Genomic DNA, 144,179 nt, shown 5'->3' with positions numbered 1-144,179 from the left:
TCAAGCGTGTATTTCAAAGAATTAATTTATGTTGTCGCAACTTCAGTTTAAGCAATTTATTCAAACTTTTTCAAGCTCTATCATCTATATAAGTAAGCCTATCCTTGTATCATCTACGGAAAAGTTTAAGAATGATCTATTTTTAGAGAAATAAGCTATCGATGACCAAAATCGGTTAAGCAGAACTGGAGACAAAAAATAAAATAGGCATGAAAACAGGTGAAAAACGTTATTTACACCACACGAAATATGTTGAGTGTAATTTTTTGAATCAGAAAGTCCATCTGCACCGTAAAATCAAGGTTCGATCTTTGGAGGATTTTATCGATTTAAATTTGTAAGCCAGTGTTAACACTAATCCAGTGTTAACACTAATCTTAATTTTATTTTTAATACCCATTATTTTTTTGAGCATACTGCATTTATGTTTAGTAATCAAACAAATATAATTTTGTTACCGACTGAAAATAAAATGTATTTGAGAATTTTACTATTAAAGGACACTGATTCATCTACTATTTTGTTTCCAATTTGACTAAACTACTTCTGCTGCCAGAGTAAACAACTTTGTTACGTTTATGAATTAAAGGGGCAAAAGTCCTTAAAGCCTTAAACAACGAATACTTTCCGGCACTGGGTTTTATCAAGTTTTATTTGACATTACATACTGAAGCTTGGATCTTTGGTAATGTAACGATTTAAATATACTATTAAGTCCGCAACTTATCGCTTCACCCACTGTCTCACCTTAGCACAGTACTGAACCAAGTCCGGCCTCGTCATCGTCATCCTGCTGATGACCGGCACAAAAATCTTAGCCCACATGGACGAATGCGTCCATAGAAAAGGCATTTGAAGCCTTCACATTGTTGGGATAGCCCGGTTGGTCAATGAGGTCAGAGAACAAAAGGTCCCGACCCGCCTCCGACAGCATTGCGAAAGCCCCAAATGCTGTGAGAAAAGCGCCTATATCGCCTTTGAACTAAAACTGAACGCAGCAAATTACACTTACTGGGGCTTCATCATCCCGATCATCGTCAACTCTGCAGCCTCATCATCATCTATGGCATCGTTATCCAGGGCGTGGGTGTGTGGGTGTGTGGGTGTGTGGGTGCAAGTGTGCGAGTGTGGGTGTGTGTTCTTGGCACTTTAGGCGCCGTCGATGGCAGCTTATTGAGTGGCTTGTAATGTGTTGATGAGGGGTGGTGTAGGTGGTGGTCCTCTATTATTGTTTTATTGTATGGCCACTGCCAGTGCTGTTGCTGTTGCTGTTGCCTAGTCCTGGTCCTGAGCCTGAGCCTGGGCCATTGAAACTATGGCCTGTGTGTTCCTGGTTAATTAATTTCTGAGCTGATCAACAAAGGCCTTCCACCAGGAGTCGTCGCCTCCTCCTCCGCCCGCCGCCATTCCTACTCCGATTAGGACAGACTGATGAAGTGGCGCCTTGGTGAGCTTACACGCAGCTTAGCTGCTCATCTCCGACTTCGATTTAGTTACAAATTGGCCGAATAAGGTAAACAATCGGAGGGCCTCGAACCGTTTTCCCTCATATTTAATCAACCCGGGGCGCAGGCCTGGAAATTAGTAAGACTTCCCTTTCATTCGGTCACAGTGCTGCGCGTGTGGTTCTTCGGCTACGTTTATTGAGTTGCTCCTGACCCCGGGGCCATGGGTTTTTATACGCTTCTCGGGTACCGTTTTGCTCCTTTCTCCTTTGAACAAAACACACAACGAAGGGTATAGCTGGATGGGTCAGCACAAAAGCGCATAAAGTCCAATAAAAAGTGTGCAACAAGGGAAGGCAACAAGAACTATCTTTTCCAAAGCCGGCAACTCTCGTTATCTGTTTTCGGCCTTTTATCTCTCCTTTCCCCCTTTCTGCTTTCTCCTTTCTCCTTTCTCCATTCGCCTTTTTTGCTGCTGCACTACTAATCCAGGCCATGAGCTCTTTCTCGGTCCTGGCCATGAAGGGGGCAGTGGCAGAGGTGGTCAGGACCATCCTTGTTTGCTTTTGGCTTGTTACATTTTGATTAAAAAACGCCCACGCGCATAAGATGCCGGGGGACGCGGGGACAAGCGAGATGGATTGATAAGGAGAGAGGGAGAGAGCGAGATGCGGACACTTTCATACACCCGTAAACTGTCTAGCAATCGAGTCAAATGTTTGACCCCGAAAAAAAATAGAAAAACAAAAAGAAACGTCACAATAGTGCAGTCGTCGACAAAAAGGAAATGTTAAGTTCGCATGGGGCAGTAGTTTGAAGTTTTAATTGAACATTTATCAAGTCAATTGGGTATATGTTTCTCAAATATGTTCAAAGGGGAAATAGACAGCAAGGGTCTTACATTTCCTACATCTTCTCACATTCTTGTAACGATGTCTTCTTAGTGAGCCAATTAAAAGAGATCAGCAATATACTAGAGTCAATTTTACAAGAAAGACAAATGAATCAACTGGATGTTAAACCATTTATCGGTTTCAATGTAGTGAATCGCACTGATTGTGGATCATTTAATATTTTCTGAGCTGACCTTTCATAAACAACTTTTATAATGTAATTATTTGATCTAACTTTCCCCTATTTCAAAGTCTCTCTATTAAGTGATATAAGTCCGATGAATACCAAAAGTGACCCAAGCAAAAGTGGTAGCCGAATGTTTCACCATCCCTCCGAAGTCAAAATCCAAACCCAAACAAAAGATTTATCAAGTTTTATTCGAAAAACATTCTGTTCCTTTTTGGGGAATCCACTTGTTCTCTGACTTTTAAGATGGAGCACGAAATCCGGCTCATCCCAAGACCCGTCCCGAAACCACTAAAGTTGAGCTCCCAATAACTGTGATTGTGTTAATTTAAATGTCAGTCAAGTAATATTTTTGCACACAAGCAATGGACGATGGGATCACTAGCCTGGACCCCAAAACGCCCCCCTCTTCGCCTCCGTACATTTGGTACGTGCTTTTCGTGCATTGTGTGGCATTTGGGGCAGGCGGGACGTAGGCGTGGCCCGGTCTAAAAGCGGATAATCTACCGGAAAAAAATTTAAAAATTCGTAACAGGTTCAAAGGAAGTGAAATTGTGTTACTTGTTTATGGCGCAAGAGGAGCGTGAGGTATTTTATTTGGCCGGGGGATTCCCAAAGCTAAGCTGAGCAGGGGGTCACCGACCAAGAGCAAACGCATGTGCAAACGCATGAAATTTCATTGCTTGATTGTCGGCCGTGTGTATGCGTGTGTATGCGTGTGTATCTGTGTGGCTACATAATTTTGCGCTTGAATTCATCTCCGAGCCGTGCCACGCTTAGATTCTCAGGATGGGACGGATGGAGGAGCAGCTCCAGTCTCTGGAGGCCCAGGGAAGCGGTCCGGCGGGCCGCCTGCATTCGTTAGGGAAAGCAAATACTAAGCATCAGCCCCAATGGCCAGGGGGAAGAATTAGCCCCTCTCCACACGCGTAATCTAAGGTTGGCTGCATTTTCAATATTTTGTTTACTTGACTAAGGGCCTTAGGCTAAGTCGATATATTTGATTCAAATCAGAACTACGAATATTGAAAAGCCTAGTTTAGGACTTACCACATTGAGCTTATTAAAGCTGTTGAATTTAAAACCAAAAAGAAGAAACTACTTAACAGTGTTGGTTTTTTGTTCAAAATGTAAGATATAATTTAAAAAAAATAGTAATTTGAATACATGTTTAATTTTGTCAATTATTGTTGTTACACTACCTATGTACATATATAATGAATTAAACAGAAAGTTGTTTAATCCATTAAATTACTTCATAATGATATAAATATTTATAAGTGGTAACTCCAACAAATAAAAGATTAAACTTCGAAAAGTCAGTTTTATAGTTTTCAATATTTATTGTAATTTTGTGTTCATTTCATTTACCTTTGCAAATATATGATAAAATGTTTATAAATAAATATTTAAAGAATTTTACTTATTGCCGAAAAACATGTTCACTAAAGTTTTCCATTGGTATAGTTTAAGGAAAAGATTGCTACCTGTAGGCCGAAAATTCTACACAATTACCTAAACAATTTAAAATTTGAACCGCAAGTCTATGAAAGCTTTTTTAAATTTAAAAAAAATTTAAAGAGTACAACAAAGTCGCAATGCCCAAGAAATAAGCGTCCGCATATAATTTCCACACTTCACATTGTTGAGGGCAATTGTAGGACAACAGAGGAGCGCCAAAAGACAGTTCAGGGAAAGCGACTGAGGCAGCGGCAGAGTGGTTCATATCCCGGAGGAGCGTCCCCAGGACTCCCTCAGGACGGTGGCGTATGCGTGATTTTTTCATCCGCCTGCTATGCTAATTCAATTTTGTTTGCCTTGTCTACACGCCATGTAATGAGTAGCACAAACAGCGGCAAAAAGATAATGATGGCGATGATGATGTGTTCGCAATTCCCACCCCAAAGCGGATGAAGCCCAGTTGCCCGGCCACGTGGCTGCCATCCGGAGTCACGTGCCCCGGGTCCGACGTCCTTCGTTTGGGCATCTGGCGCACATCATTTTTTACACACAAATGCATATTTATTTTTAATTAAAAACTTATTAAAAACTAGTTAAGCATCAACTGCAGCATTTTTAATTACTTTCTACAATAGCTCCACCATCATCCACCTCCATCGCCACGCAATTTCTGGCACGCTCTTTTTGCATTCTCATCAATGCAAAAGACGTTGGCAAAAAACTCTTCAAACTAAGCGTCCAGAATCCTGAGAGAATCCTCAACCCCAATAACTTACCCTTTGGCGCCGATCAGCACAGTGGAATCAGGCGTTAAGAAAAGGAAATTAAAAAAGCACAAACGAACGAGCACTGCCTTTCCAACTGCCATCGCAAAAAACTATATTATGTTTTTAAAAATGTTTGCCTAAATAATATTGGCTTTCTCATGCCTTTGAAAACTCTGCACTCAGAAAATGCGAAATAACAAAATGACCTTTAAAGTTATTGAGCCAAAAAACCTGTAACAAGAATAAGTGCGTTTTAACTGTTCGATTCGACCTTTTATTTCTGACTGACTTCATAAAGTTTCTTGTACTCTTTAACAGCATGAGAGAAGGGTGTTCAGACAAGAATTTCAATAATTGAACTCATACATTTTAAGGACTAAGCATTGAAAAAAATAAATAAAGCTAATTTTTCACCATTTTAATAAATTTCGATTTAAAGGTGATTTTTTCTAAAATGTAGGTAATTTTGAATTTTTTGGTAATTTTGATTGTAGGTTGTTTTCTGAGTGTAATTTATTGGAAGAAAATCAGTTTAATTTTTGTAATTAAATTATAATGAGACGATTTAATATTAGAAAATTATGAATAAATCCGACTGTTTTGAATTAAATACTTAAACTGTTATTAATAAATTTAGCCCATGTCTAAACTTTTTAGATTTTTCATCATAAAGTTTTCTTTTCTTTGCGAGCCCAAGTTCCGCTTTGGAAAATACTTTGCATCAGATTCGGACTATTCACCCGAACTTTCACTCTCTTCCGTTCGCAAAAAAATGGTTTCTTTATTTGGATTTGGATGAGGAGCAGCAGGGTCACCCTCCGCCGAAATCCTGGCTCGCATTTTTCCAATGAACTTTTGTCCACTGTGACCCGCGGCTGCGGTGCTGACCCTATTGACTCATCGTTGATGGCTCGTCCGGCGGCTGCTGCCTTGACTGCTAGTTGTGCATAGATTTCAATGGTTCAACATTTGCCTTCGGGTGGCGTTGCGTCATCAGTTCCCTATGCCCTCCCCCCCCGCACCAATACCCGCTGGCCGGCCAAATTTGCATTGCTGATATTGAAAGTTTTTTGTTGCCGGCCGCACTTTTGCCCTCCCATCCTTTTTTGTTGTCTATGATTTATGTTGGTTCGTTGTGTGGGCGTGGCACGTCTGCATGTTCTGCGGTTGCGTTTTCGTTTTTAAGGCTGACAAGCAGCATCCCTTCCGATATTTCGCCCCACCCCCTGGGTCCCCTTTGCAATTGGAATTCAAAGTCCTTTTTGGTTTGGCAATTTTGTAGCGAAATTGCCGCTGTCTCGTTTTTCTGCGTTTTCATTTTCATCGCTCGCATCTTTTTTCTGCCGCGCAGTTATTAGAAGAAAATGTTTTCCACTTTTTCCCCCAGTTCGAGGGTCACAGTTGGCCTGCGTTTTTCCCTGTGTGATGAGGGTCCTTCCTCGGCTTCAACTTCTTTCAATTTTCGTTGGAGTTTTTTGCTAAGGGCTAACAGGGTTGACATCTTGTGCTGGGAATTCCGGCTTCCGCTGCAGTTTTCTTTGAACCAACGCGAACTTCCCACTCTCGTTTCTTTTCGCAGCTCTCTTGTTGCATTTTGGGCAGGACTTCGAACCCTCTTTGCGAGCGGTGGTCTCAAAAACTTGAAAGTAATATAAAAGAACAAACCACTCTACAGCATCTATATACTTCAGCCAGTGATCAAATGTTTTTTTAACGCATGTCAGATTAGGTAAAAATATACACATTTGAGAAACATAAGACGCGGCTTGATATATATATCAAACCTAATCTTTTTTAAGCTGAATAAACTAAGTGAGCCGCACACTGCTCTTCACTGGAATCATGTATATATGTAAAGTCTATATAGTTGGGTGAGAAATTGCATAACTGATGTTTCATGATCATTGATCATTCATCTAAAAGTGTCTCATGATGAAAAGGGCATGTTTCTATACCCTTGCAGATGGTATTATCATTTTAGTCAGAAGTTTAAGTTGAACGATTATATCATAATTGAAAGCAAAAATTAAACTTCTCAATTTTTTACTTTTTTGTTATTTCTTTTGGATATAATAATGGTTTTATTATTCTAAAATACGTTTTTAGTTTTTGTTAGAATTGAAAAACTATATCATACTATATCATATATCACCTTTTAAATTTGTATTGGATTGAAAGGAACTATAATAGTTAAATACATTTTAATTGTGTTGATAAAGTTATTTGTACCACAAAAATATAGCAAGGGGAACCACCCCCTAATAAGAACACAAATTTTTGGTTTAGATTAGAAACAAAATATAAAAATTAAAAAAAATGTTTGTGCTGTGGCCAAATAGATCCATTAATCCCCCCTTCTGTTCCATATAATAATCTGCCCTTGCCTTCTTCTATTAGTTCCGTCCTAGTTCCATTTGTCAGAGCTATAATATTTATGTATCTGGCAATTCAAATGGCTATAAATCAAGCACTTAAGTCCCACAGTCCCCTTCTCAACCGACTTCACCATTCCTGGATATTTATGCTGTACAAAAACATTTGGGACTTTTAGAATTATTCGCTTCCTTCTATTGAACCACGAAAGCATAGAACACAATTGTCAAATATAATGCCTGAATAGGACCTTGGCATATTTTTGCTAGCAATTTATGTTGCATAAGCTCTGACCCGCATACACATGCAAAGTATATATTTCTATATACTGTTGATGCCACTTGCTGATTTCACAGTTGAAGTGCTGCTCCGAAGCTGGCTAAAATTAAATGGCAAAGTCTGAGGCGATGGGCCAAAAGCAAAGTTTCCCAGCACTCTCAAATATTTTGGCCAACAAACAGCTGACTCTGACTGCTCGTTGGTCCAGTTTTTCTTGTTATTTTTTATATGCCAACCCAGCAGCAACAAAAAGCGAAAGCTCACACATAACTCGTCCTCCCCTGCCCCACCTTCCCATGTGTGTGTCGGTTGTCCTGTCCGTCTGTGTTATAAAAAGGTTTGTGCTACATTTACATTATGGCGCTCCAGCGACAATAACAAAAACAAACGGCATAATCTACAAGAATAATTGAAGAGGCCAGAGAATAAAAGGAGAATGCCGAACACCCTTATTTAATATAATCTAAACAATTATGCGTATAGAACTAATAATTGATCATTAATTTTGTGAGTGACACAAAAAAATGCGTACTACTTAATTCCAAAATAAAGCCGAAACTTAATTTAACAATTTCCTTTTTATATTAACAGTTTTAGGTCTGATTTTCCAATGGCATGTTAAGGTTATAGTTTGTTATCTGTAAAAAAAATTAAATAAAGTCAAAAATTATCGAAAACAAACTCGATTTCTTGAGGCAAGTTTAATTTTTCGGATAATAAACCTTTACGGTATCTGTTTGTTAGAAGATTGGATAAAAAACTCGAGCTTTAAAGCCTGAAAATAAAAAGTAGGCGATCTCTTCTTCGTAATTTTCGTTTGCCAAACGACAAATTTGAAATAGAACATTGCCTCTTGTTAAAAGCAGGTTATTGATAAGTCATATGATATGATTATTTTTTCATTTATTATTCGATATATTGAGAAATCGGACCGTAGTCAGATAAACTTTATCATGAAATATCAAAGAATATTCATTGATTTATAAGATCTCATTCACACTGGCTGAAATAATCTAGGTCAGATGAGATGAGTTTAAGCCGACAAAATGGATTTAAAAATTAAATATTTCTTGATTCGACTCTAGTTGATGTGCCCTAGATCCGAGCAGGGTTGCCACAACAAATAGTCGCCTTTGGCTTGGCAGTCATCTCGGCTCAGTGTGGTGCACACACCCTTCACACCTTTCCGTGCCCTTTGCCACCCCCTTTCCCCCGTTCAGCCCCTTTTTTTGGCGGGCATTACAAAACTTTTGCCTCGTTTCGGTCTGTCCCGGTGTGAGTGTGTGTGTGTGTGTGAGTGTGTGTGTGTGGGCAGGAGTGTGCTTGTGGCAGGCTCAGGGATCGCAGACATACATAATTGAATGCTTGAAAAAGGCAGGCCGACAACGGCAGCAAAAACAACAACAGCAATAACAACAACAGCAGTAACAACAACAGTAAGAGGGCCTTCTAACATCCTGGCCATGTGTCTGGCTGTGCTTTGGCCTCCATTTGCAGGCTGGTTGGCCTGCTGCTGTGGTGATGGTGGTGGTGCATTGCTTTGGGCCAAAACAAGGAATGTTACAATTATGTTCTCTTCACACTTTTCAGCAATTTATGTTTGGTATGTGAATCCCCCAGCGCTCCTTTTTCCCGCTCCACCGCTTAGCCACAGCTTGACACTTGAAAACGGGGGCCCGCAATAATAATAATAAGGACAACAACAATGGGCCCTGCTTAGTTGGCCTTCTTTGGACTGTGGCCTTTCGGCCTGTTCGCAATTATATTTTTCCCTCTGGTTAGTTATTGTATTTATGTCGCTTAAAAAACCTTGCAACTTTTGGCCATGATTTATGCCTTTGGAATTGGATTTTCACTGTGCCTAAGCTTTGGTGCGCCACCCCCCCCCCCATCCCGTTACTCCCCATTTTCTATTGTTTCTCGGCCCTTCTGCTGGTCGAGTTTCTTTTGGACTGGTCGGCCTCATTTTCGTTTTTGCGGGGGTTCCCTCGTTTTCAGCCTGCGTCAACAATAATTCATGACAGGAACACAAGTGGCAACAGTTTGTCAGCAGGGCGTGTGCAGCTTTAAGCTTTTCCGTCAGTTGGATTGCCTTTTGAGCGCCACCCGAATCTCTGTGCCAAATGTCTGGTTCATGAAACAAAGCCAACCACACTTTAAAAGGGAATGTGGATTCATCACTTTCCTCATTAAAAAAAACTTTAAGGACTTTGAGTTCTGAAATGAAATGAAATATAAAAAGCAAAAACAAAACAAACTTATAAACATTTCAACAAAGGAATAATTGAGATCACAACTAGAAAACGTTTGATTAAGTCCAGTATAACCCCATTATTGAAAATTGTTTTTTATTAAGTCATTCACTATCCAAACATTTTTGTAGAACAATATTGAATCAGTAAATAAATACTTCTCTATTAGGATCCCGTTCCCGCGACTTTAAAAGGGAATGTGGATTCATCACTTTCCTCATTAAAAAAAAAACCTTAAGGACTTTGAGTCCTGAAATGAAATGAAATATAAAAAGCAAAAACGCAACAAACTTATAAACACTACAACAATGGAAAAATTGAGATCACAACCAGAAAACGATTGATTAAGTCTAGTATAACCCCAATATTGAAAATAGTTTTTTATTAAATCATTCACTTTTCCAAACATTTTTGTAGAACAATATTGAATCAGTAAATAAATACTTCTCTATTAGGATCCCCTTTTCCCTCATGATAACCATTATTAACAAAATCCAAATAAATTGTTGAGTTACTTTGTTTCATCTTTCTTCAGTGCACCAAGTTACACATCTGCAATTATCCTCTGGAATTCATTCGTTACGTAATGTTGGCTTACCTACGCAGACCTATCAGCTGTCCCCATTTTGTTTTGAGAAATGCGAACGAGAGTTGGGTGGTGACTGGGCGGATTCGGATTCGCTGGTGCTCGCCCGACTGCACTGAAACACACAATGGAGTTATTCCAACGGAAAAACACATGCACTTCCGTCGATGTTGACAACGCCATGGCGGGCATAACTTGTGCGGCTTTAGGGGAACACGGCTCGGATCCAGAGGTGTACCTTTGGCCGGCGAACGATGCCATCGGCATCGGCATCGGCATCAGCAGCAGGCCTCAGCACCCTCGCAATGGCAGAAGCCTTCGGGAGGTGGGGTGAAAGCGGTGTAGGTGCGGTAATTGAAGCATATGGTGTGTCGGCGAAAGTATAGCTACTGGCTTTAAATATGTTTTCAGTAATCGAATCAAAATGTTATGGATATTCATTGAATTTTGTGCAACAAAGATTGTCAATTGAATTGTTTTGTAGTCTGTGTTATAATTTGTTGAAACACAAGAATTTCTTAATTACACCTTTAACACAGTGTAAAAAAAATATTGTTTTTTTTCCTAAAACACAGAAGGTAATTGGATTGAAAGGTGAGTAACATGTGTAAACAAATTCAAGCCAAAAGAAAACAATCTTTAAAATTTATTTTCAAAATTAAAACAGAGCCTTCAGGCATTTTCACCACATTTTTCAATGACTACAAATTTAGAGAAAACAAATCGGAATAATAAAATGCCTAGTGTAAATGCTAATAAAGTAGCCCATTACTTTAGGCGTTAAGGATAATTATCCTTGCAGACCCAACCAAAATCGCTACCTAACACAATTTCGTCACTATCCTGGACCCATTAAGAAGTCCCTCCAAAACCAGCACCTTTTTTGTTCCACCCAAGCGTGGCAACCTTCCCAGTGCCAGGCAACTCGTAAAATGCAAATAATGCAAGCAGCTCCGAGAACGGGAACAGCATTGGGCAGGAGTTGGGTGGAGTTGCGGTATGGGGACGGCAGTGTGACGTCGCCCAGACTATCGCAAACGATGCTAACTGACGATGGCAACTGGCACTGACTGCCAAAGCTTTTTCTTTTCTTTTCCACTCCACCTCGCCACCGACCCCTCTGCTTTTTAGTATTCCAGTATAACTAGAAAATTTTTCATATTTTCTGGCTGCTGCTACTGCTGCTACTGCTGCTGCTGCTGCTACTGCTCATGCTGCTGCTGCTGCTGCTGCTGCTGCTGCTGCTACTACTGCTCAGCTCCAAAAAGGAAACCGAGCATGCAAAACGGGGCGACGAAGATGCAGTCGTCGAAAGCGGTCGGAGAGGTACTGCAAGTGTGAGTGCAGATTAATGGATGTTGATTTTACAAATTCAAATGGCAAAAATATGCAAGCAAGTGTAAAAGATGCCATACACGGAAAGAAATTACCAAACACAAGTAATGACAATGTTTTACTAACTATGTACTATGTAGTAATCGTACCAAATTCTTCCAACTTATCATCGTTTAGTGTACCTAACTGAACCAAAGTTGATATATGGATACCATTTAATTGTCAGCATTCTATAAAGTGCCTTTAAAATTGCATCATCTTGGATTTCTGTAGCCGCAAATAGAAAACTATTGCAGTTCTTCAGTGGAAAAATGTTGAAAAACTGTTTTAGGAAAACCAATTTTAGTTTAACTATTTGTATTTACTCAGATAAGGTTTACCCATCATTTAAAAGAAGAATTTTGTTTCTAATTATATGTAAAGCAATGCGTTATTTCAAAAATAACTGAATTAGGTATGTTATACTTTCGGGGATGGGTTTAGGGTAATAAATTTTATTTTTTCAAAAATAATTTATTCCAGTGCATTAGTCACTGCGACTGTGGCTCTTCGTATCTTCAGTTCCCACTATCACCTTCCATTCCCACTCCCGATCCAACATCTCCACTGGCTCCCCTGCTGGAGCATTCAATTCCGATTCCGATTCCGAATCCGAATCCGAACCTGAATCCGGGTCCCACTGCTCCGTCGCAGATCTCTGCCGCGCTTGGCATTGTTGTCGCAAATGCGATAACTTAGCTACCAATATGCGTTGACTGCCAAAGGGGAGTGGGAGTGGTGAATCGGAGGAGTTCCATGAGGATCTGGCCTGAGGCTCCTCCGCATAACTCACTGCATGTGTGTATGTGTGTGTGTGTGGGTGAACAGCAGCATATGCACGGCTGCATTTGTCAGCGAAGCACAAAAATGAGACAAAGTGACGCAGGCTGCCGGGGTTTGGGCTACGGCTCCCATCTCTGCCGCTCCACCCGCCAACTCCATCGCCATTGCCATCGCCATCGCCATTGCCATTGCCAGTAACTTGAGCATAGAAATAAATGCGCATTTATGGCTGGCAATTCAAAAGTCTTTAAGATTTTCACATTCCATGCATTGTGAGTCTGCCAGGGACAGCAGTTGGACGGAGCCAGAGTCATTTTTTTATGCACGATACCCCGCAAAATAAAATCGTTGGGAGTATGCTTAAGTTACATACTTGATTTCACTATGGTTACACTTAGTCCTCTTCAGCTTAGTCAACATGAAGTTGTCAGCAATAAAGTAGTAATTGTGAAAGGGTGGTGATGGGATGCTCTTTTCTTTACGCCACAGTTAGCTGCTTTCAAACCAATCATTATTTTTTTATTTATTGCGTAAAAAAAACATAAACTTTAAAGCTTTACAATTTTTCAAATAAAATAACTAATAAATTTTGAATTTTTAAGATTTGCGAGTTAAAACAGTCTACTACTACTAAGTTTATGCTATAAAGTTCATAAATTTTTGAATACATAAAACCAAAATGGACGCTGTTTATGCGATACAAACGAATTCGTGAAATAAAATTAGCAGTGATGCCAGACGTGCAAATTTAATTTACATGTCTGGCAGCTCTGCTAGTATTATTATTTTAGCTGATTGTTAGTTTTTTTACCATTGGAAAACTTATTTTCTATTAACACGAGTAAAAAGAAAAATAATAAAAGGGCGAGAAGAATTTAGTTTCAAATGTTTACTTTTACGTCTGGCGTTGCCACCTTATTTATAGCGAAACACCATTTCATGCATTTGATTTGAATTCATAGTAAACTTTCGTGTGTAAGCGAATACATAAAATGGTGTTTATACACACATGGAATGGTTCGAAGATACACACTGTAATAGACAGACAACAACTTTAGCAATCCTAACCTACATAAAGGGAACGAACTAGTCGATCTCACCATATCCGGTCGACCCTTTTCGCCTGCTGCTGGTGCCGCTGCTGGGACTGCGTGCAGTGCACATAAATCGAGATCCGCACCTTCTTTGGCATTGTCAGGATACGAGAGGATGGCTCTTCCTGCCACCGCCTTGGCTTAGTCCTTGGGCTGAGTTGCCTCGCAGTTTGGTGGTCCGCCCTGGCTTTGGATGTCTTGGGTGTCTTTGCTGGCTTGGTTTGGCTGGGTTAGATAGCGATAGCGGAGGCGAGTGGCATGACTATGACTGGGAGCGACATTGTGCGATATGATAGCAGAGCGGGACGCGCTTTTTATTGTCGTTGTAAATCGTTGCCGTACGTTTCGGCATTAATAAAAGTTAGCAAATAACTCGACAGACCGAGATAGAGCATGGCGCGAGCGAGATGCCACCATAGCCGCAAGTGAGTCGGGTTTCGGTTTTCATTTTTATTGTGCTCGTCATCAAGTTGATTGTTGATGACTGCCTCCAGCTGCCGATCCGAGCTCCGTCCTCTGGGAGTGTCCCCGCACGAGGTCCTGGTTCCGGGGTCCTGGGTCTGGGGTCCTGGGACCAGGGGACCCTCCTTGGGTGGCGATATTCATGCCAGGCACAAAGAAATTGAGTAATTTGTTGGGTCAGGCGGTCAGCGCTGTGGTTTGCATAACCAAACAGGTTAGCTTTTCAGTCGCCTGTTCTTGTTTCCTGTTTTGGTCCTTCGCTCCTGATTGATGTCTATGAGTGTGGAATCTTGGCCCAGTGGAGAAGAGGCTGGCGGAAATAACTGCACTCGAATTGCAGCTAAGGATGCTGTGGGCAGGAACGGTGAGGACACGTGGCTGGGATTTAGATGGGATTTTTGCTGCTCTAATCTTTTCAACTGCCTCTCAGCACAGGCTACACGTTGGGTGCCAGGTTTTGCGATACCCAAATTGAATATGTTAACCAGACTGATTTGGATTTACAGAACTTACAAATAATACGAAATTATACCTGTTTAAAAAAGATACAATTACTGCTATATTGAAAAAGTAAAACACATCTGAAGAGATTTTCAATAAGCAATAAGCATGTTAGGAAATTCAAATCATTTTAAATTCACCTTTAAAAAAATATCATAACTCATTGATTGTTATGCGAATTTTTTAAACATATTCGTTCGTTTCATTTATTTTAATAGTACAAAGTTTCATTTCTCATTATTGGATTAACTGTATGGAAATAAGTTCACTCTCGACATAGATTTTTAGTCTTTCAAATTTTAACTTACAATCCCAGTTTTTATTGTTGACAATTTAAGCATAGAAAAGCTTAAACAAAATGAAATACAATTATTATATTTTTTAATGTAAATTTTCAACTCATGTAGGACATAGTATAACCATTTCATTTTCACATTTTTACAATCTCAGATCATCCGAAATGTTGTAGATTCCTTGGCCTCGATCAGCTCCTGTCAGAGGCTTCTGGACTTGTGTAACACAACTTTAGATAAGCCGGCACGCACAGACGTCTCCTGTCAGCAGCCGAAGGACTCTAAATTACAAACACACAATCTTGCAGGAGGCAAAATGAGAAAACAACAGCGAGAACAGGAGTTCCAGAGTTCCAGAGGAGAGTGAAGGATGGAGGGTGCAGGCAGAGTCAGGAGGAAATAGATTAGGCAATGAATTGATGCATACCTGCCAGGCAAGGCCGCTGCGGAAGGACCCGGCAGGAGGTGCAAGGATCTGAGGGACAGAAAGAGTTAAGGGCTCAGAGCTGTGATAACCAAAACCGCAAGAGCCGGGAAGAAGTTTCCTGTGGGAGCAAAAGTCACAGCCAGAGCTGCATATTGAGCAGAGCTTGATAAAGGGCTTTGCTCCCGCCATGAAATTGGTTATTTTAACTCTTGCTCTTTTTTTGTTGACGTCGGACTTGCAACCTGCAAGTTTCCTGTGGCAAAGCCAGCCATGAAGATATGCAAACACAAAGGAGAAGTTGCACAGGAATCCAAAGCCCAAGACCAAGATTAATGAAGGCAGGAACACGACGAATTCGGGCAAAAGAAAAAACTGAGATCTTTAATGAAGGCAAGCTTAAGCCGAGGCTTCAGCTTCAGTTTCAGCTTTTTAAATGGCATCTCGTTAGTGCTCAAGTGATTCAACAGAATGCTTAACATGCCTAATGTCATCTGACACAGCGCTCAAATTAATAGCCAGCCACTTTTCACCTGACCAGCCCACTGCCACTGCCACCGTCACTGCCACCGCCACCCACTGGTGGTGGCTGGAAAAATGTTTACGCACAATGAAAACGTTACGTTTTCCCAGCGACATTGCGATGTTCTTTCGGCTAATCCGCAGCGCACACATCAAAAAAAGAGGCGAGGGGCGCTCAAGTACGGAGCGTTTATAACAGAGCCCTAACAATTCCATATAATAAATGGCCACGACTCGGTTCAGGACTTGTTTTCGGCTCACTCTCGGTCTCTCTCCGATTTTATGCGTTTTCCTTCGCCATAGTACTTGGCAATAAAATGTGAAATGCGAATGCCAAATGTAAGCAATTCGCATATATATACACTGTACGAATTTACAAATATAAATTTTAAAAAATTCTGAATTCTGACGAATTTTTTATGTAATGTTATGCTTTGACTTTGGTCCAATTTGCTGTTCCGGGCACTTTCTTAACATAATTTTATGAAAACTATTAGCTACAAAAAAATGACTGGTTATGGGCATTTTCATATTTTGACTTTATTAACGACTCGTGATAACAATCGATAAGCCGAAATTTTCTTTTTAAGCAACTCATAGCTCATGTTTTTTTTTAAATGGGAGAAACGTATCGAAAGGACATGGCTATTTTAATATTCATGATAATCAAGACTATTTTAAACTTAACCGATATTGCATCTCTGACTATTTAGCGTGACAAAATCTATATGAACAAAATTTTTAAATATGTTTTCTTTTATCTTGAAAGCTAAAAGTTTCAATTTACAATATCATGTATTAGATAATTGACATATAAGCGTGCCCAAATTTCATACTCAGCCATAATTGGATCGCTGTTTGTAAAACTTTTAAGATTTATTGTGATTTTGACCGAAATGTCCGTATATGAAGATCTTAAAGAGTTATTTACATTTTAAAAGCCAAAAAAAGAAGAATTTTTTCGATTTTTTTCTCAGAAAACTTTTAAATTTATAAATCTAAAAATTTGTTAACATGTTATGATATCATTTAACTGTAATTTAAGACTTAGTAGCAGTAAAAATATTTATTTGGAACGGAGTTCCAGCTGATCTCCAAGATTTCGTTAAAGTAATGTGAAAATCTAGTAATTAAATTTAAAATCAAAAAAATTTGTATTTTGACAACAAGGCGGTTTTTCACAAAAAAAAGGACGTTTGACCAAAATTTCAATATTTACTAAATTTGTAGTTGAGAAAAAATCTTCGATTAATTGTATTTAAATGTATTAATATAAATTCCTAAATGCTCGTATTTAAATTTGAGACTAACCGGTCAAGCCGTTTTCGAGTTATGTTGGTCACCGACTTTGAAAACATCATTTTGAGAAAACGCGCTTAAAGTGTGTACTTCTACTTTGAAACACCTCTTAAAATTTGCGTGTAGCTTTGAATACGATTTGAAACTTTCTGTGTGTATTCGTAATTATATATACACTGAGAAAATAAAAATATTTGTATATATTCTAACTGCTTATAATAGTTTAATACTTGAATTGTCAGGGATTTCCTTGGAGATATAAATTTGGCGTTGTCTTCAGAATTAACTTGTTCTTAATCTTATATTTTTTCCCAATGTACTGCTACACCACATACAAGTGAAGGAGAACTGGCCATTATGACTAATGGTTGACATTTAACATAATCTGCTTAAGATGATTATTGAAAATGAGTGCCACTTATGCCAAATGTTGCGTCATAAATATTCATGCACTCTCCGTAAGGAAGAAGCCGGCCAAGGAGTGGGCTGGAAAGTAGCCGCGTGAGGGGGATAAAAGGCCAGGGGCCGGGGAAAGGCAAGAACCCTCGCATTTATAGAAGACGCCTCTGCTAATAGAAAGTCGTCTTGCCAGCGAAAGGCATAAAAACTTGCCAACATGATTTATACATAAATATATGTGTGCACAGGTCCCCCGCCCCGCCACCCCGCTACCCCGCCACATTGAACATAATGCATATGTATGCCGCGTATTTTTGTATTTTTATGCACTCACTCCAACGCCAAAGAAATAAAACTCATTTCGAGTTTCGGTTTACTGTGCGTGTCGGCCCACGAGTGTGAGTGCGTTTGAGTCCAGAGTTTGATTTATTGGAATTTGGCGTATATTTTACAATTTAGCGGCCATAATTCATTTTGTCGGTTTTGCGATGCGCTCCCTCTGAGTGGAGCATTAAGATATGCATATGCAGTTTGACACTTATGATATACAATGGGGCTTACACACTCACCGAAGATGCGGCCTAACAGATCCCAAATGCGTGTGGAATGGAGGCTTAACAGGAGATCAAAGGGATGATTAGTACACTGAAGTGGAATGGCTGGCTAAATGTAATGCGCGTAGTATTAATAAGCTAAAGCAAATTATAGTTGGAACTATGCCGAACGAAATGATCTCAAAGGTGACAGTTTTGTAGAAAATACAAATTCATCTTTGTATTTTTTTCTGTATTGTTCAAGTATCTTTAAGTCAGAAATTTTGTATTTATTTTTGATATGAATAAGAGCAAAATTCATAATTCCTTAAGTGCCATTAATGTTTAAGATTTCTCATTAAAAAATCTAAAATAAGTCAAAAATTCGACTATAAATAAATCAAGAACTGTAGCTGAATAGTCGACATTTCGCATCTGCATCCTGGAATCCTTTACCCTCAACCACTTACCCTTCATCTCCGGCCTTGAACGCATCCCCCCACTTTCGGTCCAGCGCTCAGCCGGCAGCTGTTTTTTGGAGGCCGCTCCCGGGTCTCCTGGCCATATTGCACTTGCCAGCGCTCGAGGGCGTAGATTTCGGGCCTGCCTGCGGTTATGTTAATGAGCTTGCACACAATTAGCAGCTGCTGCGGGTTCTGGACGAGAAGGGGCACTGCAACGACGCGGAGATTGGAGGTCGGCACTCCGAACTGTTTCCATGTAGTGGCATTTGTGCTTGTCACTTCAATTATGGTAAATATTTAATGCAGCAGGGGCGAGCTGGGCGGGGGACTGGCGAAGGGGACAGAGCCGCAGGGCGTGACCATATAATAATCAACGCAAAATCAGTTGCGCATTCTAATAAATAAATAAATAATCCTGGTCCTTGCTTTAATTACAGAACGTAAAATTAAATTGAAAATAAAATGCCGCAGATTGTGTTGTGGATGGTGCCGGGATTTGTCAAAGGATAAAGGATACCAAAAGCAGTATTAGGGCAATCGAAATGCAACCAAAATGTTCAACTAAACCATAGCTAACATATTGAGTTGTTTAGCTGGAGTCCAAACTAAATGCATTTAAACTACCATTCAAGGTGGTGAGAATCCAGAATTAAGTACAGATTCTTTTTCCATTCAAAATGAATGCACAGGTTAATTTATTGGATTGCAACAATTGGGAAATTAAGTGCTCGTTCATTTCGCAATCCGCCATCTATAGTTACAATGTTCAACAATTTTTGGGAAACTAAGCTGAAGTTACAAAAGGTAATTGCTGCATTTTAAACTTCGGTAAGTAGAAATATAATGTGATATAATTTATATCCATGAGCATTCGACGGTCGAGCACAGTGGCGTGACTTTGCTTCGCTTTTTTCTCGGTGCGATACTTCGATAAATTGCATTTGCAATTTGCATTTGAATATTTCAAACACGAATCTAAAACCGCCAGCCAGCCAAGTTGCTAGTCAGTCAGCCATGGTCTGGCATCATTTGAACTATCGAACTGAAAAATGTCCTTTTAAATTACGGAATTGCAAATTAAACTGCAGCCGGAGAGAGGGATGGTGGAAAAAGTCCTGGCAATCAGTTCTCAGTCTTTGACTGCTCCGAGACACATGCTCTCTCTGTCTGTTTCTCGGTCACATAATTCAATTCCAAACGAAATACATGCAATTTCTTTTGCCAGAAGAGCGCCCAGCAATACATAAGTAAAACATAATTGAATTCAAATTTGTGCAATCGTAAGTAACTAAGATACAATTATGTACGTGGCTGGTCTGCTCCATTCTCTATTTCCCTCTGGCCCCGTGACTTTCTCCCCTTTCCCCTTTCCCCTTTCCCCTGTCTCCAATCTCCTTGTCGACCGAGGACTGTCAGTCTCGTCATGACTACATTTTGACACACAATTGAAAGGCACCGAGGACACACGCACACTGCACAGATATTCACATTCACACTCACACTCGCACACTCGCACACACCCCCACTCCCCAATGCCCTACCCCTCCCCCTCCCCATCAGTCAGGACTCGGGACTCGGCAGACAATGAAACGTAATCACACTAATGGCTCCAGGAGCAATGAAGCGCACGTAATTGGTAAAGAGCTCTCTAGAATGCGATGTAAGAGTGTTGAACACGGCTGGTTGCAGTGTTAAGAAATGCATTGGTAGTATTCTGATATACGAGATCTGGGATCCCATCACTCAAATATCAAAATGTTGTTCCCGGGAAGAAAGCCAAGTTTACTTTTAAGCAGAAGTTTAAAAGCCAATCATGAAATTCATGACATACAATAAACTAAACTGTTCCTGTCAATCAAATTATAATTGTAACATAAAGAGGCTTAAAGGAGAATAAAGGGTAACTCTTAATTCAGTCAGCTTAAAATATATATCTCTACAGTTTACAAATACACTTTAAATATTAAATAAATATGTTTATTTTACCTCTTTAGACATATTTCTCCATATGTGGTTAAACCATTGAGGCCTAATTAATTATTATATAGTTTCCCAATCTAAAGCGGTGTCAAACGAAGTCTTTTCTATAAAAATGCTTAGGTAATTGCCAGCCTTCAGTTATTCTGCACTGATTGCTTGTTTTTTTTACTTCGTCGCTTGAGCGCCCTGTCACTTGACTTGAACAATGAACAAAAACTAGCGCCAGGGGATAACACATAATAAACCTTATATCATATAATAAATCTAAGAGTTTAAACCAAAAACATACTGCAGTCCTTAAATTCGACTCTAAAAATTCATACACCCAAACAAAAATTGTCATAAAAACTATTGTTACATGAATTTTGAACTCTGGGGTAGACAAAATTTTACAAAAAGATGAGTACTAAATTAATACCACGAAAGTATCAGAGTAAAACTTATGTGTCATAAGCGGAAGGCCTTAATATACAGGCTTAGACTCGAAACTTAATATTATAGGTGTTTTATGTGTAGTATGTATATATGTCATTTATTTTTTAATGTAGTTAAAAGGAAAACATCAAAACTTTCCAAAATTATAAAATTTTTGAGTCCAATAACAATGCAACAAATTGATTGCTGAGTTATGACAATCGATATTACCAACTGACTGTTATGTCACACCCATCTGTCTCTATACCATTACTCTAATGATTGCAATCTACAAACGGCGAAATTTCCTTGAAAATCACTTGCACCGTATCGAATCACCCATTTTAACCCAGTCCAACCCATCAGCAGCCCATCCACCCGCAAACCGGCAGCACTTGTGCCCAGATCTATTATGTAGTACACGCTTTTGTGTCGCTATATTGGTTAGCTTCGGTGGTTGGTTGTCCTGGAGTCCTGATGTCCTCATGTCCTCATGTCCTTGAGTCCTGAAGAGTTTCGGGTCCGCTGGGGCTGCCGATGCGTTGCACTTTCGTATAGCATAGTTTTTAGGGCGTACGCAAAAGTCGTTGACGCTCGTTACCATTACACACACACCCTCACACACACACACACACACACACACACCGCCACACAAATGATGAAATGTGATGTGAAGAAACCTGCGCGCCAAAGAAATGCAATTACATGTTACCGTTGCTTTCTCTTGGCAGGATATGTATATATGTGTGAGTGGGTGTGTGTGTGTTAATGCGAGTGTGTGTGTTTTATTAATGAGTTGAGTTTCAGTTTGAGTTTGAGTTGGGGCCTGAGCTCTTGCTCGAGTCCTGCGTTCTGCGTTCTGCGAAGTTATGTCCCAAGCAAAGTTGCAACTTTTGCAACGGCATATTGAAAAATGATGCAAGTGTCTCCATTCTCTTGCTTTTTAATGCGAAAATGAGCGACTGTCAGTGGAATAGATGGATTGATGGGGGAGGTGGAGCAGTTCTACACAGTGAAAAAAAATTATTTATCACAATTTAAGATGAAAAATTTGATTTATTGATTATTTTTTGCGACCTTTTCACTGCTTAATAACTTTTTCTAAGCCGGATTAAGGTTAAGTGATGATAATGAAAACTAAAGCTTTGTTTTAAAAATAAATCTAAAATAAATTTATGTACTTGTTTGAATACTTAAAATAAGTTGAGGAAAATATAACTAGCCCGATTAAAGTTTTATTTTAACCTTATACAGCCTACAGTTACGTAAAGATCCCCAGAAGAATTAAGGACAATTTTTAAGTAAAAGAGGAAAACACTTACAACTTGGGCAAAGTTTTCCTTGTCAGTAAAGCTTGTTTTGGGTGCGATTTTAGTTAAAGAAAAATATTTATAAGCAAAAAGCTAAGATACAATGTTTTCAGGCCAAAAAAGGTTTACAATTTTTTCTGAGTGCCTCGCTTTGTGCTACAAACTGTGATGCGAGAGAAAGAAGTTTGGGGCTGATTCGGAAAGTAATGAAAAGTTTTTGCTGCTTCTGCTTGGGAATCTCGAGAAATGTTGTGTGTGGTAAATTAAAAATCAATAACTCATTTGCCAAACGTCGTCAGGCAAAGTAACACAAAAGTTGTCATAACCAATAACGGTAACGATCATCAGACCCGAGATAACCATCATAATGAAGATAAGGGGCTTAAGGTGTGCACTTTTGTAATTTTTCCCGCTGAAGAAAGAGTTATGAACAATATAAAATTGTGTAGGGGTGGCAACAAAAGTTGAATGTGGGGTAATGGGTATTAAGAAAAGTTTTTACAGTTTCAGCAGAGATTTCATCACTGCCAAGTTCCTTAACGAGCGTTGCTTTATTGAGCAAAAAATCGATTAAGACATTGTACAACCTAAAAAATTTTATCAGTATGAATTATGTAAGCTCAACTACATCTTTCTTTGGTACTAAAATCAACATTAGTTGCAACTGTTCAGAGGAACATATGTTTATAAAGGCAATGAGTAATGATAAAGAAAAGAGGTGAATTAACAGATAATACGGGACGAGAGTTAATAGTTCCTGCGAAATTCTACAAGAACAGATCGTTTAAAAGCCAACCCAATTCCCATAATTGATGCAGTTAGTTGTTAACCTACATTCTAAACCAGGCTCCTAGCAGCTATCCGGCAGACAGTCCAATCACTTTTCTCCGAAACTGCATTCCCACTCGATTTGCCCCAAATCAGACAGATAGAGATAGGCTGGGAAAGCAGAGGGATATGTATCACAATGATCCCGGCGCCAACTTACTGGTGGGGAGGGGCGAAAAACCACGAAACTGACAAATAATGCTAATGAGCGTACAAAAACTGTCATTTGCTAACCAATGAACTTCCGTCAATTGCCGTCGAGTAGGCCACACTGGGCGGGAAAGGCGCCGCGGGAGTGGGCGGTTCAAATCGGACGCAATGGTTGCAGAAACGACGGCGTTTTGGCAAGTGCCTCCAACCAGGCAGACAGCCGAAATTCTGCAGCACTCTCTGCTACAATAATAGTTAGTAGGACAACCGCAGGGCAGACGTCGGGGAAGGCGTGAAGCAAGCGGAGGAAGTGGAAGGCATCAGCAGAAGGACGTGGCTGCAAGTAGCTGGGCGTTGATTGGACTTTCTCCCATCCTCGCAGGAGTCTTCTGCTCACTGCGCCTGCCTGACTGCCGGGGGCATTTATGTCAGTTTGTCACGATAGGCGATGGAAGCACAGAGATTACCTTGGTTAAACTTAACAATGGCTCCGTGCCATGCCACACACCAGGATCCACCCCAAGCTCCATTCTGGCCCGCAGCCACGTCCAGCACCGTCCTCATCCACATCCACATCCACATCCTAGCCCTCTCCCACATCATCAAAATGCAGCGCCAGCCAGTGCCTGAGCCCAGAGGCTAACCGGCAAAACGGTCGACAATGTGGCACACTGGCTCAAAGTATGGTCAAGTGGTGTATAAAAATATGTGTATAGACTAGAGAAAAATGTAGGAGTCAAGATCTACCACATTTCATAAGAAAATATCAAAAAAAAAACACAAGGGTTGGTAAAACAATCGAAAGCGCTATTGATACTATCGATAATCGAACGTTTTAGCAAACATCACCGTCGAGACTATCGCTTCATAAAAATAAAATTGAACTATATATTTGAAGAATATTTTGAGTATGTTGCAATATTTTTCTAGGAACTTGCAGGTATTTTTAACTTTCAAGTCGGTTATTTTTTATTGATATTTCGTTATTTTTCTGAGCATAAACAATTTTCGATACTATCGATAGTATCGACAGTGTACACCAACGATAGCCAAAACTGACAGCAGAGCACACTGCCGATGTTTTACCAACCCTCGGAAACACAATTAGCCTTACAAAATACATATGTACGACTTAAATTTGAATTAATTTGTAGTGTTTTTAAAACGGTTTGATGGAAATGTTCTTTATTCATTTTCTGGTTTCAAATCAATATCAAATATTGTTTTTCATCCAGTCGACGAATTTTAAAACTGCTCCTCTGAACCCACTTTTGTAATATCTTCTAGAAGCTCTATTAAAGTGACTGAGTTGCACATTAACTAAGTTTATAATATTTAAAATATAATATTTGTATTAGAATTCAATTATCTATTATATTAAAAAAAAAAAAAAAAAGACCACTAGTTTCTTCGCTAATATGACTATGGGTTTCGTTCGATTTATTCTTAAGCCATCGTATTAAAACATCGTAAGTTTTAATGGGGTTTTAACCACTGTGAGGCTCTGGAGTTCGAAAACTAGCAAAACGTTTTGGGCTCGCGTGCAGAGCTGTTGAATCGCATTAAAATCAGTTTGCTGCATCTTCACTGACTGCAATTTTCGGGGCAAGGACAACACCGGCATGCCATTGCAGAACGGGGTGATGCGGAAGTTGGTCGGGAAAGGGGGCTTAGCTCCTCGCCTGTTCGCTCGATTGGCTGCTGTCAGCAGCATTTTATGTTAATTTTCATTAGCACTGCCAACGACGCTGGCTCTCTGGCTGGGCAATTTGTATGGAAAGTGAATTTGAGACTTGGTTACCCACGCTAGCACTTTCTCGTCCTCCCTAGAACCGCCCACCCACCGCCAACTGGCCAGTGCAAAAAAGTGTGCCAATGGGCAAACTCAATTTCTGGTTTGTCCACTGTCACAGTGTACAGAGAAAAATGCATATGTCAACGGTTATCGATTGGATTAGTTTGTTTTTATCAAAAACACAATTACCACAAGAAAAGTTAAATATTTTATTTTATAAACTGTTAATCAAAACATTTTTCTTTTCAATATAATATATAATATGTGAAATCTTTCTGATAAAATCTAACTCATAAGTTAAAAGCGACTGTTAAGGGAACAAGATGGTTTGTGTACTAATTGCTAGCATTGTGAAATAATCTGACTATTATGATTATGAACAAAAGTTGATCACAACAAATTTTAGACAATTCTTTTCTTGTAAAGAAAGTTTTTCAAATTATTCGTTCAAATAATTACGGTCATTCAAGAATCTGTCTGAAAATTTTTTTTATGAGAAAACGACTATTAAAACTGGCAATTAAAATGTTAAGTATTGCTTTTTTTTCTGTGTATACACCTTTGAGTGTGTTAGTAGGCTGCAATAAAATTGGACAACAAAGTATTTTTCAATTAGCCAAGTAGCGGGAGTATTCGGTGGGAGCTTGGACGGGTGAGCTGAGGGGTGGGCAGGAAGTTGGGCGAGATGAGCTCGTAAAAACAATAACTGCGAACGTGTCTCTCGCTCTGTCTTCCTGCCAGTTGCCCTCCCTTTCTATTGGGTTATGGCGCGTGAGCTCTATGGAACAATTGCAGCAATTGTGAGAGTTAAACGGCAGGCAAAAAACATAAATTTTTAAATGGGCTTCCCGCCGCCTTAATGCCGTGAATATTAAAGCCGACGAGCTAGCTCCAACTGAGAGGTTTCTTATCGATATCGATGCACAGTGAACAAAAAACAGGATAATACTTTGTTCATATATATCAAAAATTATTATACTGAATTCCGAATACTGAATTTCGAAAACAATAACAACAACCTCTACTGGATTTAGACTTCTTTATACTTATAGGGTTTTAATTACTTGAAGATTTTTTGGGTATAAACTAACTATAATATTGTTTTTTAGTACTTTTAATTGTGAGAGATTTTTTAGAGTCTTGAAAGCACTACGCAGCTAAAGTTCTGGAAACAAATTTAGTTCGTGGAAAGAACGCTATAGTCGAGTTCCCCGACTTTAGATACCCGTTACACAGCTATGTGGCGCCATCTGTAGGACTGCATAGCCAACACTAAAAACTAAGAGCGTGCAGCAATACAAAAACGAATACAAAATACCCTTTTACTCTACGAGTAACGGGTCTAAAACGCGATGTATTTGTTGCCCACATTTATGTGACATTTTTTCAATGGCAGTCGCATTAACATTCACTGAAAAAAACACGCTTGATTTAGCACATCATTCGTTAGTTGATTCATTTGTTGATTTCGGTTGGCCATTAGGCAATCATCAGGGCGTCATCATCTTAATGAATTTCCATAAATTTGGCGATAATAATTAAACGATAGCATTACTCGGGCCTGTCAAAGTTCATTAATGCAGCTACCGCCCAAACACCCCCAGCGTCCTTTCCACCCCCCCGCATCACTCGTTCGCTGTTTACACCAAACTGCCTAATTACAGCAATCAGAAAAACGAAATTGAATGAATCGAAAGCAAAGCAGCAGTAGCAAGCGAACGATTTTCCCACAGTTTTACACACACATGGAACTCGAATGTAGTTGAAGAAATAATTTCCACTTATTACTAATTAGTGGACTCCATGTGGGCGGGAGGATAGAAGAGCGCACAAATCGTGTAAGCAAGTCAGTGCAGTTAGTGGGTTTTATAGGCCTCTGTGCCGCTTGCTTCATTAAGCTGCATTTTCAGGCCAGTCAGCAACAGAGTCGACAGAATTGAGAACATTCATTATGCGCCCCACACAGGCATACCGTCTACAGTGTGCATTAGCTAATGAAAATCGGTGTCAATTGAGGGGGTAGCACAAAAAAAAATCGAGACCGCCTTTGGTCAGCCAGATCTGATGGGAGCGACAAAATTACGAAAAGTTTTTTATGGGTACTCTTCAAATCAACAATTTATTTGAGAGTTGTTCCAATGGCATTTTGAATTATCCTACAAAAGAGGAAAGACTTTTGGACGTAATTTCAGATATGGATATATGTTCTTCTGTAAAATAAAATATTAAAATAATTACAGAGTGAAGTAGTACTATGTTACGAAAGGCAAAGCCGATGACTTAGGCATGACTTAGACGTGAGGCATTTCATAAGTAATCTGGAAAAATCACCTTTCTCGTATGATTTATTTTTATGAAAGTGGTAATGTAATATTCCAAAAATATATCTTTTTTAAAAAGAAAATTAAAAATAAAACATCTTTAAAACATCTAAAGTTTGTATAATATTATTTGATTACCCATTAAAACCCATTGAAAACATTAAAATTATGATTTACTTGCGTATATGTTTAAAACACCGAAGCTATGATGATTTACACCGCCAATTATTCGATCGTTTCTATGGCAGCTATATGATATCAATTTCCGATTAAAAGCGTAGTTCTGACTTATTAATCCATTTATATGTCCAAAAGAATTAAAAAACAAAAAACTTGAGAAGTTACATTTTTGTTCATTTATTTTCTTATAATACGGGAGCTATATGATATAGTCGTCCGATTTTAAACATATTAAAACCGTAATTCAAAAATAAAAAAAAAATTAAAAACAGTAAGGTGTTAAGTTTTTGACTGAATTTATAATACCCACTGCAAGAGTATAAATATGTTAATAATTAAATTATCATGTTTTCCGTTTATTTAAAGTAAGTTTATTTTTTGAAACCAATGTTACATTCAAATATTTTGATGTCTAATTTAAATATGGATTTTTCTCTGTGTGTATAAAATAACAAACCATAAAAAACAAAAATTACATATAATATTTTTCAATGTCTTAAAATGTCATCGATCCTCGAGACCAATTCTCCTTTCGATCTTGACCTGGGACGATCGAAGGGTCCTTACTGTACCGCCTAATATACATGTACATAGGTGCGTGTGTGTGCAAGTGGCACTTGACTTGTTCGACATAAACATGAAAATGATGATGTCACATTTGCACAATTGTGCGTACAGCAACGCCAACAGCAGAAACAACAGAAACAACAAAATCACCAACTGGCGAGGGCATCCGTAATTGTTATTGTTGTGGAAGCTTTGCAAATGCAGCCAGCGCCCAGGAATCCAGGGCCACACCCCCCGCCCACTGTGTGTACTTAATGTGCGTAGTAGATCGTGCAAGCGTGAATCTGTTGATATGGCGATTAAAAATCGAACTGCCAAATAAAAAAATCTCTGGCACACGATGTGTGTGTACTACAATGGCAGGCAGTGCCACGCATTCGATAGGATTTTATTTTTTGCATTCCCATTTTTTGTGCACTTGCTGTGGCTGTGACTGTTTGTGTTTTTGGCATTGGACAGGACAGGCGGCAGTGGCGATAAAACAAAAGCCGATTTCAGTTGAAAAGTTTAATTGAACAATGATAATGTTGGGCGGTGTTTTTTCACCAGACACAACACAACCAAATGCCGGCGCACAAAAAACAGGCAAAAAAAATATACATAAGGATTTATACACTCGTCCACACGGGACGGCATAATAGCTGGGCACTTTGCCATCATAACAAAGCAAATTGGTTAAAAGCTGAGCCAATATTGTGATAGATTAAAGATCAGGCGCCATGCCGTGCCATTATCGACACTAATCAACCCTCCGGAGTCCTGCAGCCCTAGCACTCAGCATTCTGTCATTATTTCCCTGACACTCGCAACTAATTTGGCCCCGAGGCGCATTAACTCCATTTAAACTTATAGTCAAAGTTTCCCGGTGCAGGAGGCAAGGAAAAAACTCGGAAATCAATTCATTGCATTTCCATTTCAGGCAGTTCTCCGAGTGCGGCCTTATGGCAACATAATTCCAACGGAGCAGAAACCAGAGTGCAACACAGAACACTGGCAAAAAAGATATTTTGATTACTTATTTGAATATCTTTGGATCTCTAAAATAAATTCGTTTAAATTAGTTTTTAGAACCATTTTTTAATATTTTATATCAATCACTGTGTACTTTGCCTTGCAATTAGGATCGCAACTCTGTTTAAATCTAAAATTTAAGAATACCTAAAGTAAAATGAAAGACAAAAAGATAATTTAAATGATATTTAAATTAAATTTAAAAATCGTGAATTAAATTATTGACTAAGAGTAATAAGTAATAGTTTTAAGTCAATGCCTGTTTAAATAAGTATTAATATAAGTGAAGAACTTGCTGCGCTGGGATATTAATTATAACCAAATGAATTATATGACATGTCCTTTGTTTATTCTTTGGGAAGGGACTGGGATGTTATTTTGGTGTATTTTTCGCAGTGCATCTCTTTTTGGAACGACGAGATTTGCCCCGAGGACATTCCGGGCACTGCCCGTGACTGCTGAAAGTTTGTCGAGCTGCCCGGAAAACTCTCCATCGGTTAGACGCTTTCCCCTTTTGGTTTCCCGGCGGGGCGCTGATCTCAGCTCATTTGCTTGCCTTTGTTGCTGCCACAACAATTGGAAACGAAACGATTCTGAGGCGACGAAAGTTCTGCACACTCGCCTTCGCACTAATTAAATAAATTCTACTCCGTCCGCTCGCAACGTCGTATATATATATATATATTTATACATTAATTACGACCTTACAGTGCGGATGACACACGCAAGATAGGGGAAAGGGGGGGAGGGGGAGGTGTGGGGGTACTGGCAAGGACTGGCAAATATGACAAAACAATAATGAAAGCTTTGACACGACTAATTGCCTGCGGCGTTTGCTGTCTGCTCGAGTTTCACTCCCAAGCTCGGCGAATTTGTAATTGAAATAATGCAATTTCCGTTACTCGTTTCAAATACATTTTACAGGAAATCTCAAAGGGCTCGTCGACATTTCCCAGACCCCTCGACCTCGCTGAAAACTTAAACCAAAATTCATTAAAACTTTGCATTGTTTCCCCATCAAATTCAGTTTTCCCTCTCGCTCACGTCCTCTGTCTCCTTCTGTTTGCATCTGTGTGCGGTGTGTGTGCGGGTGTGTGGGTGTGCGGGTGTGTGTGTGTGTGTGATTCTTATTTGAATAGGTATCCATTTTATTGTTTATTCTAGACTTTTGGTATAAGCATGTCGCGACTAATTCCAATTAATTCAGCAGACAAATATCCTCGAACGACGGAAGCGCAAAACTTGCAAACTTCCTATCCGCCCCTAAGCCACCCACCCAGCACCCCCACCTCCCAACCTCCCCTTGAGCCACCCCCTAACGGCTCACGAAATGCTGAGCATGCAACTCGGTCGAGGGGTCGAGGGGTCGAGGGGCAAGATTTGGGGGCGGGGGGATCGAAGAGCTTCTGGCTTCGGCTTTGGCTAGTTGTTTGCCATTGATTCTTGTTGTTGTATCTGCTCATGTTGGCGCATTTGTTGTTGTTGCCAAGGTCGTTCTCGGTTGCAAGGCGGAACAAACAGCGAAACCTGAGAGTGATGCACAGTGGTAACGACTTCTATTAGAAAAACTCGTCAATCTTATGATTTGTAAGACTAAGTTAAGTTAAAATGTTATAGAGAAGTGGTATCAAAACTGAAACGGACAAATTTTATAACAGATTCTTCTTCATTTAATCAATAAAAATAGTTTGTATATTGAACAACAATCGTATATTTTATTTGCCCCTTGGCGTTTAGTCGGACTTTGTATATTTGGATATTTGGATAAGCCATGGTCCGAAATCAAATCTAGAACAAAAACCATTATGATCTTAAACCACTTCTATAAACGATACTCTTAGTTGAAGATCAAGAAATTTTATCGACATTTTGTATTGAAAATTGATTAACACTACTGATCAAAATCAGTAAATAAATCAGACATAAGCTGTCTATTTTAATGTAAAATGCCCGATAAGTTTGTTATTTGTCTGCTTTATCATTTATGAAAGTTGCGTTTGATTACTGTCAATATCGCTATTTCACTTCAATTTTTTTTAAGTGCGATCCAGCCACATATTAACAACTAAGTCATGGACAGAAAAACATTTTGATTTGGTCAAAATCACAGGGTTGAGTAAATAATGTACAGTCATATCGTTGTTTCTTTTCTCTCGATTTCTCATTAAATGATTTAATACTGATAATATCCTGATACTTCTATTTGTTCTTACATATCTTAGGATAATGGCCACTGTGCTAGATAATCAAATTGCCGAAAATGCGAGCAGAGCGAAGGGCAAATCGGAAACATTCAGAATCAGAAACGGAGTCCTGAAGTTCTTAGAGTCCTGCCTGTATGTGTGCATGTGTAAAATCAGCTTATAGTCCCCTCCTCCCCTTAAAACCCTCACCCCTTAACTAGGCGCGCGTGTGTGTGTGCGGGTGAAAGGGTGTGCGGGTGGGCGAGTGTGCAGCTCGGGGTTTATTTAAGCAAGTTGAAAGTTGGCTTGTAAGATTTACCTTCTGCCAGTGGAAGACAGCTGAAAACTTCTTTTTGCAGCACCATTGACTTTTGTATTTGTTACAATTTTCTTCGGGTAATTCAGATTTCAGCAATCTGCAACGTGCAACCTGCCGCAGTCAGCTAGCTTCCACTTCCCTTCCGGGAGTCTGTCTCAAGGATTTTCTATTTCTGCTGCGTTTGTGTAATTTGTTTGTGCCCAAAATGCTAAAATGCGAAAATGCTGAAATGAAACTCACACAGATCTCCTTTAAATGTAAACAAACAAACGGAACTCGAAAATGGAAGAGAAATAATCGTTTCTTTTGCAATGTGGTATAGAGTTTTTCATAGGATTTCTCTATTTTCTATATATTTTGTATATATACTTAGTCATTATTTAAGTGCGCGATACAGTTAAAAATATAACTATGATCATTTTAATTCATCCCAGTACCTTTAAACCTAATGGAACATAATTTGGAATTCAACTTTTTTTGTAATAGAATTAAAAACACATTTAAAAACCCTCATAAAATGTTAAAATCGGTTTTGATCCCATTCCAGAATTTAAATCTTTGAAGAAGTCACTTCATCGGATTTGCATACCGAAGACACCCCGCTATCCGCCTACACAGCAAATTCATTAAGCCATATCCATGCTCATTAGATGTTCAAATAACTTTCAGATACTTTGAGAGCAAACATAACCGAAAAGTTCTTGGCCCAACGGATAACATGGCCAAGGGTTAATTGGCTGCAGTCAGGCCGAAAAGTGACTGAAATGGCTGGGACGGCAGATATCGTTGGGATGTTAATCATGTTATTACTTGGCAAGGCAATTAATTAATGTGAGCTATTTATACATTATGCATGCGCAAGATACAAATGTATCTGTATCTGTATCTGCCTATCAGCGCACACTCAGTTGCGGTGGGGGAGGGGGAATGGGGGAAATGTGCTGAGCCAAGCTGTCAGAGAGTTTGGTCATATTTGTTTTTATTATTATATGCATATGTTGACATTTACAAAGCCAACAGAAGAGGAAAGGAAAGGAAAGTGGAATGGGAAGGGGGAGATTTCAGCTTGTGCAAATAACTTTTTGTATCTATGATCCATCAGCAAATGCAGTGGACGACAAAGTTTTCCTTGGCAAAAACAAGATTTTTTGGTCCCAACCCTCAACCCTAAGCCACCCCTACCGAACCCTCTCCACCGCCACCGCCACCGCCACTGAAACCATAAACCAAACACAGTAAAGACATTTAAACAAATCAAGCAATGAAGCTAAAAGTCTCTCAACCGTATCACACATGGGAACCCGTGCCGCCCCACAACCGAAAAGGGAATGCTTCATTTGGCCCAAAAACTCCAAAGCATCGAAAGGGTTAACAGCATATGGGGAGGGAGGAGAGGGTGGGTACTGGAAAACATACTGGTTACTGCTGTCTTAAGTGATGAATATCTGGAGAGAATTTGGATGCGCTTTAATGGATAGATTGCGTTAGAGGAATTAGACCTCTGGGAGTTGAGTTGAGTGGGCAGCAGAGTAACCCTGTATGAAAGCCATGCCGAGGTTACTCCTACATTGGTAATTCCGAAAACAGATGTTTCGTTACTTTACCTAATTGACCGCCAAGTGGAATCAATCGAATTACCGAACAACTGATCAACCCTGGCTCGATATCTAAAAATTACAGTTGAACAAATAGTTCAGTTCCAGTGCCATTTTGAAATCTGCCTAAGCTTCAGATTAAGATATATTTTCATAGTTTAATGGTTTATATATTGTAAATGATCATTTGATTTCTGTACCTGAAACTTAGTGCCCTTTTGCGAAATATTTTGCATCCCAAAAAATATAAACATTGCAAATTTGAAACAATGAAGAGCTAAGGTATTTAGATATTTAAGAAAAGTAATGGCGGTGCAAATTAGACACACTTATTTAAGATGAAAAGATATTTAAATTCGAATTCTATTGGTTTGAATTAATAGTTTCGTTGCTATTTTAATTCTTTATCTTGCTATAGAGAGATCCGCAGCCTATCCACACATTAAAAGACTGAATAATAAAATATTTTTATAAAAAATATAATCAGTCACTTCAGCACTTTAACCTTTTAATAACAGAGTAATTTAACAACTTAAATATATCAATTAAAGTAACACAATGGCAGCAACGCAATGAGTTATACACATTTGAGATGAGTGTTAAGCTTTGGTTAATGTGAAAAAAACCACACTTTTAAGCAAGTAAAATATTCCCATTTACGAATAAAAATTCCAGTAACTCAGATATGAACCCTACTCGCATAGAAACCTTAGAAGATATGATTGTTCTGCTAAACCTGCATCTTCATCTGTAGTTATTTAATAATATTTCGCCAATAAAACGTAATTAAAGCTAAGATAAGATTTTATTGGCGAAAGTTCTATCCGAAGAAGACGTGTTCTATCCAATTCTAATAACGTTGTGATTGACATTCCGGGCAGGAGCCGGAGCAGCTGGTGGTGGCAGATCTGGCGGGGGAGGACCCTGGGCACCGGCCAGGGCCACTGCCACGAGGAGCACCACAGCAATCAGTAGGATCTTCATATTGGCGGGCGATAGACGAATCACGGGGCGAATGGATCGGAGCTTTATATAGCTCGACGGATTAGGTGGAGCCAATAGCTGGAACCAATTCCAAGCAGAGGTAAAACAATGATCTTGGTCGTGCCGCAGATTCGGTTCATCGCGGGACCGTGGCAAATGTAGTTGATACACATTAATTTGTGTAAGTGGAAACATTTTACATGACATTTAAGCTTGCCTTGGCTGCAGCCCGGTTCTGGTTGCTTGTGGTTGTCTGGCGGTTGCCACAACCCGAAAGATACACCGCACACATGAAAGATACACATTCGAGTGCAGTGGGGGAACCGGGCAGCGCTTTGCACTTTGTCTGCTGGGGCGGAATTTGCCGCGTTCAGTTCCCACTTTGAGCTTATTTTTTGGACCGCCCCTTGCCGCCCTTTCCCAGTGCCAGCAAACTTTCCACGGAACTGCAACTGCAATGGTGTAAGTGGTCTCGGGGGGATGCGAATTGGTGAGGGGAGCGGAGGGGAGCGGGGGGAGGACGGAGAAACCAAGGAGCAACACTCCCTCAATGCGGTCGTGTAGTCAACTTCAACTTCACTTAAAATCCTTTTTGCCATTACGTTTCGATGCATATGAGGTTTTGTTTTGGAAGGCAAGTGCGCCAGTTTCCCCCTTCGAACCGCCCTGAGCTTATTTATAATTTAAATTTGGCAAAAACTTTTTCCAGGTTGCATTCCCAGTCATCCGAGTGGGTGAACTTTACGTTTATGTAAATGACACACCCACACACACACATACACACACTCGGTTCGATGTCATTCACAAAGTTTCGCCTGCGAGAGATCGAGCTCTGCAGCCCGAACCGAAGCAGTCATTATGGCCTATGATTATGGCTATTAGAGTGCAGCCCGGGCTCAGCTGCTGTAGCGGTCTGTGTGTGCGGTCCGTCGGTCACCTGCTGCTGGATCAGCCGGCGAAGAGGACTGCGTAATCGACAGAGCTCAACTGGGAAACACATTAATACACGAGTTTATCTGCGAGGCGGCAGCAGTTCTAAGCACCCGAAAATAAACACGCTTTTAACAGCTTTATCAAAGCTGAAAAAGCCTGCTATACAGGCAACGGCTTCCAAAGACAGTTGGCAAACTCCGACCAATAAAAATTAAAATATTTAAGCAAAGCGTAAAGATGCAAAGCTCTGCAGTAAAGAAAGATACATGACCCAGGGTAAACGCCAGGAGGTGTACACTTAGAAAAAATGGCACAGTATCTGATGACACTGGTTGGCTTACGAATTTATTTGATATTTTTTGCAGAGTTTCCGAATTTTATAGGCAGTGCTTTGTAGGTTACTGTTCAATTGGTTATGGCCCAATCTATTCTATAAAGGCTTTAATTCAGATTATGTAAGGTAAAAAATACTCTGTTTGACCGTTTGTAGTGGGTCGAACATCTTCATTCTCCTATTAAAAATTAGAACTTAGACCTAACTAAGCCAACTTTTCCTAATAATCGGTGGAAACAGTAGTTGAATACACTGGTTGGCTTACGAATTTATTTGTGTTGAATATATATTTTTTGGGGAGATCCCAACTTTTATAAGTTATTGTTCTATTGGTTACTCCATGTCAGAGAAAGCTATAACCAATCCATTCTATAAAGGCTTTAATTTAAATTATATAAGGTAAAAATACTCTTTTTGACTGTTTGTAGTGGGTCGAACATCTTCTTTTTAAAGCTCCTATTAAAAATTAGAACGGCTTAGGTCTAAGTCAACTTTTCCTAATAATCGGTGGCACACAGTATTTGAAGACACTGGTTGGCTTACAAAGTTATTTATGTTGGCTATATATTTTGAGTTTCGGAGTTTTATAAGCAGAGTTATAACATTTTTTGTAGGATATTGTTCTATAACCAATCCGTTCTGAAAAAGGCTTGAATTCAAATTATCTAAGGTAAAAAATAGTCTGTTTGACTGTTTCTAAAGGATCGGCCATCTTCTTTCTGTAGCTCCCATTACAAATTAGAATAGCTGTGGTCTAAACCACCTATCCCTGATAATATGGATACTGAATAGAGCTTCAGTTTTCGTTGGCAAAAGTAGATATGTCTAAGACAAATTCCGTTTTAAATATATACGTAGTTTACGGTTACTTGATTTAACCAATAGAATAACAAAAGAATTCAGCATGCTGACTCTTGTTACAAAATACTAAAATAGTTGCGTTTAATAAATTTGTCTAAAATCATTCGTATATGGCAAGTAGAAATATTTGAAAAGGCCATCCGTCCTTGCAATGCACAGATATCCTTACTGGTTTCTTCCTGTGTGAGATCAGAGCAGAACTTCCAGCTCGGTGGCGGGTTCTATGGCAGATTAAAAATTCCACACAACCTGGGTGCCGGCAGCAGAGGGGCACGGGGGGGGTTGGGCGGAGTGAGGAGTGCGGAGTGCGGACCTAAAGTATCATTGCAAAAGTTTCATTCGCTCCTCTGCAAGAGATTTGGGAGCTGCGGTAAAAATGCCTGCAAGACAGAGTCAGGGACTGTGGACCGCGGCTGCCACACTCGCCCCTTTATCCATGTGCTAAGTATTTTCTCAGTTAATTATGCAAAGATATACGCTTAAAATTTTGCAATATTACGTGCATATTTCAAATACCCAACGTGAAAATTCCCGCTTCCAGCGTAAAAACGGAGGGCCGTAAAAATGCCTCCAAGGAACAAAGGCAGCCGAAGGATGCCGGATTTGAAGGATACTCGCACACACACGCACAGTGACAGCTGTGCCAAGAAGAAGGCCAAAAGGTTATGCCTCGTACGTGGCAAAGGGCGGAAAAGAGGGGGTTGAAGGGGGGTTGTTTTGGGTGGCAGGTCCCCTGACACACGACTTTTTAATTGCTCGTTTGCCTTGCAATCATCGCTCGTCGTAACGGGTTTTTGTCGTTTATTGTTAACCGTTAACACAAACGTTACCACTGCCCCACGGAGCCTTTAAGTCTTCTTAAAACGAGTGTTCGACAGCCGAATCTTTCTTGAAGAGATTTCTTGAAAGCGTTTAAAAACTATATCTACAAATGAAATTATTTATAGAAAAACAGCAACAGTGAATACGTTTTGAAAAACATATTTTAAATAAATTTTTTTAAGTTTACTTTATTCAATTAAATTATTTTAAACCTTTCCAATGGTGATTCTGTTTTCATTTAGATTCGTAGGATTCTGCGCCATGGCTAGAGCCGACGAGATGAGCAGGACCAAAGCGATTTGAAGGAGTTTCATCGTGATTGCGAATAGTTACCAACGCGCCTGGAGCAGCTCTTTAAATAGCCTGCCAACGGATCGCTAAGATCGAGCGGAAAGAATGGAGGACTGAAACTAATGGCGGAAATACCGTGCAGTCTCCGATTTTCCCTCAAATAGGCCAAAAGTTAATCCGACACGAAAGGGGTGTGGGAGTGGGTGGTCGAGTGGGTGGCTCATCGGTAGCCTGCGAATGCGTGCTGTTGACTGTGATTTATGTGGGGCAGGGCTCCGATTCGGGCTACCTCAGCGAGAACTTGTGCTGCTGTTGGCAACTCAAAACATATGCATAGATAAATTATACGCGGTAAGCGCCCAAAAGGCGTCCACCTCCTGAATTATTCCCCCGACCACAACAACAACAACAACAATAACAACAACAGCCTCAGCAAACAGCGCGAAGAGCAAACATTTTGATGTGACGAGACTAAATTGAGCATGTTGTACCGTCTGGAGTGGGGGTGTGGGGGCGTGGCAGGGTGCCGCCCCTGCAACCCGCTCTGAACAATCCCGTGAAAGCTTTCAGATTTCCATTATTTCGTTTTTTTTCGGTTTCCCCTTTCATGTCGCCTGTGCCCCGCTCGACCTCTCGGAAAATGTTTTGTATTGCACGTCAGTCAGTTGGAAAATAGATTTCTGTTTCAGTTATCATTTCAAATCCAGCCGGCTGATGCTAACCAAAGTTTCTCCCACTTGCGGGGGTTACTTTACCCTTTAATGTTCACAGTACTCGATAACATTTTTTCTTTTTTAGCCGCACTTAGTTACAAAAACAAGAAAATAAGCTTATTTCGGCCAGACGAAGTTTATTTACTTGTTTACTAATCTAAAACGAATGAAAACAGTGAAGCTAAGCTGATTTTTCGATCCTTCCTAACGCAACTATATGATTTCGTTGTCCGATCTTAATCACTATGGACGGCAGTACATGTACTGACGAAGGGACCACGAAAAAGTTTCGTTTTAAAATGGCTTAAAAAACAAAAAAGGAAGCTAACTTTGGTAAGCCGAAGCTTATATACCCTTGCAGCTATTGCATTCATTTAATATCCCTTAAAGCATCAAAACTTCGAATTGTTTGAGTATATGATTAAAAACATTGAAGCTATAATGAATAATTATTTGATCGATTCTATACCAGCTTTATGATGTTTTCCTATTTGAATTAAATTATTAGCGTAATTCTGAATTACTAAACCATTTCTATATCCAAAATAATGAATAAAAAAACCAAAAATTATAGATTTTTATCAAATTTAAAGCGTATTTCTAAAATAATAAACCATCACAAAGAACTAACAAAGAAATTAAATACGTTTTTATAATTTTTTTTCCCATAGGAACCTGTATGATATAGTCGTCCGATTCGGACGAGCAGACAGACATGGCTGAATCGACTCTTCTAGTGATGCTGATCAAGAATATATAAACTGTATATGGTCGGATATGTCGCCGTCACTGCGTTGCAAACTTCTGACTGAAATTATAATATCTTTAGCAAAAGCATAAACATTATAACTTCGCTATTTTTTAGTTGATTTGATAATACGTCGATACATTGTAATGGTTTATTATTTTAGAATTACGATTTTCATTTTATTCAAATCGGACAACGATGATAAAAAGCTGTCAAAGAAACAATTAAATAATTTTGCAGAAAATCATCATAAATTTACTGTTCTTAAACATACTGGCATAAAAATTTAAATATTTTTGTTTTACAGAATACTACATTTTTGGACGAACATACTAAATTACTAAAAACAAATTTGTTGACGAAAAATTAATAAAAATTCGACTTAATAAAGTTTGCCTGCACAGGCATTTTCTATCGCCGTGAGATGAATGGGCATTTTCCTATGGCAGCTATTTGAAATTGGTGTCAGATTTTAATAAAATACACTTGTAATACCAAAATAACAAACCACTACTTTGTATTAAAAGAAATAGTGAATTTAAAATGTTTCCATATATTGTGATTAAACTATACACTATTGAAATTCAAAAAATATTTCTATTGTTCCCGTGGGAGCTAAACTAAAACCGTACATCTGAAATATTAACCCTATTATTAGATTTTAAGGAAAATTAATAAAAAATTAAAATACAGCTAAGTTATAATTATACTCGTTACTCGTAAAGTAAAGGTAGATGGAAGCGTTTTCGACCCAATAAAGAATATATATTCTTGATCAGGATCAAGGCGGTCTGTCCGTCTGTATGAACGTCGAGATCTCGAAAACTATAAAAACTAGAGAATTGGGATTTGACGTGCAGGTTAATGTAATTCTTACGGAGCGCAAATTTATTTCAAAAATCGGAAAAGTATATCAGGTTACCCTGAGACATGTAAAACCTGAGTTACTGTTCTCTTTTGTTTAGATTTGAATTAAACTAAAAGGTGTGCATTCTAACTTTGTGTTTACTAGTTATAAAGTTTACCTTCGCTCAATATATTACAGAAATGCAATGAATAAAATAGTTTAACCTTTAGAACCGAGTAACTTACTCGTACAATATTGCGTGAGTGAAACCATGGAAAGTTTGTTGGTGTGGAGTTCGTTTCGAAATTCCATTTCCATTTCCAGTTCACAGTTCGCTCGAAGAACTCGCCGGCAGGAATCGTTTAAGCCATTCCGCAGGAATTAAACCGTTTTGCTCCAAATCTTTTGGCCAAACAAATCACAGCTGAGCACACATGGATGTGGAGTAGGATGCCGAGGGAACATGCATAACAGGAGCAGCATCGTTATATCGATGGCATTCACATGTTTAGCACACAAACGAAATGCCGAGCAAAAATATGCATACAAATCTATCTGTGCGCATTGGATAGCCAAAATCGAGTCCAGTTTCAGGGGATTCCCGGAAGGCGGAGGGGTTTGGCACTTGAACTGAAGTCCTGAACTCGGATCTGAATCTGATTCCGAATCTGTCGACTGCTCCACATTTTGTTGTGCATGGCAAACATTGCGATGGAGTGTGTGATGTGATGTGATGTGTGGTATATCGTACATTGTCTATATGGGTCTCGAGCCACTCCTTCCGGTTCCCCGCTCCCCGCTCCACAACACATGGCTGCTGTCCCAATCAATTGTCCAAATGTCCAAATGTCCAAACTTCATTTGTTATGCGCATCACAAAAATTGAAGCAAATCATTTTGCCAATCGCATTTTGATTTCAAATGTCGCTTGCTGCTGATTGAGTGGCAAGCGGTGGGTGGTGGGTGGTGGGTGATGGTTAGTGGTGGTTGGGAGGCTTATGAGAGGGATGGGAGGCGAATGGGGCGGACGATGGGTCAGCCGCCCCACAGTTTATGCTAATTCCTGTGTATATTTGCCACCAGCGGCGCCTGAAATTATGCAATGTCTTTATTAATTTATCCCAAACCAGACATTCCGAACAAAGCGATGGAAACGTGTCACGTGGAATAATAACAAAGAATAATTTATGAATTATTAATCTGGCCGAAATAATCACTTAATTGTGTAGTTAAATTATTTTTTTTATGAAGTCGCTTATATTTGAATTTGAAACTTCCCCGTTACAACATATATTAGGGATAATATATATATAATTTCCTTAAAAGGGTCTAATGTCCAATGTTTATACATAGATTTATCACACGCAAACTATATTAAGGCTTTATGGTTTAGTCTGCTTTAGCAACTAAGTTAGTTCTTTTAAATTAAAAATATTCCTTTCTGGTTTACTCCTACCAAAATATTAATTATTTTTAAAATTGTTAAAATATATTTTCATTAGTATCTTTTTAAATATTTGGCAAAAAAAATTATTTTAGCAATTTTGTTAATAGTTATTTTTACCTAAGTCTTTTTAACCCAATTTTCAATATAAACTTTTCAAACTTTCTTTTTACTAATCCAGACACCCTAGTTGATAATTAATAAATTTCTTTAAATTTATTTATTTAAAAAAAAGAAGTATACCATATCAATTTATAAAAAAAAAGAATGTCAACTAGTCGAACAGTCGCAACGAATAATGTATAAGGTTAATATATTTTAAAATACCAGCTGACCTTCAATGGGTTCCAGTACTAAGTACTAAGTGTATAATAATAATAATTCTCTCTCGGCCAAATAATAAGGGAGCATTGCTCGCTTTGAGCAAGGCTTTGATTTAGCGGGGAGATCTGAGCTGAATACATTTATTTGTACCTAGATAATTGACTTAACTGGTTTTTCACTTATTTGCATCAAATTTATCAATGATTTAATTGTACCAATGATTTAATTGTACCCAGTCTAGATAATGGGCTGATTTGCAAGGGCTTTAAATGGGTTTTTTCTTAACTGGGAACTCAAACTGTAGGCGCACTTCAAACCGATTGGTTGAATACTGCTAGGAAACGGATTAAATTTCGAGCTGCACAAGTGGATAAGGATTACCGAACCATGCTCACCTGGACCCTCTGGTGTGGATCTCTGTTCCTGCTGTGCCTCTACTTTCTGTGGAGCCGGCGCAGGTTTTACCTGCTCACGCGCAAGCTCCCGGGGCCACTTGGATATCCCCTTCTGGGCATGGCCCACATGCTGATGAACAAAGAAGGTCTTGGAAGATTTCCTGTATTATTCAGCTAAAATTTGTATAATTTTTGGTCCCTGTGAGCAGATATCCTCAATGGTTTCGGACGCCTTCAGGACGAGTACGGTTCGATAATATTCTCGTGGCTCGGGCCAATTCCCTTCTTGCTTGTCAGTGATCCCCAGGTGGTGCAGGAGATCTTCACATCGCCCCACTGCGTCAACAAGGGTATTATTTATAAGGCTGTGGACGATGGCGTGGGCATTGGACTGTTCAGCATGCATGGTGTGTCTTCGGAATTGAGAATACAACGTTACTTAGGTATTTTGTATTTTGTAGATCCCCGTTGGAGCCTCCATCGAAAGCTATTGAATCCCGCCTTTGGTCACAAGGTTTTACTTAGCTTTCTGCCCATCTTCAATCGAGAAACAGCTCTTCTGCTGGATGAACTGAAAACATTGCAGGACGATGGAGAGAAGGATCTTGTTCCAGTGCTGCAGAGCTTCACTCTGGGCATAGCAACCCGTGAGTATAGAAATTTTAAGTGATTGTGTTAACTAGAACTAGTCTAGTAGAGTGTATCTGTAGGAACTATCAATACACAAAACAAAAATACATAACTCTTTATTATTCTTAGTTATGTTTGAACAACATTAAACAGGAATTAATATATTATAAAACTTTTAAAATTTTTTATTTAAAGAAACTACCATGGGCAGTGACGTTAAGAGCCAGGAGAACTTAATGAGCAAATCCCTGCTGGACCAATACCAATGGTAAGTGTTGAGCTGGATTCGGACCGATTCTATCCATTAATAGTATTTTGGAAAACATGACAGACATGTGCTTTTCGCCATGGCTAAACAGTCGATTTGTTCGCCAGCTGCTTGGGAGGGAATCCCACTACTTTCAGGCCAAGAAGGAAGTTCGCCAGTTTACCAAGAAGGTGACAATGAAATGCTTAATAAAATGACTAATAAAAGACTACGTAAGACTACTTTCAGCTCATTGAAAAACATTTATCCGAAAACCAAAAAGAAACAATCGATAAGAATATATTTCTTAGCCTGGCCGCGGATTGCCTGAGACGTGGAGTGTTCAACTTGAAAAATGTCGAGGATGAGTCGAATAGCATTGTCTTTGGAGCTTTTGAGACCACTTCAAATGCCTTATACTATGCATTGATGTTGCTAGCCATGTTTCCCAATTGTCAGGAGAGGGCATTCGAGGAGATAAAAATCCTGTTTCCCAACACCGGAGACTTTGAGGTGACCTATGCTGACACCCAGCAGATGGTGTACCTGGATATGATACTCAACGAATCAATGAGAGTTATACCCCCAGTTCCAGTTGTATCGCGACAAACGTCGCAGGACCTAAAACTATCCAACGGGGTAGTGATCCCTCGGGGAGTTCAGATCGCCATAGACATTTACCACATACACCGGAGCAAAGAAATCTGGGGCCCAGAAGCAGAAACCTTCAATCCGGATCATTTCTTACCCCACAATATTCAAGAAAAACACCCTTACGCCTTCATACCCTTCACGAAGGGTATCCGAAATTGCATAGGTAACAAAGCTATGGGTATACTCTAAATTAGGAAGTTGTTTAAATCATGTTTATTTTTTAATTTCAGGCTGGAGATATGCCTTGATATCGACTAAAGTTACACTGGCCAAATTATTGCGGAATTATAGGTTTAAGACGAGCTTTCCTTTTGAAGATCTTTGTTTTGTTGAAGACATAGCTATAAAGCTTAAAACTGTGCCACTGTTGGAGCTCCAGAAGAGAATTTAGATATTTGTTAAACAAAACGGTTAAAACGGTAAAAAAAAATCAACCTCGATCGGGGTCAAAAAGTATGTGTGCCATTCTGATACCACATTCAACTATGTACTATACTCGTATAAGAATTAAAGTTAAATGTTTGAAGGCAACTTAAAAAAAAATAGAGTTACAGAATTTACAAAAAAAAAAAAATAAATTGATTGTGGATGAGGCTTAACATTTTAGAACGATTTTTGATTTTTTGAAGGTGGTTTTTTAGAATGACGTTCGATTTCTGTGAGCAAACTGTTGAAAAATGCGAGCGAAAGCAGGCGAGCGAACTTTTATGAACGAAAAGGTATGTGTTTACGATTTCGATCGATTTTGGAGAACGAACGTTTACAAATTAAAAGGAAAAACAGGCATCGGGTTGTTCGTAAATCAAGAACATTTTTACTCTTTTCGTCTAGCCTCTCAGTTTGCTATCTGCAAATTTGCCAAAAAAATTTATTCAGTTGCATATAGTATATACGGGAGAACAAGTCAGATCGTACGAAAATATTCTATTTTTTTATGTCTTTAAATAAAAACAATCGGAATATAGGTGACATAGAAACAATCGACTTATTTAGCTGAAAATTCTCATAGATTCAAAGTTTTTAAAAATACAAGGATATAAATTGAAATGCTGATGTTTTAAGGAACATTTCATTTTTGCAATAGCTGCTAGGATATATAAATTAGGCTTGTCGAAGTCTGCTTCCTTTCTTGTTTAATTTTAAAATACTTTATGACGATTCCCAGAAGGATATGCATTGTTATATGTTTTCTACATGTCTATTAGTTCTCGTATGAGAAGTTATAATGGATGCACCATATGTTTGGCCTCCATTAGACTTCTAGATCTGCCTCTCCCTCAAATTAAGTTCAAACTTAATAGTTCTCGAATTCTCGAAAACTAAAGCAAAAACACTTTTTTTTAAAGAAAAGGGGATTCGAAAGTACTCGTAAAGCAAAGTATCCATATGCGAAAAATTACTTATTCTTTAAAGTTCTTCTCAATTATTATAAAATAAATAAGAAATTAAGCTAAATTAAATTTTCCACTTGGTATGTTTATAAATTTCGAGGGCCTTACAAGCATTTCGATCATCTACGTCTTCGTCTCTTTTTACCAGAATTTTGGACTTTGTATTCAAAATTTCATGAAATTTAATTGTTTTAAATATGATAAAAAAACATGCAATGAATTTTTTTTCTAAAAAAAAAAACGAATTTTTGGTTAAAACTCGGGCCCAGTATATTAAGACTAAAGTGACATCAGATACTTTCAGACTGCGCAACCATAAGTCCCTAATTTCTGGATTTTAAAGTTACGAGATCTCAATGTTTATACGGACAGACAGACGGACATGGCTAGATCGGCTGGTACATTGATCCTACTCAAAAATATATAGAGTCGGGCGCGATTTCATACTTTATAAATAGCAATCTACAAGAAACGGGTATAAAAACGTACATTCATATGTACCTTATATATCACATCGTTTCAAGCTTTATAAATATATACATTGAGTTTACACTGGCACTCTTGTAAATTAATATATATAAAACAATTCTAAGAACTCGATAGGCCAAACTTCTAGTACATTGTATAGTATGCAATAAATCAAATTTCTAACTGGTGAAAATCAAAATACACAAAGTGAATTCAGATTCAATAATACATATATTCCCATCCAATTTTCAAAGCTCACGGTGCCATCACTGCGGTCCGCAGAGGCCTGCGAAGGATTTATTTTCGTCAGGCCCTTTCATTTTGGTCCCGGCTATTTATGCAGTGTTTAACTTGGCCCGCGGCTCCTGCTCCGCCAGCTTCCATTTCCGCTTTGCCGCCCATGCCGCCCTTCACTTTTAGTGGGCGACACATTGCCGCGAGGGCGTGGCAGCTTCACGCCCCAGTCGCGTAACTCATTTTCGCTCGCCAGACGAACGAGCAAGCAATGTGCAGCAGGAAAATGAGGGAAAAGGGAAAGAAAAGAAAGTTTCTTTTGCCGCCACTTGGCACATTCTTAATTTCTTGCGTATTTTGTCAAGACAAATTGAATTTTTATGAGCGTCGCCAGCGCGTCTTTTGCGAAAAGCAAAAGAAATCGCAAAAGTCGCCGACGACGGGGCAGCACAAACTTTAAACTTTTCTCATCTTGTGAAATTCGTTTTATCGCAAGTAATTACTTTGTAAATATCCAGAGGGTCGACAGCAGTTGCAGGCCGTTTAAAGGGGAATACATATATTGTTTCAAACCGTAAGGTTTTCCCGATCTATACGAAATCAAAACACATTTGCGTGGGCTTTCGCGCTGTTTACCGCATGTTTAATGCAACTTGCCATTGGGTCCGTCAAACCGCGGCAATGATTTGCAGCACATAGAAAACATAATCGATGGTCTTAGTGGGTAAACGTCGAAAGCAGAAGCGTTGGCCCGTGGGCGCCGCAGCTGGGCATCCTGCATCCAGTCTAGTCGAACAGGCCGAAACCCATGTCATCGTCCTCCTCCTCGGACTCGGACTCGACCTTCTTGGCCTCCTCCTTCTTGTCGGCAGCACCGCCAGCGGCGGGGGCAGCCGAGGCCGAAGCGGCGGCGGCAAACTTGCTGGGATCCTTGATGTACTCCTTGATGGTGGTGGCCTCCTTGAACTCCACCTCGGTGGTGGCGGCAATGGCCAGCAGGTTCTTGAATCCGTTGGCAATGCTGTGCGGGGCCGAGGCGATGGTCGGGTAGCCCACGGACAAACAGACGGCGGCCAGATTGGCCACACCCTGCTGGAACTTGGCGCGCAGATCCTCGGGCTTGATGTCCAGAATCTCGGGCGAGAAGATGGAGCCGGAGTCGTACACCTGGCTGACAATCAGGCCGTACGAGAAGGGCGAGATGTTCAGCATGTTGAGCAGCGTGGCCTCGGATGCGCCGACCTTGTCGCCGGGCTTCAGGATGGGCACGTCGTTGATGATTTCAATTGTTCCCTTGGAGATCTTGGTCGGGATGGACAGGGCCTGGAAGAAGCTGGTCTTCTCGGGTCCCAGGCCAGTGTTCTGGGCCGGGATGATGACATGCAGCGGGGCAATGGCGCCGGGACGGGCGGGGGCGCGCACCTTGGACTCCAGCAGCTTGTCGCGCACCTCGGCCAGATCGCCCTTGGTGAACACAAAGCCCACGTTGCCCTTGATGTGGGGCAGCAGCTTCTCCAGCTGCGGGTTGTTCTCCAGATGGCCGCGGATGGCCTTGCGCATCATGGTGTTCTTACCCATCAGCACGACGGCCAGTCCACGCAGGCTGGTACGGATGTTCTGCATCTGCTTGGAGCCCACGTTGTCGGCGCCCACGATGAAGCACTTGGGGAACTCATCGAACAGTTCCTGGAGAACGAATTAACAAGGATTATAGACGTGACCTTGGGCGGGTGCTGGGCGTTACTTACCACAACCTTGATGAAGTACTGAGCCTTCCATGCTGCCTTGTTCTCCCTAACCATTTTGATAGTGTATTAGGGACTCGTCGGTTGAATTTAAGAACTGCAAAAACACCATTTCGATTAGCGGACTCATGCGGGCACCAATGCCGTTGTTTCCAGCCCGAATATATTTCGGATGCAGCATTATTTCGGATTTTTAATAGCACTTACCAAAGCACAGACTTTTCGGTTTTCGCTCGCAGAACGGAAAGAGGGTAAGTTGGCGGCGGAAACTCTGAACTCTCAGCGTGCTGTTGCACACAGTGTGCTGTTAGGCGCGCTCGGAAACTGTGCTGCTGCGCGCACTGCTAATGTTAACATAATAAGGGTATTCCCCAAGCGACTGAAACTTTGAAAATCTGAAAATCCAACAGAAACTGTTTGGCTAAATTGTCCAAGTTAAGTTGTCAAGCAGCTCTTTTATCAAACAGCATTTATTATTGTTTTTTGGAACAAGCAGTGGACTGTCTTAACTTCTTTATTTTTATATATTTCTTGTTGGAATCAGCAAAATCACAGATTCATTCGTTTATAGAATACGCAGACTAAATTTAAAATTAAAATTCACAAGGTTTCTTTGAGTTGAAAGTACAATTATGAGTATTTGTATTATTTATAAGCAAATTATAATCAAAGATGAATTATACAGGACAGTTCCGGTTTTCACTTGGAAGTGAATTTGATAACATTTTCGGATTAACATAGAAAAATTCTTCATTAGGTTTCTTTTGTTCCGAAACAAAGGCGTTTGATTTGTCACAGTTTGGCTGCCTCAGGGCTTATTAAATGTTGGCCCGCTGGTGTCCCTCAGCTAATGACATTAATGGGATACTAGTTTAACTAGCACAAATACAAATTTTCTAAGTTTTATGTGCCATTTTTTAGCCAGTGCTAAAAACTTCTGGTGTTCAGTGGTGTGAACTGATCACAAGTAGTGTTGAGAACCAGAGTTGCCAACTGCACAAGAGCAACATTAAATTAAGCGGTAATCAAAAAAAAATCGTTTAACTTTAACTTTGATTACCATATTTAAAAGAACTCAAAAAAGCGTGCTAAAAATAAGACCCAGGAAAATAATTGTATTTTTTCGTACCATGACAGCCCTTGCAGCCCTGCCTTAAAGTCTTTCGGAAACTAGATAAAGGGCAGCGGAATTGCTAAAATGTCGAGGTCTATGCAGATGCAAACCAATTCTGATGTGCAACCGCAAAATAATTTTTTAAAAGTCAACTGTTATTATAAACTAATTTTATGATGCAGTATTGTTCATAAAACATCAAAGAGTAAGGTAAAAATGTAATTTACACGCTTACCTATCGCAAAGCTTTTTAAAATAATTATTTTCTGTGCTGGTGGATCTGAATCCGGCAGCCGAATGTCTGTCGGGAATTTTCCGTGAGATTTTTTCGGAAGTGAAAACTTGCACAGGCTGATTAAAATCTTATCTTATAAAATTAAAGTTTGTAACGGCTATTCTGTTAATTAACAGTTCATCGCAAAGTCCGGCAGCACTCCACCGCTCATCTGGGGCGGGCAAAATTGTATCGATTAGTTGTGATGAGAATACTTAGTGATAATTTGTTGTATTCTTTTTAATCAGCGGATAGAATCTCCTAAATCATACATCCGTCTTGCTCTGTGTACCGAGGCACCAATAAGCTGGGCTGAGCCCTGTCAATCAAAGATCTCAACCGAGAAAAGGAGCAACCCATTTCACCACAATGGGCAAGGATTACTACAAGATTCTGGGCATCGAGAGAAATGCGACTAGCGAAGAGGTCAAAAAGGGTTACCGTCGGATGGCGCTCCGATACCATCCGGACAAGAACGACCATCCGCAGGCCGAGGAGCAGTTCAAGGAGGTGGTGGCCGCCTTCGAGGTCCTGTCCGACAAGGAGAAGCGGGAGATCTACGACCAGTTCGGAGAGGAGGGTCTGCGGTGCGATGACGAGCCGGCGACCTTCGCCCAGCCCACGTCCGATATGCTGCCGTTCATGTGTGCCGTCGGCGGAACGGTCTTATTTGCATTTGCCGCCTACAAGACCTTTCAGTTCTTCACCCGGAAGAAGGAGCCGGCCGCCAACAGCGATGGGTCGTCCTCGGACTAACTTCAGGACCTTTATACTAAGTATCTGCGGACTAAGTGATAGAATTTTTAATGGAACATCGCTGTAATACTCTTAAGAATAATTTGTAGAGGTTTATTTGTAAACTGTTTAATATTGTTGATCCTGTTATTTTTTATATTGTTTGTGCAGTAAATCAAATGTGCAAAAGCTGTGCAACAGTCCATCGATAGTAAGTTAATCGATAGCAAGAATATTTTTGGGCATGAGATGTCAGATTATAGCCTATTTCCACAGAGATCCGTCCACCATCCGTTGAAGGGATGGTTCATTAGGTTTTGCCGTTCGAAAAATTTCCCAGTTAGTCCGCCCTTAAAATTTAACGGAGTTTGACGGGCCTATTTTTTGCGATAGTTAGCCGATGTTTGTTCAGTGCAACGCTCTTCATACGGAGACCATAACCGAAAAACCGTAGGGATTTTTGATTCTGGTGATTCCGCTGAGCACATCCACCTTCCGATAACAGTTGATCTGAACAGCTATGGCTCCACAAAAAATAAACAAAGATGATTGAATTTGTTTATGTTTTGAAAAGCAGCAGCTGTTCAGATCAGCTGTTATTGGTCAAAAATCCAACCGCGTCTAACAGATGTACTGTGTGAAAAGAGTGCATTAAAATCCTATTCACACAGACGGTTTTTCTGCAACAGCGTCCAGATTCCGCTTCAGCGGCTTTTTCTTCCATAAGCGCTACATGTGCTAGAAAGAGATGGCGAAAAAGCTATACAACTCGTTGTGCTAGAAAGAGATGGCGAAAAAGCTAAACAACTCGTTGTTGCCTATATTAGGATGTAATTCTGAGGGGATTCATTATTTTTAAAGTATTTATTTGGAGATGGATATGTCTTTTGGTCTAGTAAACAGTTTTAAGAACATTGAATGTAATTAAACGAACAAATGCCAATTCGATAATATAAAAGAAAAGGTATTGACTTGCCTTTAACCTGCGAGACAAAAATATGGGCGACCTACAATTAGGGCGGAAAAACACTCATGTATATTGGGAAATTCGGGAGATATTAATTTATTGACAAAATTTTGCAATTGCGATCAGCTGTTTTTTGCATCAGCGGGTGCCTGTGTGAATGGGCGCTTGAACCTTTACACTACAACTCTTTTAAGCGAATGTGTGTGTGGGACGGATGTGCTCCGTTTCCCACAGATGCACTGTGTGAGAAGAGGGCATTATGCAAAAGTTTATTTTGCAAAATTCTTTTTATGGGTCAACTAGCCAAATAGCCAACTCCGAATACAAAATATCCAAATTGACAACTCTTTTCGGCCGGCCACAAAAACTGCATTAAAGTTCCGATGAAAAAAAAAAAAAAATATTGCGCAGTGAATATTTAAAACGTTAGAAGATATATATATATTTTTGTAATCGACATTAGCTCTTGTTATCGATTGGTGGCAATCACTTTAATTTGGGACTTCCCACTATTCTGAGAACATACGGTACAAGAGATAAAAATAATGTGTGCATAAATATTCCTATTAATTCTTATTTGAGATATTCCTAAGTTCAGGTTCAGGATGAGTGATGTTAACCAAGATCACTACCACGTGTTGGGATTGCAGCCGAACGCCACCGATCGTCTAATTAAAAACGCTTTCCACAAATTGTCCCTGCAATGGCATCCCGACAAAAACGGCAATGGATCTGATCAGTTCGTGAGGATCAACAAAGCGTATCGCGTCCTGATGGACTCCAAAAAACGAGCCTCATATGATTATGTCTCTTTAAAGACAAAATCTCATAAAGTCGTCGTCAACCCTGCCGAGAAGTTTATAGTCTCCGATGAACTAACTCGGCGTGATCCCTACTACTTTATCATGGATAAGTATCACTACGGACCAAATGATCCAAAGCGATTCTTTCCAATACCGAACCCCGGAGAACCTAACCCAGACGTATTCTACGAAAAGCTCAAGGTGGCTGTGTTCATAGGAGGTGTGCTAGTGGGCGCCTATGTCTCCTACAGACTATTCCAGAGATCTGCTTCCCCGATGCCAGTTCCGGTGGCAGTCATCCCACAGGCTGTCAGCCAGGAGCTCAGTGAGGTGCACCCCGCGTCTTTGTGGACATTGATATCTTGGCTAGCCGCTTTAAGATCCAAAGCACTTTCAAGACTCGCCAAATTGACTCCGCCAGGGCAAAATATTCGACTCTCTTCTAAGACTCTCAATGCATCTTTATCTTCTGCTGGCGAGGTCGTTGCCAAAACAGTCACCCAAGGACCCCGAGTTGCAGTTCTACCAACGACTCCAAGTTCGTCTTTGACTTCGGCTGCCAACGTTGTGGCAAAGTCAATAACACCAAAACCCAACATTGAATTGAATCATGCTGCTGAAGTTGTCGCCAAAACACTAACCCAGGGAACCCAAAAAGGATCCTATTCTGCTGCCGATGATGTAACTAAGAAAACTGTCACAGGACTGCTGAAGTACTGGAAAAAGATTATAGAATCTCTAGGAAAGGGCTCTGCCTCCACCGTTCGTCCGACCTTAACAGCTTTCAAAAAAGCTACAGTTAAATGTGTTACCAACAGTTGGAAATGGACTGAATCCAAAACAACTTCATATTTGGGTATTTCCCAAAAGTATATTAATAGAGCTAATTTGGACAAGACAACAAAGGCAGCGGTTACTGGTATGGAGCATGTTTCAAAAACGGTTCTATATTCAGTCGCGAAAAGTACCATCAAAGTTATAGAAACAGCAACGTCAAAGGCTAGAAGTGTGTGGCCAGTAAACTTTCCTTCTGTGATGTCTTTTAGCAGGAAGGTAGCTACCGAAGGAAATAAACAACAAACGACATCTTACCCCATCTCATCCAAGACACAAGAAGCAGCGCCAGCTTGTGAGACCACCCAGAGTTCACCAAGTTCATTCAGAAAAATGTTCAATCCTGGTGTATATATCAAAATCTTGATCCCATTGTTTGTTTCCACATGCGGCATAATATTACTGCTAAAAGAATACTAAATTCCACAAAAACCAAAACTGATTGCCAAACCGATAGCCCCAGAGTCCGGATATTATTCAGCTGCCAAAAATATAATTGAGAAAACTTCCACAGGAGTGCTAACGGGCTGGAAATGGTCCACAGGCTTTTATACGAAGACCGTAAGTCCAGCCCTAACGACTTCTAACAGAGTTATGGTCGATGGAGTAAAAACTGGTTGGAAGTGGACTTCATCCAAAACTGGTTCATATCTGGTTTCCCCGATAAGGAATATGTCTAACGCAGCTTTGGACAAAATAGTAACGCCGAAGAAATAGAAAAAGGTCAATGTCAAGCTCTGTGGACCTTAAGGAAATCACCAATATTTTTTTTAGGGCGAATAATGTTTTTAAAATGCATCTTATAACATGCAGCCATGATTCCAAACGGCCTTTATTGTCAAACTAAAATGGGTTGCATTATTAAAACAAAAGTACAGTATCGTTTAAATCTATTTTAAAATTATGTATAATTAAAGCTGTAAAGCGTTTGAAATATATCATTGTCAAATAAACATTGTGTGATGTAAAACTCCAGGACAGCAGAACATTGAGGCAGTGGTATTGTAACTCAACCACGTTAGTTTTCTGTACCCTAGACTACATAGACATTACATTAAAGATTTTTATTTTCAATACAAATTCAAACTATAAACTTGAAATTTTCATTATGTTTGTAGACCATTTATTATATTTTTTAATTTCGGTATTCCCTAAACGAACTAGTTAGTTTGCTAGTTGGTTTGCCCTAGTTCACAGTGCGTCAAAAAAATGAAAAAAGGGAAGTAGTGCAAATAAAACTCAAAAACACGTAAAGTTTTTATTATAAATTTATTCAATTATCTATGATTCAAAATGGTTTCCAAGGTTTTGATGTAACGGTTCTAAAAGCTGCTCATTTTGTGGTCTTTTTTAACAAATCAACAAATTTTATTTTATTTTTCGCATTTATTTTATTCTATTCCCTTTTTTTTTTGCTCCAATTTGATTTTTTGCTTAGTTTGTTTTGCAATTTTTAAAGCCTGAATTTGGTTTTTCTGTTCTAAAATACTTTTTTTTTGAAAGTTTCGATGATATAACAGCTGTTATATCATCTCTGTTATATCTGTCTGGGGTAAAAGCCGCAAAACTTGATCCTATTAAATTTCAAAGGGTCAAAGGATAGATCAATTAGCCCAAAAGAACTGAAAAATCATTGTTCTCTCAAAAAATTGTAGTAAAAAAACTTTTTTAAATCTTTTGTTTTTTTACCGGGCAAGGAAAAAGGCTTTTAGATCATTTTTCCACATTACCTGCGGCTGGTAAAAATATATCTTTTAGGGATTTTCAAATGCCGTAACACTTTGAAACCAGAATAAATAACATTTACAAAATATTTGTACCAAATAATTTGTTTGGTAGTATATTGAATACGTATAAAAGCAGTCGAGGAAAAAACAAACCTTTTTCAATAAATAATTGTAATAATGTAGTCAGCACTGGCGGGTATCGATAACGTGTGGCCGATAGTGCCATCGATAGCGCCATCGATAGCCTCCGCTCAGACGTGGTTTTTCCCATTTGGCAATGCAGCAAATACGCGGATGTAACGAGACGCCGAGCTCCCCGTGCCCTGGAAATAAACAAACGTAGTTTAGTAGTCCGCAGGAGTCAACTTGCATGTGGATCCAGTGAAGGAGCGAGAGGAAATCGTGCGCTGTCTTAGTTTCGGGATCGAGGTGATCTCCGCCTGGTGTGTTTTTGGTAAGTTCAAGACCTGGATGCGATAAGAGGTTACTGCGCAATACGTTGCACGAACCACCAACGATCTCAACGATCTTCTTCCACAGAGCAGCAAACGGAAGCAAAGCAACGCCATGTCGACGGCGCGGAATTCCGCTGACCCAGCGGATCTGGCGCTCTTGGTGGGCAGCAACAACAACAACAGTGGCGGCCGCAGCCGAAGCGGCGGTACGCCCAGGAAATACAACACCGCCGGTGCTCCGAGCTCCATCCGAATGTGCCCCGCCAGCAATGTGAACAACAACCAGGGCCAAAAGCAGCTCAACTCGATCTGCCAGCGGGTGCAGGCGGGTCACAAGCTGATGATCATCATGCGCGGTCCTCCGGGATGTGGAAAAAGCACGCTGGCCGAATCTGTGCTGCGTCAGGCCCACCTGCTCGAGCGGCACAAAGTGCGCGACTTCGTCCTCAGCACCGATGACTATTTCTGGACGCGCCATGGTTACGAGTTCAATCCCACCCTGCTGCCAGCCGCCCACGAGTGGAACCAGCGACGTGTGCGCGAGAAAGCCGCCAGCGGCTGGAGCCCCATTGTCGTGGACAACACCAACACGATGGTGTGGGAAATGCAGCCCTACGTCCAGGCCGCCGTACGCCACGGCTATGTCCTCGAGCTGCTTGAGCCGCAGACCAGCTGGAGCAGGTCAGCCAGCAAGCTGGCGCAGAAGAACACCCACCAGGTCCCACGGGAGAGCATACAGCGCATGCTGGAGCGCTACGAGCGCACCACTGCGGCGGACCTCATCCGGGTAAGGTCATACTTATTTATCCATTTTATTTAAGTGCATAAACAAGGAAATACACAGTCCATAAGTTTTCCAAACGCTGGGAAAAAGATTTAGGGTAATTCCAAAATGGTATTATTGTTAAATTGTTTAAAATACGATTAGCTTTGTTAAATTGTTTAAAATACGATTAGCTAGCTTTAAACAACTTATTCGTTTTATAATAAAAAATAAAATAGGTGCCGAGTATATTGACAAAAAAGCCTTGGCTTCATAGTGAAAATATATAGGCCACTGATTAAACAAATAATAAGCAAGTAAAAATCCTATATTGTTGTAGTGATTGTTTGAAAATATATAGAGTAAAACTTGGAAAAAATCGAATCAGATTTTTTAGCCTTGTAATTGTGTTACACAGTTTTTTATATTGCGGTCCACACTAAAACCAATACAAAAAAATATTTATTAATTTTTATAATTTTTATGTTAAGTGATTTAAATTCGCTTGATTTGTAAACTCAGAAGATGCCTTAACTAAAAACCACTCTTTTTATCAATTAACTTTCCATTAGTTTTGTAAAAATTGTGTTTGAAATTATCATTGGTTTTGCGCTACATAAACTTTTTAACGATGAGAAATGGGTAAGCTGAAATTTTAAGCGATATTTGAAAGCCGATCACTTTGGATAAATTTAATAATAATAAATTTAATTATTGATTCTTTTTTGTTTTGCAGTTATTGAAGGAGACAAAGTACACTGTGGACCTGCCACAACTGCGTCAGCATCCGCCTCTTCCCGCCGTGCCTGTCGTCACCAAATTTGAGGAGAACAAGTCCTTGGAAGCCACGGTGCCAGCGGCAGAGCAACATACCCATAAGCTGAATGCCAATGCCCAGAGCTGGGTGCCCTACGAACAAGGAGCGACATCCTACTGGTCCCAGACAGCGGACTCCACTGATTCAGGAGACTCGGTGGTTCCAGAAGCATTGGCTGCTCAGGCTACATCAACGTGCGAGTTATCGCTTGTTGAGCTTCTTCGGGGAGAGAAAAAAACGGAGGAGGCGCCACCAAAAGCGGATTCCAGTGAGGCAAAGCGTTTTCAGAAGCACTGCTTAGACTGCCGCAATGAGCCCAGAGGCTTTGCTCTTCTGCGCCAGATGTATCCCAACAAGGAGCTGACGGGCCTCTGGGATCTGTTCGTCAAGTGCCAGGCCGACGTGGACTGGGCCGTCGATATTCTGCTCAAGGAGGACGAGCTGAAGGCCGCCACGGGATCGGATCAGTTCGGAACAGAGGATACCGTGAGCAGCGAGGAGGCGCTGGAGTTCCAATGCGACTGTGACAAGTCGGTGCCGAGCCAGGAGTCTCCAGTGTGCACTCCCCCTCCCCTCACCTCGTCACCCACTCCGCCGGCTTCTAAGCCTTTAAACGCAGCCAAACCGCAGCGCCAGCCTCGCAACAAACGCACTTCGGCGCCCACCAACAAGGAGTTGCAGCTGCAAATCCAGAATTGCTTTGTGTTGGGTGAATTATTCACTTGTTGTTATTAAACATTATTAACTAACTAAGTACATAAGCTCCAGAAGAACATTTGAATTTTAAACACAGCCATTACAGTGTATATGTTCTTGACCATGTTCATAATTTGCCATCGTCTTCCTTCTTTAGCTCATAGTCAATCGCATTAGTCGGGTTCGCACAACAATATGATATACATAAATGCCATAGAAAAGAGGTCTATACCTTTTAAAGTAACTAAGTAAATCCGATATAAACAGACGATCCTTTTTGATAGCTTTTTACTCATTTAGACTGCCGCAAATTTACATTTAAAGCCTGTTTTAATGCCCTTCCTTTACCAAAAATAATAGTATATTAAACACTTTAGTTAATATAAGATTTATTTTACTCATTTAGACTGCCCCAAATTTACATTTAAAGCCAGTTTTAATGCGTTTCCTTTAAAAAAATAATAGTTTATTAAAGATTTTAGTTAATATAAGATGTATTTTAAGATTTCAAGCAAATGCTAGAATTTCTGATATATTTCAGGCGACGAACAATACTCGGAGCACACACGCAAAATCCGCGACATCCGTAATGGGATTCTGGATCAACCGGTTGGACCCAAATTGCCAGAGGCGCTCGAAGAACCGGACCAGGATGAGCCGGAGGAGCAGGACCCTGAAGACAATACTCTGCTGGAAATGGATCTGGGTGCCATGCTTGTCGAGCAGCTGCGCGCTCAGTTCCAAACGGACGACGAGTTGTTGCCGCCGGAACAGGAACTGCCCGCCGCCACAAAAATATTCGTTCCGCGCCAACTGGCCAAGCAGCTATACATGCTCTGGATGGAGGCAGTGTACAACCAGCAGGAGGAGCAGCGCCAGCAGACACTGCGTGATGACGAACAGTTCGCCCGCTTGCTCAAGCATCCGGAGTACGCTGAGTGCAGCGAATCCCCGAGCAACGTGGGCGAACTGCTGGACATGGAGCTGGCCTGGAGCATCTACAACAGCGAGCAGCTGGCCGCCAAGCAGGCAGCCGAGTTGATCGCCCGCAAGCAGCCGCCCAACGATATTGCCACCCATCTGACCAAGATGAAGCTCTGCGAGACGTTCCCCGACATCCCCAGCGACACGGTGCTCGAAATCTTTGCGGCCACCGGCAGCAATTATGGCCAAACGGTGGAGGTCTTGGACAGCAATGTGCAGAGCGCGCTCAGTGGAGCGGAGCTGTATGAGCAGGCTCTTCGCGAGGGCGTTAAGCTTAGTGAGCAGGTGGCGCTGGAGGAGCAAAAACAAAAACAAGTGCAGCAAAATTCCGCCGGTCAAGGACAGGGTCAGCGTAGCAGTTCCAGTTCATCCACCACGGGCAGATCGCCGCTGCTGCACGAGGAGGCCAAGTGTGCTGCCCTGCGTGACTTCGAGGAGACGCGTAACATGGCCGCCCATCACTCCCAGCTGAAGGCCGAGTGCTATTTGAAGGCCAAGCAGGCGGTACAGCGCGGCAATGGCAGCGTGGCGCTCTACTACTCGGAGATAGCCAAGCTGCACAAGCAAAAGATCGACGTGTTTAACCAGCGGGCGGCCAACTGCATCATGGAGGTGCATCGCCACACGCAGAACAATCCCGATCTGTTGGATCTGCATTATCTGCACACCGTAGAGGCGATTAGCTGTCTGGATCTCTTCCTCGACCGCCACATCACCGTGCTGCGCAACTCCACGCGGGTCTACAAGCATGTCTTCATCATCACTGGCCGAGGACTGCACAGTGCCAACGGAGTGTCCACTATCAAGAACCGGGTGAAGTCCAGATTGGGCGAGCGTCGTTTGCGGTGGGTGAACGAGCGTATTTTTGTCGATAAAATCCATCTAATCAGTGTGGTACCATTTCAGGTGGCAGGAGGTCAATCCGGGACTGTTGCGCGTCAAGGTTTTCTCGGCGTCGCGTCACTCGAAGAACTTCTGATCGGAGGCGATACAGAGTGGGCTTGAAATTGCCATATAGGACCATATATAGGACCATATAGGATCGAAGGCAACGAAGAGAGAAGCGCGATGACTACCTCATTCGTTACTTTAATTTTGTATCAGTGCTTACAAAATTCAAAGTTCTTAGTTAATCCTTTCCCTCCAAATCTTGCCCGCTGTGTATTAATTTGAATGTGTTCGAATAACCAATGAAAACATTCCCGAGTTTATTACTCTATAGTACTTGAAATGCTCGTCCCCATTTTCGTTTTAAGCGTTTAGCTATGCTTCCAAATTGCAGTTCGTGTAAGACGCGAACTCGCAAACCACCGCTGCAAGTGGCTTTCCAGTATCTTCCACCAAGATATCAATTCACACAAAATACTTATGTACATATTTTACTAATATTTTGTACAAGTACCCCAAAGACATGGTACAATTAGTGTAAGAACCCTAGTTTTAAGGTAAACATTGTCCAAAAATTATCATTAAAATTCCGTTTGGAATGCAAATCTTTCAAAATGTTCACCTCTATTAGACTATCTGCGAAATTGTCGTGCCTTTAAAATTGGGAAAACTATATTACAATTTTATATTTACACATTCGCAGCAGCAAAGCAATATATATTTTTCTATTGCGGAATAAACCACATTGTGGCTTAAAAATATAAACGTACTGGAAAGTATAGAAATCGGTTTTAGAAAATAAATCAGTTTTATGAAAATTAATATTTTTCCTAAACTTATTATATCCCGCCTTAACACACTAATCATCCTTTAAGTATACCTAGCAATATTAGGATTTTTGGGTAAATATTTAAGCAATGTGGTTAGGTTATTAAGAACCATGTGTTGATCTAGCGAAAACCCCTTAGTTTGGTCTTAAGACGAAAGACCTTCAGGTTTTTTTAAAGATTTTTTTGACTTCTCAGTGGAAATTTTATAAGCGTTCTCGATCCAGGTATCGCGGATTAGACGACCCATCCGCCAGGCTACCTGCACCATCTGCCAGCAAAATGCAACCGAAACTTGGGCTATTGTTTGGAACAAGGAAAGACAATCTTTATTTACCACTACACAAACTTGTGGCCCGACATCGCAAAATGCAGGGCACGTAGCTGGGGAGAATTCAAGGATCAGCTGAGGATACACACCAGAGTGTACACCTGCTGGCTGCTGGGGATGGAACCACACTTTCAGGTTAATCTAACTTAGTCTAGAACATCGATGGCAGTCTGAGCGCGGGCTCCATGGCTTTGGTTGGAATCGGTTTTGGGCGGTGGTCACTATGTGGGGTCCTTGAGCGGCGACGGCGCTGGCGACTGGTTCTCCTTGCCGTCGTGCAGACGGTTGCCGATGGCCATTAGCTCCATGAGATTCGCCCGGATGCGCTTGGGCGTAAAGCGTGAGCTGCCGGAGCTTGTGACCTTCTCGCGCGGTGGTGTGTTCAAGAAGACGCCCTCGAAGATCGTCTCCAGGCTCGGGGATTCGTCACCGTCGCTGGGCGGACTGATCTGGGCGTTGATCTCGCACAGCGCCACGAACTGGGGGTCGTTGTGGCGGGACGGCTCCTCATCGTCGGCCAGAAGCTGGTGCCGCAACGGTTGCTTGGGCGTCTCGATGTCGGACAGGTTGAGCTCGTCGATGGGCGATGGGGTTCGTCCGTGCGGCGAGAAGGAGCGGATTTCGAATGCCGGCAGCTCGTCGCAGCTGCCATCCGGCGACTGTTCCTCGCGCTCGAAGGCCAGCGACAGGTCGCTCTCGCTCTCCATGTCCACGGAGGACACCGAGCACTGCAGGCGTAAGGATCCATTGAGATGCTCGCCCTCCGCACACGTTTTCATCGCTTCCGAGGTCTCCATGGTTTGACTGATCTCTATAGCGCGGCAGCTGCTTATATGCATTACAGGAATCTGTTTTTTTTTGCCTGCAACCGCGGCGAGATTTTCGCGGAAATCTGCGTCCCCTCAGGTAACCAATATTTGGGATCAAATTCCGTCCTTTTGCCGCCCGTCCAAACAATTTCAAATCTCAACAATTTAGTTTACAAGCCGTCAGTTCGCTAGGGATGGGAGACAGAGACAGAGACAGCTGCGCTACCTGAGCTGGCATCGTTCCCTGTGAATGGCAATCACGAGCAGTCGATAGCCGATAGTCGTGAGCATATCGCATATACCGGAATGATACTTACTTAAAATCTTAACAGAGTTGTCTTTTTTTAACATGAGCTGTTATCCAATGGCCTTTTAAATGACATTCGCTTTAATATTCAAATCCAAACACAAATTCAATATTATTTTTATTCATAACTTTAATTCGAATCTGTCTTTTGTTTGTTTCGTATATGCTTAGCTTGCTCGTTATTTGCTCGTTAAACAAGTTAATTAGTGAAACTATCGTACATCGTCGTTAAAAGACATAAATTGTGATATATACGATATAGCATGTACTCCAATTCGCTAACAATGTTGCATTTCGTAAAGTGCAATTAAACATTTATCTATCTTAAGTAAGTTTCGATGCGCAAGCTTTTAGCTGCACACTCAACACAATTGTTGCTCTGTCATAAAAACAATTAATCAATAAATTATTTAACAAATAGTTGAAAGCGTATTTTGAAAATATACAATTAAGTATAGTAGTTTGTTTTTTTGCTTACCTACAATTAAATTACATTTAAATACAAATCGTTAAAGTAATGCCTAGAAAACAAATTTTATTTCTTGGAAGTTTGTGTTTAGCTTAGTTGTTATACATATTTTGAGCGCAGATTGAATTTAACTAACACCGATTTGGTTTTTCCATACGCATAGGGTGAAACACGAAAGTTGCCACAAATCTTGTGTCTAAACATTTAATTTAATTATATTAAATTCATTATGATGATTATGATTCTCGTATGGGATGTCACTTATCCTGTATAATGTTTATGTATGGTTATGCAATTTGTTACTTTGTAATTTTGATGTTTTTCTTAGTAGACGTGTACGGCTGGATGCAAATCTCCTCATTTTTATCCCAGCACAACCCCTTATAATATGAGTATTGAACAGTTTTTAATTATTTAAGTGGGCACTAGTTTTCCCCAACAAAAGAAACAAGCCGAACTGAAAACAGAGGAACTTCTACACATAAACTTAAAAATATTTTAATGGCATAAAATGTTGTAAAACAAGCAGTTTCAATTGGCAAAATTTGATCATACAAATTTCATATGAAATTTAGTAGGCCTACAGAAAAGATCTGCCAAATAGGCTTTTAATTTAAAAAAAAACACTTTTTTTAATTCCTTAAAGACTTCCAAATTAAAAGGCCATATTATTATTATATTATTCTTGTAATGTTGATCAATATCATCGGATCAATTTCAACACTTTAAAAAATTCTGAAAACACTCTGTTGTTTGAAATCGCATTATGTTTTCACCATTTTTTGACTAGATTGGATCCAAACACAACATTAAATTAAACTATGGAAACATAAGAAAAAAAAGCCTAACCTAAATTTAAATTTAAGAAACAAATTTGTGTACAGTCAAAATTAAAGCCGTCGTACTTTTTTGGGATAAAAGCTTAGGGCTCAAAATTGCGATTTATGAGGAAACGAGCAGTTTGAGAAATTTGATTATTTGGTTCCACGTCGAAAGTTTTCAAGTTGGGGCTCAACTTACGACTGAGATCTTGATCTTTGCTGGTCGGATAAACCTCTATTTACGTTTGGCACAAACTCTGAGCAACACTCTCCGGGCGCTCAGTTCAGGCCCAGCAACCGCTTGAAAGCCCTCCGGTAGTCCAGGTTGAAGATGGTGTAGATGACCGGGTTGAGACCGGAATTGATGTAGCCCAGCCAGGTGATGAAGTTCTTGAACTTGTTCGTGGGGCAGCAGCTCTGGCAGAAGGGCAGGATGACGTACATGAGGAAGAAGGGCAGCCAGCAGATGACGAACACGCCCATGATGATGCCCAGGGTGCGGGCCGCTCGGCGTTCCTTCGACAGCGATATCTTCTGCTTCTCCTCGATGAACTGGTTCACTCCGCTCGGCTTCTTCTGCAGCGGCGTGGCGGAAACGGTGGCTGCCCCAGTCGAGGATTGCGGCGGGGTCAATTTGAGGGACGTCTGCTCGTCTGTCTGGGTCACACAGACCTGGGCCAGGTAATAGAAGAAGAAGAAGAAGGTGAGGGGCGGATTAGAATTGGCCATAAAGTGCTTTCTGGCTAAGGGTTTGTTCTAAATGTGTCGATACACGCAGAAAAATGGTGGACTGGGCAGGATCTAAAAAATCCTAATGGTATAAAATTTAATTTTTAGGTAAGAACATGGACAATTTTGCTACTTTTTAGGTAATGCGTGGACTACTTTTTAATGCCATTATTTTTTTAGAAACTCAGCCCCTTACAAAATTACAAAAATATGGACTATTTTTATATTTATTAGGTAATGTTGTATCTAAATTTTAGGCTATTGTTTCCTAAGCATATAGTCCATTATAAAAATACCAAAACATATACTATATTCATACTTTTTAGGCCATGTCTTTACTTAATTTCCATTACAGAATTCTAAATATAGAATGCATATAACATGAGCTTTGGGTTTAAAAAAAATGTTTCAGTAGGATAAAAATATTAAATTCTCTTTTTGGTAAAAGAAGCCAGAAGAGGATATGCATTTTACTAACTTTGTCATAGTTTCATTACTCTGGTAGGCTTAGAAATTTAAAAAAATCGATTTTTTTTCTTTTTCACTGTCCATCGCATCTGCCCCGGATTTGAAAAGTTTTAATTGTAAGTATTTTAAAAATGTTCGAAAGGGTCGAACAAATGGTTAAACAATATTTTTTGTTTTTAATTCGGCGCCGTTTTGTTATTTTTAATTTTTTTTTACAAGGACAGAAATCATGTCAGCGAGGACGCAGCGATTTTTTGAACACCCAACTCCACAGTCCTGTATCTTTGCAAATATTTATTTGTTTTTTTTTTGTATTCTCAAAATGTCAATAAAAACAATATCAAAAATTGTATATCAAAAATGTTTTTCTTTTCTGTTTTTTCATTCTTGAAAAAATGCTCAAAATTCAGGCTTCTAGACAAGAATACCCCCTTAAGTTTTACATTTTGGTCAAGATTTCTTCCCATGAAGCTACAAAATAACCAAAATCGTTTTAAGTTTATATAAAAAATATCTATTTCCTTATTTTTTAGTTCGTTTATCATTTTTTAAGTAAAAATGGAAAAATAAAGAACTCGTTTTTCTAAAGCTATTTAAGGATCAAACGTAAAAGTTCAAAGCACAAATGCCAACTAGAGTACGTTTTTTGATATTTAATTAAAAAATATGAATTTTCATGTCAGGATTACAAAATTTCATCTACTATAAACCAGATTCGCAGGACCTTGTGTTTTTCTAAGGTTTGGAAGTTGCTATTTTATTCACTTGTTTTCTTTTATTTCAAAGACCGTAGAGCTAAATTATTGGAGAGCTAATTTATTGGAGATATAGATATATTGGACTATAAAATCCAGACCCATATGGTGGTATCCTTTTGGTTTTGTACTGCCGCACTAACCTGTATGCAACCCTTGGCGTCGCTGCCACTTTCCGTGCTGATCTCGGCATCGGACTTTCCTCCGCCGGTCCTGCAGCCACCACCTCCTCCTTCCCCTCCCCTCCACCGCCACAGCCACCGCTGGAGGGCAGGAGCTGCTGTTCGCCGTGCGGCTCGCAGGTGGACGAGGACTGCGACTTTCGACCACCTCTGGCCTTGCCGTGCTTGATCGAGTCCTTGATCTTGGCGCGCCGCGACTTCTTGACCAGCACGACTACGTGCTGCTGCTGCTGCTGCGGATCGCCGTGGCTCTGTGATCCCGTCCTCGCCTTGGAGCCCTCCTGCGGCTGGTGGGTCTCGCTGCTGATGCTCTCCTGGTCGTTCTGGATCATGGGCGTGGCGAACTGGGCGCGATCCCTGCCGCAGCACAGCCAGCTGGCCAGGAGACGCGTCTTGGAACCGGAGGCGGAGGTGGAGGCGGCGGCAGGTGAGGAGTTGGCCATGGGCTCCAGCTCGGCGGACTTGAGCGCCATCGTGTTGAGCTTGTTGGCCTTGGCCCGCTCGCGCAGACGCCGCCGCGTGGCCACGAAGATCTCGATGTAGACGATGGTCATGATGGCCAGCGGAATGAAGAAGGAGCCCAGCGAGGAGTAGATGACGTAGCCGCGCTGCGAGGTCAGCTCACAGGGCGTGGCACTGGTGAACTCGTCCGGCCAGTCATTCCAGCCGATCAGCGGCGGACTGCTGATCAGCAGCGAGAGCAGCCACACACCGGAGATGAGCAGCAGGACGCGACCGACGGTCCGCTTCTGGGCGTAATTGATGGGGTCCGTGATGGCCCAGTAGCGGTCCAGGGCGATGGCGCACAGGTTCAGGATGGAGCTGGTGCAGCACAGGACGTCGCAGGTGAGCCACAGTTTGCACAGGTGGATGCCGAACTCCCAGCGGCCCAGGATCGAGTAGGCCACATTGAAGGGCAGCACCAGCAGCGCCACCGTGAGATCGGCCACCGCCAGCGACACGATGAAGAAGTTCTGGACGATGCGCAGCGGCTTGTAGGTGAACACGCTCAGGATCACCAGGATGTTCCCGATGATGGTCAGCACGATGATGACCGACAGCACCAGGGCGGTCAGCAGGGCCTCCCACTCCGGCACCGCCAGCTGCAGGCCCAACACGCTGGTGTGCAGTTCCTCCACCTCTCCGCCGCACTCGCCGCCGGAGTCCGCTTCCGCCGGAGTTGTGCTCAGTGCCGCCGCCACTGTGGTCAGGCCATCCACCAGCGAGCCGGATATGTTGGACACTGTCTGCCCTTCCACTCCCTCAGCCGCATCCGCATCCGCATCCGTATTCGTATTCGTATACGGACGTGTGGCATCGCTGCTACCGGATTTTGCGGTACTGACGGCGGCCGCAGCGGTTAGAGCCGCCGCCGCCACCGTTGTGGTGACATTTACGAACAGGATCTGATGCGCCGATGGCATCACGCCCACGTGCTCTCTTTGGGCTCCGGTTAGGTTCACATGCGCCTCGGCTGAAAGCGGACGGAATGTGCGATGTGTGCGGCTTCTTGGCTTCTTGGCTTCTTTCTGAGGAGAGAAATGGAGTGGAAAACAGTATTAATGTGGTTGCAGCACTGCGGATGGAGGTTGAGTAGCTGGGTTTCTTTTAAGCAACGTTTAAAAGACTTAAAGTAAATATACACTCTAAAATATTAAAAACAAGAAAGCAAGCTAACTTCAGCAAGTGACTATTGGTATACCCTTGAATGCCTATAAGTTTAACAATAGTGAAAATTAATAAATTTTTGGTTTTGAAATTTTGTAAAGTACAAAAATTCTCAGATTAGGATTTACAAATCTGATAATATTTGTACTCTAATTCTAAATCAAAACAAAAATTCTCAATTTGAGTAAAAATTTTCAGGAACGTTAAAACTAAAATTGAGTACATAAGTTTTTTTATACAAGCATTTTGTTTTCAGAATGAGAATATGACAAAATATTTCAGTTAAAAATATAATTCCTATTTGCTTTTAACGTTATTGTTTGAAATACACATAGAAATTTAATTTAAAAACGTCAGTTACCCCTTTCAATAATTGTTTGTTTTTAAACAAAACATATAATTAATGGTTTTATTAGTAGTTTGCGTTTTATAAAACTATTTTTCATTACGAAAAGCAAATTCAAAATTCAATTCTTAATATTAGTAAAAATATCTTCAATGTGAGTTCTTAGGAGAAATATGTACTCAAAACCAGTTAATCCTCATTTTAAGAGTTTTAGTTCCAAATTCGGAACGTCGGAATTTTTTCTGTGAAGATACATTTAAATCAACTGAAAAATAGCGAAGTTATAATTGCTTTTCATATATTATTCCGTTTGTTTTAACGGAAGCTATATTTAATCTTTTAAAAAAATCTTCTGAAAATTGTAATTATTTGATGGTTCAGACTTACGGTCTTAATTTAATTCAAATCGCAAAATTATATCATTAATCTGCCAAAATTGAGCTGAAAATTTTGTAGCTTCAATGTTTTTAAACAAATACGCAAATAAATGAAAATGTAAGTGTTTTCAAGAATATTTTTGAAATAGCTGCAAGGGCATATAAACTTTGGTTTGCCGCAGTTTGCTTCCTTTCTTGTATTTAGATATATTTGATCCACTTCTTGTTATAAATACTTTTAAAAAATTATTCCAATCTTAAAACTTTTATTACGTCAAAGACCATGTTTCTATGGGATCTTCTGGCTTAGATTAAAAGTTATCGACTTGACCATTTCCCATAGTATTGTTCGACTTAAGTCCTTTTTTTTCTCAACAATTGCATTGTGGATCATTTAAAGGCTCATGCCTCGGCTCTTATTTAACGTTGGCGGGAGTTGTTGTCAGCCATCATCGATGGGTTAAAAGTTTTGCCATCAGGCCCAAGCAACAAATTGCACGAGGCAATCAGGATTATGTCAAATCCAAATTATTTACAACTTGTCAATAAGCATGCAGCACAAAGGACATTCGAATGACGGGTCGGACCGAACGAGGAAAACTTGGTGGCAGTCGGGAAAAAAGGTCAAGTACACTCTTTTGTCAGAAGGTCATAAGCAATTTAAATGACAAATCTTGTCGCATTATCTCTGCTTAAGATGAAATATTTAAAAGCAATTAAAAATGTCAAGCCAAAACAGTTGGTCCTAAGTAATTTTTTTCAAGACGTTCGTGAATATCGTGGACCATGAACTGCGAGTCCTTTCGCTTGTTTTTCTCAATCAATAGATTTCCACCCACCACCCACTCCTTAGTCATCGAATAATTGTTGCTCTGCTCTTTCACTTGACACTTCTATATCCGCTAAGCGCTGGCCAACTTTACTGGGTTTTGCTTTCGAGTTCTTTTTATCCCTCGACCATGCCTGATAGCAGTTGAAAGAACATTAATCAAAATAACCCGCTCATAAACCGAACTGGACTGGACGGAGTCCTGAAAATGGGGAAAGGAAGGAAAAACTTTGAAGCAAACATTTTCATTCAGCAAAAATTGTTTTGCGTTTTTTCGCTCCACGGGCGGCTGAAGTGCGGCTGACTGCCAGATTGCTAATGCCCCGAATGCTACCTTGATTTCTGTCCGCAAATGTAAAGCTTTTAGTTGGGCAGCGGGAAATGGAGATATATTTTCCGGTTTTCGGTTTCTATTTCATCCACAAATAGGCGGGTAAAAAGTTTTAAGCGATTTTTAGTTGGTTGAACAGCCATATTTGAACACGATTTGAGTTAAAGGGTGGCTTAGCAAAAAAGAAAAACACGAAGAACTTATAAAAACTACTGTAATAAGTATGTAATACTTTCGACGGTCCAGTAAAATAACAAGATTTATAAATATATACAAATTGGTTAAATATAATTTGATGATGGTGTGGCGGTTAGTTTGTCTACAAATACACAGCAATGTTTAACAAGTCCGAATAACTTAAAGAATTGATTTCTCACCATTAAATGACTTACATTAAAAAAAAAAAACAATAACAACATCTGTTTGAATAAAACAGCTTTCTTCTCGTTTGTGGCTGGTGTGTGCAAAGAATTATACTACCACTGGTAAACAGATTTTCTGCTGGAATCTACGCGACATAATTGAATATCTCGTGGTCGATGGAAACTTCTGGCCTGTCCTGGCCGCCGGGCGATAAGCTTGTTACAAAAGCTCCTGATTAAGGAAATAGCGCCCAAAAGCAGCCCAGGAATTGTGTTTGTGTTCGCGTGAGTGTGAATGAGCAGCTTAGGATAGTTTGTCCCTGGCTTGAGTTCAGTTGGCTTCAGTTGGGTGGAATGGGTAAAAGTTTTTTGAACTCGTTATGCAGTCGCTCGCAAAGGAAGCGAAGCGACCTTGACTGAACGAACCCCATATACATAAAACTGGATACATATGCACACACGGACATGTCCTTTTTGGCAAACTTGTCATTAGCATTTGTGTGCTTGCATCTGGGAATGTAAGAAGCTACTGTGCCAAAGTTTGGCAACTGAACTTTTTTTTTGGGAAAAATCCAATAAGCAACTTAAAGGCTTTTCCTTTCCTGCTTTGGGCAATACCTTTAGTGTGTCAAGCAGTTAAAGAGTATCCGAACGTCGACGGCAGCAGCGTGGCAGCTGCTTTGTTTTCCTCAACTGTGCGCCGTGTCAGGCTCATTAAATATGCAAGAGTTCTGGCATATCTGCAAGATACACGCATCCTCGAATCTAGAAACACCCAGAGAGCTTTATTTATAGCCATCATTAGGCACTTGGCCAGCTAAAAATACAGGAGGCCCAATCGCCTTTGATGCTGATCAAGTTTGCCGCACATAAGGAAAAAGATACTAATAAAGTATATTCACAGGCACATGCATCTTGGGAAATTTCTGGCATTAATTGGCATTGATGGGTGTGTGGGCCACGCCCTTTTCTACACACCTCAACGCCCCGCCCCTTCGTGTTTCATTTCATTTGCATGATTAATGTGGCGTACAATAATTCCAGCAGACACACAAGTAAAATTTCATCGTTCAAATACACGGCCCCCAAGAAAATTACGAAATTCATAACAAACAAAATGAAGGCAATGAAAATGCTTCGCTTTGATTGCGCGGCAAGCTCTTTGAGCTGCAAAAATTTTAAATATTTTACGCGTAATTAAAACGGATGAAATTGATTGGAAATTATGAAATGTTTTCGTGCCTAAGTAAACAACTATTGGACCCTCAAAGGAATGTTGAGTTAGAAAACTGGTGCTGCTGCTCTACGCTTTTCCTCCCACTCCCTTCATGGATTTTCCACTCTCTGAGGCAATAAAAGGCCGCTGATCTGGCGCCCAGTTGACAACTGGCCAACCTGCAGATACGACTCGTTCGCCAATTTCAACAAACCACCTGCGTTCATTTTCTGTTCTTGCAGTTTCTCCTTTTAGCAGAAGTGCACTAGAAAAAAAACGTTGAGTTCGAATGGCAAATTCTCCATTAAAACAACATTTATAAATCGTTATTCGGAAATATTATTTTTTAATTCTCAAAAACTTTCTGGAAGAGTTCTCATTTTGCTATCCCCTGTAAATAGTCAATTTTTGCTTGATTTCAAATTTCTTGGTCTGAATTTCAGTGATGAACTAACACACTATATTTTTGTTAGTGTACAGGAACTAAACTGAAATGAACTAGGCCTAAATGAAAGGCGACCTGTACTCAATAAAATGCAATTCGAGTCGAGTTGAGTTGGCATCGGTGAATGAAAAATGAGTGAATGGGGGATGGGGGGATGGCCAGCCCTAAGGCCTTATCCACTTGTGGGCAGACTCTGCGGTCCATTCAGGGCACTCACGCACTGGGAGCACCCATCCAAACCATCCCACCCATCCAACCCATCCAACCCACAGCTTTCATGCAGCTTTGCGCTTCTATTACGCGACTATCGATACAGTTTTGGGATACAGAAATTGGATTAAGTGGGACACTTTAACACGGGGCCTCTGTCTGGATCGCTTAATTTCCATTGGGCTGGGTGAAGTATTTAAGCATGGCCAAAGTGTGCCAAACACTATATCCGTTCACAAGTTCACAAGGGCTTAATGCATTTTAAAGAACCAGAAGAGCAGCCATACATTAAACCACGGACAGGTTGCAAATTTGTTTACGTGCTGATGTGGAGTTCTGTTTGGCTTGTGGATTTCGGTTGCTTCTTGGGTGTCCTCTCTGTTTTTCCGCTTTTCACGCTTTTCCCGCTTTCGTTTTTGGCTTTTGCATGTGCCATGTGGGAAATATCCTCGCCCGATGCCAGTTTTCCTCCTTTTTGTTTGGCAATGACAAGAACATGCAGATGTGAGAAGCAATTGGTCGGCGGACGGTGACGGGGTCGTGTGATAAAGGCATGTGCGAAATCGGGGCTGCTTCCCAAATGAGCAGCAGATTGATGGAGCAGAAAATATTCCCCGTAAAGTAATGAGCGCTGCTGCCTTTGCTTCTGCTGCCAACTGGCTGATTGAACGTAAATGGGGCCAACAAATTGGGTACAGATTTATAGTTTTTTTCAAACGACTCTAAAGTCACTTAATCCCAATTTTTTTGTACTCTGTTGCTCTCTCATGTACAAGCTTAAGTGCCTTAGAACTCTTTTGTCAGAATCAGATTTAAACCAAAAAATACTTGTTAAAACCCTCGTTTCGCCAGAAAACAAACAACCCCTTTTTGTTGTCTGTTGCAAATGTACTTAGCTCGTTTTCATAAAATATTATCGTTATGCACAAAAACATACAATCCATTTAATGTAAATTAAATTTAAATTTAAATTTAAATTTTAATTAATGTAATTTAAATTTAGTAAAGTCAAATAAAATTGTCTTATCTGCCACAGGATATAACCCAAACATTTTTAATTTTATTTATTTTTATGTTTTAATTGTTTAAACTTTATTTTACTTATATAACTACATTTATTTGGTTTTTAATTGATTTTTATTGATTTGAAATGATACCATTAAAAAAAAACTGATTCTTCGACGAAGCGTTTGAGGGCATAGTAATTTTTAGTCCTTCGAGATGTAGTAAAACAAGTTTTTGATAAAGGTAAATTACGGGATGTCACGATTTGTTGAAAGTATACTAAAGTTCTAAAAACCGTCCAGGCGGTCAAGTTAAGGTCAAGAATTCTATAAGATAAATGTGAGACATGGTCATACCGTTTTAAATTAAACAAATAACGGACAATTGAGTTCAATGCAACTAGTAATTTAATTTTATTTATTCATTTTCTTGTTTAAATGCTGATTTGGATAGCTTTAACGCAGAGCGAAGCCATTTCTTTCCAAATTCGACCACTTCCTTTCAGACGATGTCAATTGTTTGCTGGACGTGTTGAAATGTCAGCAATTTGCAATCTATCCGGTATTCCTGCCCTCCGATCGGGAACCTGAATCCTGGCACGTTTTGGCGAGTTAATGCGGACCCGGCTACTCGAAAATTGATGCGTACTATGACAGAATCGTAGCAATCGCAGCGGCATTGACAGAAAAAAGGCAGAAATGTCAGTCCGGTGGAAAGGAGGACAGATAGATGGATGAACTCAGATACCTGCAACTGATAAACATGAAAATCATCATCATTGGCAAAAAAAAAGTAAACCAGCCATGTAAACTGCTAGCTGCACATGTACAGGAGTGTTTCAATGTGAAGTTGTGTGAGGTCACGCCCATATAAGTACAGTTCAGCTTCGATAACTTTAAAAAGCATCTATATTATAACATCCTAAATTTTATTAAAGTTTTTATACTAAAGCCATAATCGGAACCTAAATTATTTGTTTATCTTAAATAATTTAGGTTAAAATTTGATTTAATTGCTTTGTTTTTTTTACTTAAGGCATCGACAATGTTCAAAGTTTGATTAATATATTCACATAATGCAGTATACCAATTTTGTAATCAATTCGTTAGCTCCTTTTTTTCGTTGAAAAGGCGAGTCCTTGTTCTGGTAACGAGCAATTTGACCAAATAGACGAATAGTACATGGAGTAATCAGTTTTGCTACAGCTGCGGAAAATCGGGCTGTGGAAGTTTCTCTGTTCTGTGCATTCAGAGCTGTCAGTCAGTCAAAAGTTGCACTCGAATGCACATTTTGTGCCCTGCGAATCGAACACTATCCTGAGACCCATCGAACTTCGCAGGACGCGGACTCGGCCAGAAGGATGCCAGGTCCTGACAGCGGCCCAAAGTTGCAAATGGAAATGCATTTTCCGCTGGCACACGTCCAATGTGGGCGCTTTCATTGCAGATTTCGGCTCCAAGTGCTGCTCGACCATTGGGGATTGTTGAAATATTTGCAGGGTTCTTGCATATTTAAGCTTGATGAGCGTGTGCTTAGCATGATTTGAATTCGTTTACCTTTTCTACTTGGCACTCGTGAATATTTGAGCTAGTGGTAAGTTTTTATCACTGGCCATAAGTCAAAACTACAGCACTTTAAGTTCTTTCTGTTTAAAGTTTCGCCACGTTTGATGTCTTTCACCCTTTTTAATCGATTCAGCATGTGCTTGCTTTTATGAATGGACGGTCGGCTTCCTGTTTCCATTTATTCCCAGTTAGCTGACCCTGAAAGTTCTGTGTTTGTTTTGGCTTACGCCAAAATGTTGAACTATTCATGAATTGATTTCCCGTTTTGTTTGTCCACCGGCACCGTGGCTGCGGCACCGAAATCAATTTGTAAAACTAATTAAGGATATCATCTTTCTGGGCCGAGTCGAGTAAGCTTGCGGTCGCTTCCAATTAGCTAAGAGCTATGAGTATTCTCCAGAATGTTTTCCAACTTGGAGTTCCGTTTATCTTTGCTTTTGGCTGGCCAATTCAGGCGGTCGATAAAAGTCAAGTGAACAGCGCAAAGAATTGTGTGGCTGTATTTAGCTTTCAAACATGCACGGCTTCAATTGATTTGATTTTCAATTTGATTTGATTGATTCGCCCTTTTTCCGTCTCTGTTCGTGTTTTTTTTCGGTGTTCAACCATTTGCCACTTTTGATTTTTTGCCCAAACAAATCAGAATGCCCACAACGGGAGGCGTTTTATCCATTTTTCCTTAATTTGGTATGCAGTTTTTTGTTTTGTCTGTCTGATGATTGTGTTGCCAGAGGTCATGGCATTGCAAATTGTGTTCGAATGGGTAGCTTGTAAACTTGTTTGATTGCAATTTAGCTCCGATTTGATTGATATACAGCAGCAGATGGTTAACTTAGCTTATGGCCACTCAACCTGACTGTCTTCGGTGCCCGGTTATGTATCGAATTCCGAGTCAATATGCCAGTGCCCCTTGAGACCAGAGACCAAATGCCAGCATCTGCCTCCCAGTCAACTCATGAGCTCTTTGCTAGGCCATACGCCAGCTGCTTCATGCCTCGTTGCTCTTCACTTAATTAAACATTTTCGTTTAAACAATAGACTTGACCACTCACAAGAAAAACAAAGTTCAATATGTTTTGGCTTTAGGGGCTGCAAGATTAGCGCTCCATGGGGTTCGTGCTCCAAAAAGAATAGGAGAAAGCCGCAAAATATTATAAGCATTGTTATGGGAAAACTTTCTGCTGACCAAGATGAGAGCGAGAGGAGTGCTATTTGCACTTTTCTGACCCCACTGCGTACGTGTTGAGAGGATTGATTGAAAAGCTATGGTCGATCGATGCAGTCGTAAAAACTAAAAGGACATCGGCGTCGCACTTTGCGCAAGCTCATTTGTAGGCAAAGTGCCCACACATTGGGTCAAAGTGGCGACTTCCAGTCTACACTCGAAGAAATTCGGACCAGCTCTATGGCTTAAGCTTCCTTATAAAAGTCTCCCAAAGTAACAAACTTTAGCATGTACACAAATAACTATTTTAAGTTTTTGAAGTAATTTGTAAAAAGGTTAAAAATAAAGTTAGAAACATAAGACATATATTATATTAGACAATCACCCATTGGATGAAGCCATGTCCAACTATTGTTTCACTTGTAAGAGCTATAAAACTTTTTATAAAACATTTGTGAAGCTATGATAGAGAGAGCTGAAATCAGAAGTTATAAGGAAATTGCAAGCAGTCAGCTATTTCTTCATGTATGTTCTCCACAACATTCGATTTTATGTTTTGGCGCGGTAATACAATTTTTGGCGTCATCTGCCGGGGCAATGTTTATTTTAAGATTGCTTAAAAGAAGAATCAAAATTTTGAAACCTTTGACCATATAAAGTATACAAATTTCTAACTCTGGGAGAGTTGATCTAATCGTCTGTCTTTTCGTATCGTATAGCTTTTTAATTTTTTTTTTTATTTTCAAGATACAGTAATGGTTTAGTATTCCAGAATTTCGATTTTAATTTTTTATATTTTTATATACATAACAAAACGAGAAATACGGTTTTTATTTTATTAATATCAGTCAATGATATCATATAGCTGCCATAGAAACGATAGAATAATTGAACGAAAAATCATTTTAACTTCACTGTTTTCAGTCATATACGCATAAAGCTGCAAGGGTATTTTAACCAAAGCTAGCATCCTTCCGTGCTTTTATTTTAGTTTTTGCACCAAAAATTTGAGCCTTGTGTATTTTTAGCCCTCTTACCCGGCTATAATAACTTTCATGTTTTTATGGGGCTAAGAAAAACAAACAACAACCGAAAAACTTAACTGAAAGTTTTTGTTAAAAGAGTATTGCTCTGGTTACCAGTATAAAGTATGTGGTATTGTTAAATGAAGAGGCTTTAAGTTAATCTAAAAATAATCAGTCACGTTGTACAATAAAAACAATTTTTTAACAAATGTACAATGCAACATTTTTTTTAAGTGTGATTTAGTCGGTCCCTCAGACGATTGCAATTGCGAATAGCAGAAAGCAAAACACTGAACATATCCAACCAGAACTGGGCAGACGTCCCCATTTCTATAAAAGCTTCTTCGCAGCTCAATAAAGTGGGACTGTTTATGGACTCTGGCATTGATTGGGGGACATGTCTGGGCATTTGGCAATCGACAATCCTAATGCGACTTGATTTGTTTCGACTACATTTATATTTTTCTGATTGCGATTTGATTCCTGCAAACGTGCCGTAAAAAGTAGCCGAATTAACACACATAAGAAGTTTTCCACTTAGCTCGGTCGTCATTTCAGTTGGTTTCCTCCAACCTCCGTCCTCCACCCTATGAATAAATGCATCAAAATCAAAACGCAGTCAGGACTTTTTTGTTTTTCCGAATTTTCCCTTTACCCTGCTGGCTTGCTTTCAAATTCATTGCATTGCTGTTGCCATCCAGTCGATAGTTGATGATGATCATCAATATGGGGCCAGAAAGCAGAGAGCTGCAGCTCGTAGCTTGAGAAACTGGAGGCATCCCCGCAGTGGCAGCTTTGACATTGAGCGTATTTGTCAGGCACACCAAACCGAGTCCCCTTCCAACAATTCCCCAATTGATAGTCGACTTGGTCGGTGTTTGTGTATCGGATGGGGTCGGATGGGGCAGGGATGTGCTCGCTACGTGCCTGGCAGTGGGAACCCGTTGCCTTTGACGTTGACTGCATGCGACAAAATTTACTTGTTCGCATTTATTACATGCAATTTGGTGGCCCAGTGGTGTTGCCTTATGTTGTTTACTCAGCCAACTACATTCCTCCCAATTCTCGGAAAAAAACACCAGAGAGATGTGATAACTTTGTTGGGTGGACGAGGGTAAATGGGATTTGAGAACGGGAAAGCAAATAGTAGAGTCTAGGACGATCCGTCAATTGCAGATGCAGTTGTATTTTCGTTGTAAAATCTCAAACGAAATCAGTCAAATAAAACTATTGATGAATACGGTAATGTTAGAATTTTACTCCATGACATACAATTCATTATTTCTTCTTAAATTTATCAAGCCCCTAATGTCCTTTTTATAGCACTTATTGTGACACATAAGCTATCCAAAAGCATTATTTTTTTTGTTGCTTGCCAGTTTGTTCAATTATTTGACACCTCTGATAATAATATTCGATGAACGAATTTAACTACTCAATGCACTCATTATAATTTCCCAGATACATTTCCGACTAAAAAACAGCACATTAAGTTAATCTAAGCAAATGTATCAAAATGTCAGAGCTGCAATAATATCGAGCACCTGACGGCTGTCAGAGGCATGATGGATTAACCATATATGTAGGTTTCGACCGCGGGAGATAGCAAAGTCGAATGATAATGCAGAACAAGGGGATTAGTCAGAAAGCCGTGGCATTGACTATAATTTCCCAGAATCAGAGATAATCTATGTGCCTTGATTCGTAGGAACAATCAGTGCCTGGTATTTTGAAATAACTGTCACATAAATATATCGTTTTAAGATAAATCTATCTGTATTGTCTGAGGTTTTGCCTTCGGCCATAAATTTTCCGCTCGATTTTTCACAGCAATTGCGTGTCCTATGGTCCGAATATATTTCCACTGTCATATTTTCTGCTTTCGCTAGCCATGACATGTACATGGCCTATAAATCATATTTGGCAGACCATTGCTCCGTCCACCCGCCCACTCCACACTCTATACTCACTCTATCACTTGCCACTGCCATTAGGAGTTTGTTGATAGGAAAAAGTTAGCATACCCTTACACCCATCCCTATAAGGAGCCCCTTTGGGTGGCCGAGTACTATAGAGTGCTAGAGTGCCAGAGTTCGGTTCCATGCTCTCACAAATCACTTGAAATATTATAGTGCTTTGAACAATTTGTATGCATCGAATGCAAATATGTACGAAAAGTAACGTACGTCTGAATGATATATTTTACGCAATTATGCCGCCCCGATTGTTGTTTATTGTCTGCTCGTCTGACAGTGGCTTCTCTCTCATCTCGGTCGCACATGTCCAACTTATTTTATGTTTGGTCCAACTTTTCCCTTGCTTTTGATGCCGAGCAGCTGCAGGTGTCGTCGCACTTGAACATCGAGCAGCCAAAATCAGGCAACTGGTTGTCAGCTACCAAAATATACATACATACAACAAGGGAAACTTTGCCTTCTAAAGTTTAGTGTTTCAGCAATTGCAGGAAATAGCGCAAACTTTCGAGCGCAATGGGCGACGAACTTTTAAATAAAAATATTTAATGTTTTATTTAGTTCACTCCATATCGCATGAAAATTAAACTCAATTATATATAGGATGACGGAACATTTAATGCCTGTGTATCCTGTAAAATTCTATGAGATTATATTATAGTGTCAGCTTTTTTTTTACTTTTTATTTAATTTATATTGCAAAAAATATCGTCACACATGCTGTAGACACTGCTTTTATACAATAACACCACAAAATATTTTGTACGTTGTCAACAGTGCTTCGTTTATTTTAAAAATTAGAACAACATTGCAAAGTGCAAAGTGACCTCAATCAGCTTTTGAGGTCAAGGCCCTAGAGTATATTGTTTGTAATTGTTGTTTGAATTCAAAAAGTTTTATTTAATTTGATGTTATACTTACATTTTGCACTACCTTTATTTATATCTTAGCAAGCTTGTTTATCACGGATAATAAAAATTTAATTTTTCATAACTCAATTTAAATGTATTGCCCAAACTTCCTTTGTCTGTTTTTTCCAGAACGCTGCTCTTCCAATGAACACTGATTTCCCACCAGAACCAAGACGTTTTGCTAAATGTTTTCGCATGATTTGCCCACTTGGTCAGGCAGAAACAGGCCTCCACCTCCCCCATCATTCAGCTCATTTGCTGCCCGATACAATTGTCTATATATTTAGCCCACGGTTTTCGGTTTTTTTGTATTCCCCGTTTGCATGTACCGCAGAACAAAAAGAACCAGCGGTATCCATAAATAACAGATTCGATTTTTTAGGTATCGCCAATGCCCCAAGTAGTGTGTCGACAACTTTACGAGTCCACATCGAGTAGGAAGAGGACGGAGGGTGAACGCCTCAAGTGCCTTTTGCTTTTGTTTCGCCTTTATTTTTCCTGACGAATTCAACAAATATTGACAACGTGCGTGCCAAACACAAAATAAATCATAGTCGATTCTCGCTTTTATTTTCCATTTCTCGCTTTTCCTCTCGTATTTATTTACATGCCGGAAGAAGAACGCCGAACGGCAACGGGAATGAAAATGAAAATGAAAACGAAGTCGACAGCAGCAGCAGCGGCAGCGGCAGCGGCAGCGGCAGCGACGCACGTCATTAACAGCTCGTTTTCCCAGGGGGAGGGGCTGGGTGGTTGGGGCTAGGACTTGGGTGAGAGGGTGTGCGAGTGGGTGTGGGTGGGGGCCTGAGGCGCATATCTCTGTGTCATATTGGGTTCGACTCTTGGGGCCATCTAGCAAATCGAAACAAGTTTGTACATTGGCATGGAAACAATTTTGTACTTAGCATTGAAATTGTTTGCTACTTTGATTTGGCTGAGGAAGATAGGAAGTGGGTTGATTGCCTTAGTGAAAGTTCTGTTTTTCTATATGTATCAATCTGAACTGACAGTTGTGGGTTCTTCATATTTGTCAATGGATGAGAAATGTACTTAAATATAAGTCTTTTTCAATAATGATTTCACTTAAATCACAAAAATAACTTTTAAAGATGAAACAGAAAAAGTTCGGTGGGTTCATGTTGTTTTAATGACTACAAACAAGAGAGAATACTATAGTCGAGTTTCCCGACTATTAGATACCCATTACTCAGCCAACAAACCTCAAACTTAGTATTTCCCCAACAAAACAATCGAAGTTAAGGTGTCAAACTGCATAGCCAACACTAGAAGCTAAATGCGTGCAGCACCCCCACCTCCCGCTAACAGTTCTTTCGTTCTATCTGTCTACATAAGCGTTTACTGGCAGAGCAGCCGCCGAGCAGCGCTAGAGGCGCGGTTGCACAAGCAGTTTTCACGCCTTTACTCCACGAATAACTAAAATTTATCCAGTATTGGGGATTTTGTTTGTATTACATAAGATTGGTTATATAAAATATCGACACAATAACAAGTGTCACGGCTATTAAATACATATAAATAAATAAATATTACAGCAGTCCAAGACAGGAGAAAAGAGCGCAAAGGACTCTTTCGATTTTTCCTTCAATTATATATTTATCTTATGGCACTTGCCTCGCCCCTTTTATTTTTGTTGTGCGTCTTCCCAAAGTTTTGGCTTGCCTATCCCTCAATTTCTTTTGTGCCCGAAGTTTTCCCATAAAAATTAAGTAAATTGGCTTACCAATTATCGCAACTCAATAACAATTAGCTTCGGATCCACTTCTTCTGGGCAGAACCTAGAGTGGCTTTCATTTTTGCTTAAGCACTACTTTGAGCAAATACTAAGCTTAGATTAAGCTGCATATATGCAGGATTTGGAAATTAATGAGCCCTGAATGTTGCCAAATTATTGATGGCTTTGGCGACAACAAAATGCAAGTTCCAAATGGATTCCGCTCCTCCTTTTGCTCATTCCAATCCCAAGTGAGCCGCACGGAGCACACAAAGCAAATTAGTTACGCCTAATTTGCAATTCATTGCAGGCAACAATTGACTTTGCCAATGATACAATTTGAATACGTCCAACCCATCAGCCCTCCGACCCCCACGACCTTTAACCCTCATGCCACATGTCGATGGATGTTGGAGGCTGTCTACGAGCTGCTCACTTTCCATGTGAACGCCTCAAGAGCCGTCTAAGATGATTGATTTTGTGTGCCTAAGTGAAGCGGGGAGCAAGGAATCAAATTAAAAATCCTCACACCAATAATACCCACAGAGCGGGGAGCTGAAATTGCGGTGTCGATCTTGCTCACTGTGAAATTCAAGGTCCATTGGAATTCAAATTGAGTAAAGATGATGTAAAAGTCACACTTCCTTTAAACATTTTGATGTGTCTGCTGTTAAAGACTATTCAACATATACAATTATTGCTATGTGAGCTATATGATATAGTCGTCTTATTAAGCTTGTTCCAACTGCAATAAGAAGACAACTTTTTAAAACTGAGAGACTAGTTTGATATCTTAAAAAACAACAAAGACATATTCATTTTTCTATTATATTAAATATAGTAAAAAAGTAAAAAATCAGAGATCTCAGACTATTTGCAATCATATCTGATACACTTTTTATGCACATGCACAGTTAATTATAATTTGTTAAGTCGTGTGTTACGCAGTTAAGGAGTACTTTTCAAGACATACTTTTATATATGGAAAATATCTTCGTGATCAGCTTTTTATCAAGCCAAACTTTAAACATCTTATTTTGTATGTTTACATCCAAAGCTGTCCTAAAAACGTGAGTTCTTTAGAAGATAATGAACGAACTTGACAGAAATGACAGTGTATAAGGACAATAACTTAAGAAGCGAAAAACTAAGAGAATGATGGCTAAACCAGTAAATAAATCACATTAAAATATTTCGGAAACATCGGTAACGTGACAAGAAAGTAATCTCTAATGTGAATTTCCTCTTAGGGAAAATAAATCAGGTGTAACATTACAGCAAATGTAAATCATGAAATGAAAATCACTTGTATATATTTGAAATGCCCTGTTCATATCGGTTGTAACTTTTATTTAAAACAACAATATTTCGTGATAAAATAGTGAAAGTGCCCAAAAACAATAATCTTTGAAAAATAATTGTATTTTTGTTAAGTACTAACAATATTATACAATGTAATCGTTGGAAAAATTACAATTTCTTCAAATTAATATTTTAAATACTTTTAAGTTTATATAATTTACATTTTCATCGCTTAAACCCAAGCTTTCAGGTACTTTCAATGCATTTTCTGCTATTACTTGTTAGCATACAATGTAACTTCGTTTTGTTCGGAGCAAGAAGCCTTAAGTGTAAATCCAATATACCCAGAAATAATGCGTAGGGACACAGAATGAGACAACAAAGGGCTATAAATTATATTGCCAGAATTAATTTACCCCCAGGAAAATCTTGGAACTTTATCACCTGCTCTAGCTGCTTCTAGTGCCAATGGCAATTCCGATTGCAAGGACACCGACTTGCGTCTACGGGGCGCCATGTGCTGTTGCAATATATATGATCGTGTTTCCATTTAGCAAATGCAACTCCCATCGGGGTAGTTGCAAATATTTAGCTAAAATATGCCACACTTTAACATCTTCAGACAACCGAGAAATGCAGAGTGCTGCCTTTGTACCCGCCTTTGTCATCCTCCGCTCAGCAGTTCTGCCGTCCTGTCGTCCTGCCGTCCTGCCTGAGGCTCCTTTTGTTGGCGACTTGGCTGTATAATTTAATAAGGTCTGGTAAAAGGTATTGGCCCCGGCACCAGGCTAAAAGGAAGTTGCACACACTGGCACACAAACGCACTGGTAACGGGCTCTGTTATTGCTGCACGTTTTGTAGTTTTCGACAGGTGGGTGGTGGGCTAATAAATACGGAAATACGAAAAGGGAGTGGGAATGCATAATTTCATTATGCTAACCGAACAAAGGCTAAGGGGACCTGAAAGGGTTCTGTGCCAACAGGAGATAGAAGAAGTATTTAAGGAGCAATCATTAGGAAAATTAGCATTTTCTGAATTAATCATAAATATATGTAAAATAGTTGTGAGCAATTTACATTAGCACTTTAGTTTCCTTTTCAAGTTCTATGGCCCAACATTTAAACAAAAGGTTATATGGCAATCTGCCAGATCTGAGTCTCCATCATTAGTTCGGCTTTCAGCCCTTGTATGTTTTATTCCTGTCCATGTCCTATAAATTACTTAGTGCTTTTTAGTGCTGAAGTGATGCTGTGTGGGTTGGCCGACCACCACCTGACAGTTTACCCTGACTCTTCCTGACTTTCCTGACTTTCCTGACTTCCTAGACGCTTCATAAATTTCAATTTATCTTAGGGAACCGCTCTCCGCCTCACTTGTCTCCTCCGGCCATATTTGTTTGCAGCCGTTGACAAGTAACATTAGGTTTAGAGCTGGGGGATACAAAATGCCCCTAATGTATAGTGTGCCAGGGGCAAAAGGCTACCAAAAGGGATACAGGACACCAGTAAGGCAAAAAGTTTCTTACGACAGGCCATTAAATTTATCTTCCTCTAGTCAAGAACAAGGTGAGAATAATACAGCTTCGACAAGGTAAGTGCAATGTAAGTCCGTTATCTTGAGACTTATGCAACTATAAATGGGTATCGATTTAATCGAATGCACATAAAGATCTTAAGCAAAATGTAGTAAGAATCAGATGTTCAGAGCTTAGAGTATTTGTTATCAATGTACATTACAAGCAATCTTAAAACTAACTATTACAATACCAAATAACTTTTAATCCATTGATTAATACCCAAAGAAAATTTGAAAACTTAAACCGTTTTTGTTTCGGTGTTCAGGTTTTTCATTAAAGTTTGGTCCAGTTTTTTCACCTACAAAAAGTTCAGCTCTTGAACGGAGAAAAATGGGAAAGGTGGGTGAAAGTTGTACTCATTAGCATGCGGTCCTGGGTTTTGCAGAGGATGTCAGCCTTTGGTTGCTGGTTAATGCTTATGCGTGAGCAACTTTCAACAGCTGACAACAGTTTTGGTTGTTCAAGGGTTAAGGGAACGGTTTCTGGACGAAGCCTTAACCCCTTGCCCCCAAGCCCCAGACCAAAGACAAAAGTGAAACAGCACGCAAGCAAGAAAGTTTTTCTGTGCCACGACCAGACCCAGATACCAAGGATGTCGCTTTGCGGTTGCCTCGCTCTCCGCCTCTGTCCTCCAAGCTCGGCTCCACTTCTGCCCCTCAGTCTGAGTGTGTGCATCTGATGTTCTGTCAAAACTGTCTGCATCAATGAAAGCGAAAACTAATGCCAACATACACTAGACAAATCGGGGGATCGGTTACGTATTACAATGCGTTTCTTAAGCAAAAAACTGTCTTTAACATTTGTTTAAGATACTGAACATTATTTTATGAGCTTATTGATTTCAAGGTTATAAGAAATAAAAAAATTTCAATTATATACATTTTTTTTTTCCATTTTTATTTCCCTGCGAAGGATATTGTAATTTTGGTTTGTAACACAGTAAGGGAGACATTTCCGACCCTATATTCCTGATCAGCATCGTCTGTCCGTTCGTCTTTACGTCTGTCCGAACGTCGAAATCTTGGAAACGATAGAATCCAGATTTTGGACCTAACTTGAACCTTCTAGTTATGCCTACACAGTGCACGTTTATTTCAAAATGCGGCCACTACCACATTTAGTGCCCACAAATCGTGAAAGTTAAACAAGTCACTCTGAGATTTGGTAGAGGCCAGTTATTGTGTGGTGTAGATACACATTAGAAAGCTGGGTATCGGGTATCTAATAGTCGTTCCTTCTTGTTTTTATGTGTACATCTTTTTTAAGGCTTATCAGTCGGTCGATTGTATTTCATACCTTCCATTAAGGTATGCACACTCTTCTTTTGCTTAAAACTATTATTATACAATATTTCTAACTTAAATTTATTCGCAAAATCGTGTTCTATGTTTAAGCATCCTGACTGTGCTCTAAGCTTAATTTCAATTATTAATTTTTTTCTGTGTTCTCGGCCACTTTCTCTTGGTTTTCCCGCTTTCCCCACTGCCTCCGTCGGCTCACTTGCCAGACAAGTTGAGGGCCATCCACATGCATAGTTTTTCGAGTGCAATTAAGTGAAACTCGTATTAGTTAGTGCAGGCGCAGTGAGGGGGTGGTCGGCCAGGACATGTGTCAGCGAAGAGTATTGGCTAAAGGATGGGATGACACACACAGAAGCCAAACTTGGACACGATTCCCCGACAGAGCTCCTCATTGAGCCACTGAGCCACCGCCGAAGGAGCGGCACAGAAATTCCGGGGGATGGAGCCAAAGTTGTCGCTGCTCCTGTTCCTTTGATAATGTGAGTCACATGTAACACGCGCTCGCATACAAAGCACGTCATTAAAAGTTATTCTACCTCATGTAGGAACCCCTTCCCCTCTGCCGCCCCTTTCGCTCACTGGTCCAAATGGCCGCTTTCTCTTGGCAATAAAATAAAAATACTTGTTAAATTTCTATTTAACATAGTTTGCTTTTTAAAACCAAAAGGTTTTATAAAACTAGATTACAAAAATAATATGAAAAAAAAAATGGTCCCAATGGTTGTATGCACATATTTTATGACTTTTTGTGTGCCCGACTTTGTTGTCATTTCATTGCATTTCATTTCAATTGCTTAGATTACTTTGATATGCAGCTGAGCTTTTGATTTGGGCTTAGACAGACAAATGAATTTTACGACGGCGCGTGGTAGATACACACTAACATAATCCCTTTTCACCCTCTTAACGCAACGCATTGGTTGATCTTTTAACAACTCTGATAATATTTGAAGATAGTGGATGGCCAGGAAATCTAATTTAGATATGCTAAGCCATAAAATTCTAAAAAGTAAGTTATATGGGTAACAATGACAAAACAATCACACTGCAGTCTTATCCTAAATATGTGCTCTTTGTTGTGTACATCGTGAACATTTTTAAAAATCGACTTACTTTTGTAAGCTTCTATAATGCACAATGGCAGTATGTTAACACAAAAATAATGTAAGGGTTACACATTTTCGATGCATCCGACTTAATTTTTCCTCGATGTTTGGGCCTACTAGATTAGATAAGGTCTTCTTTAAAATAGTATAACATAAGAAAAAAGGTAGAAAACAAAATAAACATTCTTAATGATTAATTGAAGGTCATTTTAAAATTGCACTACCATCTTTGTTTGAAAAAAATACTTATTCTGTCAAAGAAAAAACTAGAAGGAATGCTACAGTTAAGTGCCTCTACTACTAGATATATAATACAAATTCATTGTAATACCAATCGTTAAGATTATTTGTCAATATTTTTTAATGGCATTTACTCCCAGCACATCCGGCTTTAAAAGCTTGTAAACCAACATCCAAGACAGAACGAGCTATAGGAAGCAAACGAGCCAAGACAAAATTACACGAAAATATGTTTGCACAACTGGGTCGGGTCATGTCCAATGAGGTTCGTCGCAGCTTTTGTCACCGGTGACCAGGAGTGTGCCTGCGTGTGTCATGTGTCCATCACGTCGGAGGCGGCGCTCGTTGGTCGCTTGGCTGGTGTATCCAATTCCATTAAAATCAATTTGTCTATTTATTTAGCCGATAAACTGCCGAAGCTTCAACTGCCGGGCTGTAAAGTTGTTGCCTCGCACAAGTGGAAGGAATTGAAAGGGGGGAAGGGGGATGAGGGCGTTGGTAAATTGTATATGCACTGAAAGGACACGACAGGTGACAGTGACAAGGGGGCTGGGGGCTGGAGGGGGAATGTGGTGGGGACGAGCAACCACTACTGTCATTTTGCTGGCATGGGAAGGCTCTAATTTGTCAACATCAGGCCAGGTGAAATGTTTTAATTTTCTACTCACACTTTGGCGACCAAACGTCGATTTATTATCACCCCAACCGAGCCCCCAAACCTCTTTTCACAGACCTCCTTCCCTGTGGGGGTCGTTGGGGTCACCTCTGTGTAGTCAATATTTGCGTCAAAGGAGAGCATCATCTATGCAGGTGGGACAGGTGGTTGGGGGGCTTTTGTGGTAGTTTTTACGACACTATTAACATCATTGTGTATGTGTGATTTATGTGGGGGGAGGTGCCTGGCTCCACCTTCCAATCCGCCCCCTGGAGTAATCGTGCCTCACTTGAACTTTGATGGCATTTCTCCTTTGCTCAACTTTTTCACGGCTCGTTCTGGTCTGGCCATAAAAATTGACTTGGCGCCCGGAAAAGCAGGCAACATAAAAAGCATTAGGCCAAGAGCAAACACAATGGACAATAGACAGACCGGCGAACAGCTGCCTGCGTTGATTTTGACATATGAGAACCATTTTGCCTTTATACATGCCACTTAATTATATTTCGGGAATGGGCTGGTGACTGTACTTTCCCTTGCGGTTATTGGATGATTTCGATTCGGGTCCTTTTCCATTTAGTGTCCATTAAATGACTAAGATGCGTCAATGAGCCTTGATTACATATTGGTTCGTGGGTATGTGCCATTAGAAGTAATCGTGTGATTCGTTTTCGTTTATTATAGAACTCTACCCTTCAGGAGCTAAAATTGTTAATGGAAAACAGCTTATCATGGCGGCTTAGTTTCACTTTCTGTAGAAAATTCTAGCTTAAAGAAAGTTTTTAAGACAAGTGACTGACTACAAATGTTGACTTCCATATAGTAGCAAATTTATATATTTCAAGGAAATAAATCCCTAATTGATTTAAAAAAGTATACACTTTCCCAAAACAATTAATAATACTTAATCCAGTGGACCATTTGACAAAATATAAAGAATACGATTTCCGGTAAAAAACTATTGATTTATTTTAAGAGGCTGCCATGTCCACTCGTCCTGTGCTGAACAGTTTAAGTTGATCTTCGTAGGCTTTTCGCTATTTCAAACTGCCTTGCCATTTTCCGGCACATCAATCAAATGCCCTTGAACACTTGCCCAACGCGTAGGAAGAATCGGTATAAGAAGGCCATAGCATTCGCTTTAGTGCGTTCGTTGACAGATTTTCCCTCCGTTGGCTACGCCATACACTTCGTTTTTTTTACTGCCAGTCACTTGAAGCGCAAATAATTGAAATTAATAAATTGAATTTAATTGACAAGCATTTGGACCCGCCCGTGAAGGCGAGCACTTCAATAGAGGCAAGGCAAAAAACGGGAGAGCCGAGTGAACGAGTTTTGCGTTTTTCAGCTGTGCTCTGCTTTTCACTTCTTTCAGCTGTGACTTGGCTTTCCCTGTTTTTCCAGGCAGCCTTTCAATTTCCGCTGCATAAATCTTTTATTGCCGGGAACCTTGCACGTCGAACGCAGGGAAGGCAAAGCTAATCGTCAGTGAGCATTTGCTAGCCTTCTTGCATTTGGCCATTTGGCCATTTGCTTTTTCGGTTTAGGGATTCCCTTTTCATTCCGATGCATTTTGCTGGCAGCTACTGTAGCAGAGTCTGGAGTAAATTAACCTACAAGGCATTGGGGAACACAACTCAACTCCCCTTTTTTGCCATACTCTGTGCCTTACTTAAGCACACAAGCAAGGGTGACTTTTTGCAGACGCACAACATGGCGTATACTTGATTTAAGTTTTCCCGTCCGAACAAGTTAAAGGCTGATGCTTAAAGATTGAGATATTTTACTCAAGATGGAATGATTAATTGAGGCTGCGTTCGGCAAACTCAATTAGCCTGGCATCGATTGCTAAACACAATCAATCATGACCCGCTGGAAAGCATTTGGCGATTTTAGATTTAAGCAAGAGAAATGGAACAAAAACATATTTTCAGAAGCAGAAAGGGGCTAATACTTGTACAATAAACTTTTCTTCAGCGCTTTCCTTCTTCTTAACTTTTAGAGTGGCCACAAAAATGGGTTTTCTCCTTACATTTTACTTGATTTATCCTATTAGCTTCGCATTATAAACATTCTTAAAATGTTCCTCTACCCACGCAATCTACACACACTTGGATCCGTTTAGGATGTTTGAGCTGTTTGGCAATCCGATGACTTAAGAGTCCCGATGATGGCTTCGCTTGACGTCATTCTGTCGGCTGTTGGCTGCTTGCTTATAACCTTTTTGCCAGAGTTTCTCGCTCATCTGCGTTGTTTTAATTGTGGCACCGTTATGGTAATCCTGCCGCCACTCCTTGATTTATTTGCAACATTTTTGATTAATCGGCCGGGCCGATTGTGCGCCTGTGATTTATTGGCCGGCACATCGCACCTTCACGCTCGACAGGTGAACCAATTGATGGCCCCGAAACTGCATCATAATAGGCCCGCAGCTAACACCTTTTCCTGCTTCCTTTACTTTCCCACATGTGGCGGGAAAATATTGCGACAAAGGCACCCCGCTCGGAAATTTAGCAGACAGACAAAGTTTCCTTCAAGGTTCGCCAGAGACAAAAAACTTTTCGCTCAGTTTCCAAATTGCCGCTGCGTCTTTTGAGCCTCTTATTTTTAGACAAGACCCGCAGAAGCTTTCATTCACACTTCCCGGGAGCTTAGGTCCTAGGACTTTGCCAAGTCTTCAAATTAGAATTTCTACATATAAATTCAATTTTGTGCTTAAATGGGAAGGCCTCCGTAATGTCAGACGTCTACAAAAACAACTCGTTAGGATATTTTCTTGAAACATTTAAGGGGCGCTCTTGAAAATGTTGTTTTATTTTTACATAAAGCTTTTAAATTGTATTTATTTTTTTGCAACTAAGCATATAACAAGATAAATTTATAGGTTTTTTAATAAGCTGACAGTGGTACCTGATGTATTATTTTTTTTTTAAATTTGAGTGCTATGAACTTTTTAAGTTTACTTGAAGCTCTAAAAATTAAACTTTCTTAACTAAAATCCCAAATAAGTAAAAAATGATGACCTACGATCTGGATCATTTGTATTGGCGGGGTTATTGAAGAGATTGTATTACTAATTCTTCAATATACTCGCTTTTGTGAATGTCTAGTTGAAAAAATCGTACCGACTCAAACTAAGATTTACTGCTCAAAATGATGGAATCATGATGTCTTGTGTCTTTTTTTCGTTGCGTTATAGATCATTCTTGTAGCCAATTTCCTTACACCATCGACTTTGCTCGTTGTCTTCCTGCTTTTTTTTGTGCATGTACATGTGAACAAGTTCTTGTGCCATAATTTTTTGCATGTGCGCGTTCCCCATCCCTTTTCAGATTAATTTCATTGCGTTCAATGTTCAGTTTGGTGTCTAGTCTAATGCCCTTTATACTCAACCAAATTCGATGAAATTAGGTAAATCGTTGCAAAAAGAACGTTAAAAGAATGATTGATAAGGGCATGAGCTGTAGGCATTAGGAAACCGCTCACTTTGATTGCAGTGGGATCTGATGTGCAAATCATTTTCCTATTTGCTTCCCACATTTGCCCAGATTCATTCGTCACACGCCAACCGTTTTAGAGGAATTTCTTCTCTCCTGCTGCTCGTCATCATCATCGTGTGACATCAGTTTTGATGACGACGTCAGGTGGGAGAAAGTGCGTGGGTGGGGCCTCACTCACTCACGTATGCCAGTCAAAAATGCAGTCATGCGTGCCTCAATTCCATTCACTTTCTTTTCAGTGCCCCTGTCAACCTCGTCGCCTTCCATCCGCGATGTCTCTGACAGTTAAAGTAAGGCAAAATAGCGACGAGGAAACAGGAAACTTAATTGTGAAAATAAACAGTTAAAGAAAATGGGAAGGAAATCTCGGGTAAAATTTCGATTTTCGCATGGTGGAGGGGTGGAAGTAATTTATTCAGATCAGATCGTCCTTGCTCACTCGAGATCTTAAATAAAAATATTTTTAAAGTCCCCCATCCACAGTCTGTAGCTTATTCCAGCACTGGCACTTGACTTTGGATGGCCGCAAATGAACCGCCTGATTGTCTTCATTGATTCCCTGCATATCCTGTGGAAAGGTGGCGAAGTACTTCATTCCGCTGATAATCAGGCGCATTTATATGCCAGGTCGAGCACAAAGGTGGCGCGGAAGGAGCGTCAGCGGCAGCAGCCGCCATTTAAAAAGAACATAAATTAAATCATAAATTGCAACAATTTCCGGTAAAAACATTTACCAAAGCGAAGAGCAAAAGGCGATGGGCGAGTGCGACTGGAAGGGAAAGTCAAAGTTAAATGTGATGGGGAAATCGAAAGGGAAATTGTTTTTCAATGGCTGGCAAATAATTATTGTTGTGGAAAGTTCAGCCCACTGCCAATACCCTCTCAGTCCATCCGCTTCTGCGTCCTTGAGTCTGCTCCATCAAAATCCAATTAAAAGTCAAACTAAAAGTGTCTCAGTGTCGATGTGCAGCTGGTTGTGACAGCTTGTTTTGGCTGAGGATTGGCCGTGATGGTTCCCATTCCTCTGGTCTAGGCCATTGTTTAACTCACTCGAACAGGAGTCGCCTGTCACCATGGACATAAAAAAGGAACACTAATAGAAAAACTCCCACTACAAAAATCCCCCAGCGAAAAAACATTGTGCTTCGGTGGATGCGCTTTTTGAAATATCTGTGAAGTTTTAAGGGGATATTGGTGAAGTCGTTTAAATTAAAAGGTAATTGAAATTGTATGTCATAATAACTTTGAAAACGTATAATTTAAGGTAGCATTAAGCGGAAATAAGTCTCTAATACAAAAAATCAACTACTATCCTTTTAAACATGAAATACATTTTAAAAACATTATTTTATCAGCTAAATGTAAAAAGTAAGACTGTTTAAGATCAAGCTGATGTTTTTAAAATGTTGCCACCTTACTGCCGAATTATCTTAAATTTTTTATGATTTTTTGAGAGCATTCTAAAATATGGAATACCCCATGACGGCGATACAATCTTCTAATTATTAGATTGAAGTTGCACTTTAAATTTTATCAGATTAAAGGCATCTTTAAATAATAATTGATAAATGATTTTCAGACTTATTTTTAGTAAACATATTTCACAAACTGGCAATTAAAACAAAAATGTTTTTTTTTGTAAAAATTTCTACCTTATATTGCTTATAAAAAAATGTATCGGTGAAAAAAAGTCGTCGATTAATTACTAAAACTTCTTTTTAGTAATTAAAAATTGAAAATTTGAGCCCTTTGTGAGTAATGTTGGTTACCGACTTTGAAAGCACCACCACACCAAGAAAGTACATTAAAAAAAATTGTTTATTTTTAATTATAACTATATTAAACCCCTTAAGGAATTGATTAATAAAATATAAATTTCTCCAAGGCAACTATTTGTCGATTCCTTCGGGAGTGAAAATAGCATGTGACGACCTAGGATCCTTCACACTCACATGAGCAATGATAGTCCCTCATATCGCCAACGACGATTGCCCTTGTCCTTACCCTTCACCCTTCACCCTTCCCACTCGCCTTTCACCTTTCACCCCTTGTCCCTGCCCCCGCCAATGTTGCTCCGTTGTACCGTTGCCGCGGGTCCTGAACGTATCTGAGGTGTATTGTTGATGTGTTTTGGTCCGGTAAGTGGGTCTCTGATTGCGGAAATTAGCTGGTGCCAAGTCGTTGTCTGCACCGAACCAAGCGGAGGTCCTGTCGTGTGTGGCGCTGTTTTCTTTTCATTTGATGGATATGCATGCAAACCGTTGTGGGCCAGCTGCTGTTGCACTTTCTCATACTAAACAGACGCCAGATGGCTGGCTTTGGTTTACGTCGCTGTGGCTGGCGGTATTTACGGTTTTGCGGTTATTAAAAGTGTCAAAAGCGTGCAAATAACGATGACAGCAACAAGAGCAATTTCCGTAGTGTGTGTGGGTGGGTTGTGTACACGAGACAGTAATGCTATCCAGGTGTCAATGTTGTGGCAAAGGTTAAAGAGTCAGCTCTTTTATGATACATTAAATTGTTTTTAAATTTAATAATTTGAGAGAGACTCTGATTATAAACAAATTAAGCAAAAAATAAAATATTTTATTGAGTAAACGTATTTTTGTTTTTTGAAAAAATCTAATAAATTTTGTCAATTGAGTGTGGAGCAAAATCACATACACATGTGTATAGATTTTAAATATGATTTAGATCAATTATTTGTTAAGCCTATATTTTGAAGCTTTAATCAGCAAAACAAATTTGAAATTGCAGACAAAGAGCATATAAAACATATTATATTACCGAGTGCATCGTATATCCGCAGAATTGAAAATCTTCTGTTTTGGTCCGACCGTAACAAGAAATACAACAATCGAAAAGAATCGCTAAAAACAAATACAAGTCATTAGAACAATTAATTGGTTCAGGAGAAGGGGCGGTGAAAGTGATACCCACTTTGGATCTTGTGCTCCGTTCAAAATTATTAAAAAAATACTTTTTTTTCGGTATAAATCCAAATGACAACTTTTGAGACTCTTTAAATTTAAAAATAATATTAAGGACTTTTTTTAGAATCCTGGAACAATTTTTCGAGAGCCAGGCAGGTCGTTACAAAAAAAGTTTGTTAATCCAGTGTCTCATTAACTTTCGTCACAAAAATTTATATCTGAAATTTTTAATGTGAAAGGTCTTTTTGACCTTTTTAAGAGGTGATTTCATTTTTGTATATTTTTACTTTTACTAAAGGAAACTGCTGGGTTATATCTTCTAACTTAGGATATGAACATACCCTACAGTTGGGGTACTCGACTGGAGTGTTCTTGCAGTTATTTGATAAATTTAAACTGTTTTTTCCAAAAACAAAGTAAATTATTTTAAAGCGCGTTAAAAATGCAGACTCCTGATAAATTTAAAAATGTAATTAAACATCCTTTTTATGTTTCCAATCCCCTTCTCTTCCTGTCTCTTTCAATCCGTTTCTCTAACTCTATATACTTTTTAAAAGCAAAAAGTTGTACAGCGTCGACGACTCTTTCAGCCTGATTCCGGGTCCCGTTGGCGCCGCATGTGCTTTAGCACCCGGCATAGGCTCGAAATCGTGAATAGACTTAGGTCAGGAAGGCGCTGCAGGATGTGGATGTGCGGACGGAAAATATACGGGGCACCATTGAAATTGCTTTCAGTGCGCGGGTGTTTTTGCATTCCCATTTCGATTTCAATTTCATTCCGCTCGACTATTTACAACAAATTTAAGTGCCTCATGGACCTTAAAGTAGTAAAGTGCACATAAGCCCCACATGGTTGCAAAATCCTATTGGTATTGTGTGACCCGACTATGGGTCTTACAAAGTATGCAATTAAATGTCACCCGAAATCTCAAGGCTCTCTCTTATTTTTAGCGTCAGTGGCCAATAAAAATTTGCTTGCCAATCGCAAAAGGTGCAGTGATAACGTAATAAGCCTCTTGCCCTTTGAACCCTCTCCCAACCGCATGGCATACATATTTTGTGAGGAAAAATTGCACGGGAAAGGGCCAGAATGGCTGTTGATGAGATGCCTTTGACTGCAGCCTTCCAGGGCCCCGATGGCATATTGTAAGAGACCCCCACATCACCACTTCGCCTTCCTCCGCTTGGTGAGAATGCAAAAGAAAAGCGGTGAAAAGCAGCTGCCGCCGTCGCGTTCAAGCTGAGTGAGTGATGTGGCAACAATTTTTTATGCGTTTGCAGCGAACAGCAGTATACTGCATCTACAGTGGGGATTGGCTAAGGCCTAAGGCGTAGATGAGGCGTGGAGAAAGTGGAAAAGCTGGAAAACATAAACGGAATTGCTTTTTCTTTGTTTAAAGGACATACAAAAATTAATTTTCTACAAGACATCAAATTTGTGATGTTTTAAAAACCATTCATTTCATAAGTATTTTCATTTAATTTTCTTATATTGTTTATTACTTTTTATTTGAACAGCTGCAAGAAATAAGAAGCTGTTTAAGTATGAAACTAAAAAATGTAAGCGTACTTTTCTGTTTGTTTGACTTAAAATGTATTTATTTGTGTTCCCTTGGGTCTATTGTTTCTGATAATAGTTTGCACTGCAGTGAAGAAGACATTTTCTTGACCACCGTCTGTCCGTTCTTTTTTACGCAAATTAGTCTGGATGAAGCCAAAAAATCTTCTTATCATAGGTAGTGTTTAAGACGACTATGCCATAACCAGTAAAGTAAGTGAAACACATTTTAATCTTGCTGTTTTTAAGCATACTACTAAAAACTTTTTAAACTGAAAGGGTAAATCGACATTAATACATTTTTTTAAATTAACGTGTTTAAGAACGACCAAATTATTTAATTATTTTTAATACGTAAGCCCTGTCGTTAATAGACGTTTTTTAGAATATTGCATTTTCGTTATAGCCGCAGGGGTATATAAAGTTCTGTTTGCCACAGCTTGCGTTCTTTCTTGTTTTTTTCAAGACTACATTACTTAATTATTATTATAGTTTTTTCTTCCAGTAAGCTTAGCCTTTAATCCTTTCGCAAAAAATTTGAAAGCATCATCTTCTGCTTTATGGCGCAATTAAAATCTTAGCTCAGAAACTTGTGCGCATTGAGTCGACAGAGTCAGAGACAGCTAAAACGGATGAAAAGTTCAGGGTCTAATTGAAGAGCCCGCACATGAATTAGACTGGCCCGAAAGCTGATGATTAATGAATGATTTATGCGCTGGAAAGTGTGTCGTAATTAGCATATTATGCAAATCAAGGAAACCAGCAGAAAAACTGACCAGAAAGCTTTCGCCTTCGGATAAACGGGCGAGAAGGTCTAGTCAGATTAATTGCTGTCATTCAGCTTGTGTTTTCAATTACCATGCAGCACGCTCCATTTGCTCGAGTCTATAAGCGGGAAATGCTTTTCTCAGCCCTCATAAGTATGCAGGCCGTCTGTGTTTGTTTGTTTTAGCTTCCAGCCGAAACCGAGCTAATGTTTAATAATTGCTTTGTTGTAATTAAAACTTTCTGTCAATGTTTACGCTGTGGGGTAGAGTTTCCGAAGGAGAATCCACTCCATCGCTAACCCCTTGGTGAATACTTTAATACCGAATTTCCCGATTGCATTCGAAAGAGGCAGAAAAATTCGTAAATGCTAATTTGTATCTGTGTTGCGGTTGAGTGGCCTGAGTGGAGCCAAATCCACCGAGCTAAGTCCATCCGATCCCTACTCAGTGGCGGCGGCACGTACTGTTGGCCAGGAAGCAGTCAGCTGAGAGCCCAGAACCGCATTCTTGGCCAGCCTTGGCATATCCCATTATTATGCAAACCGCAGCCCAAAGTTTCCTTTCCTTTATTTTACTTTGCTCCTTCTTTGGATTCTGCGAGAGTTTTATGGGTCTCAAAATAATTTTCATCACGCCCGCTGATTGATTGATTGGTAGGGGGTGTCCCCAGCCCGTTTTGGGGCATTCAATTAAATGAATGCATTAAAATTTATATGCGTCAAGTAAGGGAGTGAATGAAAAGCCTGAAATTGTGCATGCCAGATGAAAGCATTGAATTGAAATTATTTCCTCTTGATCGAATTCAGTGCTATTGTGTTCGTTAAGAGTCTATGAGACCATATTATTTTGCTGAAGTAGCTTTTAGGCTTAGGGAAGCAATTAGTCGGCATTTAATCGGGGCATCGAGGCGTATGCGTTATGGAAACGAGAATACCGCAATCAGTTGAATAGTTTTATGGGGCGCATACTTGATTTTGGTTAAATAAATATTTGCTTGGCCTGTGAATGTCTGGGTAAACAAATTTAATTGTTTGGCTGTGGCAGCAGGGCGTATACGTTATTTAAAATGAGACTTTTATGGATGGACTTTAGATGTTTATTGGTCGAACGATTGAAGCTCAGCGGGCGCCGAGAAAGCTATCCACAGAAAGCACAAGCAAACTCATTCATTAAATCACACAGCATATTAATGCAGATGAGCCACACAACTTGCAACTTAATTTGTATATTTAATTATTTTTCAATCACCATTTTAATTGATTTACGCGACAACATCATTTTCAATTCCGCGGCCACGTCGCAACGTTTCGTATCGGGGCTTTATGTGTCATTTCAATTCGGTGACCAAACATCTTCGGGAGGACAGCGTAAATCATTGCCAATTTAATTGAAAAGATAAAACATTACAAATATCAATATTTCATTGATTACATTGGCAGGCTTAACTGCATTAATTTTGACGGCCGTATAAAGGTTTCCTCCCTTCAGTTTTTTTGTTTATTTATTTTTCTGCGGCTTTATTGAAGGTAAATAAAGTGCCACATTTTACCTCAATGACAAACACAATTGTCCGAATCAGATAGAAAGCCGTGGTTCACGGTACTTAGACAAGGTAATCTCTTTATGTCCTTTCGATTTCGTCAAATACCTAATAGATTTAATTGATATAACGATTATTGTCTTGGAAGATTTGTTGTAACTTTCTTTAAGTTAACTATGCGAATGATTAAATTTTGTACAGTTTTGTATTAAAACCAAGAACTTTTAAAGTATGCGACTTATACAAAAAGAGAAAGTAAAGCAAAATAAGAGCCAAAGCTTAAAGAGTTGAGTGGCGCCTTGACAGACAGGAAACAAAATACAAAGTTCTGAATTATTAAAAATGCTTTTAGAGCTGTTCGAGCCCTTAACCTTCGTTTAGTAAATGATGTCGGTCTGTAGGTTAAGTGCAGACCGCATGTATATCTATATGTATAAATATATTTTCATATGAACATGCACATATGAACGTGAATTTTGTATCTGTGTCAAAGTCTTATTGAAATTTTCATGAGCAGCAGTTCGAGCAGATAATATGGCCTGCCTTTTGATTAGATTTTATGTAAATACTTTCTGGGCAACGAACCCTAAAGATAGAAGCGCTGGGTCTTGGAAAGAGCAACCGCAGACCGGAAAAATCAAATAAATAAATAATCATGCTGTTGGCGCGAAAGTAAGCCGCGCTTTTCAAATTGGTATAAATGCGGCACGCTTGGAGACACAAAAACCCCCCGGGTTGCCGCCCCCAAGGGGCGTATAGCTGGGATTTTCGCCACGCGATTGTGCTAAGTCTGTTACTTAAAAGCCACAACATGAAATAAAATAATAATCATGCCGTTGAACGACGACTCCCCAGCCCCACAAGACCCATTTTGACACCTAAAAGAGCAGCCTTGCCTCAAGAACTTTGTTAGTGGCCCGCACTCGGGAGCTGTGCCGTTTAATTAATTTAAGGTGTTCAAATAATACATGGCGTCGCACTTGGGAAATTTTCTTTCATTTTTTCCTATTACACATATGTTTCTCCTTGGTTTTCCTAGTGTGAAATGTTTCTTTATTTTTAAGCAGGTGCTTAAGCTATGTACATTTTGTGCAAGCAAGGAAATCAGTTTAAAAAAATATGATGGGTGAAGAAAAACAAATTTTTGCATTGCTCTTAATGAGCGGAGATATCTTTTGAAGAATATTTGATTGATAAATACTTCATTAAAACGGAACTACTTTTTATGTATATAGGACCAATTTAAATTTCCCTTGTTTTATTTTTATATATTTTTTTTTAAGAATTATAAAACTTTAATCTTTTTAATTTTGGTGTTTGAAGCTAATGTGTTTTTAGAAATTTTATGAAAATCGGTAAACAGTTTTTGAAACTCAAATTATAAGAACATTTTCCAAAAATACCTTTAATTTTATAAACACATTATATTTTCAAGCTGTTTTAATTGTCAATGACTCCTTTGATTGCCAATTAATATAAAATCGCTGATTATACAAAATTTCGATTAATTTCAAAACAATTTAAGCAAACAAACATGCAAAATTTTTATTTCCCAGAATTCCTCATCCGAAATTCATGCTAGTTTTTTTCCTGTATACTGCTTACCTGCAATACCAATTATATATTTCTGGTCGAGCCTTGCGGCTTCCTTTGAGTTTTCGTGCCACTACCACAACACCTTGAAAACCGTCTATGGTCTCCCGCTTTGAGCTGCAATTGCCGTAAACATTTTGTTGGACTTTTCATTTGATTATGCTTGAGTGAGATTGCAAGTTATAATTGTTGCCAATTTATTTATTACACAAGAACGAATTCTGTTAATTGGTTTAGCCCGACGTTTGGAAAACACATTTGCGAAATTTTTGGCTTCGCTTCGCTAGCACGCGCAGGCCAACGGAGCCAAGGAAACTTTTTCACTGAAACTTAATGCTTGGCTTTCCTTTCCTGTGCGTAATAAATCGATGAGGATCGAGAGACAATCGAATCGGAATCAGTTTGCGTTGACTTCGTCGGAAAGTTGTTATTGGCTGGGCAATTGTCACTTGAACTATTGAGGGAATCGTTGAACTGGCACCCAGCTACTGCCGCATCGGCGCCAGAGTCACGAGAGATGGAAGAGCTGTTTCCCAGAGACGCCGCCTGCTTACCGCCACTCGCGTCCACACCCAACGCCAATTCGCACGGAACTGAACACTGAACTGACAGCGTTCCCGTAGTCCGTCCTTAAACTTTAGCCACCCGCAACAGTTCGCCGCCGTTTGGCCGTTTGGCCGTACGTCGGCTCTTAACCGGGCCGAAACAAATCGGGTCGGGTCGGAACGAGTGGACCACGTCGGCAAAGCAGTGCACGGCTCTCTTAGCGCGGCTCTCTTAGTTGCCAAACTGTTGATTCACTTCGGAGTCCAAAAATCTATTGACAGCTGTTAAGACAAATAAGGGTTTAGCAGAACGTTTGGCTTTGACTCGCATCTTTTTATTAGAACCTTTAGAATAAAGGAGTTCTGACCCCATAAAGAAGCGATATGAGGAATCTATTAAACAATTAAAGTTTTGACGGATTAATGTGATGTGAAATAAATAATAATTACAATAATAACATAAAGTTAAACGAAACAAACAGTAATAAAACAACCAATAAAGAAATCAGAAAGTTTCGTTCATTTTTTTAAAATTGTGTTTATTGTTTCAAGACATTTTTTATTAAAAAACCAAATGAATGTATTTGCTAGCCAAAACCACACTTTTTTCGATTTTAATTTTTTTTTTTAGAAAAAATCAAGAATTAAATTTCTTGATACTTTTAACAAAACTGAATACTCGAACAAAATAAATTTTTTTTAATTTTAAAGTAAGTTTTAAAATATTTAAAGAGCCAACTTTAGCGCTAATATCGGCGAGGCTTAAATTTTGCGATGGCAAAGCCAATATGACACCTTTACCAGCTTCAGTCATTTTCGACATGTTTCACTTTTTTTTTTGTGCACCAAAAGCTATAAAGTCCATACCCCAGGTGACAGGATTTTTTTGTAATACATGGTAAAACAAGGTGAATATGTAAGTTATATGACAGAACGTACATAAGTACTTTTCAAAAATAGTGGCTTCAACGTACAATTTATTCAAAAATTTGCCAAAACTAAACTATTGGGTATTCGGGTTATTTGGTTACATACATATTATTGCTGAAAGCACTAACTTAAGCAATATTGTCAAACGGTCTTTAAAATCAAAAGGACCAGAAGAATGAGGTAGTACAAGCTTGACTTGCACTTTATTATTTGGATGTAAAGGAATGTGATTGTTTAATACAAAAGTTACTTTAAATAAATAAAACCTTTTCGCCGAATAAGAGGAAACCAACAAGCTTCCCTTTACGAACGAAAAATCTTGTATATGTATCTTTCCACTTTTTCTTCTCGGCAAATGTTTGGTAGCTGCTCTGGGAAAATGGCATTTATCTGGAGAAGTGTACAGAAGAGTAGCTGCAAGAAGTGACAATTCACATCAGACATTCATGGGTGCATAAGTGTTGTTGTTGTTACTTTCACACTCCGTAGTTGCAATGATACAATAATTTGCAGTTGTTCTTGCAGGTTGTGTTGGCTCCAGGCAGGAAACTCAATTATCTTGCAGCATGAGTCTGAAAAAGATGAGAAGTGTTGTCTGGTTTAATACGAAGCTGCAACCTTTCGGCTAGCCGGATATAATCTAAGTCTCAGTTGCTCTGAGACATCCAATGCGGTCCCCTGATGAGCGGTTTCCTTCTACCGCAACTACCGCACCTTGCTGTTCTCAATTAAAGTTTCAGAAGTTGCATGCCAAAGCGAATTATCCTGCATGCAGGCGTCCTCACAAATGGAAGCCGTTGGAAACAGTGACAAAAAGTAAATGACAAACTGTGTCGAAGGTCCTGGCCAAATCATAGTGCCAAGTGTGCAGAAGAGGGGTTGGGATAGTTCTTCATAAGCTTTGGTAGTCTGTCATAACAAGGCCAGCATATTTAAGTGTGTAATTCACATGTGGATTGCCGCTTGACAGACAGGACGACACTGCACTATGGAAAAAGTTCCCGCTTTTTCAGCCCATTATAACTTTCTCATGAGTCTTTACACTTTTTTTTTTACTGTCATGTTAGTATTTTAAAAAGATATTTATATTTAATATAATTAATATATATACAATTAATATATATTTACAATACAAATTTTAGCAGTTTGCGACACTGTTTATTTATTAGACAGCTTTCACGCAAAGTGCTACTAAAAAAATATTTACTTTTGGTAAATTTAACATTTTTCAGTTATTTTGTATTTGATTCAAATTATATTTCTATGTTGTAGCCAAATAACATTATTTAAAGACTTATTTTTAAAAAGAGGTACTTTTCTCCTTTGTTTAACATAAACTTTGTTGTTAAGCTGTTAATTAATGCTACAAGAATCGGTAATTTTTCATAGTGCACGGTTTCATAGCATCGACTCACCTCAATTACACACTTACAGATGTCTGTCTGTGTTTATGGGTCAGGTAAGTTTTGTATTTCACTCCGCATCGAAAAAAAAACGGCAGCCCGAACACACATAACAGATGCTCATTGCAAGATCCGTAATTTCAACTCAAATTCAAGACTTCAAAAATTGTGCTTTTAAACAGAAATGATACTCTAAAATGGCAATAATTTTATTTGTGGGTTAAATATGGTAAAACAGAATGGTACAGAAAGACTTCCGAAATGCAAATGAAACGCTTAGTAGTTCAAGAGATATATTTGCTACTTTGGTTTCAATAAATGCAGTCTAATACCTACAGTTCAATGGTACCAAAAAGGAAACCATTTCCTTAATTTGACCCGAGTGGAATTTCCACAAATTATTTCACATTTCACTACGACTGTCAACCCCCAACAAATAATAATTTATCTTCGAGCACAAAAAATTCAATGTGAAAAATGAAAAGTTGCAATTACAATGGCTTGGATCGATAGTTTGCCAATATACATATGCATATGAATTCTATGCAGTATCTTGTGCCTGCTGTATTGCTGTTGCCATCCGATTGTGTTTGTAGTTGTTTATGGCACAAATGAATTGGCATCTTTGGAATACTTTCGGTTTGCCTGGCCAGCGGAGGATTTCCACGTTTTCCCCTTTGCTCTGCCAGGCCATTTTCCACTTTCCACTTTTCCGTCGCCGCTCTTTTTCACTGCATAATCGCCAGAGATGTTTTCCTGCTTGCTTGCTATTCTGGGGCTTGGGTTTTGCGCTCTGGTGTGTTTGTGTGAGCGTTCTGGCAATGCATTGAACCAGAAATATGTAGATATGCCAATGAGTTCCTTTCATTTTTGGACCCCTTTGTGTGCCATTTGCCGTTTGTAAGAGTGTGGCGCCAAAAAGTGGGTCTCGAGTTTATTTCAGCAGCTTTAAGGCAAGAATTTCCTTTAAACAATTAGCCTGAAAGCCCGTAGTCTAACTGAATAATTCAATCTTTGTGGCACTGTTTCAGTTTTTTGCCATCGTAGTAACTCTCAACAGTTTTTTCAAAGTGTATTTTTTTAAACGGTAAACCATTATGAGCCAACTACATTTACGTTTTCTTTACAAAGACATTGGCTCTAAGCTCAATGGCAAAACAAACAAATGGAGATATTCCAATACGACCAAATCTAGATTCATTTTATGAATGCGGACCAAAAGAATCCGCTTTTGTGGCTGCGGAATCTCATAAAAGATTAGCCACAAAAATGTTTTAGCCTCAGTTGCGGCTTCTTTTAATTATGCGAACAGGGATTTCTTTCCTTTCGCCTCTTTTGTGCGCCCTGTCGGCACACGAAATGCTAAAGTTGATGGCAGTTGGCTCAAGGAATTCCATTTGGCCTGAACGCAATAAAACAATTTAATTAAATTTTATGTGATCCAAGTGAAAGTAAATGAAAGCAAATAAACCACAATAAACTCGTGGCAGATGGCACATATTCCGGGTGCCCAGGCTGGCAATGGATTCGGTCTATCTCCATGTGGCAATTATGAGCTTAATGGTGTGTCTAGGTCCGTATCCTCATCCGTCCCATGCATTTTCAATTTGCCACAAACTGTCACTCATCATCGGGACAGAAGAGCCCGGCCATCGTGATCTGTTCTTTCGGTCATTGAAAAACTTTGGCTTTAAGCAACTGTTTGCCAAACATTTCACTCCGCTTCCTTGGTTCCTGTGTGTTTCTGATTTATGCATGTGTTTAAAATGCTTAGCCAGGGCATAAATCGTTGGCAAACTTTATGCTTGGCCTGACTCCTCCACAATCTGATTCTCAGCCACTTTGGCCCGACCATCCATCCGACGCTCTTCCTGTTTTGGGATCATTGACCACTATTCTGTTTGTGTTTATGTTCTGGCCTAGAAATTTCCTTTGTTTGCTGATTGAAATTGACTTTCAAGAGGCGCCAGTTGGCCTACTGAGCGAGAAGGCCACCGAAAGAGCCGCTTCAAATTGAGTGATGGACTGGCTTCTTGCTGGGTCACTGAAAAGGTCAGAGCATTAGGAATGTGCCGTATTCAAAATGATTCAACTCATTTGTCGGGGCATTATCCATGACAGGAATTTATGCATATCCCTAGCATTTATACATGTGGGTATCATAAACATTTGCTATCAGAAGTTTTTCAAGAAAACTTTATTACTGCCACTTTGAAAACAATAGAGTTGACCATTAATAAGCCAAGTAAATTATTATTTTTAAACATACTTCAACAGTTTTCTAAGCTAATCTCTAAATGGTTTCACCTGCTATTACTGTTCTCGCACTTGGCCAATTAATCCTTATGACGAACTCACTTCTGCCTAGTAAATGGGACTTATCGTATTCAAATGTATGTCTTCAGCCTCAATTAGTTATAAATACGAGTCCACTTGAACAGTGCTCGACCATGATTATGGGAATATATCAAGCACACGCCAGGTGGTACTGGAATGACTGTCGGTTGAAGCCACCATTTGTAAGACGTTTTTGTAGGAGGATTGCGAATGTCAAGGGTGCTCGGGGTTAGTTCGAAAACAAAGCCAATTAACAGCGGCAACAACAACGCATTGCTGCTCAAGTTGGCCAATACAAGCGTCTTTGGTCCCATCTCCTGGCAACTAATCCCTCCAAAACTCTGTCCATATTGATTGTGTGGAGTTTGACAGGCACGTATACAGGCAGCTAGATGAACTCGGTCAGAGATTGGAAGAAACCTGAAGTTCAAGAAGCGCATTGAATTAGTCCTGATTTCGATTCGTGCGGCACGTTTCTTCAACGCGTTTCTAGTTCTTATTTGTTTTCCTAATTTCCTACGATTTTTTTCGTTTTTGCTCAGTCTTAAAACTCATATTGATTTGAATTGGCTACCCTTAGATTTATGTTGACAATACATTTAATATTGATATATATAGTTAAGTTAATATTACCTTCCTAATAAATTTGGGTTTAAATTAAATGGTTTATTATATTAAATTAATGGTTTATTATTTCAGAATTACGAATTAAGTTTGACCAAATTTAAATTCTCATGAAAACAATCGGAATATTAAGAGAAATATATGTATGAAAAAAACGTTTCTAGTTTTCAATTGTGTTTTTAATTTCTTTTGGAAATAGGTATGGGTTATTCATTTAAAATTACGCTTTTAATTTTATTCAAATTGGATTACGATATCATACTGCTGCAATAGGAATGATCGAATATTTGAGCTGAAAGCCATAATAGATTTAATGTTTTTAAGCATAGACTCGTATAGTTCGAAACCTAGATGTTTTAAAGAATATTTAATTTTTGCAACAGATGCAAAGGTTAATAAAATTTCGGCTTGACGAAGTTTCATTCCTTTCTTGTTGAACCTTTATATCAGTCAAACGGGTTAATTTATACAATTTTTTTTTTATTTGGATTGTTGGATTTTTTCTTAATTTTTTGATTTTAAGATGTTTGCACCAAAACCTATTAAAAAAGCATATTTTCATTGTTACACAGTTATAATAAGCGTCTTTTTAATAATTTACAAACGGGGAAAAATAGTCTTAAAAATAAATAGAGAAATTAAAGACATTTTTGTAAGTTTGATGCTGGGCTTTTTGTTAAGTATAGAAATATATTATTTTTCTTTCTAAATACAAAACATGTATACCCCTTGCAAGAAAATACAATGGAAATGGATATTATTCTATTTGGATAATTGGAGGCGTTCGGCGATAAAGTACCATGAAATGTCAGGCGTCTAATCGGTTTAGTTCCACCGGGCTGTATGCGGATAGGCAATGTACACGTTGCGATCGTGGAAAACCCATCTAAGACCACCTGAATTCGCAGAGCTATGAAGATCTCCCTGGCAAGCATCTGCATCGTGACGCTGGCGCTGCTGCTGTGCTGCTTCACAGTGGAAACGGAAGCCAAGAAGTGTAAGGCCCCTCTCAAGTGGAACGCAAAGCTAAAGAAATGCGTGAAGGGAATGGGAAAGCCGAAGAAGAAGCCAGCTGGCGGAACAGGTGCCACAACGGCAGCGGCAGCGACGACATCAGCCGCAACTACTGCAGCTCCGGCGTAGAACCCTTTAACCTAAGTGATCCTGCACGAACCAATAAATGGGATGAGGGACAGAGTTCCCTCTGAGGCAGGAAAATGGAACCCCAAGTAAAGACTTTTCCTTTGATGGGCAAATAAAGGGTTCTCCAGTTTGAAAGCTAGACCTCTGTGTCGACTCTTCCCCGAGGAAATTGAATAAGCCCGGCCAACGGAGCATCTTCGAGTAAAGAGTGCTGGAATCGCAATAGGAGCCCTTCCTATTAGCTGCACTCACAGCATGTGTGTCATGCAAAGAAATGGAAATGCCACTGCAATCCAGCTCCTCTTGGGTCCCTCGCGTGCGCTTAAACGGTGGCTTGGGGTATTTGAGTTGATTGAATTTGAATTGCATGGCAGGCGGGGGCAGAAAATATCCTATGTGTTTATGGAGAACTTGAGGCTTAGTGCTGGCTCTGCTAGCCAATCCTTCCTCCAAATAGTTTCTCTTTTACGGTCGAGGTTCGACAGCTTGCTGAGCAAAAATCCTGTTGCCAGATTTGTTACTGCTGTCAAAAACATTTTATCTGCACCCGGGAAAGGCATTTAATTCAACAAAAAATCTTTAAGGTGTTTCGTATTAAAAGAAGCCAAAAGCTGACTCTTTCGTTTTACCCATAATGCGTTGAATTTAATAAATAGCTTAAGAAAATTTAAAACGACTCTTTAAATCAGAATACGGATGAACAGCTGGATAAGCCGGCTTTCCTGTAATTAATATTCAATTCATTGGCAATAAAGTCAAAATTCGGGGGCATCAATCAAGAATGATAGTTTTTATGCACCAAATCGTTTCCAAAATTTTGAAAAACCCGTTTAATTTAATTAAGTTTAGTTTAATTTTTTTCACTATATCGTTACAAAGCTATTTTTTAGGGCTGTTTACGCGATTGGCAAATTCTTTTTAATTTCGAGTCCTTAAAGCTTTTCAGATTACCTAAATTTTGGGACTGAGGGTAATACCATTTTTCGTCACAAAATTTGATTTTTTTGTTTTGTTGAAAAATGGGTTCGATCGGACGGTCCTTTTGGTCTTTAACAAACAAGTTGCAATGTTGGGGAAAATTAATAACGACAAAACATTTAAATTATCATCTCGTTGTTTTTTATAGCGATTACAAAACGCAATTTTTTTGTGCTTCACCCTGTGTATATGAACAATCAATCCCACGGCAGATTAAAAAAAATTTCTTCTAGTTATTCGAAATATTTTGCAGTTCAACGAAGTAAATGATATTATAGTCCGATGGTTTCAACATCTTTATTTATGAATGAAAAAAGTATGGGCATTCGAATTTTAGAATCGAGAGTCGGACTGGACACTAAACTGTTTCTTATCGTTTTATTGTGTAATTGTAAAACGAAAAAAACACAACGGAATATAGCAACTCTACCAGCCTCGAAAGATTGATAATATTGCCTAACACAAAAATAGTTTTGTTCACTTATTTGTTTGCCTAAAACCTTGTGTATGCAGATCTGTTGTAAATTGAGGTATGCTTACCCCTACCAGCAGTCTGTATTTCCTAGCAATATCTCTCATTCCTCTACTTAAAATTGTAACTAAAAATACTTTTGGCTAAATTTGTATCTATACCTTCTTCATTTCGATCCTCAAAATTAAATTTCAATTAAATTCTGCACAATGCTTCCTATCGACCCTCACAACGAGATGGCCTACTCCTTCGTCGTGTTCGGAGCCTCCGGTGGTCTGGCCAAGCAGAAGGTGTTTCCAGCGCTCTGGGCCCTCTACCGGGAGCATCGTTTGCCGCAGGGCTTCAAGATATTCACCTTCTGCCGGAGCCACCTGCAGACGAAGACCCTGCGGCTGCAGGTGCTGCCCTACATGGACCTGGACAGGGGCAGGGACCCGAAGAAGTACAACCTCTTCTGGACGAACGTGCACTGTGTGCAGGGCGAGTACGACAGGCCGGAGCACTATGTGGCCCTCAGCGAGGCAATGGCTCGCCAGGAGGCGAAGCACGGCCAGGTGCAGGCGAACCGCATCTTCTACCTGGCCCTGCCGCCGATCGCCTTCGACCAGGTGACCCTCAATGCCAGCCGCAAGTGCACCTCCTCCTCGGGCTGGACCCGGATCGTGGTGGAGAAGCCCTTTGGCCGAGACGACGTCTCCTACCGCGCCTTCCAGACCTCGCTGTGCAACAGCTTCCGGGAGTCGCAGATCTACCTGATGGACCACCTGCTCAGTCGCCAGGTGATGCAGAACTTCTTCGCGCTGCGCTACTCGAACCACCTGTGGGCCGAGACCCTGAACCACCATCACGTGGCGGCGGTGATGATCTCGGTGAAGAGCGAGCTGCCGGTGTCGGCCGCTCGTGCGGACTACTTCAATCACTTCGGCATCATCCGCGACCTGATGACCAACCACATGTTGCAGGTGCTGGCCATGCTGACCATGGACCAGCCGTACGCGAACACCGCCGACGACCTGCGGGTCGAGCGGCTGAAGGTCCTGCGCCAGATCCTAACCCCCACCATGGCCGACGTGGTGCTGGCCCAGTACCGCAACAATGGACGCGAGGCGGACCCGGCCAAGTGCGGCTTCACGGAGCACAGCTTCGTGCCGAAGGACTCCTTCACGCCCACCTTCGCCCTGGTGGTGCTGCGCATGAACAACCGCCGCTGGACCGGCGTGCCCTTCATCCTGCGGGCCGGCCAGGCCCTGAACGACACCAAGTCGGAGGTGCGCATTCAGTACAAGCCGACGGACTGCGACGTCTTCCACGGCGAAAGCGCAGACGCGCGCAACGAACTGGTCCTGCGATCCGCGCCCACGGAGGAGCTCTTCATGCGCGTGCGCCTAAAGCGGTACGGCGAGGATCTCTGCCTGCGCGAAAGCGAGATCAATCTGCGGGTGGACGAACGGCGTGGATCCGGGGGCGTCGATGGCTACACCGGCTCCCTGCTCAACGTCATCCAGGGCGACCAGACCCTCTTCATGCGCACCGACGAGCAGTGCGAGATCTGGCGCATATTTTCCCCCATCCTTAGCTCCATCGAGTTGGACCGCCCCCGGCCGCTGCACTACGACTTCGGGTCCCGGGGTCCGCTGCAGGCCTACCGCCACGCGGAGCGTGCCGGCTTCGTCTTCTTCGCCTCGGACGAGTGGCACCAGAGCGAGGCGACGCTGGAGTACACGCTCAAGCGGAGCAAGCAGCTCATCGGACCCCACACCGCACTCAAACCGATCCGGGAGCCCCGCTCGAAGCTCAGCTCCAAGTCATAGGGCTGTGGGAGGGCTAATGAAATCTAGAACGAAAGTTTTTTAATTAAGCAAGTGCTGAATGCAGGACTACACCAGCTGGCCACCGCTTCACCTTGACCGCCCCACTAGCCTAGACCTTAACTTAACAACACTTTTCCTCCAGTTCGGTGGTCTTGTACACTGCACTTGCTGCCAATGTTTCTGGGTAGGATGTTGCCCCGGGGGGTGTGCAACACGCATGGCTTGGCCATTGTCCCTTGGACTAAGGATTGCACGGAGCAACCATGGCGGCCTTTGAATTCCCTAGGAAAGTTATGTATACTTAAAATTGTACTTAGAACCCTTTGTCATTCGTAATAAAATTTAAAAATGTAGTTGAACAAAATATAACTTTTCTCAGTTTTCTTAAAAATATTTCGATTGAGCATATTTTAAGTCCAGATTCGCCAGATTATTTTCGAAAGACAACGTTAAGTTTTTAGTGCCTACTCCTGAACACTTTTTGAAGTGGTTTCTGTGTGCAACTCCATATAACTGATATAAAAAGAAACAAACACTTGATTTAATGAGCACTTAATCAAATTAGATGTAAGCTAAACTTTAAAATGTTGGGATAATGGAATCGGATACCTCAATAAAAAGCGTTAAGAATTTGCAGCTCTTTATGATTTAATAAAAAAAACGTTGTTTCCGAATCCGAATTGCTAATATACCGAACTCTTTTTAGTTCCGACATCCTTGTTTATTCAGTGGTCCTCTTGCCGGGCAGTTGGTCAGTTGCTGCTAAACTGGCAAGTTCCCCGCTTCGGGAAAAGTTTTCAATAACTATAGAGCAGTTGATGAAAAAAGTACACATATAAAAGTATACCCAAAGGGGGGGAGAAAACAGTTCGCACTAGTGGAGAAAGTTACTTTGATTTCTTGAGCGCAACTTTGGCTAAGAAACTTTGAACTGCTCAATCACCAGACTTTGACTTCTTGTTTACCCCGTAAACTTTACTGCGGTCACTCGCTGATGATGATGATGATGATTCCGCGCTGATTCAGCGAATATTCGAATGTAAATTGGCTGCGGAAATGTCTTCCGAGGAATACAGTCTAATAAGGTAATGCACTAAGGGGCTAAACGGCATTGTTATCTTTGGCATACGTTAGCTTAAAAGATATTCGGGCCACGAAATCGGGGAGAAATTTCCCTCTTCCCTGTTGATTTTCCATGACCTTTGTTGCTCTGTGCTGGTGCCGCCCACGCATATGCTTTGTGCTATTTTCCTTTCTCTTCGCTTGTTTTTCTCGCTTTTTGCTTCCTTCGGCAGCAAAAAAGCCAAATAAAAAGATTTTTCTCCCCGGAAAGACTCCGACGCTGCGTCTGGGCCATAAAAATCATTAAAAACAATATTGTCGCTTTCAATTGGGATTGCCTTCACAGTTTATTTATTTTATTTGCCTTCCTCCTGCCGTTGGCGTTTCTTTCATGTGGGACTTCTGCCTTTCCGCTTGGCTGTTTGTGATTGCCTATTTAATTTCCCATAAACATAATGGGGGGAAAAGCGTCGTTAACCGATTAAATAATTTGGGTAAAACAGATACCTGACACACCGCAGGTGCAATCTCAGCCGGATTAGATATGCGTACGCCGCGTTGAGCGTAACCCAAGCTGTACCTAATCGACCCTGGCCAAAACTCGGTGCGAGCCCAATCTTGGCGAATCTCTGACATGCCTCCCTTTGCCAGTTCAAAGCTCGGAGGAGCTGCCTTCCACGCTCCTGAACCCACCGCACACATGACTGGCATGCTTCGCTGTCGGGTTAGTACTTCCGATTGCACCATTTCACTTTTTAATACCCCACAAACAGGAGACCCAGACAAACATACCTTCTCACGGGCAGGACGATAAAAAACGAAAAACGAGTCCTGGCTGCACACCTAGTGGCAAAAAGGATTTCGTGTTTGGAAACCGTAAAGTGAAATTAAAATGGCTGTGCCAGTGGTGAGCTGACCAAAGCTGCTCGACTTCCGAAGGGGGAAGGGGACGGATACAAGGGACGCTGTTGAAGTAGTATGTAAAGCAAATGGCCAGCGCGCTTACAAAACACGGGCAATCAAAAAATTGTAGTTAGTTGGCCATCGACTCATCCTTCGACACGGTCCGTTCCCCCTCCTCCTGGCTCCTCCGTATGTTGCGGCACTATCTTTACTGCTGTTGCAACTGGTTCTCCGGTGGTTCTGCTTCTGCTTCTGCTTCTGCCGCCAACCAAGTTACAACCACCTACAACGGGCGATTACAACCCGTGACACTCTACACAAGTTGTGGGCCAACATTTTGCGGTCCGCAAGGGATGTGGAAGCAGGGAAAAGGACGGGAAAGATTCCCCCTGGTCAACATTTCAAATTGCTTAATTTAAAAGTGACTGGCAAAAAAGAGGAGCAATGTGGCGAGGTATGGAATTGGGCAGCGAAGGGCAGGGAAGTTTGGAGCTCGGGAGTGTGTAAAAAATAGTTAGCTAAATGTTGGTGTTTGTGGCTTGGGAGGTGTTTCTGGTTCTGGTAATCAAAGCAAACGAATTGGGCAGATTTTCAACGCCTGTCCCTCCGAGGGATGTGTGATGAGAAGACCTGAAATATGTTGCCGTCGTCCATGAAATGGAAATGGGATCGGATAGAGTTGAGTTTTAGTTTGAATCGGACTGGAAGGGTGTGAAATAATGGGTTTTAGTGAGGAGGGAGAAAAGTAAAGTGTAGGGTGTAAAAATTCAAGACACACGAATAGTTAAAGAGTTTGATGAAAAAGAAGCTAACTGTTGTCTATGCAGAGTTGAGTATGTGTTTTAGGTGAGAAAATTTACCATTTTCGTGTAAGGATAAAAATGCAAGGCTTATTTGATAAATTGCTTAAGGCATTTATAAAAAGGTCTAACTTTTTCGTCATGTTTTTTTCAACTTTTGCAACTCCGCTGGCTCACACTTGACTACTGATGCCTGTCTCCAGAGCTCTATCCTTTGGAAACTCTGATACCGTTCCATTTTGCACTTCGCTCACTTCGCTCGACCCAAATGCTAGTAAGGCAATTACGCTTAGAAAGGAGCTGTAAAACGGTTTCTTAATTTCAGAGATATTGCGAAGTAATTCCATGTTTGTCTTGGCCACTTGCATTGGCAGTTGCTGTCTTGAAAACTCTATGTTGGCCAACCGCCTGCTCCTATGCAACGGCTTAAAGAGTTTACCATTTAGCTACGCTTTTAGATGCCATCGTTCTCCGTTCGCATGGCACGTAAAAATGCGGTTTATAGTCCATGTGCACTCGCGGCGGCATCTAGCCTCCTCTTTCCTCGCTCATCAGCGTCTTGAAAATGGCTCTGGAAGAGCTGTAGACGCAGCAGCGAATTACACCGGGAAAAACTGTATTTTGATATGAATTACCTATACACTACGGTAACAAAAATTATATGCATGCATGGCTCTATCATGTAGGGTAAACTGTGAAAACAAGCACATTGAAATAACTAAAATGTTATTTAGTTATAATATTTTTATATCCATACAAGCAGCATAATATGTCAATAAGATAAATTCCCGTTAAGACAGTTCCAGGAACTCAAAGGTACCAGCACGTATCTAGAGCACTTGATGAAAAACGCGAACGCGTATCGCTGACAACTTTCAAATTTGTTTTAACTTAAAGAAAACACAAACAATAAAAATAAATATAATTAAATTAAATATAATTTATTTTGTAAAATATTTCATTAAGGAATAAATGATAAAACTTGAATGTAGCAAAAAAAACATTGGAAAGTTCAATAAATATTTATACCCATGAATTACAGTCAGAAGTTTGCAACTCAGTGAAGGAGACTTTCTCGACCCTATAAAGTATATATATTCTCCATCAGCATTACTAGGAGAGTTGTCCGTTTCTAGGCAAACTAGTATCTCAGTTTTAAAAATAACCAAATGAAACTTTCCTTAAAGTTGTAATTTTAATGCAGGTACACCGGTAAAAATAAAGTTCTGTTTAATTTAAGTATTTTCCCTTTGATTTTCATCCCTTGCGGTTTTAAGGTATAAAATATGAATGTATTACAAAATTGTTTAATTTTTCATTTGACTATTTTCGGATTTTTAATTTAAACTTAAGACATATTTACCTCAAATAAAATATATTTATTCAAATAGAACCTATTTTAAATCTAATATATTTTCCACATTAATTAAAATATATAAAATATAAATATAAATTGTTAAAAAAATGCCATGCTGGCCACCTAAAACTAAAAGGTCAGATTTTTATGGAACTTTTTGGCTTTTTGGGTTGAAAACAGCAAAAAAAAAAAAATACTTTTGGGCCGGTTTTAAGACTTTTGAAGTTTTACGACAGGGGTTCAAAAAGGCAATTTTTGCCACTTTCTTGAAAAAGAGCACTTATGCTGTATTTAATAACTTCGGATTGGAAAAAGCTATCTTGATGATTTCTTCAGCAATTACTGCCTAAATATATATTATATTGTTGAGTCACTAGCAAATGAGGGTGAAACCTGTTAAAAATCTTTAAGGGAATGGAAGCTATTGATCCAGTCTACCCAACCACAAATATTTTTCCTAACTGCATCGCACAATGGTGGGATGCATATTTGCTGCTTCTGGTGTTGCCATGGTTATGGTGTATGACCCTGGCTGCTTTGTTCTGTGCATCTGTTCTGGTGTTAAAACGTGTCATTTGATGCGTAGGATGTCGTAATATGAGCTAGGTGCTTGACTTTCCTCCCCGATCCCAGTTTGCTTTTTATGTGCGCACTCAGTCCCCTGCTTTTACGCTGCAACCCCCACTGAAAAGTCCTGAAACACTTCCCCTTCAATGCATACATATGCAAATTGTCTTCGCTTTACGACCGGCTCCCCATTCATGAATATTTATACGCAAAATGTTTTTCGGGATGCTTTCTTAATTTAATAATCTAATGTCATCTAGGCAAGATTCCAAAATGGATCCGCATTTCCTTTAATAATCAAGAATGCATAAAATTATTATAAATAAACGTTTGACGAAGAAGATGTTTTTTTAACTCTATTAAATATACAAATTAAATATAAATATTTCTGATTGCAAGATTTCAAGACGAATTCAAATTGACGTAAGAACCAAACTCGCATTTGTAATTGACATTAATTTTATCATTTTTATTTAGCTAATGTCAAACAGTTCCGAAGTTCATGGCAAACAGTTAAATATTTAGCACGACAAACAAATTTAGTCGAGCTTGTAAAAGTTTTGCTCTCTGCCCATTTTCATTTACTTTTCTGTGCCTTTTTCTTCATCTTTTTGCATTTTATGGAGCGTTTTTATCGCACATTATCGTCATCTGCCACGCTCTGAATCCAAATCCATATCCAAACCTCTTTCACACTTGAAAACGGTTCCGACTTATTGGAAATGACACCCAACGAATCCCGAATGTCCAGTCATCTCCGTTTGATCCCGACCCCTTGGTAAACTGAGGTTTAGCCCTATTCGATTATCTCTTTTGCTCAAACAAATATTGTGCGACAATTTTCCGTTTATTTCCGGATCGTAAATACGATTTTATGTTGCACGCTGAAGATATTTATTTGTTACGAGCTTTTGGTTTTCATAAACAAGCTATGAAGTGCTTTGCTCGGCTCCTCCACAGCTGCTCCGTCTATTTGAATTGAATGGGTTGAGTTATTGCCGATGTGCGAGGTAATTCAGTCTAAAGTTTATTTCAGCTCTGATGCCTCAGCCCGAGGGCGTAATATAATTTGAAAATAGTTCTTCTCACCACAGTTCGCTGAGCATCTCATAATGGCAGTTTCGGTGGCAAATCTACAGGGTGCGAGGTGTGGCTCGCCCGACTTTAGTTATGGCCGCATTATAAATTTCAAATGCAAGCCCAGACACTTGGCTGCTGAACCTGTCCAGGAACCGAGTCCCATTTGTCAGGGTTATGTGCTCCTCGTTCCCCGCTCCTCACTGCTCGCATACGTTGCGGTTTATGCACATGGCAATCTCTGGAATCCTCCCTCATTTCCGCCCGCCATCTTGACTCCTTGTGCGACAGTCGTCTGGGCTGCATTACGCTAATAACCTAAACCGTGTGAGTTATGGGAAGCGAACTGCAAATTTTCGTTTTGTCGGAGGCTAAAGTGGCAGAGGCTGCAGCTTAAGCTGAATTTGTGATGAAAGCGGCCATATAGCAGGATGATGGCAGGGCTGAGGAGGGCCCACAAACCTAAGCTCTTAATTGACTCAATGAAATCTTTGGGAAAACACCTGGAAAAGGGCAGTCCAAGGCCCCAAAGATAACTTTACAGTATAAATGTAAGGGTGCGTAGAATTTAAAGTTTTACTAATGCTTTCTCGGAAATAGTTGAACAAAAATTAGCCAATGGTGTATTAAATGCGTTATAATCTTTATACCCTTCAGATGGTATTATAATTTCAGTCAGAAGCTTGCAACGAAGTTAAGGAGACATTTCCCTATAATGTATATATATTCTTGATCAGCATCACTAGGAGAGTCGAGAGTCTAGCCATGTCCGTCTGTCCGCCCGTCCGTTTTTACGCAAACTAGTCTCTTAGTTTTAAAGCCATTTGCATGAAACCTCCCAAAAGTTGTCTTTCTATTGCAGGTAGTACATAAGTCGGAACATAGGAACAATCGTAAAAATAAATAAAAGATTATTATAACTTTGCTGTCTTTTAATTTTATTTTTTCGATCTTCGACATAGTAATGGTTAAATATTTCAGAATTATGGTTAAAATTTCATCAAAATCGGACGACTTTAACATGAAACTCCCATGGAAACAATAAAAATATAAAATTTTATTTTTTTTTTTTAATTTAACTTTTCTGTTATGTCATTTTTTTTTTTAATTCTTTTTGACTTATTAATAATTTGTCAGTTCAGAATTACGCTTTTAATATTATTAGAATCGAAACAACGATGTCATATAGCTGCCACAGGAACTATTGAATAATTGAGCTGCAAATCATCATAACAACAATGTTTTTAAGCATATAAGCCATTAAATTATAATTTGTAATGTTTAAAAGAATATTTAATTTTTGCAATAGCTGCAACGGTATATGAACTTCGGCTTGCCGGAGTTTGCTTCCTTTCTTGTTTTTAATGTATTCAACAATTTTTTTCACTGGTTAAGGCATTAGCTAGCATTTAGGTATTCAAAGTGTCAAACCTGGATTTTAAGCCCATAAATTCTCTACTATGACTTCTCTAAGGACTTGTCTGTTCGAGGCGTTTTAGCAGCCCGACATTCCCTACTGTGTCTGCATTTGTCAGGCTGTGTGTTAAAGTTAGCACTGTCGGTGGAATAACTTTGATCAGGTGACACAGCGGGGGAAAGTGTCCTCCTTTCCCCTTTCGCTGGTCGACAGCATTCAACGGCGACTGTTTGGCACACTTCCGGTTGCCTTGAGGCGGAAGTTGACCAAGCGCCCGAAGGTCGCTCTGCCAGTGTGTGCCCTTATGTGTTTGCGTGTGTGTGTGTGGGTGTGTGCGGGTGAAAGGAACTTCCGTGGCATGTCCGGGGCCAAGAGTCGTCATTGGCATGTGCCACATACCCTCTCCCTCCTCAGCACATTTGCGAGTGACAGTTTGTTGGCATATCAACGACCTCTGTCCTCTTCACCAAATCTCAACTCATAAAGAACCGCCAGTATATAGTATGTGCCACAAATTTCCTGCATATGAATAAGTTCTCATCAAATTGCTGTCCTTTTTTTTTAAAGAATTTTCGCTAAAACGAAGCACCATAAAAGTTGATGATGACCACATCAATTTGGTTTCCCTTTTCGCCATTCTACTTAATTAGTGGTATATGGTGCGCATTTTTTGTGCTGTGTTGTGTTGTGGGTGAACCTTAAAAATAAGGCCAGCTCGCATGCCAGGAAACACTTGGCTAACTCAGAGTTAATACCCCGGATAATTTGTTGAATATAAAATAATAGTTTTGGCCCAATAATTTTGGCAGCTTAAAAGGGATTTTAAGTTTAGACTATCGAAAGTTCCCTTAAAAGACCTTTCAGCGCAGCTTAACACCGAAATTTAATTGAAATTAATGCCTGAAGTATTTTACTTAAGCTCTGACTAAGTCCAATCATTTCATTGCAAACTTTCGGAATTATTAATACGTTACAAAAGCATTTTCATCTCTGCACACCCACGAGAGTGAACTTAATCTACGCATAAAGTTTCGGGATTTATCTGATTGTTGAGCTTAAATAAGTTTACATAAATCACAACTAATGCGCTATATATGATCCGCACATATTAACATGTCTAAGTCGTAAATTCTCGGTACAAAGAAAAAATGTATAGAAATCCTCAGCATGTTCGTCTATGGCCCCGGGCCAAAAGTCGAATGGAAAAGGCACCCAGGACCAGACGGTCCGGACACAAAAACCCAAAGACACTGCCTGCGTATTACAACACAGACGAAGGGTCGTTGGGGGGCTTTGTTCGGATGGCGCCATATGAATTTCGACGGAGACTGGGCGAGAAATCGCTTCAAATTTGGAACTGTCTGAGCTCAGAAAGCGGTTCACGTTCAAGCTTGCCAATTGGGTTTATGTGGTCCGAGGAAAGTTTGCCCGATTTGCGGTCGCTCCTGTTTAGCTCCGTTGGTGCAGTTGGCTTAAACAAAAACGCTTTCGGCACTGCATCCCTGTTCGCCTTTGTTTTCCTTTGATGGTGGCTAATTCGACTGCAGGTGCGGTCTCCATTTAATTGCAGTTGCAGTTGCCGTTGCCAGAGCTGCTGCATTCGAAATTCCTTTTACGCATTATTATTTAACTAACAAGTAACTAGAAAAGTTTTAATACTTGGGCCAACTTTTGTCCTTAAATTGTTTGCAGCGCGCAACGGCAAAGGACAAAGCTGCCGCTGACAGCCGGAGGGCATGGGGTGAGGCAAAGGGGGAGGACAAAAAGTATGCTTAAATTAAATAAGATAAAATCTCATAAAAATGAAAATAGTTTTCCTGCCTGCGGTGTATTCTTTCCTTCAGTCCTCCAGTGCTGCAAAAACGGCTAAATCAAAAATTTATCTCATTAAATCCGTGTCTCTGACAAACTTTACTTGGCACTCTGGGCTGCTTTGACACTTGTTTAATATGCGAAAATATTTTCTTAACTCAATTTTATCTTCTGCCATGTGTTATTGGATTGTGGCTAGAAAAGACGAGTGAAATATGCAGACATATGACATTGCTGTCGTGTTTGTGTGAATTATTCTGGTGTGCAATTCGAGATTATCAAAGGACTCTTAATTTAGTTTTGACATAAGGATAATAAATGTTGCTTTCGGGCCTGCGTGTGTTTCCTTTTTTAGTTGGCCCCTCAGTTATTCTTTCACATACGCGGTCACAAAGGCTTCCATCTCCGCTTGGCTGCGTTTCAATTAATGCAATATTTGCCTGCAAACCGCTTCAGCAGCTACAGAAACAATCGCAAACGTTTTTCCCGCATTCAAATAGGCAGCTAACACAAATTGGCCAACATTTACCGGGCCTCTCATTCATTTGCTGGCAGTTAGATTCGCTGGCAGGATAAGGCCCCTAACAATTTGCTGCCACTGTTGCCGGCAGGAGGAGCTGGCTGGATATGTTCGGAGCTAAATGGAAAAGTGCAGGATATGTGACAATTTGCATTTTTATGCAAACTATTTTAGCTCAATTATGGGGTGCCCCCAACTCATCACCACCACTTGCCCCCGAAGGGTTGCCTTCTCCCGGGAACTATATCTTTGCAGCTGCATTTGTGGTTTAATTCGAGGTGAGTTCGTGAAACCAGGCACCCAAAAAGAAGATATTACTTTTGTTAATTTTACAAAATATTTTTTAGTAAGGATTTCTATTTTGACCACTGCTTAAAAGTGTGTATCAAGCATATGGTTGATTTAAAAAGAAAGAAGCCTTAAAGATAAAAAGGACAGAAAAAAACGAAGTTTTAAGAATTTTTTTGAGAAAACTTTACAATTTATTTATATGATATTTTGTACACATATTATGTTATAATGCAACTGAATTTTAAAACTAAGTATTGGAAAGAATATATATTTGGAAAGGAGATACAGCTAATCTCCGGGTGCTCCTCTCAAAAAAGTCGTTTTGTGGTGACCATCTCATCTTTCGACTGGATTCACTAAATTAAAAAAAGAAAACAGATTTCGGTAAAGTATTGCCAAAAATAGTACTTAATTGAAGGAACAAGAAAAAAATGTTGAGAACATGTCGGTATTTTTAAACAAAAAAAACTTCAATTAATAAGTAAAAAAACATTTTGGAAGCACTTGTTTAAGTTTAAGACTTATTGGCCTAGCCGTTTTCTAGTAATGTTGGTCACCGACTTTGAAAACACCATTTTGAGAAAAACTCGTTAGCTTGAACTTGCACTTTTGAGCACTCTGAAACGCCTTATAAAATTTGCGTGTAACTTCGAAAATAATTACCGGAACGATATGAAATTTTCTGCGTGCATTCTAAAATATATTTACATTAAGAAAATAAAATATTAAAAAATTGAATTTTTGAAAATCCCAACTGTATACAACCCCTTAATACCCAAAAGTTTAAAATTCAAAATAAATTAAAATGTGTATTTTTAGCTTGACCACAGTTTAAAGATTCCTAGACCTGATGATTAATGATTTGTCGTACACCCAAAAAAAAACTGATAGCTCAGTTTACGTATAGGTATTAATTCAATACTATATAAAAGAATCTCGTACTTATATTTTTAAACAGAAGGCTAGATTTGAATTGCATTAACTGATTGTATGGACTAAGATAAAAATCAAATTGATTGATGGAGAAACTTTAACAATTGTTTGACGTTTTAAGTTGCAACTGAATACATGTTTATATAATTACAAATCAAAAAGTATGAAATATTTTAAGATAGTTTTGTTTAAACAAAAAGTTTAGCAATTTTTGTAATTGTTGCTATTAAAATTGTCTTATGTATTACAAGTTATCAATTCTTTCTCTAGTCTTACCGTCACGAACCACTCACGATCGGGGGATCTGCTCACGAATCCAGCTCGGCTTTCCATTAGAGAGCGTTAGGCAGGCATGCGAGAAACTCATTTTGGTTTGGCATATAAAGCACGCGCGGCTGCTCATGCATTTCGCAGCAGGGGAGGTGGAGGGGAAGCCGGGGGTTCGGGCCGACTCAAAGCTCTGACATGGCGCATAGGCCTGCCATAACTTTGCATACTTTGTGCGGGACTTACTTATGTGTGTTGTGCTGTTTCTCTGCACAATCTATATGTTTATAGAGAATTTATGCATTAGTCGCACCTGCCACGCCCCCACATGAGGTGGGGCGGAGGGGGCGCGCAGTCGTGCGCAGCTTTACGGCCATCAGACATGTAAATTAACATAATAACCATCAAGAGCCCGAACCTGAGACTGAGCCATAGCCCGATTCAAATCCATGTCCTGGGGCGGGAGTCCTTCGGCTTGAAATGCGCTTACGGTCTGTCGAGGCGACGCCGCAAATTATGCAATGTTTTTACCTTCCAACTCGCTCTTCTGCCAGTTTGTTTAGCATTCTGGAAAATAAAGTAAATCAAATTATGCTAAACTATGCCAAGTCTGTGGTGCTGGAAGGTTGTTTGCATAAAAGATTTAATTTTCACCGGTTTGGCCACAAATTAGACTTTGTAATTAGTGGCACTTAATCAAATATTTGCTGGCACACATTCTATTGTCTTTGTCAATGGAAATCTTGCCAAATTTATTATTATTTTTAATTAATAACCGACTGCTGAACAACAATAAGTGAATTAATAACATAATCACAATAATACCCACGTCATCCCAAAAATATATACAATTTTGTGGAATTTAAAATGAATTTATAGAATATATAAGCAGAAGATAAGCCGCACTCCTTCCGCACGGATGAAAAATAAGCCCGTAAGCGAGTAGAGATTAGTACACGATTTTAATTAACAAAAAATACAAATTTAAGCAAACTTTATACCAACTAAAATAACAAGCAAAGGGCTTTACGGGAGACCTTCCTTTTTCCGTATTTTTTTTTTTTCTGTCATCCACACCAAAGCATCCCTCTTGCCCTGCCTTTTTTGTATCTTTTGTATCACTTTATTAATCTGCGTGCTTGGCATGTGTAAAAATGCAAACAATCGCTATCCCTTGTTAATTAATAGCCATCGCATTGAGTGCGCAAAAAAGGGCGAAAGGAGAGGAGGATTTAATTCACACTCTACGAGCTGCGGCAACATCATAATAAGCATCGCGTTAAGCTGCTCGTGTTGCACATGGGGGAAAAGACCTTTAAAATCAGCAGAGATCAGACCACAGGGAATGCAGCAAAAAGGAAGATTTAAGGCTGCTGGCTCATTTAAGCTCACACGAGCGCTTTAATAAACGGTTCGACATTATTTATGCTCGGGCGTTGCTGTTGTTATAGCTGCTGTTGCCGTGCATGCAGCTTAAATATTTTTAATTGCATTTCGCGTAATCACCGACACCTACGCAACACAAACGCCATCAACAGCAGAGCCACGCCCCCTCTGCAGCCCCCGCGTCGCCGCCCCGGAGCCAAAGTCAGGGCAAGCGATGCGAACATTTTTCCAATAGTTAATGGCAATTTGCTGTTTTGCTATTTACGCCAATTATCCAGCATTTCCCACCAACAACACGAAAGCCAAGGCAAGTCAAGTCAGCCGGCGCTGAACAACATGGAGCAGCGCAGAGCATCCAAAACCCCCCCCTCCCCCTCACTCGAGGCCCCCGTAAACTCCACTGAGCCGTGGCAAAGTGCAAGTCGCGCTGCGCTCGTAGTGTTCCTGCGTGGGTGTGTGCGTGCCAGGGGCTTTCTCGGAAGAGGGGTTAGAGCTGAGCCAAACTGGGCTGGCATCTAAGTTCCTAACTAAAGATTCCGGGGAATTTCGATTACCAAGTGATTACTACTTCACCATCCAAGAACACAGATACCTACATATCAATTAAAAGTTGTGGGAGTTCTCAGAATTTCCTGGTTGGGGGAAAAGTTAGACAAAACTCTTATATTTTTTACTAATTAATACAAATTAATTTAAGCTTCGACAAGCTGAAGTTTATCTAGCCTTGCAGCTTTTCCAATAATTATTTATTCTTAGAAACAACAATATTCGAACAATTAATCGAACGTTTCTATGGCAGCCATATGACATCGCAGTCCGATGTATACGAAAATTAAGCTGTAGCTTTGAAATATATTGGGCCAAAAGAATATTTGAGAAAAATTAAAAAGCAAAAAAGTAATAATATTGTCTTGATTTATTTTCTTAGTTTTATGATTGTCCAAGTGGGGGCTTTATGATATAGTCGCCCTACTTTAACAATTCTGATAAATTTAACCATTACTATTTCTTAAAGAAAAAAATGAAATTGAAAACAGCATGGTCCCAGTGATGCTGATCAAGAAAGAATAGACTTTATAATGTCTACTTAACTGCTTTGGAAACTGCTGACTAAATTTATAATACTCTGTAAAAGGGTATTAAAAAAAGTTTGTATATTTTCAAGCTAACAATATTAAATTTATAAAGCTAACATGGTTTAAATTATTTAAATTCAGCTTTTGTTAAAATTGGTAAGCAAAATTTTATATATATACTTTTAACATAATCATAACTTTTTTTCACATTTGTTATGCATTGATCGCTTAAAATAGGGACCCCCTGACGAAGTTTTGAACACACGCCCTGCGTAGTGCGCACCGAAACACGAACGCTGTATAAAATCGTCATAATTGAAGCCTTCAACAAGTTTCACATACAATTACGGACACCTTTTGCTGGTCCGCCGGATGGCGAACCCGGGCTGAGAGCAGTGGCAAAGGAGGACGCCCGACTGGCTCTTTGTGGCCTCTTTTGTTCCAAAGAGTGTGACACTGGCGGTGGGTCGAGCTCGAATCGACCCTTTGTCATTTGACCGGCTAGCGGTCAGTTGCACTAACCATTAAGTGAGGAAGAATTAATAATTCCGTGACTGGTTAAAGTTAAATTCATGTTAAACTCATGCAACTCACAAAGGGCCATTAATTATGCTCAACATTTAACTGCGGCTTATGCATAATGAGTTCAACTTATACCTTTGTCAATGCTATTTACCCATACCCAACCTGTATAGAGTCTTTAGTACGGAGAGAGCAACCCGCATTTATTTTAATCCACTCATAATCCTCTTGGAGTTTATGCTAATTGACGATTTCCGACTTGTTGGTAGGACTGCCATGAATTTCGATGAATTGCAGCCTCGTCTCGCCCCCTTTCCACTTTTCCTCTTTGGCAGTAATCTAATTAAAGCATTCAAGTTTTGTCTAATTTGTTGCGCACAGTTAGTTCTTGTTGTGGAGCTTAGTGATTTTATTAGCATTCAACACAGAGCGACAATTAATTCCATTAGTGGTGACTACGACGACGACGACGACGTTGACGTTGTCCTGGCTCTTTGTCAACTCCTCCCAGGAAAATGTGTGCCACCAGCGCAGAATTAAAAGTAAGCAGCACCCATTCAACGTTTTTGAACTGATCAAATCGGTAGAAATAAATTCGCCACACACAAATCATTCCAACTTTTTAATTGCTGTAATTATTTGTGCCCAGATAGAGCGGGTGGGGCGCTAGCCACCTGCCTGATGTGATTAGCAGCCTTGGGTCTTAAAAATTGGCATCGGTGGAGGAGTCCGGAACCGAAGCAGCTTAAAATAGCACATAAAATTTCATTTTAATTACCTAATTTATGCAGTAAATTGCGAAAAGCGAACAATGTTGTTTTTATCGATCGCAAGGGTGGCGGGAGAAGTTTCCTTGGGGCACAACAGATTTTTAGGTGAAACATTTCTGCTAAAAATATATATAACTTTAATATAACCTTTCAAATATTTCTGTGGTGAAAGGTTTTTAGTACGAAACAAATAAAAGTTAAATAATATTGAGGTCCGAAAAGTATATTCACTATCTTATAAATCATATTGAGAATTTCCCTTAAAAGTGGTTAAGATATTAAATTCGTTCTTAATTCTGTCTAAAATTATTTCACATTTAAATTTATGACATTAAATTAAATAATATGATAGGGCAAGCCGCGAAACGTACTTTCCGCCCTCGACTCACGTTCGGTCACCTCGATTAGTCGCACCTCCCCATTCTGTTTGTCACACTAGATTTATTACTATTTGATTGGTTTTATTTATTTACTCTGGCCACAAAATGACAACTGTTGGGGCAGACCGCCCAGTCGAATGCGTCACAATCACATGTGACAGCTTGTGACTAAATACTTTCGGTCGGGCATTTGAGTTGGGCATTTGCATGAATAATTCATTGCCCAGGACGGGCGACTGTAGGCCAAAATAAACATGTTGCAATTATCCAGGGCTTTGGCCATGCCCTCACTTTGTTTATGCAATTCTCAAATTCAATTTTGATGGTTTTCTCGCAAAATTTAACATGATCAACGTTTGGACGGGTTCCACGACCATAATACTTGACAAACGCCTGCCGTTAGCACAATCTCATTGCAAATGCTGTCTGACATCAATTTGTGAGATTAATTCATCCACATATATCTGTCTATTTAAACATAAGTATGCACATCGCATTGTGTGTGCGTATTCCTTGTGTGTTCTGTGCAAACGGACAATGCCTGTTGACATTCGTGAGCGGAGGGGTGTGCGGGATCTCTCGTTTATCGACATGTGTAATTTATGGCATTTGTTGTTAATTTGTCTTGCCAGTTGAGCCCCTATCTCTGCCTCTCTGTATATCTAATACTTTTCGGCCAAACAACGCCGGAGTCAAATAGTCGAGCAAACAGAGCGTATACTTGATATATGGCATACAATGGTCATTCAGAGTTTACCACCGTAGGCACACCTTACGCTCATTTACCCAACTCTTAGCCTCAACATAAACGGCTTATGATGGTCAGCTTATTGACGGCATAAAAAGTAGAAAAGGTTGGTTAATTACTTTAAGAAATGAGTTTAGTATTCAGTTTAATACAAGTACTCGTTAACTACTACTTACCACGCCAAGCGCGACACCACATTTAAAAAATTTGAAACCTGCATTCCGCAATTTTTAGAAGAATTGTGTTTATATTGTTAAGTACAAATTAAATTATACGTTTGATAACTAATAAGTTTGCTGTTTTTTCCATTTTTTTTGTAGTTCTTCGACATATAGTAATGGATAAATATTTCATAATTACGCTGAAACAATAAAAATATTTAAAATGTGTTTAAATGTAACTTTTCTATTATGTACTTTTTTTCAAAGTTCTTTTTGACTTATTAATAATTTGACATTTCAGAAAAATAATAGGAAAACGATAACATGTAGCTGCCATAGGAACTATAGAATAATAGAGCTGCAAATCATCATAGCTTCAATGTTTTCAAATTATATACGCAAGTAAATCATAATTTTAATGTTTTCAAGGGTATTTAATTTTTGACAAGGGTTTATGAACTTCGGCTTACCGAAGTTTGCCTCCTTTCTTGTTTATTTTAGTATCATTATATATCTCGATCGATTAAAGTAATGGCTTACGTTGTTTAAACATAGATGACGCTGTAATACAACAGAAATAGGTAGGATTCCACGACAGCTCCATCTATGTGTCAATGTTTAACAACGGTATTTAATACATTGATTTACCCATAATAATAGTGTGCTTCGTGTTTTTCCAAAATGCAGTCAACAGTTTTTGTGACTTGCCATTCGGTGGAAGGTATCTCATAGTCGCACGTCTAAAAATATCTCTTAACAGATTACTAATCACCTTTGTCACACTTCTCTGTTTTGTTCCCCAAAATAATAAAAGAATGCCACGTGAAAAACTGAAAAAAAAATCATTGGTGTTCTGCTCCACCTCCTGTTAAAGTGAACCAATTTTTTTTCCATTCACGTTTCAAAGACCACACGTAATTACATTTGAGCTTTGGCAATTGATTTTCCAAGGTTTGGGGCCAAAGAATGTGGGGAAATCGACTGGAAATTGATTTTCAGCTGCTGCAAAGAGGTCGCAAGTCAGAGGTCCTCAAGGCATTCCCTGACTCTTACGGGAGATGGAACTTAGTTTAAAAAATTTATTAGCTCAAACCTGAGCGTGTAATTAGCGATCTAGCAGAAGCAAAGCAAAGGTGAGCAAGTGGGGCAACAGGCATAAACTTGTGCTGAACACAGAGAAACACTCTGCCGGAGTTGTATTTTGTTTCGCACTTGTTCTGCATCAGAGGGCTATTCATGGCGTTTTGCTGAGAGGCAGCAAAGTTGCATATTCACATAAAAGCAAGAACAGTGTGTTAAGAATGCTTGGGGAATTGTTTTTGCTGCGTGCCTGCAACAGTCTACATTGGGCTACAAGTCAGAGGTTCATGCTGGTCTGAATGCAAGCTGCTCTGAATGCAAATGAGCAAGACGAGGGGAGCCGTATGAGTTTATTGTTTAGTACACCTTAAGGATGGAAAAATTTGTGACACTCGGACAGATGCACCTCTCAGGAGCTCGGAAAACTTTTATTGGACATCCTGCTTGACTGGACTACAAGCATATCCATGCAAATTTTAATCTGCATATTTCACCAAAAAAAAATAGTCACCTTTGTAGGGCGAAAGTTATGACCAACACGGGCTGCTCTGTTGTGTGTAGAGGTTCCAGCTCGGTCCCTGTTCTATATATCACATGCGAGTTGCAATTAAAACGTTGTCAATGCTGAATTTTATGTGACCATGCAGCTTCTCGACACTGCACGGTGGCAAGGAATATTTCAATATTTATATTCTTTTGTACTGGCTTCGAAGCCACGAAATCCTTTGCGCTGCCGGCTCCTCAGTGAATACGTTACTTGGGCGAAGGCCACACAAATGCACCACCCAAAAACCCACTCTCCCTGTTTACACAAGTTCACACAGCTCAGTTTGCCGTTTGCCGTTTGTCGTTTGTGTTTGCGTTTGCTGTTGATCTTCAAGCTTGATTTTACTTTAGCCCCCGAAAAAACTGCGCGCATTTTCAGCTGCACACGCTGTTTATATTGTTGATGTTAATGCCATCGCCAGTTGAGCAAAATTCCTGGTGGGGTAAATGCATTTCGCTCATAATTGGATGGGATTTGCTGTTCGCTTTCGGCTAAGGCTTTGGGGCTTTGGCTCTAACAATGAGTTAACATTTGCTCTTTCTGCTCGAGCGGAAGGGGGAAATGCCAAATAGTGCCTTCAAAGATAAAGTTGCTCTGCGTAATAACAACTGCACTTTAATGCAAAATAACGCCTTCAAAGATTAAGTTAACAACTGCACTTTAACCTTTTCGGTCTGTCGTATTTCAAACAATGTTCTACCTCATTTGGTTTCAAATAAGGGTATATTTAAATCTTCTTTTTCCAAAGTTCCCCAGACGTTAATGACACAACAAAAGAGCGCAAAACAATGCGGGTGACAATTTAATTAACACATTTCATACACAAACAAGAAAGGAAGCAAGCCTCAGCAAGCTGAAGTTTACATACCCTTGCAGCTGTTGCAAAAACTGAAAATTCTTGAAAACATTAAAATTATGATTTACTGGCGAATATGTTAAAATACATTGAAGCTTTAATGGTTTGCACCTTAATTATTCAACAGTTCCTATGGCAGCTATTTGATATCGATTTCCAACTTTAATAAAAAACAGCAATGCTATAATTTTCTTTTATTTATTTTTCCGATTCTTCCTATGGGAGCTATATGCTATAGTCGTTCGATCCGGCTCGTTCCGACTTATATACTACCTGCAATAGAAAGACAAATTTTGGGAAAGTTTCATGCAGATAGGTTTAAAACTGAGAGACTAGTTTGCATAGAAACGGACGGACAGACGGGCGGACAGACGGACATGGCTCGACTCTTCTAGTGATGCTGATCAAGAATATATATAATTTATTGGGTCGGAAATGTCTCCTTTACAAGCAAGCATCTGACTGAAATTATAATACCCTCTGAAAGGGTATAAAAATGGAGAGGAGAAACTACATTTTGTGGCAGCAACAATTGGTTTCCCTTTGGCATTTTAATTATGCATTTGTTGGCTTCACTGCACTCATTGCTGCCGGTTTTCAGATATCATGTTTAGTTAAACAATTTAATGGGTCTGCGGATGTGTGCTGGGTGAAGTAATTTATGGCCAACTATGTACACCATAAATTAACACGCAAACAATCGCTTAGCTAACATTTAGCTGGTAAATGCTGTTTTTAAGGTATCTGCTCTAAATAAATTAGTTCCCTAAAAGCATTTTTTATCTTAAAAGTAAATCTTAAATGAGACGTTTTTATTTAAAGCAACAAAGGAGGGAGTGATTGTCTATTCTACGAGTAGTTTGTCTTGTATGCGTTTTTCTTTCAACATTGTATTATCCTAACAAATCGATACAATAATAGTTTATAAGTTTTTGGAATAGGACAAGCCTGTTTACAATTTCTGATCATTATGTTTGTAAAAATTCACCTCATTTATTTATCTTTTGTACAGGAAACTAATGCTCTTATATGTTTTTACTTTTATTGATCTCACAAAGCTTTTCCTCGCTGAAAGTTAAGAGTAATTGGTTTGCAGTTCGATGTTTAATTCATCAGTATTGCTGTCGACAGCTAACAAGGATTGCACGTCGATTGCAGCTTGTACTGTGAACTGGAATGTTATGCTGAAGTAGTAACTGAATGACAGTGTTAAGGACTAGTCGAAGGGCGTGACCCAGCGAGGACAGTTGGCATGCAACCCGAGACGAATTGCCCCGGGGGAACACGTCCAGTGTATTCAATAAGTTGTGGTGGAATTCCAAGGTTAAGCGCGACAAGAAGCAACGGATATTAAACTTCTAGCACGACATGCACGCAAATACCTATTGTGCCCATGTAAGCGTGGTTCACTTAACATAAGCTTTTCTCATTTGCTCTTCGGAGCACGGAAATCCATATATGTGATTGATTGCTACTGCACAAAGTGTACATCCCGACGCATGCTAATACCTCAAATGTGTCTCATCTTCCGATTGACAGACAATATGTGTGTATTCCCGTGATTGATGAGTCCCAGCTCGAGCTGCAGTGTTCTCGACTAATTGCATCTCCCGGCCAGCCAAGAAACTGTTAATATACTTCAGCCCGAGAAGGAGTCTAGAAACTGAACCAAGAAGTTTGCATTTCCATGGCACGTTCTACAATTTAATTGCAAAATTGCAGAGCGAATTAGTCGGCGCGCAATCATAAAACAAACTATCTGCCAGGGCTGCGAGCTCGCCAGCTGGAGCTCCACGGTCTCCTTTTCGTCCTTCTCCGGTGTCCGGACACCGGAAATGGCAGCCAGTTGAGTCAACAATAAACGGCGCTGGGACTCAAGCACAAACTTTCCCCACAACTCGGCACGACTGCAGCAGGACGACGAGAAGAACGACATCCGTTGGCAACATTTCATGGCATATTTAGTTGGCGGGCTCAGTGACTTTAATTTGCCTGGCCAGCCACCTGGGGAAACGCGAAACTTGAAACGCGAGCAGTTGCCGGTCCGCCTACGGATATATGGAGTACATATTCATGGCGAAATTGTTTTTGCTTGTTTAAGGCCCCAACGCCAAGAAGGCAATTAGAGATGTGAATTCTACAAATACTTGGGCAGAATAGGCAATGTCCAACTAGAGTTTAAGAAAGCTTAAACGTTTGTTGCAAGCGTTACATATTTTTAGTTTGGTAAATTTTGTAAGATAAGGAAATATATGGCTTAGTAATAGTTATCAACTTACAAGACTTTTAAATTTGTGTGTTTTTAGATCGATTTTTCTTCTGTGAATTTGTTCTATTTTTAAATCTCAGTATTTTGTTTTATTTTACACAAAACTTGTCAAATTTTACTCCGTTTTCACTATTATTAAAAGAGTCAATTTAAAGGTATTAATTACTTTAATAACAATAAAAAAATGGTAATTTTGTAAAATAAAAAATAAAAGAAAACAATTTAATTATTTAAAAGTAATGAACTGTTATTTCCATATCAACAATTTTTTCAAAGTAATAAATTGTGTCTTTATTGGCATTACTTTATCAAAATATTGAATTGTTTTTATATTCTTACCGAGGGTATACAAATTTCAGTAAAAAAATTATTTTTGACATAGTAATAATTTGATTATACTTTTAATTTTATTCAAATCGGTAAACGATATCATAAGGTTGCCATAGGAATTATCCAACAACTCATCTGAAAATCCTTATAGCTTTTAGCGTTTTTAAACAAATACGCAAATAAATCAAAATTAAAATGTTTTAAAGAATATTTCATTTTTGAAGAAGCTGCAAGGGTATATGAACTTCGGCTTGCCAGACCTTGCTTCCTTTCTTGTTTTCGATAATTAATTGCTGTGGACTACTTTTAAATTAACAAATTTAATTCATTGAGAAGTAATTCATTAGTCACAAGTGCTTACAGATTGTAAATGCTTTCCATTTGAGAACCGTCATATTGTAATAAGCTTAGTTTAAGCTAAGACATATGTTTGATAAAATAATTGAAATCTTGTTGGGACTTTAATTTGAAAATACAAAAATTTAGTTTTATTGTATTATTATTGTTATTATTAAACCCCTCATCGTATTCTATGTGCTATTCAGATTAAAACCTATCAACAAGGCGATTCGAAAAAACTTTTCTTTGTGGCATTTCGATTTTCAGGGCTTCTGTGCGAGCACTTGATTATTGCTGGATCTGCTAAGCTTTGTTATTACCAATCAATTTGGTTCTGCTGTTCATAAATTTGGTCAAAGTGGAGTGGTTGCTGCTAGGGGAACTCATTCCAGTCGTATCCAATCAAGGCATCGCCCACGCCCGTCAACATTTCCAGTCATGTGTGGCTAGTACCACAGTAACGCCCCTATGGCGGCATGCTCCCCTCCGCCCACCGCCTACCGCCTACCGCCCATGCCCACGCCCATGCCCATGCCCACGCCCCCACCGCCTTTCATCACACTTTGTTTGCCATGTTGCCACACACTCATTTAGCGCTGAGTTTGTCTTGTAATTGCTTTCCATTGTTGGACTGAAAATTGCAAAATGTTTGCACTACACTCCCAGGATTCTCATCCTGCGAGCCGAGGAGAACAACAACTCTGTTGGGGGAGCGGCGGATTGGGGGCGGGGCACAACCTGCTTATTTGACTACCGGTGCGCATAATTGTGGACTTGGCAACGCTAGACGGCAATTGTCGACGGCACGGCGTAGCGTTTGCCAAGAATCAACTTTAATAATAAGCTGCAGTGCCAAAGGACTCCCACGTTGCCTTTTATTAATAAATGCCCGACAGCTGGCCCAGAACAAAAAGCAAACACTTATAATTATGCACAAAAGGTGTTTTATTATTAATCAATTTACCTTGGCTTCCAGCGAAGACTGTTTTCAGAAGTCTAAATCGCGCCTGCCGATGACACTCGCCAATTGTTTTGCGACCTTTTCGGCCAGACCAGGTCAAGTTCAATAGCCCTTCAGGTCAGAGGGCAATGTCAAAGATTGTCTTGCCTTTTAATGGAATTTCCTGCCACTTATTGTGTGTTAGGCACCTTAACTCCAGTAATTAATGGCTGATTGTGCGTCTCGTTAGAAGCAGTTAATGAATACCCAAAATGCCAACATTTTGAGGTCGCATTAAATAAAGCTATTCAGTTATTAACAAAACGGGGCCGGGATAATAGCACAATAAATGTAACGATTTAGATCGAGGATTAAAGAGTAAATAACAGTGGGAAGAACTACGGTGGGTATACCCGTTACATGTGCAGCTAATGAATAGATTACGATTGTAAGAGAGCAAGGTTTGAGCGATTATTTCTTTCTTTTATTTCCTAAATTTTCCCTCCGGTGCAAAAAATCAACACTTTTCAATGCTCTTTTTAAAAATATTATCATTTTTCCCCATAACAATATGATTATGTCTTATCATTTGTAATAGTTGTTAGGTAAAAGTAAAGCTGGTATATTTCCAATAAACTGTTTTTCAGTTATTAAAAAAATAAATTTTTTACAGCTTATATTTAAAGACAAAATAAATGCGGGTAGTGGGTCAAGGATGGCTATAAAACTATACCACATAGCTGCCACTATACGCAAAAAAGTAAGTAAATAGTCGTCATAAAACATTTAAAATTTTATTTCCAGCTTATGAAATTGTAATATAATTTAATTTTAGTCATTTATTATGTTTATATTTTGACAGAAAAAAATCAAATTTCACATCAAAACGAAATCCTTAAATAATCTTTCCTATTAATCAAATTTTTAAACATAAATTGTAATATTGCACATTTAAAATAACTAGGAACGGAAATACATGAAATGATATGTTTTGATATACTCTGATTTTTAATTAAATGTAAGCTTAAACAAATCTTAAATTTAGCAGACAAAGACAAAGCTTGAAAAACAGAGTGAAGCCTCGCCCACAACCTCCCTTTCCCCTTTCCTGGAATATTTTTACGCATCATCGCACATTGGGTTCAAGTGAACACAGAAGCCTCGAGACAATCAGCCCTTCGGTGTCGAAGGTCATGAACGTCGTCTGCATAGGAATGCGTGGTGGAACCAAGGCCAGAGGCAAATCGTATTCGAAATAATCAAAATAAATAAATGGGTTTCTGGCGCAGGGAAAGCCAGACCAGACTGAGCTTTCCTGGCGGGGGCACTTTGAGCTGTCTATTTTTGGCACGACCACATCAAACCATTCCGCATTAATTTTCATTCATATTCATATCTTTCAAATTCGAATTCAGATACTGATTCATTTGTAAACAAACATGCGCGCGACAAAGCAATAAAAATTAACACATGCCCGATTTTCCATTTCCCTTTCCTCATTTTCTAGCGTATTTTCCCCAACAAGATATGTTGACTTGTGCGAATAAACAGTATGCGCATCCTACATGCACAATAAAAAGGCCATAAATAATGCAGTGTGGCAATTAAAACAGCAAAAAGTGTAGTAGAATTTCTAAAATATTAAAGTTAAATCGAATATGGTGTGAATGGAATGTCAATTGCAGTACTCCGTATTTGTTTAACCCAAACAAGGAAACAAAAAACCGACAAATATCAAATGGGAAAAACGCTTTCAACATGAATGGATAGTAAACAATGTGGTAGTATGCATTTTAAATGGAAATTATAAATCATGGAATTGCAAAACCTCTGTAAAAAAAATGATGGCTACTCAATTGTCTCTATCTCCATTTTTGGCCAACTTGTTAAGCAGCTCATTAAGTGCGGCCACGTGGAGCTTTGTTTCAACTTCAGTTTCAGCCGCCTGATAAAACGGTTGCCATTTCGCGACCTATAACTCATATCTCGACGCAATCAATCTCCGCAGACTCGTTCTCTATTTGGACTCTATTCATTTGCATGCGACCGCCGTTCGTTTGCTCATTTATAATGGTCAACGGAACTGCCCTTGATGCTTTCAGCTGGTCCAAACAAATCCAGAGCCATTTGTAAACATTGTGTCAAATTTTTGCTGCATTGCTGCAGAATATTTATAAATATCTCCCATGTTCGCCTCGCCTATACATCATCATATTTGTCTGCTGCTGGTTGCTATTTATAAGCCGAATGACAGTTTTCCTCTTTTCGTTTGCGGACACATGTACACAGTTTGTTGACTTTTGATATGGGTCAAGGAAGCAGAAAAACTTTCTCTTTTCTTTGGAGACTAATGCGGCCTACACGTGCTGGCAATTAGTCTGGGATGGGCCATCTCAACGTGACTGGGAGCTGTGGGGCAGCGATTAAATGGAAATGATTCGAACTTTGTGAATTAATTCGGGCCTTTGCAACATTTAAGCAATTAATTTGATTAGTTCCTGAAAGTGTTTTTTGCATTCCCATTCCGATAGCTCAAGTGCTCATCTGAAAATCACGCATACGCCCCATTAGACTTATCGCACCTTTAGTCAGTTTTAGGCCCCTTTCAGACCGCTTTGTAAATATTTGGCAGACGTAAACGTTTTCGCTCCATTCGGTTCACAAGCCAGCGGCGTTGCTTTTGGAATATTTGCTCATTATTTCGGGATGCCGCTCAGGAGTAAAAATAAAATTTATGAGCTGCAGCTTAACTTTTATCCAACCGCAAGTGAGCCACAAAAATGTTGCTACTTTAGGCAGCCAAAAAAATATAAGAAGAATACAAGAAAAAACAAGCGAAAGAAATGGGAAAATGAAAACCTGCACTTATCGTCTAGAGAAGGCTAATTTCAAAAGCAGCAGCCACTTGAGAGCTCGCACACTTTTAATTTCCTCACTGCAGTTCCTGCCTTGGTCCTCGGGGTGTGCTTAGCTCGGATAAGCTGGTCCGGTCCGGTCTGGTCTGGTCCGGTCTGGTCTGGGCTGACCTGGCCTGTACTCGGCTGACCCTCACCTGAGCAATTGAGTATTTAACCCTCGGATAAGGGTGCCAGCCTTTTGTTTCTGGGGTGCATTACTCCTTGGCCCTTGACCGAATGCCTTGGCGGAGCCTAATTAGCTGGCCACCAAGCCACACTAAATCACCAAAAGTTTGCACTGCATTTATCCAGAACAGTAGCCGTCGCAATATGCAGGCGAATCTCAAGAAGGGGTATTTAGCTGTAAGGTTTTTTTTAGCTTTAAATATTTTAATTAATTAATAAAATGTTTGGAAAGGAACCCTTTTTTCTTTTCCAAGCAGCGAGTCAAAGAAAGATATGAAAAATGGCCGCTAAGTAGCGTAAAGTATTTGCAATGAATTTATGAAACGCCTCAGTGGGGGACAGTGAGAAGGTCGTGAGGAGATGAAAAGTAATGGATAACGTTTCAAGGATGTCTGCTCGGAACATTAGACAGGGTCTTCCTTGAATTTGTGGAATTTTAATTGGGTTGGCCGGGCTGTAAGGTACAGGCCAGAGCAACTCCTTGAGGAAAAGGCGTTCTGGGATACTTAATGGCCGGTCAGGAAATTGGCATGGAACTGTGTGACTATTGAAGAAGGGCTTACTGCATAGGAAATTTAAATCCGAGGCGGAATCTGCTCTTTCTTTTCCATTTGCCCCGTATATCCCGGACTTATGCGGGCGACTTATCGGACTATCGGCCCAGTGGCCTAAGCCCAGTACGAGCTGGGGTCCAATTTTACCCATCCCCGAGGAGACCGCATTTGTCAGGAAAAATTGCTAAATGGACATGGACAGGCAAATGTTTGCACATGTCCAGCCATAATTTGTGCTGCCAAAAACAAACAAGCAAACCAGCAGCCGGAAAGAACTTTACCCGAAACCGGTCAGAGATGTCTAATAAGGCTCTCGTCCTGGGCCTTTGATTGATTAAGTGCCTGCATCTGACGCGGCCCTCGACGAGGCTGATGGACTGCTGGACTGCTGGACTGCTGGATGCTGCTCTCGGATAAAGTTGTAAAAATCTATAAAAGCGTGCCCGTTCGGCAGCCTAAACACATTGTAAACATTCCCGCTTTACGAGCACCGGCCGTGTTGGCTCTTTTATGCACATTACATTTATTACTAATACGCCACGTAAACACTTAAGGCTCGTCCAAAAAAAAAAAAAGGGAGCAGAGCGGTGTGGAGCAAACAAGCGACTTCCGTGCCATCAAAATGAGCCACACGAACACAAACAGACAAACAAGTCAGGCGGCAAATGGCAGCGGTGCGTCGGTGTGTTTGCAAAGTGGCAAGAGCCCAGGAAGTCGCACAAAGCCCGGCTCATAACACGGCAGCCACCCCACATAGGCTCTTTATTTAGATTGTGCTCGACTGCTGTACATTCCGCTTGAGGTATGTGCGAATGGAGCTGAAAAGTGCCAAATGCGCAACGGGAAAAATGTTCCTAAGCTTGTTGTTTTTCATAACGCCGGCTTATGAATTGGTTTCGCTTTATCTGCCAGAAAGACAATCCTATTTCGGCATTCCCTTTATTGTGCTTCATTTTTTTTTTTTTAACATTTTTTAGCTTACATTTGGGAAAAGAAACATCTATAAGATTGTTGAACGTGGAATCCGCGCATTGAGGGTGTATTCTGGTCTACAAAATTGAAAAAATTGGATCCTTTTTGGTTGCATATTTTAAACGTTGAGACTTTTTAAAATATGATCCTAAAAGGATTTTCAAAACTCAAATTATTTTCGGTGACACAGCCAATTATGTGACGTGGAGTCCAAGCCATTTGAATCGTTTCCTAATCTTGAAACTCTTTTTTCTCAAAACTATTTTTTATGAGGTGGTTGGACATGATATTTCATGTTCTACTGAACCGATTCCTTTGAAATTTGGTATATATCTTGTTTATACCACTATCTATCGCGTCTGCCTCGGATTAAAATTTTGATTATAAGTATTTTTAAAATATTCGAAAATGTCGTAAAAATTGGTTAAAAACATATTTGTTTTCAATTCGACGCCGTTTTTTTTATTTTTAATTTTTTTTCTTAAGTGGTCAACCCGATAACGGCATATTTACTAAGAAACAATTTGTTTATTTTTTTTTCGTTCTCTATAAGGGCTGAAATTATGTCAACCAGGACACGAATTTTTTTTTAAGACCCCACACCACCGGCCTGTATCTCTGCGAATAATAGATTTCTTTTTTTTCTATTTCTTTTTGTGTTCTTAAAATGTAAATTAACCACATATAAAAAATTGTATACTAAAATGGTTTGAAATGTCTTTTTTATCTTACTTGAAAAAATGCTTAAAATTCAGGATTCTAGACCAGAATACACCCTTAATTGATAAGGGTAACAGGTAAGGCTTGCATTCAAATAACTATTACCAAGATACGTATTATTTTCATAACCTCAGCTTTAAGTCAGCCTATCACAGCATTTCTGTTCTTCTAAGCGTATACCCTTGGACTCAATTCTCGCTTTTGGCTTGTATTTTATATTTATCCTAAATTTATATGCACGCAATGCTCGACCGCAACGTCACATTGTCAAATGTGTCTGCCTCGGATCCGAATAAAGTGTGTGCTAGTGCGCCCGTGTGTGGTGGTTATGTGTCAGAGCCAGAACCGGAATAAGCAGTTCCGGGATCAGCGGTGTCACACACACGCCAGGCCAAGACAGTCAAGCGCCGACCCCGAAAAAAGGCAACCCATAAACCCATAAACCCATGCGACGGCGGCCTTCTGGCCTCGTTATTATGCAGCAGAAAATAACAACAGTTCTGGCTCGGTCGACTGGAGGGGAAACAGAGCGGTAGAAGTGGCAGCAGTGGCAGCAGTAGCAGGAGGGGCGGGGACTGACAAATAGCAGCAGGTGTTGCCAAAACGCAAGAAGAGTGGAATCAACATGAAAAGATTTCAGCTTGGCTTCGTTATGTGATACCCTTTAGTTTTAGGTTTCAAAGCCTTATGGCGTGCGGAAATAACATTTATTAGCCACTTTTTAATCGTGCGAATTTGAAAACTTTTTAAAAAGATTATGATATTACTTTGGAACCCTAGAATACAGAATTAAGCTAATTAATTTAACACAGGAGAGATCTAGTTTCTATACCATTACTAGCAAGCTGATCATTATTGCATAAAATATATCTAGATAAAACTTTCCCGGAAATCTATTCTATTGGAGGTTTAATATTATTAAGTTAAGTGTGCTAAGTTAATTACTTATAAAAAAAAGTTTTAAATTTTTTAACAGATTTGAATAGAAACTTTAGTATACATTTTTTTACGATTATTGAATTGCTTTTATAGAAGGCAAATGAGAATGTACCGGTAAATAGAGTTCAACGCCCGGCTTTTCAAACAATAAAACGTGATATTTATAATAAAAGACCATTATTCTTTACATTCGATTTCTCCATTGGTTGTAAAAAGATCTACAAAGAATTAAAGTATTTGTTACGTTTAAAACGTGATCTAACTCGTGAGGCTGCCGTACAAATTTAATGCAGAAACCCCTGGACTGAGGTGGAAGTTCTGCCTTAAAATGTATTATTTAACTATTTTTCTGTAGTATAGTTATTAAATACTAAAGATTTTATGAAATTACTAAAATAGAATAAAATAAAATTGCATGGTCCAGTGGCTGGGATGTAAGAGTTTTCCAAAACATCATAGAACATAATTTGCTTACAAAAAAGTATTTCTTTTAAAATTAAATATATTTTTATAAGTGTACACGCATGTTAAGTCGAGATGTGTAGAGTTGCCTATTTGGTTTTTTCTTTTTAAAGCTGAAAGTACCAGTTATTTCTTAGTCGGATACCTTGACTAAAGAGATTGTGTCTGCTTTTCTTAGAAAAAGGCACAGCAGGCAAAAATGAAATTTCCTTTGACATGACGCCTGCCCGAGCAAAGTCGGTGCCTTGCAGCGAGTCGAGGAGTCCTTCAAGTTGCTCATCGCGCTGTGCCGCCCACCCCGGAACCCTCCCGCCGTACCCGTCTGTCCATCTGTTTGTTTGCCTAGGTCTGTGAGTTGCTGTTGCCGGTGTTTGCTGAAGGCAGTACATCAGCCGGATGCAGACACGACCGAGCCAACATCATCGGATGGGCGGCAGCAGCGTCTGCATTTTTGCAGGCACTTATCGTTGGAGGGATTCTGCAAAACGGTTTCCCAGCTCGGGCGGCGATGGGCATGCAAATATTTGGGGAGCCGAGTGAAAGATGCCTTCGCTCGGTGGCCGTATTACCATTCTGGCCGCCTGCTGCATGTCTAAGCTGTTGCCGCTGTCAGAGAGCTCTCCATTTTCTCGGATTTGCCCCGACCTCCCCGTCTGCGCTAAGTGTGTGTTAATTTTACGCCTGTGTGGAAGGGAGTGGGGTATATTTTACGTGTGGGTGCCGCACATGCTGTGGCTAAGTTTTGCCATTTGAATTAAGTGCTCGCACCTCCCCTTCCCAGCCACCCACTTGGCAGTGGCTATTAAACGAGATGCTTTTATTGCGTATAATTGCTCAGTTACAGCCACCGACTGCTGGGCGTCGAAGTCGATGCCTTCCGTAATTACTGGATCCGCAAATCGTAGACCTATGTGTACAGCCAAAAAGAGGGACTATCAAGTGCCCACACGTTTGCGACTCTTGATAGCGGACAACGAAACTTAATGCGTTTTTAATTCTTAGCTTTTTTACGACCCAGCCCCCATTGAGAAACACCAACCAGAAAAAGCCAAATTAAATGGGAAACCGCTGACTGGACGAGGCTGCTGTAGACACTTAAAGTGTAGGTCGCGTCCTGATACCCAAACTAGGCCCACGTTAGTCAGGCCCAGGCAGGATCGCATTTTGGGGGCATGAAAAATAATTTCAAATAAAACAATAAATAATTTAATAAATATTAAGCTTTAGCTAGACAGTTTAAAACAAATAATTGAATTAAAGGTCAGGAAAGGCGTTTTTATTTAAACCATATTACATTTTAACAACGATCTAACATCTAACAACGATCACATTTTTATAATATTGATATAAAATAAATTTATGGCAATTTTCCTTATAAATTTTATTTAAAATGTAAAGGTCATACCTTAAACTCAAACAAGATATTCCTAAGCTTATAAAAATTCTCCACACCAAAGCCAACAAAATCATAGCAAAATGGTTTTAATATCTGTCTTACCGATCTGTCGTATTTTAACGTGGCTTTCAAAAACCCCGCCAGAAACTCCGCCACTGGGCCCGTAGTCGTTAAAGCCACCCACCCACTCCCCACTCTTGTTTACAGTTGAATATTTTTTTGGACAACGACAACAGCAACAAGGTCAACAAATTTGCACACAACGTTTATGTAAAATAGGCGACATTTGTTTTATTGTCATGGGCCGCCTCATGTCATGGCAAACCTATCCCCATCCCCAAGTTGCATTCCCAGGACCATCCTTCTACCACTTCGCAGCCATGGTCCAAATGTTGGAGAGCAGCGAGCACGCTTTCATTTTAATTGCACACATGCTTATCATTTCAACAACAGCCCAGCGCAGACCCACATCGGACAACATTTATACCCCTCCGAATGTGTATATATAAAGTGGGTGCCCCTGCCACCGCGGCCCGCAGCTCGTTAGCTTCGGAGGGGAGTCCGAAAGCCGAAAAAATGTTGCCAGGCTATTTCTGCTATCCAATTCACTTGTTCACCGCTCCCTTTCGCAGCTCGGTGCCTGCGATGCCGAAATTTGCAAATGGCAACCACACCGAGAACAACGCAGACAACAACTGTTGAATATAAATATATTTGTATACGACAGCAAAAGAAACCAGGCCTCGGGGGTCGTTTAAAGGAATACCCTTACAGGTCACTCACTTTCACATGTTCAATCATTCTAACAAACTATTATACTTTTTTCACAACGCATTCACTTATTTAAAAAAGTTTTAGTAGAAAATGAATATCGGTCTTAAGTCAAATAAAATAATATTGACGGACATATTAATAATAGCAAATGTTATGTCCTTCAATCTAATTTTATTGATTTATCGCAAAGAAGAGAGACTTCTTTACGTAGCCGCAGTATTTAAAATCTGATTCGATTGTGTCGCAATATTACTAAAGTGTAAAAAATCTTGGCTTTACTTTCTCGAAAATATAATAATATTTAGAAACATTCTGAGCAGATTTTCAATTGTGTTAACACAGTAGTAGAAAAGCTTACAATATAGTTGCTATAATTTAGTCTCTGAAAATTTTTTTTGCTCAATTATTTATTGACTTAAGATAAGTTATCAAAATTTTTCTATTTTTAATTTTAAGCAAATTAATTTTGAACATATTAGAACGTTCAAGTCAAAAAACTGCTCCCAAAGCATCTACATAAAATCCATCTTTTGTACAGAATGCTATGAATATATTTATGATATATGTAAAGCACCGAAATTATATTACCCTCTGCAAGGGTATAAATATGCGTATATAAGGACTGCAGGCAAAACCATAAAAGTCAGCTACTTAAACGCAATTGAGCTTTAATATGGCGGCGGATCGAGGAGCAGGAGCGGGTACGGACCATCAGCGAATAAACACCCAGCATGAACAGATTTTTCAGTGGGAGTGGAGCACGCTCGACAATAAAAAAGATTTACTGTCTACAAATTTATGACCCCCGCCCAACACCCTCGTTGTGGGCGCAGAAATAGAAACAAGGTTAAGCTCAAGCTGAAACAAATTCGTTTTGGCCTGTCCTGGCATTTTAACTCGCATTGTAAATCTCAATTAAAGCATTCCCCTTCCCCATCTGCCGTGGTCTGCTGTTGCTTGGAATGCTTGGCATGCTATGGCCACTCAATATAATTGAACTCTAAGCGCTTAACGCACAGGCCAAAGCAAACAATGTGTCCTTGATGGGAAACTTCAGTCCTGGCAGCGGCTTCAGCAGCAGGTGACTGTTATTCTTGTTGCATCTGCTCTAGTCATGAACCCGAAATTAAATTTAATGCTGCATTTAAGGATGTAAAAAGGGTAACCAAACCTAGAGTGGCCGAAATCTACTTATAATTTGGTCTGAATCTGTTCATGCAGAGACCCTTTTGAAACTTTTGTTTTTCTAACTGCCACTTAACGTTCAATCCCTGTGTGCAACTCATTAAACTTCCAGCCTCTGCAACCATTTATCGCCATTTCAGTTGTATACCCTCAGTCTTAGCCCTAGATCCGTCTTAGCCCGGGCAACTTGAATAGTTATTTGCGTGCCAATCTACTCTTCCCCCTTTTTCTGCTGGAGGTCCCATTGTCCGGTAATGGGAAAAACTCCATCTCAGTCTCCAGTTGAACATTCTTTGAGTCGAGCTCGAATTGCGTTTTTCATTTCGAGATTTCTGTCTCCGCCGCCTCCTTGTGGCCTTTATACTCGCCAGAGTTTACTCAACCCTTCCTCGGAAAGCAGGAAACTAACCTAAGCCTCAATCCTCTCCACTTTCCGCCTTTCGAATGCCGCCCAGCGTAAATCGTTTTAATTTCTTGCACATTTTACGCGCTACTCATCTTACCAAGCTCACTCACTCGCACACAAAAGAGTGCCAGATAAGAGGGGTAAAGTATACATATACCTGGAATGATGCAGTGCTGGGCAATCGGGGCTCCTGCGATGGACTGTGACTCGAGGGCAGGCCAAAAGTGTTTGGTTCCTTGGTACTTGGCGGCGTGGTGTCCGTGTCAACGTAACTTTTATTTCCCCTGATGGCTGCACGTAAAAAGAGAGCAAAAACTCAAGCACCCTTACCTGTATACTACTTTACCGCCCACCGCCCACCGGCCACCGCCCACCGGCCACCGCCCACCGGCCACCGCCCACCGGCCACCGCCCACCGGCCACCGCCCACCAGCCATCTTTCATCGCCCATCCGCTCAATTCGCCACCCACAACCCCTCATTGTTGTCAGTTTTTTATGACAAAGAGGCGCATGCAGCGACCCCCGTGAAAACTGAAACAGTTAAATGGCGTTGGTTCCCCAACACAGAAAGAAATTGGGATAAAAACAGCATTTGCATTCTGATATTTCAAAAAATAATTTACACACCCAAAAGTGTCATAAATACATTCTGTAGTGAGAAACAGATAATATTTTTTTGTTTTGTAGCCAATAATAACTCAGAAATCATTCTTTCTGTGCCACTGAGCCAACTGGAAATGGCCGAACAAAAAACCTGTTTGCTAAAACGGAACTAGCCTCCAACGGTGGCCACTGCATATGTGGGGTAATGGTGTGGTGGGACTTGGATAGGGATAGGGATAGGGATAGGGATAGAGATATGCACGGCAGGGGCCGAGCCCACGTAGCCAAATTTATGATGTCGTTATTTACATGGCATAAACTTTTGCTGCCCCGTTTCGCCAGTTGCAAATAGATTTCACGCTTTGTTTTATATTCCAGCTCGACACTCTATTCTTTTCATGACCAGCCTTGTGTGGCACATCGGAGTCTATACAGAGATTTAAGGTGGAGTTCTTTTAAGGCATGGCTCAGTATGTACCAACAAAACTCAGTAAATAATATTCAAAGAGAGTGCCACATCAGAATTGGCTTTAAAGAGTGTTTGTTAGTCTGCCGGAACCATCTATTCACCATTTAGTGTGCGTCTCTCTCTTCTTTTTTATATATTCCACGCTGTTTTAATTGGATTTTATCTTCCCGCTGCCATTTTCACAGCTCCGATTTCGCGCTTTCTCCCCTTGAAGGCCCCTGTGCTGTTGTCGTTTTCATGCAACGTTGATTTAAGCTTGAGGGAAATTGGCAAATGAAATGCTTCGTGTAAATAGATGACAAGGGGTTCCGCCCCTCAAATACTGTTGTTCATCGCTTTGACATGTTGAGGCAGGCCGCAGGGTTCATGGCTGCCAGTAAGCCACAAACACGCACGAGTAGTCCATATGCGAGGTTTCACCGAGTTGCCATTGAAGTTTGGCCCAAATCAATTGGCCACATATTGGTCCTGCCGAGTCAAACTTGCTTGGCTGGCTTTGAACCACATTTTTTCTTTGCAATTTGGCTAATAATTTTCGAGTCAAAGGTAAAATAGTGATGGATTCAACACCCACAATTGAATCGGAAATGTATTTTAAACCATGCCACAAAATGTGGCTGCGCAAGCAATTAAGGCATAAGGGGCGTGTCGGTACACAGACCGCAACATACGGGTGGGCGTGGTCGTGAGTGTGGGCATGGTCGCAATGGAAAACTCATTTTTCATTTAAAGTGTCGCACCGAAACAGTCCTGGCCAAATGACAATTCGATTGAGGCACATAATAGATGGCAGATGATAACTACAGGCATTTGCGATGAACGGGACTGGAATGGGAATGAGAAGTCCACTTAAATTCATACAATTTGTTTTATTTCGACAACAGAGAAAAATTGTTCAGAGCAAGACAAATGTTTCCTTTGTGCGTTGGAAGGCATTTCCGAAAAGAAAATGAAAGCAAAAATGATAATGACAATGCCGATGCCGATGCCGATGACGAGGAAGATTATAATGGTAGGAACTGGCAGGCTTTCCTCCCCCATAAGAACGATAAAGAGGAAGACATTTCAACACGCTGTCTCTGGCTTCTGTGGGCTTCCCTAATGGACAAACAACAAGAATTTAAGTGGTAGCTTCTCGAGGGGGGTGAAGAGACAAATGGAAAATTAAGTTGAGGAATGACTTCTGTTGACCATCAGTCACAAGACCGACAGCGATGTCCTTCAAGTTAAGCCAAAGTTTCTTGACTTTCAGTTATGATTGCCTTTAATTTCGTAATTGCCTCGGGGCTTTTCACATATTTGCATAAAAACAGTGTCTCACATTAAACATAAATCAGATGTGCTCTTGTGTCCTTGCTTCAGTTCGTAATTTGCCATCAAACTAAATAATTTAAACAAAAATTGTATCCGTAAGCTGTGTACATACAGATGTTATTTTCTCTAGATTGTCATGTTATTTTGTATTGTTCCTTCCTCTCTTCCTCTCAAACTTAATATATTATGCGTAAATAAAATCCACAAATTTAACAGAAATATATGTTGTGTACATATGAATTTGCTTTTTCTCTAGATAGTTTTGGCATTTTTATTTTTAAATTTGTTATTTTCTTTTCCATTGTAGTCACTGGTTAAAACATGTCAAAAATGCCTCTGTTCATGCTCGAAATGGCTTATAGCATTTATTGACAATGTTTGATAAAATAAATATGCAGAACACAAAATATAAGTAACTTATTTGGCTGCGACCGTGTAGCACATCTCTGTCCTCTTCAACGATGCCCGATCAACTTTCCTTTGGACTCCCTGAATTTTTGACAAATATAACAATGTAAAGTATTTTTTGTCACAATATAATTGAACATTGCTTGACCAAGTTTCTTTCTTGTGCCATGCGTATTCCGCATTCCAAATGCTCGTTTTCCCAACTAACAATATGCAGTATATTATTCAAAATTAAATTCTATGGAAAATCGATGTGAATGGCTGGCCATTTTGCATTCGTCTTAAAGTCACTGAAGCCAAGAACCAATAATATATTTGGAAATAACTCGACAACATAATAGCTTTATGGAGGACAAAATTAAGCACACCTGAAAAAAAACCTTGGAGGCATGAAAGCGGTATTGTTTTCCTGTAAATGTTCCTTTCTGAGTTAATGTTTGATAAATCATCGGATTTCCTGTTCCAACAGCCCTCCGATCCGCTCTAGTGCAGCTCATCACCCGATGAGTTCTCTCAGTCATGCAACATTAAGCATTTGTCTTTACCTCTTACCAATCCCATTTCCCCGGCTTTTCCACCTCCCCGTCCACCATTATTGCAGTTTAATCTGCCCGAACCATTGCATACTTCCAAGCGAACTCGCATGAAAAACCTTCCGACATAAATTTTTACGCATTTTCGCGGTATACATACTTAATGCTACTATTAATTTATTGTTTCAGCTTGCGTGGGTTGCTAGACAACTTATATGGCGCAAAACGTTTCTGAAAAATTATTAAAGTTTTTTTTTGTATCGATTAATGTTGTTATTAAAATATGCTAAATGATTTTCAGTTTGATTATTTCCGCTCTTTTTAAATATTTTACTGTTTTTGTGACTAACACACTAATTAATAAGTAATATTTGTATTTCCGGGATGGTAAGCAGATGGCAAACAGTTGCTTCGAAGGAATTAAAAAATAATGGGAACAATTAAAAAATAAAATCAAAACCAGTTCGGATAAAAATACAAAAAAAAATTAGCTATCGATAAATCAGAAAACATAGGTAAAAGTATTTAACGATTTAAACAGTTTTATTGTTTGTTAGTAAGCTCGAGATGAAAACTGATTTTAATGCTAAAACACATAACACGCTTGTTCA

General features: G+C 40.0%; 9 protein-coding genes across 13 annotated transcripts; 6 read left to right on the top strand and 3 right to left on the bottom strand.

Moving 5' to 3' along the window:
- Positions 1-41,628: 41,628 nt before the first annotated feature.
- LOC108143275 (probable cytochrome P450 313a4) lies at positions 41,629-43,870 on the top strand. Of its 2 annotated transcripts, XM_017267590.2 has the most exons (7): positions 41,629-41,886; positions 41,950-42,147; positions 42,202-42,387; positions 42,566-42,638; positions 42,682-42,808; positions 42,867-43,434; positions 43,502-43,870. In XM_017267590.2, exons 1-7 carry the CDS (start codon positions 41,733-41,735, stop codon positions 43,660-43,662), a joined length of 1,467 nt encoding a protein of 488 aa, XP_017123079.1. In that variant the 5' UTR covers positions 41,629-41,732; the 3' UTR covers positions 43,663-43,870. The 2 variants fall into 2 exon arrangements, with proteins under 2 accessions (XP_017123079.1, XP_041564231.1); XM_041708297.1 differs by lacking the exons at positions 41,629-41,886; positions 41,950-42,147; positions 42,202-42,387 and having other exon boundaries at positions 42,571-42,638; positions 42,702-42,808.
- Positions 43,871-45,980: 2,110 nt separating this feature from the next.
- Positions 45,981-47,424, bottom strand: LOC108143265 (60S acidic ribosomal protein P0). Its single transcript, XM_017267578.1, has 3 exons — positions 47,317-47,424; positions 47,113-47,206; positions 45,981-47,050 (listed from the first exon to the last, which is right to left on the bottom strand). The coding sequence occupies exons 2-3, from the start codon at positions 47,164-47,166 to the stop codon at positions 46,151-46,153; spliced, it is 954 nt and encodes a 317-aa protein (XP_017123067.1). The 5' UTR covers positions 47,167-47,206; positions 47,317-47,424; the 3' UTR covers positions 45,981-46,150.
- A 1,256-nt stretch (positions 47,425-48,680) lies between these two features.
- LOC108143149 (dnaJ homolog subfamily B member 4) lies at positions 48,681-49,435 on the top strand. The gene has a single exon (XM_017267396.2). It carries the CDS (start codon positions 48,867-48,869, stop codon positions 49,251-49,253), a length of 387 nt encoding a protein of 128 aa, XP_017122885.1. The 5' UTR covers positions 48,681-48,866; the 3' UTR covers positions 49,254-49,435.
- A 1,118-nt stretch (positions 49,436-50,553) lies between these two features.
- LOC108143136 lies at positions 50,554-52,916 on the top strand. Its single transcript, XM_017267382.2, has 2 exons — positions 50,554-50,726; positions 50,798-52,916. Exon 2 carries the CDS (start codon positions 50,805-50,807, stop codon positions 52,254-52,256), a length of 1,452 nt encoding a protein of 483 aa, XP_017122871.1. The 5' UTR covers positions 50,554-50,726; positions 50,798-50,804; the 3' UTR covers positions 52,257-52,916.
- Positions 52,917-53,812: 896 nt separating this feature from the next.
- LOC108143250 lies at positions 53,813-58,771 on the top strand. Of its 3 annotated transcripts, XM_017267559.2 has the most exons (6): positions 53,813-54,017; positions 54,104-54,805; positions 55,518-56,307; positions 56,836-57,190; positions 57,260-58,123; positions 58,185-58,771. In XM_017267559.2, the coding sequence occupies exons 2-6, from the start codon at positions 54,131-54,133 to the stop codon at positions 58,255-58,257; spliced, it is 2,757 nt and encodes a 918-aa protein (XP_017123048.1). In that variant the 5' UTR covers positions 53,813-54,017; positions 54,104-54,130; the 3' UTR covers positions 58,258-58,771. The 3 variants fall into 3 exon arrangements, with proteins under 3 accessions (XP_017123048.1, XP_017123047.1, XP_017123046.1); XM_017267558.2 differs by having other exon boundaries at positions 54,109-54,805; positions 56,836-58,123; XM_017267557.2 differs by having other exon boundaries at positions 56,836-58,123.
- A 525-nt stretch (positions 58,772-59,296) lies between these two features.
- Positions 59,297-60,332, bottom strand: LOC108143139. Its single transcript, XM_017267386.2, has one exon. The coding sequence runs from the start codon at positions 60,161-60,163 to the stop codon at positions 59,546-59,548; it is 618 nt and encodes a 205-aa protein (XP_017122875.2). The 5' UTR covers positions 60,164-60,332; the 3' UTR covers positions 59,297-59,545.
- Positions 60,333-60,901: 569 nt separating this feature from the next.
- On the bottom strand, positions 60,902-97,737 carry LOC108143258 (tyramine/octopamine receptor). 2 transcript variants are annotated; one of them, XM_041708342.1, is made up of 4 exons: positions 97,109-97,678; positions 63,944-65,393; positions 63,826-63,911; positions 60,902-62,402 (listed from the first exon to the last, which is right to left on the bottom strand). In XM_041708342.1, exons 2-4 carry the CDS (start codon positions 65,286-65,288, stop codon positions 62,010-62,012), a joined length of 1,824 nt encoding a protein of 607 aa, XP_041564276.1. In that variant the 5' UTR covers positions 65,289-65,393; positions 97,109-97,678; the 3' UTR covers positions 60,902-62,009. The 2 variants fall into 2 exon arrangements, with proteins under 2 accessions (XP_041564276.1, XP_017123058.2); XM_017267569.2 differs by having other exon boundaries at positions 62,294-62,402; positions 63,826-65,393; positions 97,109-97,213; positions 97,651-97,737.
- A 6,075-nt stretch (positions 97,738-103,812) lies between these two features.
- Positions 103,813-104,158, top strand: LOC108143190. The gene has a single exon (XM_017267440.2). The coding sequence runs from the start codon at positions 103,848-103,850 to the stop codon at positions 104,076-104,078; it is 231 nt and encodes a 76-aa protein (XP_017122929.1). The 5' UTR covers positions 103,813-103,847; the 3' UTR covers positions 104,079-104,158.
- A 1,456-nt stretch (positions 104,159-105,614) lies between these two features.
- On the top strand, positions 105,615-107,703 carry LOC108143145 (glucose-6-phosphate 1-dehydrogenase). Its single transcript, XM_017267391.1, has one exon. The coding sequence runs from the start codon at positions 105,738-105,740 to the stop codon at positions 107,337-107,339; it is 1,602 nt and encodes a 533-aa protein (XP_017122880.1). The 5' UTR covers positions 105,615-105,737; the 3' UTR covers positions 107,340-107,703.
- Positions 107,704-144,179: the final 36,476 nt, after the last annotated feature.

Source organism: Drosophila elegans, unplaced genomic scaffold (genome assembly GCF_018152505.1).
Source record: "Drosophila elegans isolate 14027-0461.03 unplaced genomic scaffold, ASM1815250v1 contig_208, whole genome shotgun sequence".
In the NCBI taxonomy this organism is placed as follows: Eukaryota; Metazoa; Arthropoda; class Insecta; order Diptera; family Drosophilidae; genus Drosophila; species Drosophila elegans.
The sequence above is the reverse complement of the archived record's forward strand: the minus strand, read 5'-3'. Positions and strand labels throughout refer to the sequence as shown.

Excerpts from the sequence above, each read along its gene's own strand:
- LOC108143275 (XM_017267590.2), top strand. The coding sequence starts at position 41,733 with ATGCTCACCTGGACCCTCTGGTGTGGATCTCTGTTCCTGCTGTGCCTC. Across the intron at positions 42,148-42,201 it reads TGGACTGTTCAGCATGCATG|ATCCCCGTTGGAGCCTCCAT; the intron begins GTGTGTCTTCGG and ends TGTATTTTGTAG. Across the intron at positions 42,809-42,866 it reads TTCGCCAGTTTACCAAGAAG|CTCATTGAAAAACATTTATC; the intron begins GTGACAATGAAA and ends GACTACTTTCAG.
- LOC108143265 (XM_017267578.1), bottom strand. The coding sequence starts at position 47,166 with ATGGTTAGGGAGAACAAGGCAGCATGGAAGGCTCAGTACTTCATCAAG. Across the intron at positions 47,051-47,112 it reads AGTACTTCATCAAGGTTGTG|GAACTGTTCGATGAGTTCCC; the intron begins GTAAGTAACGCC and ends TTCGTTCTCCAG.
- LOC108143149 (XM_017267396.2), top strand. The coding sequence starts at position 48,867 with ATGGGCAAGGATTACTACAAGATTCTGGGCATCGAGAGAAATGCGACT.
- LOC108143136 (XM_017267382.2), top strand. The coding sequence starts at position 50,805 with ATGAGTGATGTTAACCAAGATCACTACCACGTGTTGGGATTGCAGCCG.
- LOC108143250 (XM_017267558.2), top strand. The coding sequence starts at position 54,131 with ATGTCGACGGCGCGGAATTCCGCTGACCCAGCGGATCTGGCGCTCTTG. Across the intron at positions 56,308-56,835 it reads CCAGAATTGCTTTGTGTTGG|GCGACGAACAATACTCGGAG; the intron begins GTGAATTATTCA and ends GATATATTTCAG. Across the intron at positions 58,124-58,184 it reads TTGGGCGAGCGTCGTTTGCG|GTGGCAGGAGGTCAATCCGG; the intron begins GTGGGTGAACGA and ends GTACCATTTCAG.
- LOC108143139 (XM_017267386.2), bottom strand. The coding sequence starts at position 60,163 with ATGCATATAAGCAGCTGCCGCGCTATAGAGATCAGTCAAACCATGGAG.
- LOC108143258 (XM_041708342.1), bottom strand. The coding sequence starts at position 65,288 with ATGCCATCGGCGCATCAGATCCTGTTCGTAAATGTCACCACAACGGTG. Across the intron at positions 63,912-63,943 it reads GCAGCTCCTGCCCTCCAGCG|GAGGTGGTGGCTGCAGGACC; the intron begins GTGGCTGTGGCG and ends GAGGGGAAGGAG. Across the intron at positions 62,403-63,825 it reads ACGCCAAGGGTTGCATACAG|GTCTGTGTGACCCAGACAGA; the intron begins GTTAGTGCGGCA and ends TACCTGGCCCAG.
- LOC108143190 (XM_017267440.2), top strand. The coding sequence starts at position 103,848 with ATGAAGATCTCCCTGGCAAGCATCTGCATCGTGACGCTGGCGCTGCTG.
- LOC108143145 (XM_017267391.1), top strand. The coding sequence starts at position 105,738 with ATGCTTCCTATCGACCCTCACAACGAGATGGCCTACTCCTTCGTCGTG.